General features: G+C 41.0%; 4 protein-coding genes and 2 pseudogenes across 15 annotated transcripts in view; 3 read left to right on the top strand and 3 right to left on the bottom strand.

The window, feature by feature from the left end:
• The window catches only part of SLC35E3 (solute carrier family 35 member E3), a 15,834-nt gene extending 12,529 nt beyond the window's left edge, over positions 1-3,305 (top strand). For 2 of the 4 annotated variants that reach the window (XM_027593201.2, XM_027593202.2), the window contains one exon: positions 1,250-3,288. In XM_027593201.2, the coding sequence (XP_027449002.1) occupies positions 1,250-1,436 (187 nt within the window). In that variant the 3' untranslated portion in view covers positions 1,437-3,288. Of the gene's footprint in view, positions 1-1,249 lie in introns of all 4 variants that reach the window. The other 2 variants (XR_003519832.2, XM_027593203.2) reach the window with 2 other exon arrangements.
• A 25,284-nt stretch (positions 3,306-28,589) lies between these two features.
• LOC113922384 (translation initiation factor IF-2-like) lies at positions 28,590-29,618 on the top strand. Its single transcript, XM_035729308.1, has 2 exons — positions 28,590-28,616; positions 28,895-29,618. The coding sequence occupies exons 1-2, from the start codon at positions 28,590-28,592 to the stop codon at positions 29,612-29,614; spliced, it is 747 nt and encodes a 248-aa protein (XP_035585201.1). The 3' UTR covers positions 29,615-29,618.
• On the top strand, positions 29,259-54,494 carry MDM2 (MDM2 proto-oncogene). 8 transcript variants are annotated; one of them, XM_027593190.2, is made up of 11 exons: positions 29,259-29,621; positions 30,350-30,434; positions 33,343-33,417; positions 35,643-35,776; positions 38,555-38,604; positions 42,262-42,329; positions 42,462-42,558; positions 47,547-47,707; positions 51,274-51,429; positions 52,173-52,250; positions 53,430-54,494. In XM_027593190.2, exons 2-11 carry the CDS (start codon positions 30,354-30,356, stop codon positions 53,991-53,993), a joined length of 1,464 nt encoding a protein of 487 aa, XP_027448991.1. In that variant the 5' UTR covers positions 29,259-29,621; positions 30,350-30,353; the 3' UTR covers positions 53,994-54,494. The 8 variants fall into 8 exon arrangements, with proteins under 8 accessions (XP_027448991.1, XP_027448995.1, XP_027448992.1 ...); XM_027593191.2 differs by having other exon boundaries at positions 29,329-29,460; XM_027593193.2 differs by lacking the exon at positions 29,259-29,621 and adding an exon at positions 30,041-30,058.
• A 6,435-nt stretch (positions 54,495-60,929) lies between these two features.
• CPM (carboxypeptidase M) lies at positions 60,930-129,128 on the bottom strand. 2 transcript variants are annotated; one of them, XM_027593200.2, is made up of 9 exons: positions 129,047-129,128; positions 128,538-128,700; positions 89,538-89,635; positions 79,757-79,929; positions 78,022-78,206; positions 77,154-77,324; positions 74,389-74,541; positions 65,369-65,517; positions 60,930-63,284 (listed from the first exon to the last, which is right to left on the bottom strand). In XM_027593200.2, exons 2-9 carry the CDS (start codon positions 128,695-128,697, stop codon positions 63,042-63,044), a joined length of 1,332 nt encoding a protein of 443 aa, XP_027449001.1. In that variant the 5' UTR covers positions 128,698-128,700; positions 129,047-129,128; the 3' UTR covers positions 60,930-63,041. The 2 variants fall into 2 exon arrangements, with proteins under 2 accessions (XP_027449001.1, XP_027449000.1); XM_027593199.2 differs by having other exon boundaries at positions 129,029-129,093.
• LOC113923305 lies at positions 123,074-123,284 on the bottom strand (annotated as a pseudogene).
• Positions 129,129-140,566: 11,438 nt separating the features above from the next.
• Positions 140,567-140,679, bottom strand: LOC113923303 (annotated as a pseudogene).
• Positions 140,680-144,179: the final 3,500 nt, after the last annotated feature.

The following is a 144,179-nucleotide window of genomic DNA, read 5'->3' as shown; positions in this document are numbered from 1 at the left end:
TTTGTTATGCATAAATACTGCTCTTGACAATGGCTGACACACGTGGTGCTTGCGGCGGGCTAAAAACTTCGTATCTATTAGCCTAGTTAATCCTGTGATGTAGCTTCTATCGATTTCCAGTGTACAGACAGGGAAGCTGAGGCACAGAGTGGTAGCTCTTTCTTTTCTTTCTTTTTTTTTTTTTAGATTTTTAAAAAAATTTATTCAACAGAGTGAGCGCTAGAGAGCACAAGCAGGGGGAGCAGCAGGCTCTCCACTGAGCAGGGAGCCCCGATGGGGGACTCGATCCCAGGACCCTGGGATCATGACCTGAGCCGAAGGCAGACACTTAACGACTGAGCCACCCAGGCGCCCCGTGGTAGCTGTTTCTAACAGCATTATTGGAAGAGTAGCTGCATACTCTGAAAACATAGGGAAGTCCTAATTCATATGGAAAAGCACATATGTAAAATATGGAAATAATTGTTAAAGGCATGCTGTGTGTTTAGTTTGTTATTTTTAAGCACAGTGATTTGGAAACCCCGAGTCCAGCAGCACGTTACTGCTGGCCACACACCAGACTGGAACCTGGACTTGGAGTTGAATAGGCCCGTCCATGTTTGGACTCCCAACTCTGCCGCTTCCAAACTCTGTGATCGAAGTTACTTGAAATCCTTGAGCCCCAACGGTTATAGGATGGGAAGAGTGATATTGCAGCGAGGGTAAATGTCATGCTTAATGACATGGGGTGACACACGCATGTAACATAGCGCCTAGCATATCACTGATGCTCAGTCTCACTCCCTCCCCTTGCCCCGTTTCCCTCCCAAACTGAGGCATACTGGATGCATTTACCTTGAGTCTGCTGTCTGGTGCCACACACATCTCCCTCATTTGCCAAGGGAAGTTTATTAGAAATAGCACTATAAAACATAATCATAAATTGCTGGGCAAAATAGCTTCTCTGTACCTTGTTCTGAGTTCCTTCTCCAACCTTATAGCATAGCCCCTTTGCTCTTCTCTGGAGAGAGTCGAGATAGTTGAGGCAGTCTCCTTCCACTATTGCTGAAGCCTACTGAGAAAACTAGGATCGACCCAGACCGAAGTTCTTGTTTCTTATATGGGGCAGGGGGGGCGTGCGATTCAGTCTGTGCTTCCTGCAGTTCTTCCAGCCACGGGAAGGCTTTGCGTGCGTGCGTGTGCGTGCGTGTGTGTGTGAATATCACAATCTAACTTGTTGGTTTTGTTGATCCTTAGCCAAAAAACTCAGCTATAACATGTTTGGACACTTCAAGTTCTGCATTACTTTATTTGGAGGATATGTTTTATTTAAGGATCCATTGTCAATTAATCAGGGTCTTGGCATGTTATGCACATTATTTGGCATTCTCGCCTATACCCATTTGAAACTCAGTGAACAGGAAGGAAGTAAGAGTAAACTGGTACAGCGTCCATAATTGGGTTTTGGTGGAGAAAAGAAAGCCACCTCAAGAAGATAAAAAAGTGTTAATTCGGTGTGCAAGTTACTTTCAAAGAGGAAGAAAACATTATATTGCAAAATTCATTGAGTGATGGTTTGCAAGAAGTAGCACAAAGGATATTTTATTCATAAATAGGACTTTCTCTTTTAGAGTACCTCTAAGACCACAGCTCCAGCTTCTTTTCAAAGATTGATTATATGAAGTCTCTAGGATGGTTTGATTATGCCAAATAAAATACGTGAAACTTCCTGCTTATTTCACTTACAGAAATGAAATTATCAGTCATAGAAAGCAAAGTGTAGGAGAGAAGACCCTAAGAGAAAAATCCAAATCTAAAAGTACCATATTTCCAGTAGAAAATTGATATAAGAAGTTACACATTATCCAGAAAACTACGGTTGCTATAGGTGTTCTCTTGTTTCTGAGCTCTCAGTGATCTCTAGAAACTGTATGTGACACTGAAAAACAAAATGGCTCCATGTTTAAATGGCCCAAAGAGGAGACTATGGATGGAACTGAGCAGGTGTCTTATCCCGTTCTGTTGGCCTCGTTGAGCATTTCATGTTGGTCATTTCTTATTACCACCTCCCTGCTATCACCCCCTGCCTCCCACGTTGGAGGCAGGCCTGGAGCTTTCTTTGGCACTAAAGGCTTTGTAGTGAACTCTCTTTCTACGATGGCTGAGGAAGATTTTCATGCAGCAAGTCAGGGCAAATACTATCCAAACATTAAGCAGAAACTTGGTGAAAATATGAGGAAGAGAAGTAGAAAAATAGTCAATATTTAACCAGTTCCATTAGTTTTTAAAGGATTTTAAATTTTTTTAGTTTTAAAGGATTTTAAATTTTTAAAAATTAGGTTACAAGGGAAATACAGGGTTTCCACTTAAGGAAATGTAGTGTCACACATTTCCTTGCAAAATGTGTTTCTGCCTTCCAGCTTCTTGATAGTTGAGCATTAAAAGCTGTTGTTGATAACTTCTCACAATAAATTGACTGAGACAGTCCCTCTTGTAATAAATCTTTTAAAAATATTACATATAAACTTTAAATGAAAAAACAGCTCTTAAGAGGACAAAGAGCCACATATAAAAAATATACATTTTAGGGTTTTTTTTTTTTTTTTTTTCCTGGCCTGTTTGAAATGAAAAGCCTCACTGAAAATGTTTTGACAGAATTTCAATCTATCGGTCAGGTATCAGGTGACCAGTGTGTGTGATTTTCTGTTTTTGTTTTAAATATTCTTTGGTTCTCAGTTTCTAAAGATATTTTTTCTTGTGGTAAGAATTATGAAGCAATCTGTTTTACCAGATGAGCCTCAGGCATTATGTTTGTCTAAGAAATGTTCTCTGTGTGTGTTTAACATATAATTATTTCCCCAAAGCTGGAGAAAAGTATTTCTGTTCAGTGAGAGGATTATGTGACTTCTGCACATGAACAGCTGAGTTGATTTGTGCTATGTGGAAATTCTTTTTAACTGTAAATACTTGGGGGGTATAATCAATGTTGGGGCAGGTTATAATAAATGACTGCTGTCAATAGGAATGCAATAAAAAGATTGGAGCAAGATAGGGTAAGGGTATGTGTATATAGAAGTGAATAAAATATGTACTGGAACTGGAGTCTGATCGACAATTTTTTGTCTTGAAGATGATCTTCCCACTGAAAAGGAAATCCCTGGGGGAAATGACCAGGCCCAACCACAGAAACAAACCAGAAACAGTGCTGTGGATGAACACCCACTGTCCTTTTGTTACAGATGTAACTGTACTGGTTTTTAATTCTATGTTAAATGGCCGAACTTCAGTTTTTATCTGTTACAAATAAAGAGAACCTGATATTTTTACTTTCATGTTGTGTCAGAACTTTTTAGAACCAGTGAAAGAAGGATAGCATCTGTGTGTATTTGCAGTGGTAGTGCTGGTCTGACCAGCTCCCCAAAGTGTAGAATCTAATAAAACAAAATTGTGTTATTTTAAAATAACACAGGGGCACCTGGCTGGCTCAGTCAGTAGAACATGCGACTCTTGATTTTGGGGTTCTGGGTTTGAGCCCCATGTTGGATGCAGAGATTACTTGAAAAAAATAAAATCTTTGGGGTGCCTTCGTGGCTCAGTTGGTTAAGTGTCTGCCTTCGGCTCAGATCATGATCCCAGGGTCCTGGGATCGAGTCCTGCATCGGTCTCCCTGCTCAGCAGAGAGCCTGCTTCTCCCTCTGCCTTCTGCCCCCCCTGCTTGTGCTCTCTCTCCCTGACAAATAAATAAATAAAATCTTTAAAAAATAAAAGCAACAGCATTCATCGGGCATTCCACATTGACTCCATCAGTAAATAGTTGTTAGGTGAATGAACGTACAGAATGGCCAAAGGTGAAAGTTGATTAAAAGAATGGAGACCAGTTTTATTAGATATATTCTGTTTTGCATTTCTATTTCCAAACTTGAACTGGGTTATACTTGCTAAGCTCAGGAATATAATGATAATTTCATTCACTCGGCAGAAGTTTACTGATCATATGTGCCAGACATTCTACGAGGCACTGTGCCAAAACAGCCCTGTATGCCCTATGATCTTAAACCTCTATCTAGTAGAAAAGATAGACATTAATTAAATAAAAACAAAGTGAGTTTATGATGACAATTTCAGATAAATGCTACAAACATAATTCTCTAGAGCATATAACGAGAATCTGGCCCAGAATTGGCTGTCAGTGAAGGTGTCCATGAAGAAAAGATGACTGAGCTGAGCTCTGATGGAATTATGGAAGTTAGATAAGTAAAGGGAGGGGGTCGCATTCTGGTGAAAAGGAATAGCACATGCAAAGGCCCGTTCGTTGGAGGAATTATGATGAGTGGAACTGCTAACAGGACGGAATAGAGAGGCTACATTTCAGGGAGGGGAGGTATGGTGCGGCATGAGAGGAAAGGAAGGCTGTCCTCGGACCATAGAACACCTTGCAGGCATGTTAGGAATCGAGTATGAGCAAGAGGGAGTGTTCTGAGTGTTGTCGCAGCCAACCCCTTTGTGTTGGAACTAATGAAGGAGAACCAGAGGGATGCTAGGAGACCATCTGGGAGACATTGTACCAAGATGTGATAGCTTGGGGGGCTGGTGGCAGTGGCGAGATGACAGACGTGGACAAATCCAGGAGAATTTAGTAGATGGCATCAACCCGGCTGGAGGTGGATTGGAAATGGAGGGCACGGGAGGAGGTGAAGTCAGGAATCACACTGGTTCCTGGGTCTGGTTGGTGTCACTGAGAGAGAATGGTGCCATTCTGTGAGATAAGAAACACAAGATGAGATGCGGCATGGGAAGGAGGAAGATGATGAGTTAATACATAGCCATCTTGATTTTGAGGCATCTTTGAGACATCCAGTTAAAAAATGTTAATCAAATAATCAGATACACAGGTCTAGAAGTCAGGAAATGTTTTAGTTGGAGTGGAGATAGTACGTGGGGAGTTTACAGGGTGTGACCGATATGGATGAAAACACAGATCAGGATGGACTTGCCTAGGAGGCCCGTATAAAACAAGACCACCATTTGCAGCCGAGCCTTGAGGAATACATACCGGCATACACCGGTGGAGGAATATAGTTCTGAGAAGGAAGAAAAAAAGGTAGGAGGAAGCCGAGGGTAAGATAATGGGAGGGAGGGTGGACAGAGGTGACAGCACTGCTGAGAGGTTAAGGTAGATGTGTACAGAAAAATAACCATTGCGTTTGCTGGCAATTCACTGTTGACCTTAGTAAGGCTGTTTCTGCGGAGTGATGGTAGAAAATACAGATGAGAGAGGGCCAAGTCCGCGTGTGAGGAGATAGGGAATCCTCGAGTAGCGACAATTCCGTTGCTATTGCAGCATGCAATATTGAGTGCTGGTTGACATGAGCAGGGGGCTTTTTGTGTGTGAGTCTACGACTGACCATAATGGTAATTTATTATAAGTAAAATTGTAAAGCGCCAAATACCCTGTGTACCCCTGCAAGTAGTGCACACACTTCTTTTTGTAGCAGGGATGATCTGTTGTCCTGAAAAGGAGTTTCCTTTTTCGCTCCTGAAGGTATTTTTGAAATATGGGTTGCTATTAATAAGATCAACAGTTACTTTTACCAACTGCCAGCATGCTTTGGAAAAAAAAAAGTTCGCAAGCCCACTAAGGGATGATCAGTTATGCATTCCTGGTTTCTATTACTGCAAGATAACCCTGCCAAGAAAAAGACCAGTCTCAGTCTGGAGCTAGCGTGGCACAGTGGAACAGGTGAGCCTGGACATCAGGATCGTGGCTTCGGGTCCAGACTCCGCCATTACATAGACAGCCTTTGACTGTGGGCTATCTTGCTTGACTCTTGGTTCTCCGTTTCTTCATCTACAAAATGACGGCTTAGATCCAGATGATTTCCAAGGGACTCTTCATCTCCAAAATCCCCTGGTTCTGCTTTTTCAGATTGAAATTTCAACTTCTCATTTGCTTATGTTGAGAACAGATTTGATTAAACGAGAAAGGTTTTGTTTGACCCTTGTAAGAACTCTTCTTGTTCATGTGCATTTTTTTTACTGGTGGATTGTTTTTAGAGAGTATATGCAAGGTGCGCCTGGTGGCTCAGTCGGTTAAGCGTCTGCCTTCAGCTCAGGTCATGATCCCAGGGTCCTGGGATCGAGCCCCGCGTCGGGCTCCCTGCTCAACAGGAAGCCTGCTTCTCCCTCTCCCTCTGCCTGCCCCTCTCCCTACTTGTGCTCCCTCTCTCTCTCTCTGTCAAATAAATAAAATCTTAAAAAAAAAAAGTATATGCAAAACATTAAATGTAATTTATTTTCATATTTGTTATGTTAGAGGACATATCATTTCCTTTGATTTATCAAAATTGCTTCACACTTCATATGAAGTCCTTAGGAGGTAAATTATTGCCAACTCAGCAAATTATTTATGGCTGTTTGAGGGATTTTTTTGTATATGCAGTTTTTAATTTGGAAAACAGCACATCACCCAAACCATGGAAATTCACATTTTTCTATTTAATTAAAAATCTCATAAATACTATGTACTCCACAAGAACAAGCCTGCTTATTTATTTAACCAGCCAGGATTATGCCCTCTTTTTTTTTTTTTTTTTAAGGACTTTATTTTTTAGAGCAGCTTTAGGTTCATATGCATTTCTAAATGTTGAATTTTTATTACCCATAAAAATTCTTTTTTGTTTTGTTACTTTCTTTTTTTCTGAGAGACAGAGAGCAGGGGTTGGGGAGGAGCAGAGGGAGAGGGAGAAAGAGAATCTTAAGCAGGTTCCATTCCCAGCATGGAGCCTGAATTTGGGGCTCGATCTCATGACCCTGAGATCATGATCTGAGCCGAAATCAAGAGTCAGACATTTAAATGACTGAGCCACCCAGGTGCCCCAAAATTATTTTCTTTTACAGTCAAATGATGTGTATCAAACAAATGTTTTCAATTTCCATTTCCTGTTTGTTCTTACACTCCCCAAAGTCAGTCTCCTGTGTTCTCAATTCTCCTTCTCTCAATTTAAAATTAGTGGTGGCGGTTTGGTACAGGAGAGTGATGGGGAGAGGTCTTTCCAGGAGATAGGAGGCTCAGAATCGATTAGTCCGTTGAGATTTGGGGTCTCCAAAACTGGGATTTACTACGGGAACGATCAGACTCTCCAGGTCCTTCTCTGCCTGGAGTGTAGAAGAAAGACTAACCTCTTTGGACTAGAGTTCTTAGAGAGTCATGGAGTGGCTCGCTGACCATATTTGCCAGAATTAGAATGTTTTATACAATTTAACAAAAAGTTATACAGGGGAAAAAAAAAAAGACTGTGGAAACACGGTTGGTTTCCTAACCAAACACCCATTCCCATTCTTTGCTTCTACTCCAGAGGCTAGAAATGCTAAATTTTCTTTTCACCATGATGCCACATAGTTAGGGATAGTCGTGTACGATCTTGCCAGTGAAATGTGATTGGAGATCGCTGAGGATTTCTGGGGAATGTTTTGCTTTCCTGCTAAAAGGGGCGGATGTGGCAAGCACTGCCTTTTCCTGCCTTGAATGTAGCTGTGGATGTCTAGACTTGTACTAATTGGTAGAGGAGAGGTGAGGAGAACCTGATCTGAAAGTGCTGAGCTGCTAAAACAAGGCCATTAGGTACCTGTTTCCAGGCTTCTTGCTCTAGATGAAAAGTAAACCCTTATTAGTTTAAGCCACTTTTAGTTGCTACTTGCTGCTGAAGGTATAACAATGAGAATTTGAGGGTGAAAAAGGGCAGGTATGGAGGACTTGCTCTGTTAGACTTTAAAACCCAGGAAGAAACAGGTGAATGTAGTTGGTTAAAGACAAAACTAGAGTAGTTGCTAGCCTGACCCCGGCCATCTTTGCAGTCCATAGAGCACCAAACCCCAGGGGCCAGGTGGATGGGAGGGGAGAAATTGTTTGGTGGACATGGGGACACATAGATGGAGTCCATACCTGAAGCTGTTGGTGCCTTGGGGTGAGTGAACCAGTCCCAACAGGAACAAACTTTCCAGTTAGGTGGGACGTGGTCTGCCTGGCCCTCCACTGTCTTCTTTTTGCTCCTCCATTTTGATCATCCCTCATTACCCAGTACTCCCCTTGCCCCAGCCCCAGCCTTATACTTACTCAGTAACTACCTCATTCCCAGTATTTCCCCCAATTCTTCAAGTTGAGTTGGTAGATCAAGAAAGCACTCTCACCAATGACTTAAAGGTTATGCCTCCGTCTTGGAAGGTTCTACAGATACTCTATAAGAGGACCAAGGAAAAACTTTCTAGTAATGCTCCAAGACCTCCATAAAATCACAGGAGGATGCAGTTTCACTAGAGGGCTTCCCACTGCCCACACACATAGGACTGTGGATATTAGCGAGAGCCTGCGTGCTGGGAAGAAATGAAGTGATTGTCATGGAAAACTCTTCAGCCAAACACAGGACCATTTTTCTGAAATAAAGAATATGAGGATATCCAGTGCCTGCACTCAAATAGCATTCCTCACAGGGATGTCAAGCCTGTGAATCTCTCTTACCTCTGAAAAGCTCAATGCTGTTCTGAAACTCAGGAATTTTGCCGAGGAGACTATGGGCTACAACTTTTGTCCTCTCCTCCCCCAACACTGCACTGTGTGGCCCCATGGAAATATGACAGGGCCTGTCATCATGGGTACTCAAATGTCATCATGTTTGTCTCCATTCTAACCCAAACTTGGCCTCACCCTCTTTCCTGGTGGAAGATTCAAGTAGAGCTGTCTAAATTTCCCCTACTCTAAGGGGTCAGAGAAATCAAAGGAAGTCAAGATGCTCATCTGGAACCTGCTAGAAATGTTCGCTCAAAGAATGGCCGTTGCAGGGTTTACGAACTATGGGATTACGCACCTGATAACAGTTCTCTGGACTAGTGCCACTTAAGGTATGGACCAGTGTCAGTCCATGAACAGTTTCTTACCTGTTCAAACAAAGTACAGAAATTGAGAGTAAGTGTTGCAAAACTTTATTAGCACTTTGATATTACCATGACAGCCAGCCATTTGACTTTGTATTTTAAAAAGTATCAGTCTGCAATGGATTGAAAGTAAAAAACTGGTTTCCAAACAGTTGGAGGATTGCTTCTCCCCATCTGGGGAGAAAGTGCCAGAGTTTTGGCCACAAAGTGATTTGATTATGAGGAGCTTTGTGGTTCACTCAGACTGGCCTCTTGGTTATGTGGCTTAAAATGGGTCTTATGTTAGGGCCTTTGAATTCCCAGATCTCTCCGGCCCCCTAGAGCCGGGGAGTTTAGTGGAGGGACAAGAAGACCGTGGGGCAATAAGGTTGGGGCCTCTCATCTCTAACTCATTTATCTGATGGCCTACTCAACATCTCCACTAGGAGGTCTAAGAGATCTCTCAAACTGAACTGCTCTTCCCCAACCCCAAACACCTTTGTCCACAACACTATCTTAGCATTTGCTCAGATGAAAAATCTTGAAGTTGTTATTGACATTTCTCTCTTTCTCACCTTCTTACCCACCCTGGCAGCCTGGTTGGCTCTGCCGTCCAAACAGCCAGAATCCAACCTCTTCCGCCCCATCTCCACTGCTACTGTGATGGTCTCCTCAAGGATCTCCCCACTTTGACCTGAAACGTCCACAGTTCACCGTGCAGCAGCTAGATTGGCCTGCCCTGTCATGCCTCTGCTTGAAGTCGCATAATGGCACCCCGCCGTACTGCGAGTCAAATCCTCCCAGCAGCCTCAGGCCGTGCAGTACAGGAGCTCTTTTCTCACCCTCCCCCGCCTCCTCTGCCTCTGCCACCAGGACTTCATTCTGTCGCTGCACACTCCAGCCACACTCCCACCTCGGGGGGTTTGCTCAGGCTCTTCGGGGAAAGCTCTTTCCCATTGTCCGTGTGGCTAGCTCTCTCTCCATTCTAGACTGCCCTCAAAACCTCACATTTTCAGTGAGGCTTATCCCGATCTTATTACTGCAGCGTACCTCACCTTCTCCCCGGCACTCTGAAATCTCCTGCCCCTGCCCCACTTTTTCTTTATTCCATAGAACGTGTATCTTTATATTGTACCATTTTCATGTGCTCATACATTGTTTACTCTCGCCCCCTGCCACCAGGATGTAAGCTTCACAGAGATAGGGATCTGTTTTACTGACTGCCACGAATAGAGCCAGGCACTTAATAAATGCATCTCCTTATAGCAGCTCTTACTAATTCCCTTGAAGAATCCCCCAGAACCTCACTGTCGCCTTAGAGAAGGGAAGGCAGAGGGAGAGTGGGAGGAATAAGAGAGCTGTTGGTAAAATTCAGGGCTGAATTACCTACTAAAAACTGCGAGAGCGTCTCGTGCCCCGGCATTGCCCTCCTTGTCTCCCCGTCTTTCATTCTGTCTTTCTTCCTTCCATTCTGGATGCGCCAGAAACAGGTGGCACGTGAAGGATCGGAACCTGTCCGCTGACAGATGTAGATTTCAAGGTGCAGTTATTGGACCCGGTGACCTTGTGGCTTCACGGAGGCTCTGGATGGCAGTACAGGTAGGACGAGAAGGTGTAGGACCACAGTCTTTGTCCAAGACGCGTGCCTGGATCCAGAAAGGATGTAAGCAAGCACCACATGAGAAGGAGAACGGCTCAGGGGCAGGGAATTGATGAAGCTGTTGGCGGAACTTCTCAGGAAAGTTAAAAGAATAAAAAAATAAATGTGATTAATAAATAAATATGGGTTGCCACTAAGCATAAAGGGCGTGAGCAAGGGAGACGTTTTGGGCCACTTCTTTGGCCCCAGCTTCTATCTTTTAAGTTTATTTTTTAAGTAATCTCTACACTCAGTGTGGGGCTCAAACTCAAGACCCTGAGATCAAGAGTCACATGTTTTCTTCTGGCTGAGCCAGTCAGGCGCCCCAAATTTCTGTCATTTCTAATATTATTCCTAAGGCAGGACATCTGGGTTATCCTAGATGAGTTACTCTTTTTCTTTACATTAGTTCTAAATTGTGTTTTAAAACCTTCTCAATGTGCAATTTCTAAAGTCACACTTCTTGTTAAAAATTTCCAAGTTTCTATATGCTCTTCTGACAGCTTTGCTTATTTTTGGGTTGGAGAACTTTTTCCATTAGACCTAAGATTGAAGGAATGCAGTATGCTGCCCTCAGCCTCTGAAAAGGAGGCTTGTCTTCTCCAGCATTTACGTCTTCAAGCACTGGTTCAGAGGGAACAGACCCAGACTCTGGGCCAACACGGAATAGAATGCACAGTCAGGACACAGTGGGGAGAAAGCCGGGAAGCCTTGTTTAAACTGTGGTTGTGGCGAAAATCTTTGGGGGAAGAGAAATTCAAGAGGAGTTTATTAAGAGCATTATTTTAAAAGTATAAGATTTGTGACTGCAATATATAAACTTAAGTGACTTTGGGAATGAACGATGTATATGGCACAAGGGTGAAAAGTGAACCGTCATTCTCATTGTAAACCTGACAGAGTATTTGTAATCAGGGGTATCTATGATACCGTCGCTTGCCAATTAACTCTGAATGTTCTCATGGTGAAAATTCTCTGGACGAGCAAGGATTCTCTATAAAAGGAAAAAAGCAAGATCCTTAAAGTATCAGTATAAGTCGAATCGCCTTTTGCTGAAAAAAAAAAAAACGATTATGGTTCCAGTTATAGAGAATCGTTTCTCCATTTTGGCTTAGAGCCGTTAACCACTCTGCTTTGCTAATAATCAACAATAGTGGTTCGCAGAGATGTTACTTTAATTAATGCGTTTCTTAAACGGTTTCCTTTTGACCTCTTTTTTCTCCTCCTAGCCCCTTGCTTCAAATATGAAGCAAATCTCCATCCTGACCTCAACTCTTTATTCTCTTAGAAGCTTCCAGAGAGCAGAAAACGTGTCTGTTGCCAGTGGGTAAAATAGTGCTGGTCACCTATTAGACGCAATCAGCCCTAAGTGGTCAGCTCTCAAAACCGCATCTTTCCTTCTGTGCTCCTGCCTATAGTTCGTCACCGTTCTTTCAAGAAACAGTGGCGTCCCATGAAAACTGCAGTTCACACCTCGACGAGGGGAGAGCTCTTCCTTGAGGTCCCCGCGTGCATACGTCAGGGCCCAGCCCCAGTGCTCTGTGTACTTTGTATCACCCAGGCTCCTGAAAAGTCCTGTATTCAAGGGTCCAGACTACATAATATGAATCATTGTGACTGTTCTTCAAGGACTTTGTTAAGCGACTCTTAAGTGAAACTGGCTTTTGTTGTTTCATGTGAGGGCATGGTGGTGAAGAATAATGCGGTGACGGCCGGTACAGCCGGTGCCACGAGTTTGGCCCACCCTTGTCTTCGCACCGTCAGTTGGTCCACACATGTCAGTGCAAAGCCAATCAAGTCTTAGTATTATTATGAAGAGTTTTACCCTCACAAGACCCTTGCAAGAGGTTCGCTCGAAGCTTGGTGACTCGCTGCCCTAGGCTTTCGGGATGTCATGGCCGCTGCCCCTGTGGAGCTTGCGTTCCAGTGACGGAAGACGCCCAACAAGGGGAGAAGTAAACAAGGTGATTTCAGAGCGTGATCAATTCCGTGAAGAGAATAAATACAGGGAACGGGACAGACAGTAGCTAAGGATGGAGGAGGGGCTGCTTTGGAAGAGGCCTCTCTGAAGAGATGATCTCTGACCCAAGAACTCAAGGGTGGAAGGGGGTCTGCCATGCCGAAGACTGGGGAAGAGGTTTCTGGAGAGGTGATATAGCAAGGGCCAAAGCCCCAAGGCAGGAAATAGCTTGGCATTTAAGGAAGAGGGGCCCTTGGGTGGTGCAGTTAAGCATCCGACTCTTGGTTTCACTTCAGGTCATGATCTCAGAGTCTTGAGATCAAGCCCCATGTTGGGCTCTGAGCTCAGCAGGGAATCAGCTGAAGTTTCTCTCTCCCTCCCTGTGCTTCCACTCTCTCTCTTTCTCTCTCTAAAATAAGTAAATAAATCTTAAAAAAAAAAAGGCAAGACAAGAAAGAGATTAGTCTGTTCTGGATAATGGCAGTATTTTTTATGACCCCTGTGGTTCCTTCAAGGGGGATTCCATATTCTTATCATTAAAAATTATAATAGTATATGTACTAACTTGTTTAATCCTTCTAACAATCTTGTTATCCCCATTTTACAGATGAGGAAACCGAGGCATGCTGAGACTAGGAAAGTGGTGACAGAGCTAGAACACCAGGAGGTTTGGCCACAGAACCTCTAATCTTTAGAGCCTCTTCTTGAGAAGACAATCACTCAATAGAGAAAAACTTCCTTGTTAGTGCATAAAAAAGCTTTTCTTTCTTTCTTCCTCTTTCTTTTCTTTCTTTCTTTTTTTTTTCTTTTTGGTATATAATGTATAGAATTAATCCCTCCTACTTGGGGTCTGGAGAACCAGAAGCTGTCAGAGCCACTGACACATCACATCTGTCACTTGAGGAAAGAACAGTAGCTCAATGGAAAGGAGTTTCTCTGAATAATTCCCCTGAAAAGTTTCTCTCTCAACTTGAGCAGTCACAGATGCATTGAGTCTTTATGAAGCTTTTGTCTTATTCTAAACGAGATATAAAGAGCAATGAGCTGTGAAGCCGAATGATCCACTCTGACAGGTTCTCTATCTCTGCGACCCAGGTTGGTTGGAGGGATTTGTCTAACTTCTGCATGGTCCTGTCAGGAGGTCACAAAAGTCAAATGCCCTACTGCCAAACCTATGCAGATTCCCTCTCTAGGAGGGAAGGGAAGGGGACCTCACTGTCAGCTTGGGTAGGAAAGGACAGCCTTACCCCAAACAAGGGCAGTGAGACCACCCATGTCACATTCTTGAGATGTTTGCGCTGACCCAGCAGCATCTCTTTAATCTTCTTTATGGAATCTTCTCTGCTTTGCTTCATCTCAGCCCACCCCCCTACCCCCCCAACTCCCCTCAGCTCCAATCCACAGGCATTGGGTGAAGCTGCAAACCTAACTCAAAAAGTCAGATTTAGGGGCGCCTGGGTGGCTCAGTCGTTAAGCGTCTGCCTTCGGCTCAGGTCTGGTCCCAGGGTCCTGGGATCTAGCCCCGCATCAGGCTCCCTGCTCTACGGGAAGCCTGCTTCTCCCTCTCCCACTCCCCCTGCTTGTGTTCCCTCTCTTGCTGTGTCTCTCTCTGTCAAATAAATAAAATCTTTAAAAAAAAAAAAAGTCAGATTTACTCCCTGGTTATAGGCACTCTGTCATCTGGCCTGCAACAGAACCACATTCCTTACTGGGAGACCAACCCCAGTCCACCAGGCTTTTGTTGTCTACATCTCAGCCCTAATAGTAGACTCTGGCTTCTGTTCACCAAGGATCCTGCTCGGAGCTTCTGGAAATTACGTGGTTAAATCGAGGCCTGGACCTGTGTCAGGAACTCTCTCCTGGCAATAAAATAAACACAGAATATGCTGATCAATTTTCTACCTCTGACTTTTGTAACACGTAACAGACTATAAGCTTCACAAGGGTAGAGTCTTGTCTGTTTCTGCTCATCTTTGTACCCCCAACACTGGCACAATGCCTGGCACACTGTGTGTGTTCAGTGATGATCTGTTGAATGATTGAATGATTACATGAGTGGTTTAATTGGACACATGGAAATAGACAAGTGAGTGTAGCGAGAAATGTATTCATTCACTTGGTCTTTTCTTCATGGTTCCACAAATATGTATTGAGCACTGACTATGACAGACATGCTGTTAGATGCTAAGAATACAAAATCCCTGGTGAAGCAATCTAACCAAGGGGACTTTCCCAACGACGTAGTCTCAAAGAAATAGTCCTTTATTCAATTGGCAGCATGAGTTAAGAGTCTTCTGCATGTAGTACTCTGTACTAACCCAGAAAAATGGAAGTAAATGGAAGACATTTCCTTTCATCACAGAGCCTTCAATCTAAAGGCCAGAGAACATGGCCGTATGCAAAATACTAAAAGGTTATGCAATGACACATATAGGAACAAGAATTTTCTTGTTAATATATCACCTATTGTACCAAATGTACTGCAGCCTTATGAGTAATTGAGCGATTATTAGTTTTGGTGTCTCCGTCAGAGTTTCCATCTGGCTGTAGAGCTGTCCCCACCCTCTGCTTGTGGAACTCCCCTTCATGCAGATCTCAGGGAGTCTGTATCTACTTCTCTGTCCAGATGCCCCTATTAGTCTCTCTTTTAAGAACCCAGTTCTCTTCCTTCTAAAGCTTCATCCCAATTTGCAATTAGATATTTGTTTGTAGTCTTTCTCTTTTACCACACTGCAAGCTCCCAAAACGCAAGGACTTTTTATTTTTTAATACTTTTTATTTTTTTAAGATTTTATTTATTTATTTGAGAGAGCAAGAGCAAGGGGAGGGGCAGAGGGACCAGGAGAGGGAGAGGCAGGCTCCCCACTGAGCAGGGAGCCCAACATGGGGCTCAGTGCCAGGACCCTGGGATCATGACCTGAGCCGAAGGCAGACTCTTAACGGACTGAGCCACCCAGGCGCCCCAGGACTTTTTATTTTGATCAGATGATCTTTCAAATGCCTTGCATTGTGCCAATACATATTTGTTAAATATATGAATTAAGGATCACAGCCAAATTCCTGCTTAAAATATTTGGTACCTAGCAGATAGGATTGCAGTGATAATTGAAGAAGCTCATGACTTGATTGGTCACAATCAAGGATTGTGATTTCTCTCTTTATGTTGAGCTAAATGACTGTTTTCACCCATGCTGGGCAACATTCTGGTCTAGATTCTAGTTTACTTTTTTTTTAACTTTATTTTTATTTATTTTTTTAAGATTTTATTTATTTATTTATTTGAGAGAGAGAGAATGAGAGAGAGAGAGAGCACATGAGAGGGGGGAGGGTCAGAGGGAGAAGTAGACTCCCTGCTGAGCAGGGAGCCCGATGTGGGACTCGATCCAGGGACTCCAGGATCATGACCTGAGCTAAAGGCAGTCGCTTAACCAACTGAGCCACCCAGGTGCCCTTTTAACTTTATTTTTAATCATGATAAAGACTCTACCTTTTAAAAAAACGGTACTTAAATTTCAAGTGATTTATTTGCACAATTTATATAATATTGTTTTTACTGAAATTTTAGAAATACATGTTTTAAGCAGCCGCTGATTTAGAAAAAACATATCAGAAATCAAGTAAATTGGTACTCTGGTAAATATGTATCCATTAATCTATCTTTCGTTTTCACTCGCTTTTATTTTTTATCTTTTATTTTTATGGAGATATAGTTTATCAATTATGGGGCAACTCTGTATAACATTATGCAGGTGTAAGCTATACAGACGTATGGCTTTGATACACTTATGTGTTGTGGTATGATTACCCCCGTAGCCTTAACTAATGCCTCCATCACCTTGCATAATTTTCTTTTTTTTTTGTGGTGAGAACATTTAAGATCTAGTCTCTTAGCAACTTTGATGTATATAATACAGTATTGTCAACAATAAATACAATGCGGTGCAGTTGATCCACAAAACTTATTCATCTTCTGACTGCAAGTTTTCACCCTTTGACCAACATCTCTCCAATTCCCCCACCCCTCAGCCTTACTTTTAAAAACAGATAAGCATTTATTTTTTAAAGATTTTATTTATTTGAGAGAGAAAGAGAAAGAGCAGAGGGGAGGAGCAGAGGGAGAGGGACAAGCAGACTCTGCACTGAGCACAGAGCCTGATGTGGGGCTTGATCCCAGGACCCTGAGATCATGACTTGAGCTGAAATCAAGAGTCAGCCACTCAAGTGACTGAGCCACTCAGGTGCCCCAACAATAGTTTATTTTTTAAAAATTATTCTTGGGGCCTGGCTGGCTCAGTCAGTAGAACATGCAACTCTTGATCCTGGGATTGTGAGTTCAAGCCCCACGTTGGGTGTAGAGTTTATTTAAAAAAAACAAAACAGGGCGCCTGGCTGGTTCAGATGGTTAAGCGTCTGCCTTCAGTTCAGGTCATGATCCCAGGGTCCTGGGATCGAGTCCCACATCGGGCTCCCTGCTCCTTGGGAGCCTGCTTCTCCCTCTGCTTCTCTCTCTCTCCCTCTGTCTGTCATGAATAAATAAATAAAATCTTTAAAAAAATTAAAAAAAAACAAATTATTGATTTTGTTCCTTTTTTATGTGGTATATTTGGGTTTATAACTTTAAAGTGCTGACACGTTTTTAAAGATGTATTTATTTATGAGAGAGGCAGGGAAGGAGCAGAGGGAAAGAGAAACTCAAGCTGACTCCCAGCTGAGCGTGGAGCCCTATGCGGGGCTCCATCTCAGGACCCCGGAAATTACTACCTGAGCCCAAACCAAGAGTCAGACACTTAACCGGATGCACCACCCAGGTGCTCCAAAAGTGCTGAAGTGATGAGGGCTGAAACATTTAGCCTTACCCAGATTTTTTTTTTTAAGATTTTTATTTATTTATTTGAGAGAGCGAGAATGAGAGAGAGAGAGCACATGAGAGGGGGGAGGGTCAGAGGGAGAAGCAGACTCCCTGCTGAGAAGGGAGCCCAAATGTGGGACTCGATCCCGGGACTCCAGGACCATGACCTGAGCCAAAGGCAGTCGCTTAACCAACTGAGCCACCCAGGCGCCCTAGCCTTACCCAGATTTTTAATACTAACCACATTGCCTATAAGTTTGAAAAACAAAATCACAGATTGTGGCATTTTCTGACCGTTAGAGGGAGCCACTACTTTCTAAATCTTAAACTATAGAGAAACTTCCTCTTCTGTCATCTTAAAACCAAGCCCTTTTGAAAGTATTTAAATTAAAATTTTAGCTCAGTAAATTCCCTTAAATAGAAAAAGATCCTAAGAGATAGAAAGAAATAAAATAGGTAGTCAATTGATTTACATTTAACATTCAGAAATGCTGCTTATTAGAATTTGAATTCATTTCCAGATTTTTCAGAGGTTTGAAGGGCCCCGCTGGGTTTATTAACAACACAATAGTCAGTTAGAAAACCAGAGAGGGAACTGCTTAAAAGGAAAGAGTGACTAATGGGGTCAGAGCCCTAAAATCCTGGTGACTTAGCAAATTGCAACACAAGGATTTTTTCCCCTAAAAAATAGGGAGGGGCGGTGCACCTGGGTGGCTCAGACGGTTAAGCAGCTGCCTTTGGCTTGGGTCATAATTTCAGGGTCCTGGGATCGAGCCCCAAGTCCCTCTCTCTCTGCCACTCCCCTGCTTGTGCTCTCTCTCTCTCTCTCTCAAATAAATAAAATCTTAAAAAAGAAAAAAAATCTGTGCTGATTTCTCATGTTGGTCCCCGTCATTACTTCTCAGCCTATAATTGTGCTCACTCCTTCATTTCCTCCTCTAAAGATGAAGCTGCGGTTGCTAAATGTTTGAATCAAAAGATAGAGCCTGTGGTGGCAGAAATCTGGGCCTTCTCACTCCTCTGTGGTTGTTTTTTTTGTTTTTTTTCCTCGCTCTTGTTCTTTTTGTCTTCCTTTCCTATCATAGTATGGGTTTTTCTTAACCCTCTCCCCCACCCTTTTTTCCTTCTATCACTTCTACCTTACACCCACCCGTTAAAGCACTGCAGAGCACTTCTGCAAGTCAGGAATGTTAGTACAAACAAACAAGGCCCCAGTGGTCACTGCAAATATAATGTGAAGCGAATTCCTTTTTTAAATAAATGTAACATACAAGTTGTTCTAACTCACTAAAATAGATATGAGATGAAAATGGAAATTCTTAATATATAAAATTGGCAAACATTCAATTTGAATTTTCATAGAGACCTATAAATCCACGTCTTTCTAAATTTAGTGTAGCCAAGGGATATGGGGAAACAAGTACTCTCTTCTATCGATTGCAAGACTGTAAATTGGCATAGCCTTTCTTTGACCCAGAGAATCTATGTGATCCCAAGGAAGGAGGAGTTGATCCCAAGGAAGCAAAGATGTGCATAAGGATTTTTGTCCAGGGAAGTTTATCATGACCCTATTGTTAATAGCAAAAAAATTGGAAAGCACCTAAATGTCTAACAGTTCTTGGTCTGCTGATCTGTGTGATTCCCCAATCTTCTGGAAAGACCTAGAGTTTTTACTTTGTACTTGATACCTGACCCTTGGTTGAATGGGTAAGGACCCTGGAGGTCCGTGGACCTGTCTGGTTTTCTCTCATTTCTGAGTACAAACAGCTTAGTTTCACCACCGTTTTTAATCTGCTGCTTAGAACTTCCAACTACTTGCAATTAGAACCCCCTCTACCAGACTGGAGTCTGGTTAAATATGATAACTATGGTCTTTAAAAAAAAAATATTATTATTGTATTCCCCAGAGCTTAGCATCATGATTAATAAGTTCTTAGCAAATTCTTATTGAATGACTGAATAAATGAATGAGGTATTTGTGATCTGCCTGAATGTGATTGGCTCTACTTCATGCTGTAGGTCTGTATCCCTCTGCAGAAAGAAATCATTTACACAGTAATACAAGTCGGGCAGGGGGCAGTGACTATGATTCATAGCATTTAAAATGTTAACCTAACAAAACAACAGTGATGGTTTGGTGATCCAACCATTCAACAAATAGGCTGAATACCTTCTATGTACCGGGCACTATACAGCAGTAGAGATAAAACCACAGCATTAGAAATTCAGAAAATTATCTGGTTTGAGTTGTTTAAAGTCTCTTAAGGGACTGATGTGTAAGAGTATCAATGTCTCAATTCAGAAAAGTAGATATACCTGAAATACTCATTTCCTCTCTGTGGGCATCCCCTCCTTTTATGTCAAGGTACCTGTGAAACTAGATAGACTATCAGAAAAATTTTTAATTGGCATATCATCAGAAGTAAAGGAGTAGACTAATGTAGAAAGCTATTTCTTTTAAGCCATGGAAAGACCCAGAAAATTTTATGTTTTTCTCTAATGAATTATTTCCATGCCAGACAATCATGATCAAATTCTTACTATTTAATTCAATTTTTTACATAATTCCTGTATATAAATATAGCAGTCCTTTACTATATATTAATTTCAGAAGTCTCTAAGATAACTAAGTTACAGTTTTCATTTGAAGGACACATCCTGCTCACTTAGATAAGTCTGGGGTATTTGCCTAATTTCAGCCGCCTGTGTGTAAGCCTTTACTTAGTTAGCGTGGGTTATTCCTGTAGATGGCTAGTTCATCCAAGTTAGGGTGATATGTACAATAAAATTGGAATCTCCTCTCATTGGGGGAGCTATTAAAATTTAGTAAATGGCATTGGGACTGCTGATCATTTGTTTGGATAAAAATAAAGTTATATTCTCTACCTAATAACCATTCACAAAAATATATTCTGGAGGGATTAAAGACCCAAACAAAGAAGAAAACTCTACATATATCGGAATAGACTATAGGAGAGTATGTTTATGACTTGGGGAAACTAGAAGTCATTCTAAACCAGAACCTAAATGCAAAATATGTAAAGGAATAGACTGATAAGTTTGACTCCACAAAAACTGATCAGTGCGAGGAGCCTGTCAAAGTTGTCTGCTACAAAAGGCGTCATCAGCGAAGTTACGAGACTGATAAGTGTAAATAACACCTACAACATGTTTAGGCAAAGTCAAAAAACACGTGACAGATTAGGAGATAGTATTTACCATATGTATAGCACAAAACAGGTTAGCATTTAGATCTATAAAGCACTCCTACAAAAAGGGAAAACTCAGACCAATGGGAATATGGAAACAAATAATAGGACAAGTTATTTATAGAAAAATAAATATAATTAGCCAATGAACATATGAATAGAAGCTGAACCTCACCAATTATCAAGAAAAAATTTTATATTTAGAACATTGGGTTAACAATTTTCAATCATTATATGCGCAAAAATTAAACACTAGTAAAATGTCTTGATGTGGGTGTGGGAAAGCATACACGCACATTGCTAATGGGAATATAAAATTGATACAGTCATGTAGAGGGGCAGTTAGGCAACACCGAGTAACAAAAATATCTATGCCATGAGCCAGCAATTCCAGCTACTGGTATCTGCTTTAGAAAAACACCGGCCCTTTGCATAAGAAAACATGTACAAACATGCCCATTGCAGCCTTCCTCATAGGGAAAAACTGGAAACACTGACTATGAATAGAACAATGGCTAACAAAGTGTACATTCAAACTACGTAATCAGGGTAGGAGGCCATTATGAGAATCCTATTGCAGTTGGTGCAGATCTGGATGGCTCTCCACCATGTCCAACTGGATAGAAAAGCAAGTTACGGATGTATTGTTGATGCCATTTTATACAAAAAGAAAATAAATGACACCACGGAATGAAATTACAGATTGCCTAAGGAACACATGTAGCGGTGTGTAAATATATGAAAGAAGGACTGAGAGAACACAAACTTAATTGATAAGCCTGGTTGCCTCTGGGACGATGAGGGACAGAGATGGGGCGGGCTGGAAGGGGATTTGTCCTTGTCCCCTTTTTAAAAGAATTTATGTGTTATTTATGTATTTCAATTTTATTTTAAAAAATTAAGTCGGTTTTATGGTGAATAACTGCTGAAGATGAAACATGTATGGTCCCTTTAAACATAGATAGATGCATAAAATATCAAAATTTAAATATGTATACATTTATACATAGAAATTTATTTTTAAATTTTTTTATGTTTAACTTTTTTTTAAAGATTTTATTTATTTATTTGTCAGAGAGAGAGAGCGCACAAGCAGAGAAAGCAGGAGGCAGAGGGAGAATCAGGCTCCCCGCTGAGCAAGGAGCCCGATGTGGGACTCGATCCCAGGACCCTGGGATCATGACCTGAGCCGAAGGCAGATGCTTAACCTGACTGAGCCACCCAGGCGTCCCTATGTTTAACTTTTTTTTTTTAAAGATTTTATTTATTTATTTGAGAGAGAGAGAGAGAGAAACAGCATGAGAGGGGAGAAGGTCAGAGGGAGAAGCAGGCTCCCCGCTGAGCCGGGAGCCCGATGCGGGACTCGATCCGGGATCATGACCTGAGCCGAAGGCAGTCGCTTAACCAACTGAGCCACCCAGGCGCCCCCCTATGTTTAACTTTTAAAAAAATAGATTTTATTTATTTATTTGAGAGAGAGAGCACGAGCGAGAGAAAGCACCGGGGGTGGGGTGGGGGGGGCAGAGAGGGAGAAGCCAACACTGAGCAGGGAGCCCGACTTCGGGCTCAAACTCAGGACCCTGAGATCATGACCTGAGTCAAAGGCAGACGCTTGACCCAGTGAGCCACCCAGGCGCCCCTATAAATAGATATTTAAATTTAAACACACATGTATATGCATATATAGCCTAATTGAAATCAAGAGAGATTTTCTTTTGTATCAGCAATAAAAAGGGAGCTCCCAAATCTAAGCAGTAAGTGCTAGAGCCAAGGGGTTCACAGAGCAAGGGAATGGGATTAGATTTTATTAGTGGGGACTGGGATTTAACCTCTAGGTAGCAGCGTCAGAAGCTAACAAAATGTGGAGGAACCTGGTAGACAAAGGACATCAGGCTGGAAAGCAGAGTATGCGTGCAGGGTTGACAAAGCACAAACAGCACATGGCCAGGAGCACCCCTCCCCCCATACTAAAATACCAATTTAGAAAAGCAGAGAGTGAGGGAAATCTAAAAAACTGAACATTTCTTTCCCTTTCTTTTCCTTTCTATTCATCTTTTTTCTTTTTAAGATTTTATTTATTTATTTATTTATTTATTATTTATTTATTTGAGAGAGAGCGCAAGCAGGGGGAGGGGCAGAGGGAGTTGGAGAAGCAGGCTCCCTGCTGAGATGTGGGCCTCAATCCCAGGATCCTGAGATCATGACCTGAGCAGAAGGCAGATGCTTAACCAACTGAGCCACCCAGGGGCCCCTCTATCTATGTGGTTTTTTTTTAAGATTTTATTTTTAAGTAATCTCTGCATCCAATGTGGGGCTTGAACTTACAACCCCAAGATCAAGAGTCGTATGCTCCATCAGCAGAGCCAGCCAGGCACCCTTATCCATCTATTTTTTAAAACCAGAATACTTATTGCATGACTACCCATTGAAATCCTTAAGATAAACTGTTAAATACCATAAGCACCTATAAACAATTCTACTTAAAAGAGACTGGAAACTCTCTACATTGACTGTTTAAATGATCAGACCTAGCCAGATTTAAATAATATTGAACACTTAGTTTTCCTATTAAAATCCAAGTATAGCCTCAGCAATAATTGTAGGTAAAATTAAAATGTTATTTTTTTATTTGCCTGAGTTGTAGTGAGTTAAATGTGCAACCCCTCTGCTTAGTAAAAATCCATTACAATATGTATTGTTTATAGCTCTATTTCCCTCCATGTTTTCAGTGCCTGTTTGTTCCAGCCAAAGAGAGTAAGTTCACTATGCTGACAAGACTTATCAATCAGAGTGTCCTGAGCTATTTTTCGTTGAGCATGTACTGCAAGGCCAGTCATTTGTACTTCTTTTTCTTAACTTTCTGTCCTTTCTTTTGGGTTCTGGGGAACAGTTTGACCCAAAATGTCTGACATACTCTATGTAAGTGATAATGTTGGCTCACAATGAAGAAACAGACTATCATGACTTTAAAAGCAAAACCAAAACCAAGTGTTACAGTGACCTGAATTACAGGACTGACAAATAGAAGTTGGCTGTCCCCTTCTCGATCTAGCCACATGAGAAAAATTTGAAAACCCATTATGTCGAAGAGGCAGCTCCTCCTCATGGAGAAGGCAGTGTCTTTTTTTAAGCACTTTGAAGATCAGTAGCAGAAACATCCTGATCCAGTTGTAGTTGTTAGTTTCAAACAACTCTGAGACTAGCAACAGCATAAAACTGAGTGGTCAGGCACCAAGGTCAGGAATTCTCTGACCCACTCAAAGCATCCACTGAGGATAGCAACCCCCATGCAACTTGCCTTGGGAGGAAAGCTTTAATGCCATCAAAGATTGCTCTACAGTCTTGCAAGACAATACTACTTTTGTGAGATTTTAATTTGAAGCTCATGCCAACATGTCATCCAAAAACACCCATCTCTGCCTAAGCTGTCAGATTTGCCAGTTCTGGGTTGTACCACAATTATTTGCTCAATACATAATCATATCAGTCATGAGCTTGAAATCCATAATTTTCTTTTTTTTTTTAAAGATTTTATTTATTTGTTTGACACAGAGAGAGAGACAGCGAGAGAGGAAACACAAGCAGGGGGAGTGGGAGAGGGAGAAGCAGGCTTCCCGCTGAGCAGGGAGCCAGATGCGGGGCTTGATCCCAAGACCCTGGGATCATGACTTGAGCCGAAGGCAGACGCTTAAACAACTGAGCCACCCAGGCGTCCCCCCCCTTTTTTAAAGATTTTATTTATCTGACAGAGAAAGAGAGAGCATAAGCAGCGGGAGCGTCAGGCAGAGGGAGAGGGAGAAGCAGGCTCCCGGTTGAGCAGGGAGCCCGATGTGGGGCTCGATCCCAGCACCCTGAGATCATGACCTGAGCTGAAGGCAGACGCTTAACCGACTGAGCCACCCACGCGCCCCAGAACTGCATAATTTTCTAGGGAAAATGTAAATGAACAAAACTGACTTCAGGAGAAATGAGAAATCTAAACACTAATCATTAAAGAAATTGAAATTTCTTTAGTAGTCAAAAATTTCTAATACCAAAAGACATATCCAAGCCTTACTCATTTCATAGACCAGTTTTATCAAGTCTTTAATGAACAGGTAATTCCAGTCTTATGTAAGCTGTTTCAGAGAATAGAAAAAAACTACTCAACTCATAAAACCATTAAAACCTTAATATCAAGAGTATATAAATTACTGTGTTCTGGGGCGCCTGGGTGGCTCAGTCATTAAGCGTCTGCCTTCGGCTCAGGTCATGATCCCGGGGTCCTGGGATGGAGCCCCGCATTGGGCTCCCTGCTCTGCAAGAAGCCTGCTTCTCCCTCTCCCTCTCCCCCTGCTTGTGTTCCCTCTCTCGCTGTGTCTCTCTCTGTCAAATAAATAAATAAAATCTTTAAAAAAAAAAAAAAGGGTGTATGAGGATAGAACAATAGAGACCAATTTCAAAAACCTAGACCAAAAAAATCCAAATTTAAAATATCAGTATAGGGGCGCCTGGGTGGCTCAGTTGGTTTTCGACTTAGGTCATGATCCCGGGGTCCTGGGATGGAGCCTCACGTTGGGCTCCCTCCTCAGTGGGGGTCTGCTTCTCCCTCTCCCTCTGCTTCTCCCCCTGCTTGTGCTCTCTCGCTTGTGTGCTTTGTCTCTCTCAAAATAAATAAAAATCTTAAAAAAAAGTTTCTTATTGGAGTTTTACTGCAATCAAATGTATTCTGTTGAGTGCACTATGTAATCCCTGTTTTTACGGGGAGGCAGTTTCCCTCAATGACATCTCAATCCAACTTCATCATTGTTCAGTTCTTTTAGTTATTAAAACAGTCTCATTTCAGTTATGAAGACTCCTTCATTTTGAAACTTCAATTCATATTTGGTTCAAGATTTTCCTTCCTCATGCCCTAGACCAGGCTAAATTTGTGGCTCTGGTGACCTGGAACTGGAAATGGGGATGTGGGGCACGGATCTGTCACATCCCATACCCTCGTCCCCATTCTTACCACCGGTATGCAGAATTCCAGAACTGACCCTCAACGATCCTTACCCTGTATAATCCTCTCCCGTTTGAGTGTGTGTAGAACCTGGTGAATATGATGAGTTATTATGCCCATGATTATGCTATATTACATGGCAAAAGGGAGTTTATCTGAGTTGGCCTTTTCTAATCACAAGAGCCTTTGGCCAGTTGCAGAGGAGTAAGTCAGAGATTTGAAGTATAAGGGAGGAACTCAACACACTGTTGCTCGCTTGAAGATGAAGGGGGCTATGTGCTAAGGAATGTAGGTAGACTTTGGGAGCTGAGAGGGGGCCCCCATTGACAGCAAGGAAAAGGGGGTCACAGTTCTACAATTACCAGGAACTGAATTTGGACAACAATCTGAATGAATGAGCTAGAAAGCAGGTTTTTCTCTAAAACCTCCAGATAAGAACCCAAGTTGGCCAATCTTCATTTTGACCTTGTTGAGAACTGGAGCAGAGAAACCCAGTCGAGCTTACTTGGACTTCTGACACATAGAACTATGAGCCAATATATTTGTATTGCTTTAAGCCACTACATTTGTGGTAATTCATTACACAGCAATAGAAAACTACTACATTACTCCTTTGGCATTGATGGGGGAAAGAGGAGGAGGGCGAAAATGATCTTTCCTTACATGATTGCCCTTAAAATTTGTTGCACTTTTATTAGTTGGACATATTCATGTTTTCTTTATATGAAAAATACCAGCTAGACAATGGAGACATTTCTGTCCCCTTTCTGTTGGTTGTCTTGGCCTCTCTGTTTAATGCAAATTGGGTATCAGTTCCCTCCAGGTGGCAGGTATCCAAAAGCTAGTTCTCCCAAGGGTCTTATGGCCCAGTCCTGGCAGGAAGTTGGACAGGGAGAATCGAATGAACCTCAACTCTTTTTGCCCCAACTCAGTACATTCCACCAATGGACATCCTATAGTGTCTGGTGCTGCCAGGGTTCTCTTACCACGGCAGTGGCCATCTTGGGGGCTACCAGCAAAACTCCTTATACCCCTGCCATCTTTTTCAGGGACCGCTGACCTGTGAGAAACTCCAGAAACCCTTCCACACCAAAGCAGGGGGTACTACGCAACCTCATCATGTCTCTTCTGCCAGTTGAGTGGCTCAGCAACGTTCAGACAAGATGTAGTCACAAGTCTCAGATATAATTAGGGGGCAGGTAGGTGAGGTTATAAATCCTTCATTCCTCCAGAAGGTAACCTGTTTTGCTCCTGGTCCTCCCTTAAAACTGTCAATGCTAAAAGTCATCAAACCGGTTGAGCCTGTATTACCCTGTGGGAACCAGAATCCCAGGTCAAGAACGCCACCTTATCTGAACTTAGCCTTGGAGAATTGAGTAACTGTTCTCAATAGGACAATATCGCCACTTAAATCCTGAGATATTTGGTAACCTCTAAGGACAGGATAAGCTATCAGTTACGCTCCATATCATCCTGTTACACTATTCCTGTTGCAAATTCAGTTCATCAGTATCTAAAAAAAAAGACCCATTATAACTAAGTAGAGTCTGAGTAAATACAAGGATGGATCAATATTAGAAAATCTATCACTGCAGTCTTAACATATTAACAGATTAAGGAGAAAAGCCACATGATCATTTCCAGATACATAAAGAGGTATTAGATAAAACTGAACACTTATTCATATTCTTTTAAAGAAGGCATTTTTAAAAACTATTTTATTTATTTGTCAGCGAGAAAGAGAGGAGACAGAGGGAGAAGGAGAAAATCTCAAGCAGACTCCCCCCTGAGCGCAGAGCCCAACTCAGGGCTCGATCCCCTGACCCAAGATCATGTGCAGAGCTAAAACCAAGAGCAGGTTGCTCAACCAACTGAGCCACCCAGGTGCCCCTGCATTTTTTTCTTAATGGTAAAGTCACAAACAATAGGAACAGATTTTCGAGTGAGAAGATTCAGTGTGATTTCTCATCCCTCATTTTCTTTGACTCCTGCAGTATTCAGTATCATTATTTGACTCACCATTTCTGGGACACCATCTTTGGGACACCATTATATGGCCTGTGTTGGGTGGCTTTCTGGTCAGTCCTCTCATTCTTTGCTGTTTCTACCCCTGCTGCCTTATCCCAGTCCAGTCTCTTCTCTCCTTTGAGGAACTCATCAGTTCTTACATGTTGAGCCAGTCATCCCCCTCAAAAGCTCTGTCTTTAGCCTGAGCTTCAGTTCCACATTTTCTACCACTGAACTCTTTGCTCTGTGATGCATCATTCAAAACAACCAGGCAACTTTTCATTTCCTCCAGACTTTTTGTCAGTGGTATCCTCATTCACTTTGGGTGGAAATTCAGAGTCAGGCTGGTAGGTTCTATGACAGCAGGGAGTATGACTATCTTGTTCACTACCTGTGGCCTTGGGTAGTGCTTGTTACACATGGTAAGTTTTTAATACTAATTCCTTGAAAGACAGAATCCTTGCCTCATCCACCTCTCTCCCCAACACCTTAAATCCTATCACTTCTTCCCTCATTTCTGTTCTTCTCTTGTATTTTCTCCATCTCTTGAGATTTTCTTTTATCCTGTGTCAAGCACACAGTTTCACAACCAGAAACCTTACTATATTTGATATGATAAAGATGAGATTTTTTTTAAAAGCCAAACTAAATCCCTGAAGATAATAATGTTAACAGTTAAATCAATTGAATGACCAGTATGTTTAAGAAAGATTCCTTTTTATAGGCTAGGGAGTGGGAGTGGGGAAAGTTATAACTTTATATAAAAAAAAGAAAGTCCCTATAAAAAAGGAACTAATTGCTTTCTGTGCTTTTGTGTTGAGCCACCTCAATTTTTACGTCTTCATTTTTTAAATTGCCACGCCTATGGGCCAAAAGGGGCAAGGTGAGTCTTTCAGTAGAGTTCCTAATATATAAATATATATTCTTAATGAGAATGAATGCTATATAAACAAACCCAAACATTCTAAAAGCATAAAGTGAAAACTGTTCTTTATCGCCCCAGCCACCCCCCATCACGGTACCCACAAGTCTTCTATTTCTCCAACTAGAACATTTGTATGCATCGTGTACAAGTCTATATTGTGGTAGTTTTTTTTTTTTTTTTAATTTTTTATTGTTATGTTAATCACCATATATTACATCATTAGTTTTTGGTGCAGTGTTCCATGATTCATTGTTTGTTCATAACACCCAGTGCTCCATGCAGAACGTGCCCTCCTCAATACCCATCACCAGGCTAACCCATCCCCCCACCCCCCTATTGTGGTAGTTTTAATCATACTTTTTTTTTAACCAAGTCTTGAAATAACTCATCTGTATACAACTCCCGTAGCCGGCAGTGTGGCCTTAATATATCGCACAGCTGTTAATTTTGGTTTCATTTTTGGTAGCTGCACTTAGATATGCCTGGTGCCTGCAGTTTCCACCGCGGTCGGGAGTTGTAAACACAGGGCATACAGAAATAGCACAACGGATAAAGAAGACCCCACGGCCGCGGCGGCGGCCTGGGCCGAGCCCCACCCCAGGGGAACTGGCGGCCCAGCCCGGCCGGTCGCGCAAGCGCCCCACACCCACTCCCGCCCTGCAGAGGCTGCACGCCCAGGTTGCGCGCGCCGCGCTCCCGGGCCGCCCCCTTCGCGGAGGCGGCCGACCCAACCCTCTCCCCCCATTGGCGGACGTGGTGGGGCTGGAGCGCGCGCGCGCGCGTATACGCCCGGATGAGCCGCGGCTTCCGGCGCGCTCCCCTCGAGCAGCAGGGGGCGCGCATCGGGCGTACCTCGGCTGGTTCGGCTCCTTCTGGGGCCTCTGCGGCCCTGTGTGGCTGGAAGGAAAATGGAGCAAGAGCCCGAGCCCCAGCGGCAGCCCTAACCCCTCTGACCGAGGTCCTGCCGCTTTCGCCGCCGGGAGCTTCCTTCTTCTCCCGACCTGGTGCGTTCGAGCGCCCCAGTGGCCTGGGCCCTGCGAGTGGAATGGTCGCCGAGGCCCAGGGCGTCGGGGTTCTGCGCGCCCAGTGAAGGGAACTGGGGGGTCTCGAGGGTCTCCGCTCCCCCCAACTCCAGGCGCGGACAACCCCGCTTGGTGAAGAGCAGGTACCCGCCGGGAAGCGCGTGGGCAGTTCTGGGTTTATTTTGTGACTTGGGTCTCCCAGCTCGTTGTCGTTTGCAGCCTCTTCACCGCCCGCAGCCTTTGTGCATTTGGTGGTGGGGGGGCGCGGGGCACGTGGGTTTGTGGAGGTTTTTGTTGGTAGGACGCGAGGTTGTGGCCCCTGGGGAGGAGGGCGGGGTTTCGGGCCAGAGAACCTGGCCAGCGGAGGCCACGGGGCTCCGCGGGTGGTCGGGGTAAAGGTCACGTGGGCGGGGGGTGTTGTGCTGCGCTGTGGTCTGCAGTCTCCCGGCTTGGGGTCCGGATAATGACAGGTGCCTGCGTGAACCCGGCGCCGTGTCTGGGCGAGTTTGGGCTGGTTCTGTGGGGAAGTTGACTCAGCTTTTCCCTTTGGGCTGGTCAAGTTCGGACACGTTCCTAGGAGGTAATAAAAGGAGCTAAGTCCTGACTTGTCTCCAGCTGGGGCTATTTAAACCATGCTTTTTCCCAGCTGTATTCATTGGCGATTAGAGATAGGTACCTGTGGTCAGCGACGTAGAGCACTTAACTCTCTACACTGATCCAGGTAAGGACCTGCTTGCTACTGGCTTTAGTTTTAATAAAGACAGTATTTAAGGGCATTATTTATATCCTTTCCATATGACTCTGGTTTTTTTCACAGATGTTTCATTATTTCAAGTTTTTATTTTGTGTGTTTCTTTTTCCCCACTCGTAGGCAAATGTGCAATACCAACATGTCTGTGTCTACTGATGGTGCTGTAAGCACCTCACAGATTCCAGCTTCGGAACAAGAGACCCTGGTTGGTATTTTTGTCTCAAGTGTAACTTTTAAGAATATTTTATGAGGTGATCTACTAAATTCCATAGACCCCATTTATAGCATGGTTCTCTAAGTGAAATTGTATGTACACAGCTTAAATTCTGCCATTTATGCCAGGCATAAATGTAAAAGCTGACTGTAAGAATCGGTACTTATTTTCTTAGTCCTTTATCACCCTGGATTTAATATTAAGTTCCACTAACATTCTTAAGCATGGATGCTGAAGTTCTGTTTGTTATTGACCGATTTTTTTTTCTATTTTGACTTGTCAGTATTTAACTTTTTAGATGGTTTCTAAAAGTCACAAAAGTAATTCATGCTGTAAAGATTTGAGGCATTACAGAAATGTAAAAAGTGGAAGCTGAAAATTCTAGTCTTCTCTTTTGACCATGTTTCCTTTTAGATTTTTTCTGTGTGTGTACCCACATATACATGTGCAAATTTTAATCTGTTACTGTCTTGTTTTGTTCTGCTAAGACAGGTGTGCAAATTCCATCCATGTCAATACGTCTATAGAATTCTGTTTAAGGGCTGCAAAGCGTTCCAAAGCATTAGTGTACCTTTTTAGAAATTTATGCCTCTGCTATAGGTTTTTTTAAAAATTGCCTTTAGTTTTTGATTATTACAAATAGTGCTGCTTTGTACTTGTATCCTGTGTTATGTGACTCCTTCTATAAGATTTTGTATACAGAACTCCTGGGTCCTAAACTATACATATTTTTGATTGCTATTCATAACTTGCTAACAGAAGATTGTGGCAGTTTTCATCTCTGCCAGCACTGCATGTTATCACTTTTTATTATCATTTTGCTATTTTTGTGGTAGAAGGGTCTGTATCATTGTTTAAGTTTGTATTTCCCTGATCTCTCTTGAGAATGGGCATCTTGTCATTTGTTAAATCATTTATTCTGGGATTTGCTTGGTCTTATCTCTCCACTCTTCCTTTAGGTTTACTGTGTTTTTCTTAATTTGTAGTACTCTGGTTTCAAATTTATGTAACTTTTATCATTTACAAAGGTTGCATTTAGTTTTGTTGTCTTTCCTATTGAGAATGTTTTTATGAAGTCAAATTTATTGACTTGTTGGTTTTTGCATTTCATATCATGCTTTGGAAGAACTCTCCCATCCCAAGATTATACAGATACAGTCCTATATTTTCTGGTAGTGTTTTTAGTTTTCACATCTAGATCTTTGGAATTTATCTTTTTGTTATTAAATGTAAGATTAAGAATGGTATTGTCTTTTATAGTTTTCTTATTGCATGTCTTTTAGGTCTTAATAAAAAACTGATGACTTTCCATTGCAGATTTTTATTTTGAGTTCTATGTAGTTTGAAGTTAATATGCATAAAATTTTAGGAGGGAAAAAAGTAATTTTTTATCTTTCAAGAGAGAGTTCATTCTTTAAGTAACCTGAAAGTAAAGTGTATATGTAAGCACACACACAAAAAAGTGTGATCAGAACAATTAATGATTCAGTACCACACTTGTGTATTTTAAGTTTTTTGTTTATTATTATTATTTTAAAAGATTTTATTTGAGAGAGAGAGTACGAGCAGGGGGAGGGTGCAGAGGCAGAGGGAGAAGCAGACTCCCCACTGAACAGGGAGCCCCATGTGGGACTCGATCCCAGGACCCTGGGATCATGACCTGAGCCGATGAAGGCAGACGCTTAACCGACTGAGCTACCCAGGCACCCAGTTTTTTGGTGATTAAAGAATATTCTGTTGATTAGCTGGAAACAGGAAATTTTCTTAAATCTAGTTTTGAGAGTTAGATTCCAAACTGAGATGCTGTTAGATTTCAAAGTTAGGCAAAGGACAGGAGTATATTGAAGAGAGGCACAGAGGCATCAGTCTGTGTGGAGGTGGCAAGCTATAAAGACACTTGAGTTTTAAAGATTTTGATACAGCAAGAGGGAGAAAGAGTATATTCTGTCCCTGCCTCCTTGCCAGTTATTTTCTCAATACCACTTAGAAAACCTCTAGATCAGGGTCAGGCACACTATAGCCTGTGGGCCATATTTGGCCTCTTTGTAAAGTTTTATTGAAATGTAGCCATGGCCTTTGGTTTACATATCTGTACTTCTGAGTCAGACCATCTGGCAGGAAAAGCTTAAAATATTTACTATCTGGCTCTTTATAGAAAAAATTGACCTTTGCTCAAGTTGGTGGGTTCCTTGAATACAGCTCATGTTTTATTTATCATCCCCCCCCCCCCCCGCCCCCACACCTAGCACTGTCTGGTGCATGGTAGAAGCTCAATAAGTGTTTGTCAGTAGATATTTGAAATGTAGGCCCACTAAGAGGTAACATGATAGAGTAGGAAGAAAATGATGGTTTGTAGTTGAGGGTTGTGAATTGCATTCTCAGATCTGCTCTTAAATTATCCTTGTTATTTAAGTCCTCCAGCCTTCGGGAGCCTAACGTGGAAAGAAAAGATTGGGAAACAGAGCTAAAGACTTACTCTCTTTTCTTGGATTTTGCAATTTAGTTTATGGTAATCTCATTGGAGTATTCCATTTCTAGTTAAGTTTGTAAGGTAGTAAGCAGATAATAGAAATAACTGGAGGAAAAAATAATTTTCACTGCCTTGGCATGGATACTGTGTTTGATTGCAACTGATGATACTTGAGGAATCTGTGATTATTTGCATAGTAATGAAATCTCAGCATTTTTTTCCAAATTGACTTGACAGTCTGTGATACTCAGTTTCTATAGTCGGATACAATTAGTGAAAACATGACTTAGTTTTTTAGTTCTAACCTTGTGAGATTGTCAAATATAACGTCTGCTGCCTTTATTGAAATTCTTCATGGACATCTTGCTGTGAGGCTTATAGTTCTGGAATAATTTTGGAAGTATAATAGCAGCTTTTTGTTCTTTGTAGGTTAGACCAAAGCCTTTGCTTTTGAAGTTGTTAAAGTCTGTCGGTGCACAAAAAGACACTTATACTATGAAAGAGGTAAGCTAAATTAAGAGTTAACAAAATAACTCAAGTCTTGCTAGTTACATGTAGCCATGGGGAGAAATTGGCCATATAGAGGGATTTTTCAGTAAGCAGCAATATTAAGTGTTGTGGTCATTTGGACTATAATTTGAAGCTGAAATTCTAATTATACTTGAATATCATTTCTCAGCTAGGAACTCTGAGACAGAGGGAGGCTCTGTAGGGGTTCTTAGCATTTTTGTGCTGTGGACCCACTTGGCAGACTGGTAAAGTCTTCTCAGAATCCTGTTTCTAAATGCATGAACCAAAATGTATAGGATTACAAAGGAAACAAATTATGTAAGATAGTTTTCAAAATACTAAACACGTTTGTGATATATGTGCTTTTTTGAGTGTGTTTTTTTATTAACACATTAAATAATAAGATTTAGCAGCAGATCTAATAAATGTAATTTCAAAGTAGTGAGGAGTACAGTTAGTATTTTGAGATGTTTACACCATAGTATGATATGAAAACACTTGTGATTTTTATTGGTGACAGAAATCACAGATATTACTAATACTTTGTGGTTTGTTGCCTATATTCATAATTGAAGGAAAAGCTAAATTTCAGTTAAAAGTTAGTGAAAATATAGAAATTTTTTTTTCCCATCCAAATTAATGGACCCCCTGAATTCTATCCAAGGACTTCTTGGGCATCCATGGATCCCAGGTTAAGAACTTCTGCACTAGAGATACATGAGTACAGTATACTGATCTTTCTGGGATAGAGGTGAGCTGATTCATGAACATGTTCTATTTAATGGATACATTTCAATGTAATGTTCTCTAGCTTTAAATTTGTGCACAGAAGCATGATTTTCAGTGAGAGATTGGGCCATCTTAGGCAAAATTTCATTGTGAATGAAATGTGCCTTTTCCCCATCTCTCCCACTTAGTTTATGGGGCCCAGATTGTTTAAAACACCGAAGTAACTTATCTACATCAGGTTAGTGGGTCAGGAAGAGACCCTTAACCATTTTCCTTTTCAGCCACACTTTTTATAAACTTCATTATGGGATGTTTGGTAGGAGTGTAGGTTCTCTTCTTCCTTTCCCACTGTCAACTTATCTTCAATCCATAGTCACCAGGGAATATTCCTTTAAGTCTTAGGCCTTCTTAACCACTTAAGTCTACAGACAGTAGGGGAGCTTGCAAGGGGGTGTCGAGGTTAAGGATGTTTCCGAGGTTAAGGATGTATTTAGGGCTGTTAATTTGGGTTTGACCTCATCATCATGTAATTGGTTAAGGAAACAAAAAGGTATGCATTTAGTAGTAGAAATAAGGAGAAAATTGATCGGGCCATTATAGAGGTATAGAATGCCTATGCTAAACCATGTAACAGTAATATATATATTTATTGTCTGAGTTTTCAGTTGCAGGATCTTTGTTCTGGGGCATATGGGAGAGTGATGACAGCTAGTATGGGGTAGTAGAAAAAAACACTGGACTAGGAGTCAGAAGACCAGGTCCCATTTCCTTATCTTTAATACAGTGAAAACAATTCTATGAAATATCAGGGAATGAGACAGTACTTGTAAAAGTACATTTAAACTGTAAAAAAATTCATACATATTTAAGTGGTTAATAGGTTTGTATGTGGATATCTTAAGATGTATCACTTCTTTGTCTTAATGGAGCATACAGTAACTATATGCATGATTCAGGGTCACTAGTTTGATTATTGTTGCATAGATTATATTGATATCTTCAAGAGTTTATTTTACTCACTGAATTCTTCCAAACTGTTGTGTACATATAATTGGTTACTTTCCTGTGGTCCTCATCCATGATGACCTCATAGACTGTTGAGATGTATGGTGTTTGGGCCTATTTATTATTTACTAAATGACTCCAGGTCACTGCTGTATTTTAGTTTGCAACTTTTTATTGCTCTCAATGGTTTTGCATTTTGCTGCCTTTTCCCTTCTTCCTAGTATGTAGTACCTAGATATCTGGGCAGAGTTAAAGTCTGTTACATACACACACTTATTTAAGTAAATTGGAAAAGCAGTGTCTAATCCCATCAAATTAAAAGGAAAAGATTTAAAAGCTTTAAGAGTACAAAATGGTTGTTATTCTAGACAGTTACGGGTATGGTTGCAGGTTGTTTAAGCATCTTTAGATAAATGAGATATTGAATGTATTTGAAACTAACATTTAATTTTCTTTAATGCTCAGAAATCCTATTTCTATTTCAGGTTATATTTTATCTTGGCCAATATATAATGACTAAACGATTATACGATGAGAAGCAACAGCATATTGTGTATTGTTCCAATGATCTTCTAGGGGATTTGTTTGGAGTGCCAAGCTTCTCTGTGAAAGAGCACAGGTAAATTCTTCAGCTCCACTGTAAAAAGCCAGCTGGACAGACATTTCAGTTTACCTCCATCTTCACTGCCTTTTGTCAGAGAAAAATTGTTGCTGTATATATAAAAGCTGCAGAAATTTAATTTCTTAGTAATAATAGCATATCACTTGAGAACCTGAGTTCTGGAATCTTATAAACCCGGGTTTGAGACCTACCTAGCTCAGTCATTTACTAGCTGTGTGACTAGGTAAATTAATTTATCCTAAGCCTCAGTTTACCCTACTTGTAGGGTTAATATAAATACCTCATGTGGAGGTTATGAAGAGATAGTGTGTAAGAAGCAGTGTTTGACACATAGAAATCATTTAAATGTTAGTCACTGGGGCACGTCGGTGGCTCAGTTGGTTAAGTATCTCACTTTGGCTCAGGTCATGATCTCAGGATCCTGGGATGGAGCCCTGAGTCGGGCTCCCTGCTCAGCAGGGAGCTTACTTCTCCCTCTCCCTGCTTGTGCATGTGCTCTCTCATATAAATGAATAAAATCTTAAAAAAAAAAAAAAATTGGGACGCCTGGGTGGCTCACAGTTAAGCATCTGCCTTTGGCTCGGGTCATGGTCTCAGGGTCCTGGGATCTAGTCCCACATCAGGCTCCTTACTCAGCGGGGAGCCTGCTTCTCCCTCTGCCAGCTGCTTCCCCTGCTTGTATGTGCATGTGCACTCGCGCTCTCTCTGACAAGTAAATAAATCTTTAAAAATAAATAAATGTTTGTCACAGTTACTGTATATTAAAAAAAATTATTGCAGTTACTTTCAAAGACAGTCTTTAGATCACACTGTGGTAAAGGCTTAAGTTTGAGCCTGCCTTTGGAGATTTTGTCATATACCATTACAGCACTTAATCAGCTGAATTTAACCCAGATGACATTTCTAGAATAACTCTACTGGAAACTGAAGACTTTTTTCAATCTTTCTTTCCTTACATTTGGAATTCCTTTTCCCATTTGGTTTAGCACAGTCTGTGTGGAGCTTAGCATGCATGTGTATCTTAATAAATGGAATGAATATTTTTCACCTGAAACAATTAACTAGATTCTAGTATTTAATGTTCAATAATGCTATAGCTAAAAAGATAGTAATTAAATGGAATATTTACAACTTTAAACAATTTTATTATATAAGCATAATGTATATTATTGGGCAATAGGAAAAGACAGAAAGCTAAGAATAGAAAAAAAAGACTATAGTTTGTCATTGAATGGTAATTTTTAAAAATATTTACTTATTTTGAGAGAGAGAACATGAGCAGAGGGGAGGGGCAGAGGGAGAGGAAGAAGCAGGCACCCCCACTGAGCAGGGAGCCTGATGTAGGACTTGATCCCAGGACCCTGGGATCATGACCTGAGCTGAAGGCAGACACTTAACTGACTCAGCCACCCAGGTGCCCTTCGAATGGCATTTTTACCTGTTGTTTTTACATTATGTGCAGATGTGTTTTGACCCAGTTGTGAACATACCATATTTAATTTTGTCACGCTTCTTAATTTGACACTATATAAACATCTTTCCATTAAGAAATCACATTTATCTAATAGATTTATGTTACTATTTTATACTTGGCCTTGGGATATAAGCTTTATTTTTATAAATTTAATAAGTGTATTGGTGATTTGATTGAAGTATCTTTGACTTGAATTCTAGTATGTTGAGAGGTTAAACACTGGGGAAATTACTGACTTGGAAAAGAATATGAATAGGAATATTGATATTTATGAGTTTATGGAGCTGTATCATTAGTCCCAAAGGTGAAAAGAAATAGTTGGGATTGGCACTTCCCCTTAATTATGAGAATTAGAAATGATACCATGTGACCAGTAACATTGCCTAAAATCGTTAGTTTAAAAGAAAAGTGTACCATAACATCAGTGAAGACTAAAATAAGCGAATTGTCTTCCTATTGGGATATAAGCTCCATGAGGGCAAAGACTTATTTCCATTTTATTCCTTTTTTTTCCCGTTTCTAGAACAGTGGTTCATAGTGAGTTTTCAGTCTGTATTTATTAAATGACTGAAGGAAGCTTCATCTTTTAATAGATTTTAAGATCAAGAAAGAAAATCCGGGGGCACCTGGGTGGCTGTTTGTTAAGCGTCTGCCTTCGGCTCAGGTCATGGTCCCGGAGTCCTGGGATCGAGCCCCACTTGGGCTCCCTGCTCGGCAGGGAGCCTGCTTCTCCCTCTCCCATTACCCCTGCTTGGGTTCCCTCTCTAGCTGTCTCTCTCTCTCTGTCAAATACATAAATACAATCTTTAAAAAAAAAAGAAAAAAAATCCATTAGGTGATTGGTCCATGGTTAATAGAAGTCAAAATCAAGTTCTTCTATAGTGGGTTTTGCATAATGCACTGCCTTTTTAGGCAGTCTACTTCTAAGCTTTAAGCACAGAGCTAAAAATTTTCTTTTCTGTTTGAAAATACATATATCAACCTGCTTTCTGCATTCACACCCTTGGGTCTTTTGGTAAAGTCCAAACAAGGCACATTTCAGGAAATGGAGATATGAAGTCTTTTCAGCTAGAGAGACCTTTGTGATTAGTAAGAGTAACTGTATGTAATCATTGTACAACTAATTATCATGCTACTTTTTAGGACCTAGAAGCTTGCCAGTGATATAGTTTGAATACAGTGATTTAAAATTTAGCTTGTGTACAATATAGTTCATGCTAATGTGTATTTAAAAGTCTGGTTAAGTCCAGTTTAATATATTTTTATTTTAAAATGTACATCTTTTTTTTTCTCCCTATAAGGAAAATATATACAATGATCTACAGAAACTTGGTAGTAGTCAATCAGCATGGTAAGTTAATTTTGAATACGATAAACAAAACCATAAAAATATTTTAAACACATTTTGTGTATGTGGAGTCATTTAACAGGAAGAAATGAACTGCATGAACTAAAATAATACTAAGGTTCTAATGTCTATTTCCAATATGTAAAGTTAAATACCTTATCCCATCAATTTAAGTCTTGGGATATCAGTATTAGAATTTGTTTTGAAAGATAATTTTCTGGTTTTTTTTGGGGGGGTGGTTTCACAAGCATTTATTAAACACTTTATTTTTAAAATTTATATTTTTATTTTAATTCCAGTATAGTTAATATATTGTGTTGTATTAGTCTCAGCTGTACAATGTGGTGATTCAACAATTCCCTACATTAGCTGGTGCTCATCATGACAAGTGCATGCCTTAATCCCCATCACCTGTTTAACCCATTCCCCTACCCACCCACCCTCTGGTAACCATCATTTGTTCTCTATAGTTAAGAATCTGGTTTTTGGTTTGTCTCTCTCTTCTGGTTTTGTTTCTTTAATTCCACATATGAGTGGAATCATATGGTATTTGTCTTTCTCTGACTGACTTAACATTATATTCTCTAGGTCCATCCATAGTGTTGCAAATGGTAGGATTTCATCCTTTTTATGGCTGAATACTATTCCTGTGTGTGTGTGTGTGTGTGTGTGTGTGTGTGTGTGTGTGTGTGTGTGTGTGTGTGTGTGTGTGTGTGTGTATCTCACATCTTCTTTGTCCTTTTATCTATTGATGGACACTTGGGCTCTTTCCATAATTTGGTTATTGTAAATAATGCTGCATATATCTTTTCGAATTGGTGTTTTTGTATTCTTTGGGTAAATACTCTTTAGTGGAATTAATTACTGGATCATATGGTGATTCTATTTTTCATTTTTGAGAAACCTCTATACTGTTTTTCACAGTGACTGCACCAGTTTGCATTCCCTCCAGCAGTGCGTGAGGGTTCCTTTTTCTCCACATCCTTGCCAACATTTGTTGTTTCTGAAAGGTAGATAATTTCAAGGCATGCTTACTCGAGATATAATCAAACCTTGAAACATGTATTGAAAGGCTTTGGGAAGTAATATAGATACCTAAGTAGGACCATTTGGATGAGCCCTTTTTTGTTGTTTTTTATAATAGACAAAACTTTATCAATTTATTCAGGTAAGTGGCATTTAATTTCCCTACCTGTAGACTTGCAGTTCTTAACTGGTTATTTTTGGGTTCCATACTCCTTGGATAAGCTGATGAAAGCATTGGGTTCTTATTTCAGAGAGATACACATAAACATATACAGTGGTATGCTGGTAAACTTTTTTTTTTTTAAAGATTTATTTATTTATTTTGAGAGAGTGAGAATGAGAGAGTACATGAGAGGGGGGAGGGTTAGAGGGAGAAGCAGGCTCCTCGCTGAGCGGGGAGCCCGATGCGGGACTCGATCCCAGAACCCTGGGATCATGACCTGAGCCGAAGGCAGTTGCTTAACCAACTGAGCCACCCAGGCGCCCCTGCTGGTAAATGTTTAACAGCCCACTTTTCAGGGGGAAAAGCTCTGATTTGTGGTGTTCACTGAGTTCCATGGTGTGAATAACTCCCACCATTGCCGTTTTCAGGCTACATACATGGAGTTGGTAAGAAAGGTATACAGTCCGCTTTGAGTACCAGTAGGAGCTGGCTCCCAGCACATCATTGACGTCTTAAAGCCCATCCTTGAACTACAATTAAAAACTGTTCTCAGAAGCTTGTTTACTTCCTACAGGGAACTGGCCACTCTTTCGTGCTTCCACTAATTCTGTATTTAGACTTTATTGTTACATTGTTTTGTTATACTTGTTTGTATTTCTGTTTCTTGTATCCTAATCAGGTTTGCATTATGCATCAGCAGTACAGTGTTTTGTTAATATGATGTTTAATAAATGTGTTGAGTTGAATGCTCTTCCACAGTTAGGACTTAAGACCCAGAAAAGGGCATCACTCCCTTATCCTAGAGTTAAAGTGACTGTTAGACTGGTGATATGTTTTATTGTTTTACAGAGCTCTTTATGAAATCAAATGAAGGCAAATAAAACAAACTACTGTAGTATTATAGTAGTATTTTCAGTTTTCTTAAATATTATCCCTGGTATGTTCATTCATTCATGGAAAGAAACCTTGGTAGATTACTAGAAAAATTTTATTAATGAGATGGTAACCTGTAGATTACTTAGGTTATTTCCATTCTGGGTTTGTTTCAGATTTCAGTTTAGTAGAATTAACTGCAGAACTCCTGTAACCGTGTTCTTAACCTGTCACACCTAGTACTTCCTTTTTATTACATCTGTATTGTAACATCTCTTTTATTAAAACAAAATATAACCTCTCTATATGTACAATATAGAGTATATGTATATCAGTATAATACATAACCCATAGTGTAAAGAAATAAACTATTATGATAAAGTGCATAAATTAAGAATATTAATGCGTGGGCCTGACATTCCTATTAAGATGAAAATGTTTCCAAGAGAGTAACAAAGGGTATTTGATTATGATCTTTGGCAACTGTGTATACTCCCTATCTAAAATTTTGACTCGGAGCTCCAGGTCTATACATCCAACTACAAACAAAACCTACCTACCTGAATGAGTTTCATCCGCTTAGTTCATTATATTTCCATCCTAATCTGTTTATCTTCTGAAGTTTCTCTTGGTGAATGGTACCACCATTTATCCAGTCAAGGCAGAATCTTGGAGTCCTTCTTGACACCTTTCTCCCTTGCCTTGTATATCAGACCCTAGGCCTTGTTGGTTTTTACCTTTTTACCTTGTCTGGAATTGACCTATTTTCCATGCCTTGGTTTAGGCTTTGATACTTCAGCATTTGTATTATTGCGGTTACTGTCTAGCACTGGCCTCCTTGCCTCTGCTCTCTTTTTCTTTTTTGCCAAAGTGATTTGTCACTCCTCTGCTTCAAATGACCATTTAGGGGGTCCTTATTGTTCTCTGGATAAACTTGCTGTGAACTAGCAAATCAGTTTTATCTATTGGATTAAACCTTTTTAATGGTGAGTGGCTGCAGCAGTGCCACAGGGCAGATTCTGAAGTGTCATGGCGGGGAAGAGTGCAATGATGCAGGCTTGATGGCAGGAGTGCTGCTTGTTGACATCCCTTGTGCTGTTTCACAAGACACACAGAATCCTTTATGATCCTGCTTACATTCCAGGAATAATTGACTACCTGTAATTCCCTGCAACAGGCATTGGTAATTCACTGCTGGATGCTTTTGTCATGAGGTGTTCCCTCAGTCTGGAATAGCCTTTCTTAGTTCTGCTTCTTTGTATTCTGTGTGAAACCTTTCCTGATTCCTTGCTCCTCAGACCCTGCCCTGTCCCTACCAAATAATCATTGCTCTGTGTTCTTCACTGATTTATCTTATAATACTTCTTTTATCCTGTTTATTATACTTTTATTACTCTTAATGTAATACTACTCAGTGTTAAAATTGAGTTATCTTATTTACATCTCCAGTATCTAGCATGGGGTTGGCTCCTGGGAGATACACATTTAATGTTTGTTGAGAGGTTAAATTGTGTAAGGAGTTTGTCCTGGGCTGACCAACTAGTTTTTCTTTCTTAGTTTGTGATTCTTTGTTGTTGTTGTTTTTTCCCCCCCATCAGAACCATCAGATTCAGGCACATCTGTGAGTGAAAATAGGTGTCACCTTGAAGGTGGGAGTGATCAAAAGGTAATCTTGAAATGAACACATTCTAGTAGGATGTTTCTTAAAAGTTAGGTTATTTTAAACAAATTATTATTAGCTTCCTGGTGTTAAAAGTTCGTTTTTGTTTTGTCCTCTCCCCCTCCTCCGAATGCTTAGGACCCTGTGCAAGAGTTGCAGGAAGAGAAACCTTCATCTTCAGATTTGGTTTCTAGACCATCTACCTCATCTAGAAGGAGAGCAATTAGTGAGACAGGTATATATGCTTATTTGACACTTTCAAACAGCTTTTTACTGTTTATTCTCTAATAAAATTAATGCATTTAGGCTTAATGAAATTGTGCTTTTTTTTTGCTTTAGATGAATTTCTGAGTTTCATTTTTATTTTTATGTGATTTGGTTTAAAAATTGCTTTCTTAGCAACATTTTTTGGTTGACTGTAGCAGGCATGATTTCCTGGGCCCCACTGGAGTTCATAGTTAGCTATTATTCAAGATAATAGAGGACAAGCGTAGAAACTCTATTTTAGTCCCTAGTTACCTTAACAGTTAAAATATTTGTTATTTCTAATAAGTGATAAAACACACCATTCAGTTTAAAAGCAAAATGAATAACCTCTGGAACTGAAGATGAGATAAAATGGCTGAGAACATTTTTACAGAGAAAAGATAGTGGAGGAGGAGGAGGCTGTGTTGCCTGATCAAAAGTCATAGTAACTAAAACTGTATGATTCAGATGAAAGAAGAGTTCAGCAGATCAGTTGAGATAGAGTAGATAAACCCGGACTAGTGTGTACATGAGGGCAGAGGGCGGTGAGGACAGAGGATGTTTTGTTAACTGCATGGGACTGGAACAAATGGTTAGTTATTTGGGGAAGAAAAAACAAGTTCCATCTGTACCATATGCCAAAATGAATTCCAAATAAGTTTAAAAGATAAATGAAAAAAAATCATATTTGAAGGATACTTTAAACTCAACAGTGTTAATACCCTTATTACATAAAAAGCTCCCCAAAATTGATTAAAATATTAAAAATCCATATAGCAAGAAGGGCAGAAACCCAAGTTTTTCATAGTTAATACAAATGACTGATAAATAGGAGGGAGTGGATGGATTTTAGTGATTTCACTTTATAGACAATAAAAAATGCAAAAGTGTCTTTTCTAGGCTATCAAATTAGCAGAGATGAATTTTTGACTCATCCTTGTTAGCTTTTGTGTTGATACTGATGTACTATTGGTGTATAAGTTGTTGGTGTTAAACCTTTATGGATTATAAAAAGGCTTGTAGTACTTACCATTATTCCAGTAACTACTTCTAGAAATCTATTCTAGAGATATAATCAGAAATTCAAAGATTATATATGTAGAGACACTAATTACAGCTTCATTTATAATTGAAGACATACATGGTAGAAAATGCCATCACTCTAGTTCAGGCCATTGCCCTGTCTTTTCCTGACCATAGCAACAGCGCTCTGATTTTCTTACTCCTGCTCTCTGTGTTCCTTCATGTAGTTCCAAAAGAGATGGTAAAAGGTAAGTTGAATTGTATCACTTCCCACTTAGCCACTTTTGTTACTTCAATAAAACCCACACTTTTTGGGGCGCCTGGGTGGCTCAGTCGGTTAAGCGTCTGCCTTCGGCTCAGGTCATGATCCCAGGGTCCTGGGATCCAGTCCCACATCGGGCTCCCTGCTCGGCGGGGAGTCTGCTTCTCTCTCTCCCTCTCTCCCTGGCTTGTACTCACCCTTTCTCTCTCTCTCTCTCTCTCTCTAAGAAAGAAAGAAAAAGAACCTTAAAAAAAAAAAAAAAGACACACTTTTTACTTCAGCCTACAAGGCCATGATCCTACCTTTAACCTGGTTTTTGGCCTTTCCCCCCTACCTTTATTGTTTCCACTGTGCTGATTATTTGATTCCTCGAGTCAAAACTCCTTCCTGTGTTTGCACACAGTTTTTTTCTGCCAGCAGTTCTTCCTGTCTCTGCTTACATGGTCAGTTCCTCATTTTTCTGTTTTTGGTTAAATGTGGCCTTCTGAGAGAGGCTGTCTCTAACCAGCCAGAAAAGCAGATTCTCTCTTCTTTCCCTTAGCCCCCTGCCTGTTTCCTCATAGTACGCATTATAGCTTGTAAATAATTATGTTTCAGTTGCCTTGATGTTTGAAATTAAACTTCCTGTGGTGGCGGGGATGATGGCTGACTTCACTTTTGTATACCCACGGCCTAGCACTGCCACACAGTAAGCAGGTGCTCAGACTTGTGGACTAAATCATTGAATTATGATGAACAGTGTAGGGGTGCCTGGGTGGCTCAGATGGTTAAGCATCTGCCTTTGGCTCAGGTCATGATCTCCGGGTCCTGGGATCCAGTTCCTGTGTCAGGCTGCCTGCTCAGCAGTGGTCTGCTTCTCTCTCTCCCTCTGCCTCCCCCCTGTTCATGTGCTCGCTTGCTCTCTCAAATGAATAAATCTTTAAAAAAAAAAAAATGAACAGTATATGAACCTATGTCACAGACACCATATTCTGCAGCCATTAAAAATAATATAAAAGAAGATTTAAGAGAAAACCATTCCAAATTGTACATTTAGTGTGATTCAGATATGTTTTTTAAAAGGAAATAAAAAATGAAAACTGGAAAACTGGAAAATTATTAGAGTAAACTTTTTTTTTTTTAAGATTTTTATTTATTTGACAGCACAAGCAGGGGGAGTGGCAGGCAGGGGGGAGGGAGAAGCAGGCTCCCTGCTGAGCAAGGAGCCTGATGCGGGACTTGATCCCAGGACCCTGGGATCATGACCTGAGCTGAAGGCAGATGCTTAATGACTGAGCCACCCAGGCGCCCCTACAGTAAACTTATAATATTGATTTCAATGGTAGCACTACAAATGATTTACATTTTTAAAAATTTTCTGTTTTTTTAAGATTTCTATAATGAGTAATATAATACTTTAATAGTCACCAAAAAAGCCCCAAATACTATTTTTAATGGAGGTAAAAATTATGAATCAGCGTGGTTTAGGCTCTAAGATCACCTTTTATAGGGAATACAAACATGATTAAGAATTTCTGTCAACTTGTGATCTAGTTGTGGAGATCAACACAGAATTGCTTAAAATATAAGAGTGGGGAATTCAGAGGAAAAAGATGTCTTCTGGCTAGTAAGGTCAAGAGAAGGAAATGGAGTGAGCAGAGGTGTGCGAGTTGTACCTGTTTCGGGCATGTGGATTATAGTTTATTTAATCCCATAACCCTATTTGGTACTTAGATAAAAGGCTGTAGTGAGCACCTTGCCACATACAACCTTAAGTAATTATGCAGGTATTTCTCTATCACTCTCTAGGATAGAGATTGCCCACAAAATGTATTATTTTAGATTTTTACCAACAGTGTATAAAAATGTCCTTTCTCTCAAATCTCTTGAAACTCTCATTTTAAACTTTGTAATTCTTGTGGGTGAAAAATGGTATCTCATTTTAATCTCGTTGCATGTCCCTGGTCAGTAAGAGGTGGGAGATTTTTTCATATGTTTATTCTTTGTATTCCATGAATTGCCTTTTCATATCTTTGACTTTTTTTTTTTTTTTAAGATTTTATTTATTTGAGACGGAGCACGAATGAGTAGCGGGGGCAAAGGGAGAGGGAAGAGCAGGCTCTTGCTGAGCAGAGAGCCCGATGTGGGACTCAATCCCAGATGCCCGGGATCATGACCTGAGCTTAAGGCAGATGCTTACCCGACAGCCACCCAGGGGTCCCTTGACTTTTTTTTTTTTTTTTTAGATTTTGTTTGTTTATTTTACAGGGAGAGGCACAGCGAGAGAGGGAACACAAGCAGGGGAGTGGGAGAGGGAGAAGCAGGCTCCCCACTGAGCAGGGAGCCCTATGTGGGGCTCGATCCCAGGACCCTGGGATCATGACCCAAGCCGAAGGCAGATGCCTAACGACTGAGCCACCCAGGCGCCCATGACTTTTTTTTTTAATCAAGTTTTGTTTTACTTGATTGGTGAGGACTTGAATATAATGGATAGTAACTGTTTTACGTATGTTGCATATATTTTCTTCCAGTTTGACATTTGCTTTTTAACTTTTATTTTGCCATGTAAGCCTTAATTAACATAGTCTAATGTTGATAAACTTTTTCTTGAGGGTTTTGCAGTGTTACATCATACTTCCCTACCCCGGTATTATAAGAATATTCTCTTACAAGTATTTGGATGGTTTTATTCTTTGTGTTTGGCTCTTTAATTCACTTGGAATTTATTTTTATATTTGATACACTACATGATAGGACTCTCATTTATGTTCCTGACAGATTTGGTAACATTCTAAGTCAGAGATAATTCATTATTTAAAATAAAATAAACCATTTTTACTGCTTTTGATTCCTATTGAAAATACAGGGTACTGAGGAAATTGGAATGTAGAAAAAAAAAAAAAACAAGTGGTTCAGTCAGTTGGGCATCCAGCTTGTGGTTTCAGCTCAGGTTGTGGTCTCGGGGTTGTGGGATTGAGCCCTGCTTTGGGCTCCTTGCTGAGCATGGAATTCGCTTGAGATTCTCTCTCCCTCTGCCCTTCCCATTCATGCTCGCTCACTCTCTGAAATAGGTGGTTCTTTAAAAAAAAAAAAAAAAAACCTTCTAAGTAAATTAAACATTTTTGGTTCTTTTCAGAAACAAATCTTATATCCTAAAGTATGATTTTTGAAAAAAATTTTGATTGGTTAAAGAAAGCTCTAGATGGATTAAATTAGTTGTGACTTAATGTAGATGACATTCTGAAAGAAGCTTAAAATGCCTTTTTTTTTTTAAGTTTATTTATGTATGTACGTAAGTTATCTCTACATCCAGTGTGGGGCTCATACTTATGACCCCGAGATCAAAAGTCGCACGCTCCTACTGAGCCCACCACACACCCCAGAAGCTTGGAAAGCTTTTTTAAAATACAGTGTTCTGGGGGCCCTTGGCTGGCTCAGTCAGTAGAGCATGTGACTCTTGATCTTGGGTTCATGAGTTCAAGCCCCACATTTGGTATAGTGCTTACTTAAAAAAAATAGAGTGTTCTGTCATAGCTCTCAGTTGGATTGATCCAATAGAAGTGTTGACTTTTGAAACAGTAGTAATTGACTATTTTCTCTGTTTAGTATCACTGAAATTAAATTTTGGTACAAGTAGGTACTCAAGGCAGCTCATTTGCTACATGAATCACAGTATAGGGTTTTAATTGACTTGTCTTTCTTTATGTATCCAGAAGAACATTCAGATGAATTACCTGGTGAACGGCAGAGAAAGCGCCACAAATCCGATAGTATTTCCCTTTCCTTTGATGAAAGCCTTGCTCTGTGTGTAATACGGGAGATATGTTGTGAAAGAAGCAGTAGCAGTGAATCAACAGGGACGCCATCAAATCCGGTAATCTTTTCATTTTAAGTAAAACAAGATTCTTGAGGCACCTGGGTGGCTCAGTCGGTTAAGCGTCTGCTTTCAGCTCGGTTGTGATCCCAGGGTCCTGGGATCGAGGCCCGCATGGGCCTCCCTGCTCTGCGGGGAGCCTGCTTCTCCCTTCCTCTGCTTGTTGCTCCCCCTGCTTGTGCTCTCTCTCTGTCAAATGAATAAATAAAATCTTTAAAGAAGAAAAAAACCAAGACTCTTGTTTTTAAAATCTAGTTCTAGAAGTCCTAATAAGCATTTGGGTAGAATACACATATATGCTGTGCTATTGCTGTTATACATAGTGCTAAATTTTTCTGTCAAAACTAGGGGCGCCTGGGTGGCTCAGTTGGTTAAGCGGCTGCCTTCAGCTCAAGTCAATATCCCAGGGTTCTGGAATCCCCTTCGGTGGGGAGCCTGCTTCTCCCTCTGCCCCTCACCCCGCTTGTGCTCTCTCTTTCTCTGTCAAATAAACATTAAAAAAAATAAAAATAAAACTAGTATATAAATCTTTTCTACTCCCAACCCCAGGTTTGAGAGAAAGGTGGGAGATAGTTGTGGGGTGTGTTGGTAAAATTAGTACCAATATTAATAGTTGTTAATGTCATCCTACATATTGGAGAATCTTTGTGGGCCACTGCACCAATAGTAAATTCAAATAAATTGGAGTATAGGATGGTCTGAGGATTTGTTGTTTTACTTTTTAAAAAATAAGGGAACAGAAAAGCAAATTTGGTTCAGTTAGATATCTTAGAATTCTAAGGCTGGTTGGTTTTGAATATTTAGAGTAACGGTATCTTTATTATTGTAGCTACCAACAAATAAGTCAGCATAGTCTAAGCTACACATTTGCCATACGTAGGCCTAGATATCAGGAAAGGTCTCTTTTACTAAGGCTGTGGAATATAAGTATGTTACTGCATGGATGGTGGGAGAGTTTTAGTACTTTTTGATTGTTGGTACAAAATCCCAAAGCATTAGGAGTAAAATTCTTAAGAGATGTCACTGAAAGAAGTTTGGTTAAAAAAAAAAAAAAAAAAAGGTTTTTGCTAACAAGAATGCCTGACAAATGGAATGTTACCTTTCTTGTCATTAAACATTTATTTTTAAAATATTATTAAAAATAGAACTTTTATTTGTGATATGGCAGTATCTCATGGTCATTATTCTGGATATTAGTGATCATCTTATAGTTCCTAGAAGGTGTAAGGGACTGAATCAGTTGTGATAGTAAACTTATTCTTAACTTTTTCTGTATTGTTACTTCTTACACATATTATGTTTACATTTATCTCTTCCAAAGCAGTGATTTTAGTGGATACAGGATTTACTAGAGCTGTTACTTCTGTAGGCCACTAGATGGCGCGGAGAGCAAGTTCTTCAGTCAGTCGGTCTGTCGGTGTTTTCTGTGCCAGCTTCTGTCTGGCACTGGGGTGGAGTGGTAGTCAAGGTAGTTATGGTCCCTGCCCTCAGGGGGAGACACATCATCAACAATGAAACAGGTAATTAAGACATTAAATAAATGCTATGGAAAAAAAATACGGGTTCTTGAGAAAAAGAAAAGTGCATTTGCCTTGCATCTTTCTTACAGGTTTAATAAATTGAGGAACTAAAGGCTATATTCTAGGCTCTATACTAGCCAGTTTATATGATATCTCAGCAGCCTCAAATTCCATTTACAGATGGGAAAGATAAACTTGAGGGTTTTAAATAACTTGTTTAAGATCTCATAATAATTGCCACAGTTGGAATTCAGGCAAAACCAGGGACTTCTGACTTCAAAATTTAAGATCTTTCTGATGCTTTTTACATGTACAATATTTTTAAAGTTTCTGGGTTATTCTTTTTTGAACATTAGCCAAAACTTTAAAAAACAGCTTTTAATTTGCTTTCTTCATAGCACCCTAGAACAGGGGTCAGCAAACTTTTCCTGTAAAGGGCCAGTTAGTAACTTATTTTGGGCTTTGTGGGCTGTGTGGTCTTTGTTGCACCTACTCAATCTGCTGTTGGGTGTAAAGCAGCTGTAGACAGGAAATGGCTGTGCTCAGTAAGACTGGATTTATAAAAGTCAGTGGGCAGCTGGCTGTACTTTGCCAACCCGTACCATCGAAGATACTTGCTGAGACTCCAATCTGTCTTGTGATTTATCCCCATATTCTAAACTTAATGCATTAAATACTAGTTAATTGAAGTATCCAGTTTATTAGGTTACTTTATTAGAGATTGTATTCTAGCTTGATGTGTAATATTAACCTGTTAATAGAGTCCTTGTTAAGAATTAGAACTGCAACTTGTCAATTTTGCTTTTACTCCTGCTTTCCTGACATCACTAAAAGAACAGTCGTTTGACCTCAGTGTTTATAAAATACTTTGTTTTTATAGATAATAGAAATAATAAAAATTATTTAATCCAAACTCCTCTTACAGATGAAGTAGCTGTGGTCTTTACAGGTTAAATATGTCCAAGGTTAAATAGCTCCTTAATGGCAAATCTAGAAGTAGAACGTTTGTATCCTGATTCTTAGACCAATGTACTTTTTCTAGTTCTAGCTTTCGACTTTGGTTATGTTCCTCTTAGCCACTGACAGCAAATATTATGGGATTAATGGTCTTATTAGGGTTCTTACACTATAAAATGAAGAACCACATGCGCTGATACAGAATTTTAAAAATAAATGTAAAAAAATTATGTCCGAAAGCTCTTCCAAAGAAGTTATTCTCAAAGTTCACTAAAAAATAGATCTCATGGGGCACCTAGGTGGCTCAGTGGGTTAAGCATCTGCCTGTGGCTCAGGCTTCCTGCTCAGTGGGAAGTCTGCTTCTTCCTCTCCCTCTGCCCCTCCCCCCTGCTCCTTCTCTCTCTCTCAAAATCTTTAAAAAAAAATAAATCTTGTAATTTGTGGGTTGTAGTACTAGCATTCTACGTCTGAAGATATGAAGAGATTAAAACATGTTTTTACCTCTTTTTAACTCTTAAAGTGTGTATAACTCAGATATGAGACTCATGTATGCAAAATTGTGTATAATGTATGTGTAAAAATATATAATTGTTATATACTTATAAAATATATTTAATATGTAAGTAGTAAAGATAATTAAAAGTGGAAGTACTCTCTTGGTTTTGGTATTGACAGAAGCTTTATTAGCAAAAAAGGATTAGTGGAACTTAAAAACTGGTTATTCCAGCGAGAGAGGTAAAATGTGGAAGTTGAAGTGCCAAGTTTGGTTGAGGGGAAAAAAATGTAGATCTGGCTGATTGTTCATATTTGAGGGGTCGGGCGGGTGTCTAGTTGTAGAGAAGATGAAAATGTTAATACGGTCCTATGTGAACCTTGAATGTCAAGGGGATTTAGCCTTTTTCCTTTATGTAATGGGATTTTGAACAGGGAGAATAATATTAATGTGGTAATAACCCAGAATCTTAATCTAGTGTCATTGTGCAGGGGGGATCTAAGGAGTAAATACGACTGCAGGGAGGAGCTAGGAAGCTGTTACAGAGGCCAGCAGGTAATGTACTTTAACTTTTTTTTTCTCCCCCCTGATTTTAGGATCTTGATGCTGGTGTAAGTGAACATTCAGGTGATTGGTTGGATCAGGATTCAGTTTCAGATCAATTCAGTGTAGAATTTGAAGTTGAGTCTCTCGATTCAGAAGATTATAGTCTTAGTGAAGAAGGACAAGAACTCTCAGATGAAGATGATGAGGTAGTTTTATTTCTCTAATTACAGTCTAAAGTTCTTCAGTATTTTCTGTATTGATGACAATTGAAATAATGTATTCTGATTTCACTTACTCTTTGACTTTTGATTTGTTCGAACTAGAATATTGTTATTTGGGCTTGAGGCTTTTGTAGTTCCTTGTTGTCTGATTTATATTCCTGTAACTGTAAATGTCAAAAAGTCAATACTCCTTAATGAACATTCTTATAATAGTCTTATTTTAAAAAAATTCCCCTTTGGGGAGCCTGGCTGGCTCAGTAGATGGAGCATGCCACTCTTGATCCTGGGGTCATGCATTTGAGCCCCACATTGAGGGGTAGAGTTTACCTTAAAAAATAAATTTAAAAAAATTCCCCTCTTTTAGTATTAATTTACTTTTTACAAAAGTAAAGTATGCACACAGTTAAAGTTGCTGGAGGTGACTGCCGTCAACATTGCTATTTCACAGTTACTTAAAATCTCCATATTTATAAAATAAAAATGCTTATACTGAATTTTTTGCCTTACTCATTTTAAACATCCTGTCTGTTGCCTTTTAACCATAGTGGGTCAGGATTTCATGGTCCTCCACTTTTCCCCCTTTATACCCACTTATTCCATTTGACCTTTGTCTCAGAATTTCTCATATATAGTAGTACATGCTTTTCGTTTAGGACTTAACCACGAAGAAGCCTTCCTGGTTAAGGAAAAAAGGTGATGAATTGATGCTAATGAATTTATTTTATTAGGTATATCGAGTAACTGTGTATCAGGCAGGGGAGAGTGATACAGATTCATTTGAAGAAGATCCTGAAATTTCCTTAGCTGTAAGTATACATCTGCTTTTTTAAGTAATTAAGAAAACAGAGGTTAAGGTTAGAAAAATACACCTAGTCTGCTTCCCAAAATGAAGTACTTTCTATAAAATTAAAATCTTTTTAGAAAAGTTTTAAAGCATTTTTGTTCTTTTATTTGTTGTGTCGGGATCTGTTACTGGATTTTTCTCTTTTTAAGATTTTACTTATTTATTTGACAGAGAGCAAGTACAAGCAGGGGGAACAGCAGAGGCAGAGGGACACGCACGCTCCCTGCTGAGCAGGGAGCCTGATGAGGGGCTCGATCCCAGGACCCTGGGATCCTGACCTGCACCAAAGGCAAATGCTTAACCAACTGAGGCACCCAGGCACCCCTGTTACTGAATTTTTTAGGTTTTTTTTTTGTGTGTGTGTGTTGGGATTTGAACTTTGAAATTTTTTTTATTGAAAATTTCAAGTATGTACAGCATAGAGAGTAGTAGTATGTATTTCTAGTGTATCACCCAGCTTTCACAGTTAGCACCATTTTGCCATTCTTGTTTATTACTAGAGAATGTGGTAGGTAGGATTTGCCATTTAAGAATTCAGGACTGGGGTGCCTGGGGGACTCAGTCAGTTGAGTGTCCCAGCTCTTGATTTCGGCTCAGGTCATGATCTCTAGGGTTTTGAGATTGAGCCCCACATCAGAATGTTTTAGTGTTTCCTTTGTGTATGAAGTTAGGAAACACTTATTTGAGCCCAGGTTTTAGAGCACTTCTGAGGCACATTGGGTGGTAGCGTCATCTAGATTGATTGGGTGGATGTTGGTCACAGCATCCAAGGTTGAACCTTTAAGGGAGTGAAGTGAGTACAGGCCTCATTTTAGAATAAAAGGCTATATCACACTTGGGCTTCAACTAAATGAACCAGCTCTGTCCTTGAACAGATAACTTTATTGGGACGTGGTTAAGATCATGGTGAATACATTTTTTGTTTTAGAATTCTGTAGCATGGTTTGGCTGAAAAAGTTATGTACTTTATAATCTCATGCTTGAGGAAAGATTGTTACATGTCAGATATTTTATATAAAATATGAAATGCTGAGAATTGAACTGTGTGATAGATTTTACCTCAGACATACTGAAGTTGCTAGTGTTGGCTATGACTAGTTGTATCAAAGGGTTACAGAAACTCTGTCTTTTTTCATTGAAGGACTATTGGAAGTGTACTTCGTGCAATGAAATGAATCCTCCTCTTCCACCTCATTGCAACAGATGTTGGGCCCTTCGTGAGAACTGGCTTCCTGAAGAAAAAGGGAAAATGCCTGAGAAAGCCAAACTAGAAAACTCAACACAAGTAGAAGAGGGCTTTGATGTCCCTGATTGTAAAAAAACTGCAGTGAATGATTCCAGAGAATCATGTGCTGAGGAAAATGATGATAAAATCACACAAGCCTCCCAATCCCAAGAAAGTGAGGACTATTCTCAGCCATCAACTTCTAACAGCATCATTTATAGCAGCCAAGAAGATGTCAAAGAGTTTGAGAAGGAAGAAACACAAGACAAAGAAGAAATTGTGGAATCTAGTTTTCCCCTTAATGCCATTGAACCTTGTGTGATTTGCCAAGGTCGGCCTAAAAATGGTTGCATTGTTCATGGCAAAACAGGACATCTTATGGCATGCTTTACGTGTGCAAAGAAGCTAAAGAAAAGGAATAAGCCCTGTCCAGTATGTAGACAACCAATTCAAATGATTGTGCTAACTTATTTCCCCTAGTGGACATGTCTATAAAAGTAGAGTTCTATATTTCTAACTATATAACCCTAAAAATTTAGACAACATAAAATTATTTTTTTACACATATCAAAGGAAGAAATTATCTGTACATGTAGATTTCTTCTCTGTAGTGTAATTTACCTACTCTGGGAGGGGCGATAGTAAATGCTTCTTTTAGAAAAATTTCACTTTTGTCTATATTTTATATTTGGGTTTTAATGTAATTAAAATTGGACATATAGCTCATCTTAAACCCTTACTCATATTTTAAATGATTTCCACTTCTTTAAAATTTAGAGAAGTACCTGATTTTAAAAAATATAACATTTAAATATAAGTTATGTGCATTCAGGTTATATGGTATGCAGTAATTATGCTACTTACAAAACATTCAGATCTGCAGATAGTTTCACCATGCTTATGCATTAAATTGTCTAAATTTTTAGGTTTAGTATACATATATTATTTATTGATTTACAAATAAAAATATTAAATGATTAAGAATTGTTTCAAGAATGATTATTGGATTTTATAAACTTTTATAATGAGTTCTGTTAAAACAGAAATTATACTTGAATATCATCTTATTGGGTAATCAAAGGTACAAGTGTGAATGTGCTTCTATTTTGGAATGGCCAAGACTGCCCTCTGTGGCAGTACACGTATGAATGGACAGCTTGATGCAGTAGGGAGCCTCCAAGGCATCGAGTAAGACTCACTTGAGAGAATGATGTTACAAATTTTAGTAGAGCCATGAAATGCTGTTTTCTCCTTTCCGTTCACTTGTGTTATCACGTGGCAGGTTGGCTTAAGTGGTTTCTCAACAAGTGATGGTGAATGTTCTGGAAGGGATGTAGCTGGGGCAGGGGAGGGGAGTTAGGACTAACCACCCTGCTACTTGTCAGCATGAAAAGCCCTGTTGTAATTTTCTGTAATTTCTCTGCATTTCTGAAGCTAAATTCCATGAGGCTGATTGTGACTCCAATAGATAGGTGATCAATAAGAATTTGAGTGAATCTCAAAGCATTGGGACCTGTCTTGAAGCTGACTTCAAAGCAGAAATCTGCAGGCTCCAAAGTCAGACCAGAGTTAGCTGTTGGCATCATTTTGTTCACCTTCATTTTTAATGAAGGTTTTAAAGGTACTGATTAGCGTGTAGTGTGTACCTCTGTTGGTTTAGGGTGGTAACTGCAAGTTGTCACGGCATCGTGAAAAGTTCGTAGTTGCACTTGCTCGCTGTTTGGATTTTGTACTGGAGTTTGATTTCATCTTTACAGAGTGTTTCTTCAGCTTAAAAAAATACTGTTTAAAAGTTTGTGGCCATATTGTCTATCATATAGAGCCAGCCTTCCTTTATATATGGTAGGGAATTATTGACATTTACAAGTACTGTTTTAAAAAGAAGTATTTTTTTTAAAAGATTTTATTTATTTTGACAGACACAGCGAGAGAGGGAACACAAGCAGGGAGAGTGGGAGAGGGAGAAGCAGGCTTCCCCAGAGCAGAGAGCCCAACATGGGGTTCAATCCCAGGACCCCGGGATCATGACCTGAGCCAAAGGCAGACGCTTAACGAATGAGCCACCCAGGCGTCCCTAAAAAGATAAATATATTAAAGCAGCAGCGCATAAGGTGCTCAGAAGTGTTGAATATGTTCAATTATAAAATGGACTGTTAACAGGAACTGATAAAAAGCCACAGAACATAGAACAAGAGTAGTCTGAAGTGCAAGCAGATGGGAGACTCCCCACATGTTCAGTAATTTATTATAGGTAATACATTTCAAGTGAGCTACTAAAATTGTTAGAATTATATTTTGGATAAGAAAACCGTAACTGATTTTTTTTAGGAGAGAGATGATCCTAAAACAAAATTTTGTTCTCTTTTAAAGCTCTTTAAAGATTCATGTTTTTAAAAATTATGGACGTTGGAGCACTTGGTGGCTCAGTCGGTTAAGTTGTTGCCTTTGGCTCAGGTCATGATCCCGGCCTCCTGGGATTGAGCCCTATATATATGGGGCTCCCTGCTCAGCGGGGAGTCTGCTTCTCCTCCTGCCCCTGCCCCCCTCCCGCTCGCTCATGCTCTAATAAATCTTAAAAAAACCTGATAAACATTTTCCTTTCATCCTGTTTCAGTCCCACAGATCTGCTTGAAAATATAATTATTTAGATGTCCTACTAATAAAGTCAACTTATTGCAGTAGTATCTTTCACATTCCAAATTGCAAAATTTGTCTTTTTTTCCCCATCTTTGTTACCGTCATGTTAGATGAATTCCATTTAAACATTTCTCAGTTAAATTATAGTACTACTATGTGTTAATTTTGGTTCACATCTTTCCAGGTCACACCCTGTATTAGGCCTTTTTCCAAGATCACAGTACAACCTACCTAAATTGACCTCCCTGCCTTTGGTCTCTCCCATTTTTGGTTCATTTATAATTTACAGATAGCTTCATGTTGGTTCCCCGATTTAAATACAGAAAAAAACTTCAATAATTCTATTGTTGAATATTGCAAATGTTCTGGGTGTTCATTTTAGACTTTTAGACTTCTCTAGAAACAGCTACTTTCTTTTCACCATTGTACTCTTAAACACTTTGGCTGCAACAAAGTTCATTTGTATCCTCTCTCATGAGTTATTTTTATCCTAATGGAGTGGGAAGGGCTAAATTCAAATAGCAGATCAGGTACCTGCTTTGTGACCTTAGAATCAGAGACAAATCTATAGAGCCTACTTAGGACAGGGTCTGGCAGGTAGTAAAGAGTTATAAATGGTAGTTTTTAATACTTTTCTTGTATCCATTGACCATTTATGACCATAAATGGATACAACTCCAAAAGGCAGCTGAATTAGCCTTGAATTAACCCTATCTTTTTTCCCTTCTACATTGTCTCAATTCCGAGGTACTTTGTTTACACTTAAATTTATTTATATGTTGCTTTGTATCTTCTCTCCAAAAGCAGGTTCTAACATCCCTTTGTATCTCCTTCCCCCCCACCCCCCCGGCAGGTGCCTAATATAATGCATTGTGTGGACAGTAGGCATTCAGTAAAGGATGATTGTCAAAGAGAACAGCTATGTAGTTTTCTCAAATTTATAAGAGGAAAAGACAGCTTTAAAAAATATCCAGAAAAAAGAGTCTGCAGTATTGCGATAATTGCAAAAATTACTTCAAAGGCAAAAGAGAAACGTTCTAACAAAACAGTGGTTTTTCAAAAGTTGATATGCTATCAGGATTGTAACAGAATTGGTAAAGCTTTCTTAAAACATCCCTCTGTATTAAGTTTTTCCACCTTTTCTCACATTTATTTTGTTCTTTTTTAAGAGGCAAATGAGAAGACCAAATCTCTTTAGTTAAAGACTTTTCTAACCACAAGGTGGAAGCGCTGCTCTGGGAGTTCTCTGCAGGCATCCTTTAATGGTAGGTAGACCTTTAATGGGACAGAACACTCCCCCTGGGAGAGCTTGCTGGGCTAGAGAGCAAAGACGTGATGGGAGTTCTGCTCTTGCTTGTTTAAACACAAACTTCCCATCTTGGTCCTGAAATCCTTCAGTATTCATCCTTTAAAACTTCATGTCCGTGGTCCATAAGGGAAAACAATTTTTATTTTTACTTTTTTAAAGATTTTATTTATTTATTTGACAGAGAGAGACACAGCGAGAGAGGGAACACAAGCAGGGGGAGTGGGAAACGGAGAAGCAGGCCTCCCACCAAGCAGGGAGCCCGACGCGGGACTCGATCCCAGGACCCTGGGATCATGACCTGAGCCGAAGGCAGACGCTTAACATCCCTTGAGCCACCCAGGCGCCCAAGGGAAAACAATTTTTAAATTAACTTTGACTTAAGTAAGTGTTACTTCAGCATAAACTCTGGGAAATGTTTAATGAATGTGTTAAGGTGTAGCAATTACCTGTGTAAACTGGTACCTCTAAAATTTGAGGTTCCAGTCTTTAAATCATTTGCTTTTCTTTCATTATAAAAAATAGAAATAGAAAACTTTTCAAAAATGAAGTTGGAAAAAAACCCCCACATAATTCTGTCATCCAAAAAAATGGACTAATTACTTGTTTTACTTCTTTTCCCTATTCTAATATTTTAAAATTTAGTTCATTTTAAAATTGTACCTTTTGGGGGCAGTAGGGAGGAATGGACCCTCTAAAGAACTGCAAATATTGAAGTCTAGCTAAAATGTTCCATTTAACTTCTGCCAAAGGGGTTCCTACATATAATGAATTCTCTTGAAAATAGAAAACCTTTTCCCACTTACTAAGTTGAGATAGTCATCATTTTTTAGAAATTGGTACCTCTAAATTAGCCATTTTGTAGTCAGCCATGTCTCATTTAAACTGTTGTATACATGTTTCAGAGGGCAACCTTGAGTCTGTCCTTGGCTGGAAATTTGACATCAGGGGTTACAGTGATGAGGGCTAGGGGCTGTTAATTTTCCAATTCTTACAGAAGGCAAATCTTGGTTTATAACTACGTTCTGTGTTTCAAAAAATCCACAAAATTTATTACCTAGGACAAAAGACTTCTCCCTGTACCAGCATTTTCCAAAATGTATTTGGTAATAAAGGAATGTAAGTTCAGAGGGATGGTACCAGGCTAAACTATTTAAGGAAATGGTTCTCTGGCTTATGTTTGGAAAATCCATTTCTTTCCTGCATGATTTTTCAGAGCCTTTACTACATTAATGTGCATTCTGAAGTTTGCAGTTTTTTTTTTTTTTTTTAATCAGAAGGCACATTTTTCATCCATCATCTGCCCCATGGTACAAAGTGATTTAGAATATAACATATATAATAGGTTGGGTATTTATCATAACTGTCCTGGAGTGACTGGGTTTTGAAGAGTTGTTGCAATATTATTGCCTCATAAAACGATAATTAAATTTGGTCTTGTCCAGGCTTTATTTGGTGGTAATCAGTTCTGTCTAGTTATGTAGACTTTGTTACATTTGCATATTTGTTTTTAAGGTAATGGTAATGGAAGGAAACTGTATTCATTGCTTACATGAATATTCTTATTAAGAATCAGGAGGGGCGCCTGGGTGGCTCATTTGGTTAAGTGTCTGCCTTTAGCTCAGGTTGTAATCTGGGGGTCGTGGGATTGAGCCCTGCATCAGGCTCCCTGCTGAGCAGAGAGCCTGCTTCTCCCTCTCCCTCTGTCTATCCCCCCCACTCGTGTACACTCTCTCAAATAAATAATAAAATCTTAAAAAACAAAAACAAAAACAGGAATATTCTAAATTCAGAGGTCGTCATGGCCCCTACCCAATAAACTTTGTCTTAGACAATTTGTGCAAGTTCTTAATTATAGTACAGAAGAAAGTCACTGAGAAAACTTATAAATCAGCTGTGAAACATCTATAAAAGGCTGTGGAGTAGTTCATATGCTAAGTAGGATAAGATGTTTTGTGGCCAGTAGAGTATCTGCTTATTAGTGATAGAATGTAAAGTCTCTAACGAAGTTCAACTCTTTCCCTAAACTTCTACTTTAGGTATCGTGAGGTGGTTTGTTTTTGTTGTTGCTTTTTTTTTTTTGGCTCTTCAGTAATCATTTTCTCCCCCTTTCCCCCATCTAAAGTCATGAGGAAGATATAAGGATCTGTCATAAAATAGACAAATGTATTGTTACTGTGGAATAAAAACCAAACTTCTTAATAAGCAATTTATTATGAGACAATATGCTGTGCTCATTTTTTCTGGATTCCCTAGGAAAGGTATTTCCACTCCAGTATCAGATATTTTTACTTTCTAAAGCTAGAGGTAACTTCTTATAACAATTTTAAAAACATTACAAATGCAAATTCACTTCGGGAATGAAACACAACATTGATTTCTTAGACTTTAAAAAATGCTAAGTGGCTTTTAATACTTCTGCTCTGAATGTGATAATTAAGTACCAAAATCAAACTGACACTTACTTGTGGGGACTTAACATTTCTCTAAAATACTCCCTTCCATTTAGATTCACTCATGTTAACATTTATCATAATTTAGATAGGTACATAAAAAGCTGTGTTAATTCAGGAGATGCCTTAACTATTAATGCTCATTCCACCTAGCCAGTGTTTCAGTTTTCAGGTCAATTCTGTTTGTATCTGAGACAAAAGACCTGGTCTTTAATAAGGTATATTCTGCTGCTTTCAAAATATTTATGTCACCCAGTGTTAGTTATCCTTTCTCTGCCTGGCCAAGTACCAAAAAGGACATCAAAATAATGGCATCTTAAACTGCTGCTTTTGATAGTCACAGGATCAGTCAAGCAGGGGCCTTCATTTAACAGGTAAGGAAACTGAATGTGGAGTGGGTTTGAACTCAGCGGTCTTGCCTTCTAATTAAAATCTTACTCCTGCATTCTGTCGTCTTTTCTCTATCTTGTAACCCTTTACCATGTTGTTTCCTTCATAAAAGGAATTATACCCTGAACTCAGGACCTGAGGAGCATAACCACCAGTCTAAGAGGGTAAGATGTCATGTGTGGAGATTTGGGGCTCTGGTCTGAGTATAGTTGGAAGTACATGGTGGCTTCTCCCTTTGGACACTTAACTTGGTTAGTGGAGATTCAATCATACTAAACCCTCACTACAAAGTTTACTTCTGAGCACTTTGCTGCAAAATACGTACCCTGAACATGCTCTGTATTAAATTCACGTTTGGTTTAGATTTGGTTTGGAGATTGCTTTACTTGTCTCTAAACGATTTTAAGTTTGATAAAATTTCTGATTTTAAAAATATTATTTCCTTAAGGAGTTTACATTAAGGCTCATGAACCAGTTCAGATTTCAGTTCATGTCCCTTTGAAAATTGGTATCTTAGAAAAGTTAGGACTCAGAATGTCTGACTGAAAAATAAGGCTTGATGGTAAATCGAGTTTATGTGCTTTGTAGCATACCGAAATCATTTCTGTAATATTGATACATACTTTCAAGTACATAATAAATTATTTATTTAAATAAAAAATCAGATATTCAAGTTATTACCAGATTTTATAAGAGATAAAAAGGCTACAAATTCTGTTTAGATGAACAAGTATGATTGGCACAGGAATAGCTCCTAAGTGCCCAGGTATCTCCCACTCATTTGTGGTTCTCACGCATTCATCACATACCAAGCACAGCATAGCTTTGTTTTCAGATCCTAGAGAACTTTCAATTTAAAGAACCAAGGCAACTCATATTCCATGAGCAATGCATAGCACTTAGAAATCTGCTTAGGAGTTGCTATTTTTTGTTTTGATGTTTCCCCCTTAATTCTTACATAAAATGTTTTAAGATAGGTTAACTCTCATGATAGTGGAGAACAGTTGTTTCAATTGAGTACTAATGGTAAAAATTTTGTTTTCTGATTAAAAGGTAGTTTGTGTTCTTAACAGGTAACATAATACATTTACTATGAACCTTAGGATAAATGCAAAGCGTAATAACACCACCATATTTGAATTTATTTGTTGATACGTATTTGAAAACTCTTCTGTCAGTGTTGCTACTGAGCTAGAGATTGCCAAAGCATAGGACCTCATTTGACAAAATGACTCAAAGCCCAACACAAGTTTCTGGGAGACACTGGGTGTAGTAGGTTCATAGAACTCTTTGTTCACTCATTCGTTCAGTTTCTACTAAGTACTGGGCTCTGAAGATTAAAAAAAAAAATGAATTTTTCAAACTAATTAAATAGACCCTGGCCTCAAAGCTCACATTCTATTAGGGAAAATCACACATGAAAGTAGAAGATTATAATACAGTTGTAAATTCATAATAGAGGTAACCCATTTGAGTACCAAAGAGGAAAGGTTCCCAGATTGACTGGGAGGGATGAATGTCAGCAAAGGCTTCCTGGAGGAGTTGACACCTAAACTGAGTTTTAAAGGAGTGGGAAAGAAAATGTAGTGGTGGGTCAGAATGGTGTTCAGATACGGGACACAAACCGTGCATTAAGTGTACAGGAACTATAAGCAAGTTGATTGTTGTTGCTTGTTGAGTAGACCTTCCTCCCCAGTGCTGTGTGAAGATGGATTTGAAGAGGAGAAGGCTGGGCGCAAGAGACCAGTAAGACTGCTGCAGTGGGGGCAGTGAGTCATGATGGCCTAAACTGACAATGTTACCAGCCACAGAGAGAGGGAGAATCAACCAACATTTATAATTCACATCAATCTTTAGTGACTGACTGAATATACGGGCTGAGGAGGAGAAAGCATCAAGGATGACTCTCGGGTTTCTAGTTCACTGGAACCAGAGACAATACAGGGGGAAGAGCAGCTCCAGGGAGAAAAATATGTCCCATTTCAACATGATGAGTTTGAGGTACCAGTGGGTCACATCCAGGTGGATATGTACAGTGGGAAGTTGGGCTTGAGTTTGAGGCTCAGGCAAGATGCTAGAGTTACACATTTGGCGGTCCTCAGCATAACAAAACTGTGGCATCTGAGTGCGGAAAGGTTTAACTGACCTGTTGTTTTGGGGCTCTGTATATAGAACCTTGTCATCCCATCAGGCCCATATTGTTTTTCTTGGGCCCTGAGACACGGTTGCCTCTCTCCACTCCTATTTCCTTAGAACATCTGTGACGTGAAATATTCCCAGTCCTGTCATTTCTCCCTGTGCTGAGAAGTAATTACATATGGCACTTACTATGTCTTCACATATAGCACTCATGGCCAGGTTTTGTAGATAGTAGGTTATCAGTGAATGTTCATCTTCATTGCTTATATTCATCTGGCTCTGTATACAAAATTTGCTCCATTTTTTTCTTGCAGGAACTTCTTTCTTGATTCTCAAGTTAAATTTCTAAGACAACTTCAAGGTTAAGTGTAGTGGACAGTACCTGAAAGGTAGGTTTCTTCCATTCATCAAGATTAAATCATTCCTTTGTTATCACCACACATTGCTTGTTGTGGTTTGAAAACAACCATTTCTCTTCTTAGGGAAGGACCATGGCGTTTCTTGAGTCAAGGTCCCACAGAGGGATTTAACAGAGTTGCAGTAACCTGGCATGAGTAATCCCTGATTCCAGGTGATGATGGGGGTTGTGTTTCACATTTTGCTTTATTTGACAAATATGTGAAAGACAGTCACTAAAAATAAGAACAAACCAGGCTTTGTTGCAGCTGAGTGGCTTGGCAAATCACTATACAGAGGAATCTTAGGACATGAAGGATTTGATACTGGGATAGAATCCAGTTGCCCTCTGAAGGGAAGTAAAATATCCTTTTTAAGAGCACTGAAGTTCTGGGATTTTTCTGGAATAACCACCTTTGTGAGGTATGGATCGTGTCCAGGGACCGTAACCTGAGAGGAAGCAAAAAACAATCATCTGAGTGATTTCAGATGTTAAGTGGTGCCAACACTAAAAACACTGACATCCACCACTAAAATGTGGCCTTTATGAAACACATATAACCAGCTGCCAGGCGTCCCAGGTTAGTAACAGCTTCAGGCCGACTCACTGAATGAGTTGTCCGATGCCTGTTGCCCAGAGTTATGAAGTGAAATAAAGACAGGTCCCTTATCTGGAGATGTATCCTAGGAGAAGGAAGCCATAGACTGATTGTTTCCCCATCATTTTTATGGAGAGCAAAGGTAAAGAATTGACTGTTTTCCTTTGTTCTGAGTCGGTACTTAATATCCTGATTGGGTATCAAGAATATTTGTAAGTGGAATTCTGTTCTCAATTTATTCCATTTTCCTTGCAGCTGTACAAGTTTACTGCTTCCTCAAAGGCTTTGATTTTACCTGGCTTTCTCTCTGAGTCTAAATCTTAAGCTAGATTTATTGACTGACTGATTGATTGATTTTGGTGGAAGAAATCAGGAAAAAGAGGACAAATGCTAAACTAACTACAGATGATGTCCACCGAGAAATACTTTTTTAAAAAAAGATTTTATTTATTTGACAGAGCGCAAGCGAGCGTGAGTGGCACCAGTGCGGGGGTGGGAGGTGCGGAATGAGAGGGAGAAGTAGGCTCTCCATTGAGCAGGGAGCCCAACATGGGGGCTCAATCACAGGAGCCCGGGATCATGACCTGAGCTGAAGGCAGACGCTTAACCAACTGAGCCACCCAGGCGCCCCTGAGAAATAGTTTTATTATATATGGAGAAGGAAAATAATGGGGGTAAATCATTTACATAAGCTCCAGTTGGTATATATTTTAGTCATTCATTTCAGCTTCCAAAGTCTTGCCTTCCAACCTTGTCCTAGAATTAGAGGCTAAAGCCAACAGGTACTATGGTAGTCTAAAGGGAAATGAACAATTCATAATTTTATAAAGGTGTGCCTTATTTTTGGCATTACATAAAAATAATTTAGATTCATTACAAAGACACCCATACACACACACGTTTTTTCATGGAATGGAAATGTCACTGTAACAGGAAAATAAAGGGCCTTTTTAGGCAAAAATTCACAGTGAATTGAGGTCTTTCCAGTTCTAGGAGAGATTCTTAAGATTAGCAGTTGATGGGCCCCCTGCTGGGCTCTGTGGGACTAACCTATGGAACAGAGAAGCTCTGAATCCTACAGTTTTATGAATTGAAAAACATGCCTTTCATTATTTCACCTTTAAGATATAACAGAATGTAAAGCCAGTTTTTACTACTGAGTAGATGACCACCTTTTCCCAGGAGTCACTCTATATGGAATGACTGCTTGTAGCTGGCATCAGACCCACTAAGCAAAGGAGAAGAATCCTGAGAGTTAGAGAAAGTCGTATCAAGGAGAAAGAGGCACAGTCAGGCCAAATAAATCAGGTACTTTTTCATTTAGTTCATTCACATGCATCTGTTTGGGCTCAAACTAGTCCAAGCCTCCCTTTAGGAATAAATGACTCAGACATCTTCTAGAATTAAACCTGGAACTTTACATGCATTGATTGGAACTCAACATCATTTGCTTATGGAAGGGCTGCAAAATATGTCTATTACTAGCTTTATATAGTGGTAACATTTGTGGATCAAATTTTTATAATGAATTCTAAGGAACTTATGTCCCAGTCCATTTTTTAATAGCAGAAATTATGTCTCATGAAATGGGCATTGAAATGGTATTCCATGAAGCTTGGAAGTACTGTGACTACATTGTTTAATTATTCTTATTAATAATGTTCATTCCATCTTTTATCATAGGACATGTCACAAGAAATAGGTTTGGGCTTCTATTAAAAACACTGCCAGTTGGGAAAAAACATGATTTGTTTGGTATGTTCCTATTATTTCCACCTCTCCCACTCCCTTCCAAATGCAAGTCTGTTGATGACCTTCCCTTCTGTCCTGATGTATCTACTTTTGGGACTTTCCAGACTTATTTTGGATTCCTTCTGGGTAACTACTGCAAGTTCTAAAATGTTTTAATAACCATAACGAGGGCTGTATACTTACATTTATTACATAGGACCCAGGCAAGAGAAGAAGATAATACTCTCCAAATTTGTTGGTTCTGTAAGGGCAGATATGTTTTCTGTCTTGGACTTCTACAATTACATTGGGTAATGGATTCCCATTCTGATCAAAAACTTGACCCTTTATACCTGCAAGACAAAAAGAACACTAAATGTTAACACTACATTTTATGACATATGAAAAAGAATTCTTGTAGTTATTTAAGAAAAATACACCCAATATTTATTAAGTTGTTTGGATGATAATAAAAGGGGCGCCTGGGTGGCTCAGTTGGTTAAGTGACTGCCTTCGGCTCAGGTCATGATCCTGGAGTCCCGGGATCGAGTCCTGCATCGGGCTCCCTGCTCAGCAGGGAGTCTGCTTCTCCCTCTGACCCTCTTCCCTCTCGTGCTCTCTCTCTCATTCCCTCTCTCTCTCAAATAAATAAATAATCTTTAAAAAGTAATAAGTATTTAAGGGAAGGTAAACCTTCCCAAAAATTGAGATATAATTGTCATATAGCATTAGTTTCAAATGTACAACATAGTGATTTGATATATTTGTGAAATGATCACAATATATCTAGTTAACATAGTTCAAGATTTTTTCTTTAGAGTTTTTATAAATGGATGTTAAATTTTGTTAAATGGTTTTTTCTGCATCTATTGGGATGATATTATTTTTATCTTTCATATTTTGTTAATGTGGTATATTACGCTGATTTTGCAGATGTCGAACCATCCTTGCATCCCTGGAATAAATCCCACTAGATCAAGGAAGGTCCTTTTAATGTATTGTTGAGGTTGATTTGCTAATACTTTGTTGGAGGATTTTTGCATCTATGTTCATCAGGGATATTGGCTTGTAATTTTCTTGTGTCATGGTTTTGCTATCAGGGTAATGCTGGCCTTGTAAAATGAGTTTGAGAGCGTTCTTTTCTGTTTTTTGGAAGTATTTGAGGACTGGTATTAATTCTTCTTTAAATGGTAAAATTCACCAATGGAGCCATCTAGTCTTGGGCTTTTGTTTGAATTAGTAATCAAAAACATGCCAAAAATCTCCTTACTGGTAAAAGGTCTGTTCAGATTTTCTTTTTTTCATGATTCAGTCTTGGTAGGTGTATGCTTCTATGGATTTAACTATCATCTAGGTTGTCCACTTTTTTGGTGTATAATTGTTTAGTCTTTTATGATCATTTGCATTTCTGTGGTATCAGTTACAACATCTCTTTCATTTCTGATTTTGAGTTCTTGCTCTTTTTTTCTTGGTGAGTCTAGCTAAAGGCTTATCTTTTCAAATAACTAGCTCTTAGTTTTATTTTTTTTTTCTATTGTCTTTTTAGTTTCTATTTCATTTATTTCTGTTCTTTGTTTCTTCCTTCTAACTTTGGGCTTATTTTGTTCTTTTTTTAGTTCATTGAGGTGTAAAGTTAGGTTGAGATTTTTTTTTTTTTTTTAATTTTAATTCCAGTATAGTTAACAGTGTTGTATTAGATTCAGGTGTACAATATAGTGATTCAACAATTCTATGAGATCTCTGTTTAATTGTAGGCATTTATCCCTCTGAACTTCTCTCTTAGAACTGCTTTTGTTGCATCCCATAAGTTTTCGTATGTTGTATTTTCATTTCATTCATTTCAAGATTTTGATTTCTCTTTTGACCTACTGGTTGTGCAGTAGCATGTTGTTTCATCTCTGAATATTTGTGAATTTTCCAATTTTCTTCTAGTAATTGATTTCTAGTTTTATACCACTGAGGTTGGAAAAGATGATAAGATTTTATTTATTTATTTATTTATTTGACAGGGCATGAGCACAAGTAGGCAGAGCAGCAGGCAGAGGGAGAGGGAGAAGCAGGTTCCCAGCTGAGCAAGGAGTCTGGCACGGGGCTCAATCCCAGGGCCCTGTGATCATGACCTGAGCTGAAGGCAGATGCTTAGCCAAGTGAGCCACGCAGGCACCCCAGCCTTTGTAAATTTGTTCCATGTGCACTTGAAGAAAATGTGTATTCTGCTGCTGTTGGTTGGAATGCTCTGTATATGTTAAGTACCATTTTCTGTCTGGATGACCTATCCATTGATGAAAGTGATATATTAAAGCCCCTTACTGTTATTATATTGCTGTCTATTTTCCCCTGTAGGTCTGTTAAGATTTGCTTTATATAGTTAAGTACTCCTATGTTAGATCATTTTGTTGGATTGACTCCTTCATAATTCTATAATAACCTTGTTTCTTATTAGTCTTTGTCTTAAAGTCTGTTTTGTCTGATATAAGTATAGCTATCCCAGCTTTCTTTTGGTTTCCATTTGCATGGAATATTTTTTCCACCTCTTCACTTTCAGTCTGTGTGTGTCTGAAGTGGGAGTCTCCTGCAGGAAACATACATAGATGGGTCTTATGGTTTATTTATTTTTACTTATTTTTTTAATTGATCCAGCCACTCTTTTTATTGGAGAATTTAGCCCATTTACTTTTAAAGTAATTACTGATAGGTATGTACTCACTGCCATTTTGATAATTGCTTTCTGGCTGGTTTGTACTTCCTTTGTTCTCTTCCTTTGCTATCTGTTGGTTTTCTAAAGTGGTATGCTTAGATTCCTTCATCTTTTATGTATAGGTTTTTGCTTTCTGGTTACCTTGACACTTACATAAAACTGTAACAGTCTATTTTAAGTTTATAATATGATTGCATTCTAAACCTTTGCATGTTTACTCCCTCCTGCCCATATTTTACATCTTGTTATCTTGTGTATCCATTAACAAATTATTGTAGTTATAGTTATTTTTGCTACTTTGTCTTTTAACCTTCATAATAGTTTTGTAAGTGATTAACCACTATCTTTACATTAGACTCTTCTGAATTTTATTAAAGATTTACCTTTACCAGTGAGTTTTTGTATTACTAATTAGTACCCTTTCATTTCAGCCTGAAGTTCCTTTAAACTTTCTTGTAAGGCTGTCTAGTGGCGATGAACTCCTTAATTTTTGCTTGTCTAGAAAATCCTTTCTCTTTCAGCTCTGAAGGACAGCTTTGCCATATATTCTTGGTTGGTGGTTCATTCTTTCAGCACTTTGAATATACTGTGTCACTCCGTTCTGGCTTGCAAAGTTTCTGCTGAAAAAAAATCTGATAATATGGGAATTTCCTTGTATGTAACAAGTTGTTTTTCTCTTGCTACTTTTCAGATTCCCTGTCTTCAACTTCTGACACTTTGATTATAATGTGTCTTGGTGTGGGTCTGAGTTCATCTTATTTGGCACTCTCCGGCCCTCCTGGATCTGGAGGTCTGTTTCCTTCCCCAGGTTAGGGAACTCTTCAGCCATTATTCATTAAGTTTTCTGTCCCTTACTCTCTTCTTCTGGGACCCCTATAATGTGAATGTTGGTATGCCCATTGTTGTCCCATAAGTCCCTTGAGCGATCTCCACGCTATTGCATTCTTTCCCTTTTGTTGCTCTGATTGGATTAGTTCCGATGCCCTGTTTTCAAGTTCACTGATTTTTCTGCTTCATCTAGTCTGATGTTGAGTCTGTTGTATTTTTCAGTTCTATTACTGTATTCTTCAGCTGTGTGACTTCTATTTGGTGGTGTCTTGTAACACCTCTTTGTTGAAATTCTCATTTTGTTCATGCATTGTTCTCCTGAGCTCAGTGAGCATGTTTTTGGTCATTATTTGAACTCTTTATCAGGTAAATCACTTATCTCTGTTTCAGTAAGGTCTTTTTTGAGGCTTTACCTTATTTTTTTGTTTGGAATATATTGCTCTGTTTCTTCATTTTCTTTGACTCTGTGTTGGTTTCTATACATTAGGTAAAACACCCACATCTTCCAGTCCTGGAGGAGTGGTCTTTTGTAGATGAACCTTATCATTCAACTCTGCCCTAGCTTTTGGTTGTTTCTCGAACCTGATTGTCTAAGCAGCCTACTTTATTCTTAGTAGTTCCCAGTAGTTGAGGTTGTGCCAAGACCTATCAGTACCTAGATTCAGGCCGATTGTATTCCAGACCCTCAGGCAGAGGCTTTTAAAGGATGCAAATAAATCTCTTTCAGGGGAGGACTGGGGGATGGATGGGTCTCCCTATTCCCTTTACACTGAGCCCTGGGGTGAGAGCCAGTTAAGAACTGTTTGTTTGCTAGTGTCCTGTGGAGCCATGAACACAAACCCCACTTAGGCTACCAGAGCTACTAAGCGGTATCCCATGGATGGTAGCCCCCAAAACTGGGGCACCGGATGCATGCACAGATTCCCTTTTGGGAGAGACTGGTGAGCTGGAGGGAGGGAGAGTGCAAACATGGTTTCTGCCAGCTTCCATCTTTGGAGAGTATTTCAGTAGACCCCTAGATGTGTGTTAAATTAGATGCCTGCCCCTCAGGTCAAAGCTTTAAGACCAGCAAATAGGCCTTTGTCACAGAAAAACTGGGCATCTTTCAGTTGGCTGGCTCTGCACTGGGCCCTGGCAGGCAGCCAAGTGCACCTGTGTGGACCCTTTAAGAACTATCTCCCAGATCTTTGGGCCAGTGATGCAGATCCTGAAGTTCAAGACCATAGAGGAAGTCATTGGGAGAGCCAACAATTCCAACTATGGGCTGGCTGCAGCTGTCTTCACCAAGGACTTGGACAAGGCCAATTATCTGTCCCAAGCCCTCCAGGCTGGCACTGTGTGGGTCAACTGCTATGATGTGTTTGGGGCCCAGTCCCCATTCGGTGGCTACAAGATGTCCGGGAGTGGTCGGGAGCTAGGAGAGTATGGGCTGCAGGCATACACCGAAGTGAAAACCGTCACGGTCAAAGTGCCTCAGAAGAACTCCTGAAGAACTGTGCCGACTCCTGGCGGAGGTTGACATCAGCAGCAAAACCAAGAAAACTGACACTTGTACACTAGAAGTCTCAAAAGAGAAATTCTCTCACAAAATCTCTTGATCAAGAAAGTCTCAGGGGCGCCTGGGTGGCTCAGTTGGTTAAGCGACTGCCTTCGGCTCAGGTCATGATCCCGGAGTCCCGGGATCGAGTCCCGCATCGGGCTCCCTGCTCGGCGGGGAGTCTGCTTCTCCCTCTGACCCTCTTCCCTCTCGTGCTCTCTCTCTACCATTCTCTCTCTCTCTCAATAAATAAATAAATAAAATCTTTAAAAAAAAAAAAAAAAAAAGAACTATCTCCCAGTTTGAGGGTCTTGTGGATGCAAGCCCCGTGGCTTTCAAAGCTAGGTGTTTTTAGGGATTGTTTCTTGGGTAGCTTTTAAAAGTTGGGGTGCCACACGTGGGGTTCAAACCTTTTGCTGCTCAGGGAGAAGTTTGGAGTTGTGAGTTCCTTCGATGTGGGTTGCTGCAACAGGGATGGGGTGTATGGCAGGATCGTGTCTCAACCTCTCCTACTCGTTGCAATATAGGTTTATTCTCATTCGCCCAACGTGTAGGAACGGCTCAGGTAGTTTTGGGGTTTCCATATGTAGCTATAGATTCGGTGTGTCTGTGGGAGGGGATGAATTCAGGATCCTCCTACGTTGCCATCTTGAACCAGAACTTGGTAAACTTATTTTTGATGTAACTTAAAATACAGTCAAGCTAACAATCAGATTTATAGACTAAATTTGTTTATTGTCAAATAGTCCATTTATGGCACCTAGTATCAAAATAACACAGATGACAACCTAAATCCATTCCTATCTTTTCCAAGTTGCTTACTCAGTCACCAAACTACTACAACATTGTCCTCGGTAGATTCCACTAAATCCTAAACTAAAAAATGCCAGTGTATTTACAAAAAGCAGGGGAGGTGGGGGCGCCTGGCTGGCCCAGGCAGTGGAGCATGTGACTCTTGATCTCGGGGTCATGAGTTCGAGTCCCTCTGTTGGGTGTAGAGATTAGTTAAAAAAAAAAATGCCAGTGTATTAATTTACAATAAGATACTTACCTATGCAAGGGCCTCAATAGTTTTGTCTCATGGTCAGACTAGATGGGAAACAATTATAATCACAAGATTGCTTGGAATCATGGGATTGGTTAATGGTGTCTTATTACTAATAACAGGAGTGAACGTTTATTGTTAGTATATTTCAGGCTCTATGGCAAATGCTTAACGTGCATGTTCTCATTGAATCCTCACATCAACTCTGTCACGCAGGCAATACTGTCACACTTTTACAGATGAGGAAACTAAGGCTTTGGGTTATTACATAACCTTAAGCTCCTACAGCCTGGCTGTAAATCCACACTAGTCTCCAGGGCCCACACTGAACCTGACACCATACCCCTCACCTCAAAATTTCAGTACAGTTAAGAAAAGGTCATTTTAAATGTTATACTTCACCTTCCAGTGTGTTCACTCAGTGACATATCATCTTAATGACATAAGAAGCCACAAGGGAAAAAATGACCCTGAACTATTCCCAGAACATTTTACTTAGTAATTATTTACTGGAGCAGAAAGATAACACAGCATAATTATAGTTCCTTCAGAAAAGTTTAAAATGAAATGTAAAATTTTGACACTTAGCAACAAAATCTTTGTCTCAAACATTAAGCAAACTTCTGCTTGACCCAAGTTGCCTTTCACTTTCCTAATTCTTGACTCTTCATTTCCTCCCCCCCCCCCCCCCCGGAGAAGAAATTACTAAATGCCATATTTCCTTCTCACATATTCAACAGACAGCAGCTGTGAACCTCTAGTTTCAGGTAATTTGTCCTTCTGCCTTTTCTAAAAGTTTCATTTATATTTATTCCTATTACTTGGTATGTATCCTTTTGATCTTTGTAGGTAGGATCCAACTATAAACATCAGTCATGACTTAGTAACCCAATTATGCATTTATTCATTGGGTATCGGTGGCATTATTCTTTGAAGAGATATTCCCCTCATGCCCTTCTTAGGAGGTCTTCTGACACATTAGGTAAGTACAGATAGGTACCAGTCAGTCTCAGTGTAAATCCCAGGTCACTAAACATTCCCAGATTCAGTTTCATCACCTGTAAAATGGAAGTGATATGTACCACTTTCCAGGCCTTCCTTCCCAGACAAGGTAAGCCAGAGACAGCCAGAGACTTGGAGATGGGTCCAAGTCTCAGATGCATCTTAGCAAGTGGTGAAGCTAAGCCCCTGAACGCAACACCGCTTGATAAATATCAGTACTTTCCTTAAACCACAGCAAAACCAGCAAGAAGGTTTGCTCCCATCATCCCCAAGCAAAGACAGTCTTTGGCTTCCTACTACACACTGAAATGGAAAGAACCTATCAAGTGACAATAACCACACTATTAGTGTTTTGAAATTGGGTTTCATTATTAAATTAGAAAAAAAAAAAGCCTGTCTTAAACCACAAGGGGGCAGGGTTGATGTGTTTATATATATATTTTTAAGTAGGTTGTGCATACCTGATTATAGGGATAGGCAGATGAATATTCTTTATAAAACCTATGGACTTGTAAGCCCTCCAAATTAGTAATAGTCATGCTACAATGTGCACGTTACTTAACAGTTTACAAAGCTCCTTCACGGGCATTATTAGGTCAGCATGACACTTCAGAGCCCACCTTAATTCAGTGCTTGGAAAATAACCTTTACAGCTAGACTGAAATTCTGAAAAGAGTAGTGCAGTTATGTGGAGCATATTTCTTGTTCAGCTGCACTCCCATGTTGATGCTGATGGAGAAATTTTACAATAGGCAGAGTAACACTAAATAAGGAACTACAATAGAAAGGCTAAATTACTATGTGCCTCATGAGGAAAATCTAGTAGCAAAATACCAGAATATTAATTGAGAGGACCCAATAATCTTAGTAAATGCTAAGATGCTGATGAAAAAATGACTTCTTTAACATCCCTTATCACAGGGAATTGGCCTACTTCATACGTGTCTCAGCCCTGTGAATTCACCAATAATCTTTGTGCACCTGTGCTGTGGGGGATGCTGGAGGTTGTGGGGAGAGGTATGAAAGGGGGGAGGGGCATATATTGGGCCACAGGAAGCTCTTAATTATCCTTGTACTCAGCCCTGGACCCCCTGTGTGTCTGACTCTTCCATCTCACTAGCAGGTGGAAAGCTTTGGGGTAATTACAGGAATTGTGCAGCTATGCAGCAGGCCTATGATGCAACCCCTCATCGACACAAACCCACACCTACTTTAGCGTGACGTAGTAGTCTAATTACTGTGCCAATTTCTGAAGCCCTTCTGAAGGGAGAGAAAGAACTTAAACCCTGGCAATGCAGACAGGCTTCCACTCCCTGCCCACAGAGACGCAGCCTGGCTAAAGAAGCTTAAACTGCATGACTCCATCACCATCACAAGCACTGAGTTTCTCTGCTACAGTGGTTTTCAGAGCGTAGTCCCTGGACCAGCATCTCCTCGCGGAAGATGCACCATTCAGGATTCACTAAATCAAACTCCTGGGGCTGGGGCCTGGAAATCTGTGTTTTCACCAGCCCTCCTGGGAGTCTGCTGTACAGGTTTGAGAACTATCACTCTTGCCCGGCTAGTCTGTCCACCTGTGAGATAAAGGCTAGACAGCTGTAAGACGACCAGCCTGGGAAGACTTCCAGGACCAGGTAGGTCATTTGGCAGAGTTGCAGGGTGTGAGGGGTTTGAAGCTAATGGTGCTAGGTCAGCATCCCAGTACTAAGAAAAAGGCAAAATGGCATGTCCAGTGTTCTCTGGATCTATGATATTGTGTGACAAGTGACAAGCAAACGGCATTTCCTAGATGGGGAATGATTTAACAGAGTAATGACTTGTTTTCCTGGATCTTTTGTGAGATTTCCACATGAAAAATTGGAAGTTGGAAGTACTCTGGATTTTGCACCCCCATATTAAAGTAACATACATCATGCTTTCTCTTCTATGAACTGATGGGCACTGCATTTCTCACGTGCTGCGGATATTCATGCAGAGAAAATTCTTAATCGTTAGTTCTGGTACTCAAAATGAGGCTCTCCCAGGAAAAAGGGGCTTGCATTCTCTCAACCCAAAGATTTCGCTAGATGCTATGTTTTGTGTTAATAGGAATTAATAAAAAAAATCTTACAAACCTAGGTGAACCTGTTTTATATATTCAATCAATGAGGCCTTGTTTTTATTCCAGAAGAATGGAAGCTTCTCCTCATGAGGATATTTACAGCATGACAGCTCCAACGTAATTTCAAAACACTGGGCCCAGATGTAGTTGTAATCTTGCATTCCACCTAAACACAAACATATTTAATTTTTTAAGGTCTAAAATTGGAATGGAGTCAAGTATCATGTATCTTGGGGACAAGTGAATCAGACAGCTGCAAGGAAAGTACATGTAAACAGGAAAAGACGAATTTGACATATTAGCATATAAACTCAGGGCTTGACGTTTTATCACCCAGGCATGAACAGGCAGTCCTAAATACTCCCATATGGGTAACTGGATCAGAGCGGGCCCAAGTTCAACTGTGCAACCAAGGGGGAGGGGAAGGGTCAGTCCTTTTTTGTCAATCATACTTTACAAAAAGGATTCATCAGTGTACATTTCTTCTGTAAATTACATTCTAAACAGATACGGAACAATACTTCTAAAAAATTGTTTACAAACCATTCATAAATACATAATGTAAAGCTAAGTACACTCACTGGGAGAATAATGGCTAACATTCAGTGGGCGTTTGCTATGACTGGGGAACCATTTGAAGAGCCGGTCACGGCAGTGAACCCCCCCATCTCAGAGACGAGGAGACAATCCCAGAGGGTAAGTAACATGCACGTGAGTGCACAGCCCAGCACAGACTGTCCTGCTCAAGGCCCTGTGCTCCTGCCCGTGACACCGAGATGCTTCAGGAATGAAAGAGAGGGGGCCGGGGCCCACACCCCCTTCTGAGGCCACCAGTGCCCATGCTCACCTCCCAGTTCTCACCTCTGGAGACCCTATTTTCAAAGGGCTATAGTCCCATTTTGTATTTTCTCAGATGCAAGACTTCATATTTTAAAATCTGAATTGGGAGGGCTCTTAAACTTGATGGCTGAAAAACGTCATTAGATTGGCCAGGAACATTTTTGTTTCTTCCTTAGTGGTACAGTGTATTTTATAATCAGTGGCATCTTGGATTTGATGAAATACAGTAACTTTGAAGGAAGTACTTTCTGCCAGATTTTGTTATACTTGATATCTGCCTAATAAAATATGTATTCTCAATTCTGTCGGGGTATTTGGGAAGTACTGAATTAGAAAAAGACTTCATGCTAAGAAAATAGTCAAAATATATCAAAATATTAATATCTATGTAGGTCTAGATTCTAGCAGGAAGAATTCCTCTGTCCTTTGTATTTACTCGCCTTCTAAGTTTTGTATTTCTCTCTGACCTTGTTTTCATCAAGAAATAAAAAAAAGAAACAAAACCGAAGTCCTGGGTTGGATGGCTCTCAGAAAGAACTGAAACAGCAGAACAGGCGTACAAAGCGTGCAGGAATGGGGCTGCTAAGCGTGGAGTGTGTGTGCAGCTCTGGATAATGCAACTCAGGCCTGGTGGACAAAACCTCCAGACCGAGCTGGAATGCTCTGTTCTAAGCTCCTCAAAGTAGCGGGCTCTGCCTGCCTTTCTTGGGGTACACCGTAACGTACACAGCCACGTTAGCTTCCTGGCTCATTCCCCACACATCTGGAACTGCCTTGAAGGTTACAGATGGCCCATGAGGGACAGCTCTGCCCTGGGGCAGGAGGGAGCCCTCGGCTGCCTGTGAAGAGTGAGGAGCAGGGCGTGGGCCTGTGGTGGGAGCTGTATCGGGGACAACAGAGAGGAGTGTGGGGTGCTGCGGTGTCTAGCTGGCCCTGCTGCTTACATCACCTGGGAAGCTGGCAGAGACCGGAAAGTACCAGCTCATGCAACAGGACGGCAGAGCCTGTACCTCCCAGTGACACCTGGGAAAGGGGCCCGCGTGCCGCAACGCAGCCTACTGCTCCCTGCAGGCAGGGTCGGGCGAACCAGTGTCACGGGGGGCACCTTCCACCACTGAGGCCCAGTCCCCGCCCACCCTCTCCCCGCTGCTCTTCCGCCCTAGGGCCCTCCTGCTCGCTCAGGCGCCCGACAAACCCGAGTTCTCCTACACCCCTGGGCTTGCTTAGTGATTCCTTTTACAAGAACAGCCCCCTGCCCCCAATCCCGTGGCCCTACATGGCGGTCTCCTAACCCCCTCCCTGACCAGGCCGTCCTGGTCCAAGGGCAGAAAACTGGACCCTCCCCCCACCCACCACCTCATATCTAGCTGGAAAAGCATTCTTGTTCAGCTTGCAAAGTGGCTTTAAAAATCATGATACCTCACGTACAAGTTCAGCTTGTTTTACAAACCGGGCGATCTGGCGATATTTGGATCCCCCGGGCGCGTGGCCATAAGTAGCTGGATTAGCAGGGGTTCCTGGTCGATGTGACCTAAGCATTACATTTCTCCAGGGTCTTCTCCACTCCCTGTTGTACTCTGGCTTTCTACCTCTCGGGCACACTACCTTTTCCAAACCTCCCATTTTTATTCTAATTACACTGCCACCACAGTTATTTACTTGCGTGCTGCTCTTCCCTATTAAGCCTGAGGGTAGGGGCTGTGTCCTGTTCAGCTTTCTTGGCAAAGTTCCTGGCTCATCGTAGGCAAATGCTGAGCGAGCATCTGAGCAGCTCTCCGGCCATCAGCCCCCAGTGCTTCTGGGCCATGAGCTGACAGAAACACGACTAAAGGATGGCACCATGCTGAACAAATCTGGATAACTGCTGGGGTCAACAAAAGCCAGTGGCACCTCTGGATGAAGGCAATAGGAGAATGCTAGAAGGGAAGAGAAACTGACCTTTGAGTGGATACCAGGAGTAGCCATTTGTGATTCCATTAGGAAAGTTCATTTTGTTTTTACACTGGTCTCCTTTCTTCATGGTGGGATTTCTTGAAGCGTAGGTATGTGCAAGGTGTTGAAAAACATCGTCGTCAGGGGTTAAGCTACGGGAGTGTAACGTCCCAGTTGCTGTGTGTGAAAAATAAACCAAGACCTTTCTGTTGGTGTCGGAGTACAAGTACTTGGAAACGCGTGGCGCCGTGTTAGTAAACACACCACCGCATCACATGCAAAGACCCTGCTTTCCCAGAGGGACACGTGTCCACTTCCACAAGGGCTCCTCCTACCCTTTCTCCTCGTTTCTAATGAGCAGACACAGGGTGATACCACACAAAACAAACTAGATGCATATTCCAACTCCTCCTGTATCGGCTTACAAGGTAAATAGCCTCTTAGTCACTCTCACTCATTTCTGGGGGGTGGCAAGCCTTCCTTACATACTGTAGGGGTTAAATAAAGGCACTGCGCTCGTTTTAAGTCCTCATCCCACAGAGTTTTAAGAGGAGTCAAATGATTGCTCCTATGATTAGCAAAGAAAGGTAAAGTTGTTCCGGTTTTATTTACTTTCAGGCATGTTGCCTCTTGTGGGGTATTCTAACCCGATTCTACTATTTTCCCAATGAATCTCAAATAATCCTGGGGGTTGCCAGGTCAGCCACCGTGCCCATCTGCAGTCTATAAATTGTAGGAAGAGTGGCTCAGAGGTGAGAAAACGAGGCTTTTCCATCCCTGGCCGCAAAGGGCAGAGGGCAGACTTCCCCTCTGGAGGCTGACTCTGCAGTCCCACTCCGGGCTCAGGAAGCCAGGCCGGGCGCTGTTTGCTCACCTGGAACACCATTGTCAAATGGGTAACTGGCCACCAGGGCGCCGCCGTGGAGGTTTGCAGAGAGGACAAATGTCTCTGTTTTCAGCCATTCCATGACAGCCACAGTCTCAGGCTGCCTTGACACGTTATTAAATTCAAAAGCATCGGGGAAATTTCTATTCAGGTCATAGTAGTTATTATTTTCCCTTAAAAGAAAGAATATTTTTGGGTTTACTGATGGTATGTGAGGAAGTGGACGCGTGCAGTGTGTATCCCTTTGGTTTGGGCTCCAGGTGTTCTTCCAAATGTGAGCACAGGGAAGGTGGATGGTCGCCTGGGTAGCCTCGGAGGGCCACCCCTGGCATCCACGCACTCCCCAGCCCCTCCCGTGTGACTGGCTCTTACCAGGGGGGATCGTAGCTGTTGTGCTGTAAGCAGGGGTTTGACGAGTGTTTGCATTTCGGGGCTTTTGCTCTTGCAACACTCCCTCTGGGAAACCTGAGACTCCGGTGCTAACCCCGTGGAGAGTCCGTCTGGAGAAATGAGGAACCCAGGTGACAGCCAGAATTGAGACTCCAGACATGTCCCAGGCTGGTGGTCTCAGCCAGCCCCAGCTGAGGCTCCAGACAGGATGGTACAGAGATTGGCCAGCCTTGCTCTGGCTTGTCCAAATTCCTGACTTACAGAATTGAGAGTAAATAAAAAGGGTATGAATCCCTAAATTTGGGGATGGTTTGTTACATAGCAACTGGTAACAGAGACAACAGGAACACACTACTTTATACAAATGTACTTCTGGAAAGTGGACTGGCCATATTTAAATACATTAGAAAAACCTAAAGTTGAAGGGAATCTGGTGAGATTTTATTTATTTTTGGTAAAAGCAAACAAATGTTTGCCCAAATATAAATGTTAGACATTAGAGAAATGCTAAACTTCCTGAGGCACACTGCAACAAAATAAACTGTTTAAATCAGAAATACAAGACTCCCTTTTTTAACGGCTTTTTTAGAGAGAAAGAGCACAAATGGGGGGAGGGACAGAGAGAGAGAAGCAGACTCCCCGCTGAGCACAGAGCCCGACAAAGAGCTCCATCTCACGACCCTGAGATCATGACCTGAGCCAAAATCAGGAGTCAGACACTTAACCAACTGAGCCACCCAGGCGCCCTGACTCCCTCTTCTTTTGTGGTTAGTTCTTGCACTGGCTTAATAAACTAACTGGTAATTACTGACGGCCCAGCTAGGCCCTGGAGATTTAACAGTGAGCAACATGGGTGACAGGATTCCTGCCCCCAGGGTAGCTTACAGATCTGTGTGGAGAGAGACACTGAACAAAAAATCAGACCTTAAAATTTGTGCCATGAAGGTAAAGTGGCAGGTGGTATGAACCAGGGGCCTAATATAGGACAGGTCATGGAGGGAGTCTCTGAGGAAACACTGTTTGGCAGTGAGAGGGGCGAGGAGTGGGAAGTGAGGTGTGCCTGTGCCTGAGGCGAGAAAGAACCAGGTCGGTCCAGGAGATGAAGGAGACTCCGAGGGGCTGGGGCAGGGTGAGCAAGTGCGAGCAGTAGGGCGGTCACGGGAGTAAAGCAGCATTCTTTGGGATTTTACTTTTTGTCCTCAAAGCAGTGGCAGCCTGAAGAGTTTTCAGCATGGCAGTGACATGATCCAGGCTGAGCTGGTTCACTAACAAGGCCCCCGGGGTACTGTCTGATGGGGGCCCTGTTGTTCTGAAAAGACGAGTCCATCCTCACCTTCCATTACTGTAAAAACAGTCAGGCTTTATGACCGCTTCAAATCCATCTGGGTTCATTGAAGGCAGGAAGTGTATCCGGGTGCTGCGGATTAAATTTGTGATTTCAAAGTCTTTTCCATCATTGGTTACGAGATGTTCAATTAAGTGGAGAAGGAGCTCCCGCCCGACAGTCTGTGTGTGTTAAAGACAAAACGGGATATTATTAGGTCAGAGGAAAACAGTCCCTAAAGCACAAATTCCCCCACGAGGGGCTCTACTACAGTTTGGTATTTGAAACCAAAACCAGTTGTGAGACCACGATTTCTCAAACACATGGGGGCTCTGGCAAGTGGCAATCAGTCACCAGCGCGCTGAAAACTCTCAGCAAAAATTACTTAGAAAGTTAATTTTGTTTTAAAGTACCCATCTGTGAAGAATTTACTTTTTAAAAAAATTGAATTAGGTGGGATAAAGGTTATGCTCATTATGTTTCCAATTTGTTTCCCTTCCAAAATACTTCCCGGACTGGAAGGGCAGAGGCGGCGCTCGGCAGAGCAACGGGAGCGCGGCTCCGCGAGCATGCGCGGTGCGGCCGGACGCCGTCGTGTGGGTCTCGGGGGACGGCAGGGGACACCCACTGCATCAGACACAATAGACAAATGTCGATTTTAATAGGGTAAAATTCAGGCTTGTAACAAGCACAACTTAAATAGGTTTCAGACTTTAATATCCCTATTTCCAAATTTCCCTCTTGCACACTTGTGCAATGTTTGCCCTATCTGCGTATTTCCGATTGCCACATTCTCGTGCTGCCGAAACTTGAGTCATTTGCACATCATTCTCGTATTTTTTTTTTTGCCATATCTGCATATCATCTATATGACTGCTCATCTATATTTTCTTTAAATTGGCTCACTTTTTACCTACAGGAGAAATGAAAACCTTTGTGTCATTACCATTTTGCTAGACAGGTTTCTAATGTACACTGTTTAAAAAGCAGGACTATGAAAATAAAAATGGTCAGGTCCACCCACAATTATCTTATGTATCACCAGTGACTGGGAAACTGGAAACCTAGGAGAGATCTTGTTTTATAATTCTCAATGGTAAGGACAATTTTTTAAATTATTATTTTAAAAAGGTAATTCACACCTCAACCTTATTATAGAAAGATCTGACTAGGCTATATCAGCTTGTGTCTATAATCCTGGGTTCAAGGAATCTGCTTCTGGGTAAGGAATGCTGGCCTCTCACCCACGGTCAGATGCTGCTGAGGGGTTAGTCACTGGGAACTCTAGGGCAGCGGCTGATCAAGGGCTGTGCTGTAAAGGCACTACTAAGGTAGGCAATGTAGCAGGGCAGCGGTTTCCAATTACAGCTCCACCCTATGAAATCACTGCTGTGACAATGGATGAGCAATCCTTGAATGGTAATTTCTCACTTTATTCCCCCCACTGGCAAGGAAAGAAACCACATTTGATGAATTTGTTATCCTAATGAACATGGAATAATTGAAATGGGGACTAAGAAAATTTGGAATATGTCATTTACATATTCACAGGTAGCCATCAATTTCAGAGTGGAAATATATTCAATTCTGACTTCAATTTTTTTTTCCTACTTATTTCTATCTTCTACTACCTTGATTTTTGTTTTTACAGTCAAAATTGTCAGCTTGTGGGACGCCTGGGTGGCTCAGTGGGTTAAGTGTCTGCCTTCAGCTCAGGTCACAATCCTGTGATGGAGCCTCACATCAGGCTCCCTGCTCAGCAGGGAGTTTGCTTCTCCCTCTGCCTCTGCCCCCTGCTCATGCTCTCTCCCTCTCTCAAATAAAATCTTAAAAAAAAGTTGTCAGCTTGAAAAAGTCTTTACAGATAACCAAATAAAGGCAAGTAAGCCACACACGAGGTTTCCAAGTGTCTGTTTTGGGAGCTCAAGCACTCTGGAAGCAGCCTCATGAGCTACTTGCTGGCCAGTGGAGGAGCTGCTGTGACTCTCATTTGTAAAAAGCTAATTTACACGTGGAAAGTGTAGTGATTTAAGGAGCATTCTGCCAAGGGCTTGGGGAGGAGGCAGTGACTAAGAGTCACTTGCAGCTCCTGAAATTTCTAAATGTTGGTTGGGACTGTCGGGCGGTTGGTTCAGTTAGAGGGATGAATCAGGAAGAAACCGAGGCCCATCTGAGTCCCCAGTCAAGTACAGAGGAGCCGTACCAGAATCCCCATGGGGCTCAAGATGTGCCTTTCCCTCAACTATCTCAACTGAACAATCTCAAGCACACCACAACTCAAGACGTGAGTTGGCAAAGACATTCATCCAACTCAAAGCAAATGAAAACAAAGAGGAGTCAAGAAGCTGTAATTAAGCTATAGAATGAGACTGAGGAACTGTGGGAGAACAGGTACAGAACAGAATGGAAAAGTTAATGTTTATCATTGACAGAGGATGGGGGCTGGGGGACAGAAGCGTTCATAGCAAGGGGTTAGAAGATTCTATCGAGAGCTAAAAACTATATATTTTCAATGATTACAATTTCCAAGTTTTCCCTCATTTTTTTCCTTGACTGGAAGAATCTTCCAATAATTTGAGAAAATATTTATCAAGTTCACCAATTATTTTAGTTTCACTTCAATTTATCCTGTCCAAGTAAAATGAAATCTTGTACTTATTTAAGGGTAACATAGAATATGGCATCCATTTTATGTTATATCCTTTTAATCCTTCTCATTCTCTTCCTACAGAAATCCATAGATGTCTAGAATGATGTGTGGCAGATATTAATGATGGTTATTTTTTTAAAGATTTTATTTATTTATTTGAGAGAGAGAGAGAGAATGAGAGATAGAGAGCACGAGAGGGGGGAGGGTCAGAGGGAGAAGCAGACTCCCCGCTGAGCAGGGAGCCCGATGCGGGACTTGATCCCAGGACTCCAGGATCATGACCTGAGCCGAAGGCAGTCGCCCAACCAACTGAGCCACCCAGGCGCCCAATGATGGTTATTTCTAAGTGATAGTATTTTGAATGATTTTTATTCCTTTTATTTTTGTGGCTTTTTAAAGAGAACCTTTATTATTTTTACAAAACCAATAAAAATCATGATTCTTTCAAGTCAACAAATGTAGAACCAAGGTATTTTCTGTTTGTCTCCATATTCCAAAACAAATCACATGTCCTTAACTGCAGAGGATAAGTAAAAAATCTTGGAAATATGGTAAAGAACCAATTAAGAGTCAGATAATTTAAAAACTGCTGAGGCTAAACAGCTAAAATTTCAGGGAATTAAAATCCTCTCTTTTTGTTGGGCTATATTTTGCTCTTCCTAACAGCAGATTTATGCCAAATATTATTCAAATTAATTCTTCCCAACCTTAATATAAATGTTTCAAGCACTCATTCATGTTTTATGCATAAACCTCCCTTCTTTAAAACTAAGTCTTTGAATATGAAATCCCAGAGAGTCCAAATTTTAAAAAAGAACACGGTCAAAGCAATCCCAAAAGCTTAATCAGCTTTCCATTTAGCACGCTCACTTCCTCTCTGGGAGGGTGTAGACTTAATATGAGAATCCCTCATGAAGAAACTGAAAGGCTGGATGAACACACCAGTTTCGGGAGCCTTTCACTGATCATTCATCTACCAGTTAAAATGGCAATAACCCAGAAAGCAGAAAATAAATTCTCCATCAGTTTTAGTTTACAATTAAGGCGGAATTTGCTAGAGAGATAAAAATGATTGTTCTAGCTCTTCAAAGAATTTTTTAACAGTGGAAAAAAATTTTTGAAGAGTCTACAATTACTAGGTAATTTGTGAGAGTGAGAATGAGTGAGTGAGAGAGAGAGAGAGAGAGAGAGAGAGAGAACAAAACCCAGCTATCCCAATGACGGAATTGGTTTTCTAAAATGCTACACTGTAATGCAGCTGCTCAGTGGAAGAAAAGCCTGTGACCTCAGGGGCTCCCCAAATAGTGTATTATTGATTTAATTCATTTGTCTGATTGCCTCCTTAAGTCCTTCTTCAAATATCAGCCTAAAATATTAAGTTATCTAGCAGACTTTTCCCTGGGCTCCCAAAGTCTGGGTGCCATGACCTATGCATGAGGTCCCAGAACTCTGCACGTTTGTGTTTCTCCTAATACCACCCACAGACATTTACAATGGCCCGACTGACCTTGACTGACCACCCCGCCCCCCCACTCCATCCTCTAAGCCTTGAGGGCAGGGATCCTAACGGGCTTTCTCTGTAGCGCTGGTTTCTTGCCCAGCTCTGGGGATATCATGTACTCAATAAATGATTGCTGATTATTGTTGACAAATCCATTACAAGGTCAAGACTTTCTAGGGAGGAAATTTCTGAAAACATGAGGACTTAAGCTGCTTAACGAGGGCAGATGTACAAATGATCAAATTAGAGGCGCCTGGGTGGCTCAGTCGTTAAGCGTCTGCCTTTGGCTTGGGTCATGATCCCAGGGTCCTGGGATCGAGCCCCTCATCGGGCTCCCTGCTGGGTGGGAAGCCTGCTTCTCCCTCTCCCACTCCCCCTGTTCCTGCTCTGTCAAATAAATAAATAAAATCTTAAAAAAAATGATCAAGTTATTTCCCTTGAACCATTTTTAACATTGAACCACTTTTCCAGGGGTGGGGGCTAACAATTGTGATCCTGCCAAGGACTCAGGAATCTGGCCGCCCTAGCCCAGCCTTACCAAAAGTGGAGATGAAGAGAAAAAGCACAATTACAGGAGAAATTTAATACATACTTAAAAGAATCTGACACTTCACTTGGAAAAAAGATTAATTCTAGCTCCATAAAGGAAAAAAATTAATGATCTAAAGCCACACTGCATAACTGAGGACATTTTGCTATCATCTGTGATAATGGTGGAAAAAAGAACTTGGCAAATGGCATCTGGAAGGACAAGCTTTAATTTCTTTGTTTTTTTTTTTTTTTTTAGTACGTTTGGAACTTGTACTGCATGTTTACTACACATCCCAGATTTTCCAGCATGGGCAAAATTCGGATATTATGTCTTAGTGTTCATATAAACCATTAAAATGCCCTTTAAATGCAAACATCTTAGCATATAAACTACATAAGTTGTCTCTTATATGTCAAGAAGGGGTGTGAAAATCATTTATCCATTATCCTTTATTTTTTGGTTGAAAAATATGGCCACTGTTATCCAGGGAATGTTTCTGCTTTCAACTTATATATCTAGAACACAATAAACTATAAATTAATGCCACCCAAATGTGAAATTCTAAGTGTGATGTGGATATTTCAAAAGTCTACTGAGGGGCACCTGTGTGGTTCAGTCGGCTAAGCGTCTGCCTTCGGCTCAGGTCATGATCTCGGGGCCCTGGGATCAAGTCCTGCAACAGGCTCCCTGCTCAGTGGGGAGTCTGCTTCTCCCTCTCCCTCTGTCTGCTGCTCCCCCTGCTTGTGCTCTCTCTCTGTCAAATAAATAAATAAAATCTTAAAAAAAAAAAGTCTACCTGAATAACCCATCATAGTAAAAGTAACTTATTGATGTTTAAGAAATAGGAGCTTAGGGGGCAAAAAAAAAAAAAAAAAAAAAAAAAAGAATCCGAATTGGCAATTAAGCATAACAAGCACATATTGAATACCTACCCCCATACTACTGAAGACCATGGCCCTGAAGTCAAGGGAACCTTGTGAACCCAGCCTGTGACCTCTCCTTTGCCTATTACTGGATTAGCTTAAAACTACTGGCACTCAACTTTCTCAGCACATAGTCATGCCTCACTTCAGTATTTCCATTAGAGAGGCATTAGAGATGTCTTAATAATCTAGAGATTAGCCAAGATTTTCTTTTTCTACAAAGTTTAAAAACCATGGGATAGGAGACAGGCACAAAACAGTGTGAGGAGGCCTTGAGGAAGGAACAAGGAGTGATTTTCCCAGGCTTCTCTCCTGCCCACATTGAGGCTGAAGGTATTAGACGTGCCCAGTTTCGGGGCCTGGTAGATTACTGGCGATAGCTTACTACAAAGCCAGCCACCAGCACGAGGAGGGCACAGGGGACAAAGACCCCACTCTCAAACACTGTCAGTACTGGCGGAGGAAGGGGACGGTAGGGAGCCCCACTCAGCGTGGGCCGGCATCATCCAAGGAGGGACAATCCCTAGACTTGAGCTGTGTCTGAGCCACCGACTAGGCACCTGCGTACGTTAAAACTAGGATCGAGGCTTCTACAAGGCGACATGTCATTGTGGGTGCACACGGAGGGCCCGGGTGAACTAGGAAAACACCTGCTAGTCTTATGAAAAATGAGAAAGGTAGAAAACTCAGAAACACGCCTCTCACGTTGTTCTGGAAAGAGCATGAACACCAGGTGGCAAAGGCTTCTCAAAGGGTGCTGTTAGCTACCCCGTGTGATTCCACAGCAATCAAGGAGGAGGCAGGGAGTAGAAAAAACGGACTTGGATTTATATCCAGCGTTCCTCGAAGAGCTTGCCACTTTTTTACATGATGAGTAAGACCAAATCTTCTCATCGAAGGGCACCATTAGGTATCCATCCAAACAGATCATAGATCTATACGTCCAAATGAAAAGAGTACAAACAGAACACTTGGAAGGCAGCAGAGAGAGTCAAGGAGGCAGACCCATAGCTGGGTAAGGCCCGGCGCTTGGGCTGGGATTCAGACAGCCTACGACCAAGCACAACCCCCCACCGAGCACTTAGTGTAGCCCATGCTTATTAATGTTGGCTCGTGTTATTATGTGCTTGTAAAGCACTGTGGAGAAAGTAACTTGCCAGTCTGATCAACGAGGCACAGTGAGCCAGGGTCATTGGAAGGACATGAGCCAACGGCAGGGTGAAGGGAGACAAGAAAGATATTATACAAGAGGAGGTTTAATATCACTTCTTTTATAACAATACCTACCTGCCAAGGGGCCATTTTAAGTTGGTTTTGCTACCCAAAGTTTTTGCAAACCCTCAGCATCGGCCAAATTAATCCATCTTCATGATTCCTACGGGTCTATTAGCCAAAAAATGTTTCACCTAAATACAGCAAACCTTTACACTTAGCTTCCGGTTGGAAGGAACCAGAGAGACTAGAGGCACAGGGAAGCAAAAAATCCAGAATGTAGGACATTCTGCAGGACAGATAACTAATTGATCAGATCTCTTTATTAAGTCTAAAGTCACGAAAAGATCCTTTAAATGCTAGAACAAAAGATTCAAGGGAATGGACCACATGTGATGCATGGTCCTGGACTGGATCCTGATGTAGACAATCTGGGGGACATTTGAGAAACCAGAAAGTGGGGTAGAAGACAGGATAAACTCATATTGACATGAAAGGGTGGCTAGTATTAACTTAAATGTGACAAATAGCAAATCAGCATAGCTCATTTAATAGAAGTGCACGCATGCACACACAAACATCTAGGTGGATAAATAGTAAGGAATTAACTACTAATTTTTGGAAGGTCAATATACAGTGTTGTTGTTGTTGGTTTATGTTTTTTTCTGAGATGTACATGATTGATTTTAATAACAACAACAGATTACCTTTAATTTAAAAAAGACCTGATTCTAAAACAAGGTACAAGGACGTAAGGTAAAAATTCATGGGGGAAAATAGCAGGTATGATCAGCAGAACTGGGTCTTTCTAATGCTGGGGATGCTCACTGCCATCTAGCCATGTATTCAGTGTGGGAAACACACACACCTCTGTGTGGGGTGGGGTCCAGGTAAGAGAGGAAACATTTTAAAAACAGTGTGATCACTTCTGTCCAGCAGGCCACTCTGTGCATAGATGTCCCCTGTGGGATTGTCCACACGAGGCCCACAGACTCCTAGAAAGATCCATACATCCTGAGATCAGCACCCAGCATCTGTGGTGGAATAGCAAGGCATCCACCTAAAGAAGGTGAGAACCAGTGCCCTAAAATGTTAGCCATGTAGCATTTTATAGTGGGTTCTCGAAAATGCTCTTTCAATTCCAAAAGATCTGAGAGAGGAAGAAGGCTGGGTCAGGTGGTTGGACCCTCTATTCAAACACACTCCTCTGCTCCTGAGTGAAGCTGTCACTGTCCCCAGCTCCTCGCAGCACCAGGAGGGCAGAAGGCACAAGATCTCACATTCAGGATAAGCTCCTCCGTGGCCCACAGAGCCCGGACACTGCCACCAGTGGGGACACATGGGGGACACACGGGGGAATCACAGGGCCTCAGGTCCCCACCCCAAGGCACACTGGGACTTCACCCTTTCTTAATCTCAGTCCTTAGCATTCCTCAAAGAATCAGGGTGAACTAGAGGGCCCCGATTTGATGGGATACATTACCTACCCAGACAGCAAAAGGCCAGAAGTTTGGGAAAGTGCATGTTAGAAAGAAGCCAACTCAGAGGTGAGGGATGGAAAGGACTCTTGCTTCTCTTTCAAAGTTTCAGCTCGGAGGGTTACTTCTGAGCACCATGCTGGAACCTCTGACGTGTCAGGAATTCAATAGTAAACTACTGTAGTTAACGAGTGCCATATGTCTTTTACTAAAGATGGACTCCACAGACCTGGGTCCATAGACGACACAGCAAGGGGGAGGTCTGGGCCGCCATCCGTGGCGAACGGTTGTGTTATTACACCAATGCTGGTCAGACTCCCAGCGACATCAAACCTGACAGGTACGGCCCTATCACACTCAGCAAAATCACAGGGGCACTGACCTTCCATCTGCTCACAAATCAGGTCCAAGGGCCTACGCCTTTCTTAGAAGCCAGTGTCTGCATCTTGCTCCCACTGCAGGAAGTCCTGTCCTCCCGGCAGGACAGGTCAGGCTGCGTGCATCCTGAGAGGTGGACCCTGCTCCTATGGAGCCTGGGCTCGGGGAGGGCTAAGCCAGGACAGGAAGCCCAGTGTCAGAAGAGAGCCCACCACCCACACTGCTGCCAACTCCCATGTGTCTTCATGAGGCATACTGGACTACGCCTTTACTTCGACGCTCCTTAAAGGTAAGCATGTTTTAGCGGGCGTTACACATATTGCTATGTAAATTTTCTTGACTGTGATGACTGGGAGCGATCTTTCCCTTCCACTTCACTGCTCAGGCGTATGGGGTCCTGGGAACAGAAAATACTGCAACTGTCACATTCCCCAAATCCTCTGAGGAAGCCCAGTAAGAGAGGACAGGGGAGCACCCTCAAAGGCCTGAGGGGAATGACTGCCAAGTGGGGGAGGGGGGTAAGAGGGTAATGTACAAAACCAAATAAATAACATGACATCAAACAAAACAAAACAAAAGGAGAGTTTATCTCTGATACGCTGGAAAAGAGGCAAGACATTTAAGAGCGTTTGTTGAGTGAGAGAACCGTAAGCCTGATTGCCCGTCAACTTCAATATTGAAAACACTGAGCAGAAGATTAAGACAGGTGACAAAAGCTTTCAAAAAGTCAGATATCAGGAGTTTGGATAGCTCTCTGGGATCTTCTGATTGTTTTGAGTTCAAATATACTACAGCTCCATCGCTGGGTCATCTGATGCCCCCCAGGAGGTGGGAAACATCAGCCCAGGGTGGGTTTCAGGGCCTCCGCTGGCTGTGAGGGCTTGGGCACTGCTGTTTTTCCAGTCCGGGTACAAAACGAACTCCAGGGAGCCTCCCAGAGCACTGGCTCTGGTGGTTGTCGGACCCTGGTTCCTTCAATTCTCCCAGAAGGCCTCACTGACCTTTCCAGATTTTTTGGTACGATTTATGCTGCTACCTTAGCATTTACACGGAGCTCGAGAGACCTGAGGGGAAGTGTGTCTGGTGACTTTTCAGATATTCAAGCCGCATACATACCTCGTCTCCGTGCATGTTGGCCACGTATTTGAACTCTGGAATCCCAATTCTGTGCTCCTTTGGGAAGCGCCCCACGACAAGAACCCACAGGTTTCTGCCTTTACAGGGAAGAGAGAGAAAAATAAGTTGTGTTTGCAAATGACAGATGAACTCCAGGGAATGAGCAGAGAAAGCAAACTGCTGCTTCTCCCACCTGGCTTGCGTCTCAGGACGACTGAAGCGCATAAGTAAGACTAACACCTCATGCTCAAAATGCTTTTTTGCTCACTTCCAGCCCCAACCCCTTCAATTTAGCACAGATATTTCACTTATTTCAGAATGTGATTTTTAAAAATTGAAGGCTGATTAGGCTACATGGGTCTGATTTTCCCAATATGTTTATATACTTTACTCTGAGTTCCTAGGGTTTTATAGAAATGACCTTGCTAATTCACACAATTATACAAACTTAAATTATAGTTGATGGTTGACTGGGAGGGTGCCGTAATTCTCAGTTCAAAGAAAGGGAAAAAAGCAACACGGAATAAAAAATAGAACGCAGAAGGGAGATTGTTTTTAAAATACCAAATCCTGAATCTCGTATCAAACACCGATGTAACACAGCTCCTTTGCGGCGAGTGTCCTTGATGTGCGCGAGTCCTGTCAAGTAAACTGGCAACCACGATCCATCCTAATGATGCCTCAAGGAATACTTCTAAGTCCTAATCCTGCCGTGAGGAGCATGATTCAGGCGAGGAAGGGCAGAGACTAAAGCTCACTGAGGATTTGCTCTGTGTAGACGTTACGGTTGGTACTCCGGTACAGGTTATCTTGGTAATCCCTTGTCATGACCCACTGAGATGGATTTTTAACCAAACTTTACAAATGAGAAAACTGATCTTCCACCTAAGTAAGTTGCTTATGATCACACAGCCAGTAAGAGGCTGTGATTTGAGCCCCAGAGCCAAGACATGACTTATTTGACTTTGATTCTAGGGCTCCTTCCACTAAAGAAAACTGCCCGTCTCTCAGGAGGCTTGGTTTCCTAATCAGTAAAATGAAGAGGTCACTTTCCGTTCTAAAATCATCTCTTTTAGTCATCAGCCTCTCTTAATACAAAGACTTTAAAATTAGAAATTGAGGAATATGTTCAAAATCTATCACATATATATAATGCTCAAATATCTGTGATATCTGAGCCTCCTGTGGAATTCAGGAGCCCAGGGAAGGAATTTAACAGCAGCTGATGGGCTAATGTGGAACAGGTTTCTGTGGAATTTCAGATCCAGTCCCTTAAATCAGGGGTCCCACAGGCTGAACACTCAGTTGGTATGAGGAATCCTGAAAGAAACAGACACTCAGCCTGTCTTTTTCACCATTCATTCTTAATTTATTGTAACAATATTTTAGGTACATTTTTCATGACAGGGTGATGCTTTTAATTTTCTAACTGCAGGATGTCTCAGAAAACACCCACAAAACGCCGTTTATCTGACTGAAGCCACCTGACTAGAACAGAATCCTCACTCATTCATATATTCATTCAATTAGTACGACTATATCCAGCCATTTAGACATGTGATCAGACTGCACAGGTAATTTATACTCTCTTAAAAAAAAAAAACAAAACCTCACTGGGTGTAAAGATTTTATTTATTTGACAGATAGAGACACAGCGAGAGAGGGAACACAAGCAGGGGGAGCGGGAGAAGCAGGCTTCCTGCGGAGCAGGGAGCCCGATGTGGTGCTTGATCCCAGGGCCCTGGGGCTATGACCTGAGCTGAAGGCAGACGCCTAACAACTGAGCCACCCAGGCGCCTCACCCAGTGAGTTTCTGATCTAGTGGAGAATAGCAATGTGCAAACACAATACACTAGACGGTGACATATACGGCCATAGAAGTGTATATAAGGTACTGTTGTGCTTGTAGAATAAAAGAAATAGTTACTTCTTTCCAAGAAGGGGGATCATGAAAAGCTTTACAGATCTAGGGGTTTATAGATGACTTCTGAACAGGGTTTTGAAGAATGATTCTAAGTTTGCCATGTGGACAAGTATAATGCATCCAGAGATTTCCCATCAGAACAATTTCACCAACCAGAACCTTCTATTGCCCGGTATGATTTCTCAGGTCATCTGGAATTTCAATTCTACAAAGTTAACATTTTCATGTCAGCAAGGAAGTTTTTCTTTTTTTTTAAGGCTGGGTGGGGCGCCTACTTAAAACAACAACAACAACAAAAATCAAAGGGCTTGAACTCACGACCCTGAGCCCATGACCTGAGCCAAGATCAAGAGTCGCTTAACCAACCGAGCCACCCAGGCGCCCCAAGGAAGAACTTTTTCTGAGTGAGCTAATAAACCTGGCTCTTTAGGTTTCCTTCTGCGGAATGCTTTTTTGTAGCTATTAATGCTTTTAAAGATAGAATAATCACAGATTTGTACAGATTATGATTTAGTCCTCTCACAGGCAAGGGGGGGAAATTCAATATCATCTGAACATAATATTTACCAATTGTTTTAACAGTGTAACAACCAATTTGCAACAGCCGGCCTGTTACATAAGGATAGGACGTTAAGACAACAAAACCTGACTTGACAATGGAGATTCAATCTTAATTGGCTTAAGGAAGGAGGGAGATCAATAAAACCTAAGTGAAGAAGTACTTTATGGGTAACTCAATCTCAATTTTAGCATGAATGGCCCCTGAATGAACTGCAAGATGAGAAATTTACCTTGAATAACCTCAATGGCACAAAGTTTGAGAATGAAAACCAACCAATAATCCTAGAAGATATCCATGCAATGCTTTTGGAATAACAAGCTTCTTGAAGGGTTTTAACCCCCCTTTCCAAACACTGGCCATCTCTGGCTTAGACCAAAGTAAATGCACAAAGGACAAACTACTTTTCACAGTATGATTGCCAAGGTCAGGGTAATTTAAACAAGATTTTTTTTTTTCCTATCAACGTTGGGACCTTTATTCCCCCTTTCTAACAGCAGGTATGCTGAAGAGTTCTGGAATGCTTGGCCTCTTTCTCTTCACTACAAATCAAAGAAACCTGGATTCCAAATATTTGGTATCTATATTATATTCAGGAACTTGGAGCTTGACACAAATCCCAGGGATGTGACACAGGTGCCTGACTGGGTTTGTTCAGAAGACAGGAAAAGCTTTACAAATTTAGGATTCACAAAGATCCAAAGACAAGAAAGCAGGCAAAAAGTGCCACGAAATACCTTAGGAATTTAGGAGAAAGCTGATGGTGAAGTGCGGAAAACTAAGTATAGCTTCAACAGGTAGAAATGAGAGGCGTGTCATGCCCATATCAGAATCACTTGGATCCTTGTAAAAATGCCAACCCCTGAGTTCCATCTGCTAAATCAAACTGTAGGGGTAAAGCTCAAAACCTGCATTTAACAGGCTCCCTTGGTGATTCTGAGGCCCATTAAAATTTGAAAGCTTGCTGAGGCTGAACATCCAGATGGTTCTGGGAGGCACTTGGTTTTCAGGTAAAACTCTCATTTTACATATAATCATGAGCACACTTCTATGTTAACAAATATACTTCTATTTTACTATCTGAATACATTACCACTAGTTCAACCACTGCTCTTTTGTTAGATGTTCAAAAATAAGTTTTATGTGAACTACAGCATATCCACCAAAATTACATAATTTCAAAATCAGAATACAAAATTATATTAACTACAGCCATATAAAAACAGATTGTTCATTTAAAAAGTACCATGGAAGGAAACAGCTCCATGGCATATAAAGCCTTAAATTAACAGATGGGTCTACAAGAGTCAACAGTGACGCACTATGAGTGATAAGAGCTTGAGTGATAGGGTGATAAAAATCAAAAAAACTTTTTTCCCCATGTCCCTATCTTTCTTTTTAAAAAATAAAACACCAAATCCTATCATTCATGAAGTACAGATCCTCTGCACCAGACCCCAGCCTAGGTACATTGTTACTTGATCTGCACAACACCTCCACGTGATGGGCGGTACCCATGACTTACTGTCGAGGAAATGTATTCAAGTGGCAGAACCAGGGTCCACACCCAGGTAGATCTGATTCTAAAATCTGTATTCTTCTGACGATGCCAGGCTGCCTTAATCTCCCTGAAAGTACTAGATAGGCCAGAGCCAACGTCCCCCTGGGGGAAATGTTCCCAGGCAGTTCTCGTAATGTTGTGTTGCTATGGTTCACACCTGGAACAGGATCCGGGTGCCACCTGGCTACGACCAATGGATCTAGGACAAGAGCCCCGACCGGAGGGCTGGCTACCCTGTCAGGCTCTCTCTGCTCTGAGGGCTTCAGACTCTGCCTGGGTGGCCTGGTCACCGGGGCAGAGCTGCTGTGATGATGAGGCACATTCCGGTTTTTCACGAGGCTTGTTTGTATGTATTGTATGACCCACGAAGCTCTGGTATCCAGGGGGATGAATCAGCAGCTGGTTTCCCAGACTCCACAGTGCTCTGCGTATCCCTACAATCACTCCCTGAGCTAAGTCAGAGCCTGAGAGAGCTTGCCCGAGAGTGCCCTCATATGTAAGTGGGAATAACAGCTCCATGGGCAAGGCTGTTGTAAGGCTGATGAATTCCTCCCTCCTTCCCTAAGGATGAGTCAAAGATCTGACACCACACCTTTGATTTCACTTGTGCACATTCCCATTACCACACACACACACACAGCTCAGCACACAGAGCTCAGCCCTACCTTAAATAATGGGCGAGGTGAATACAGCACATCACTTAAGTCAGGTTAAACACTTGGCCTCTGGCTTTGCAGTGGAGGAAAAGAGGTTCCTGCTAAGTGGCTCATTACAAAAACCACACACACACACACACACACACAAACAACAGCAAACAAACAGGGAGAGAACGCATGGGCCAAAGTTTCCAGATTGGTTATGCTTGCACAGTAGCATCATTTATAGCTCAGAGCCTTTTCTGTATATCCACTTAACCCTGACAACCACAAGTGGGAGGCGTGAGGATGCTCCTTTCAGCCTGATGCGCAGAGTCTTAGGTAGCCTCAGAAGGCCATCATTCTCAAAGCGCGGTCTCGGGACCAGCAACATCAGCGTCACCTGGGACCTAGCGAAATGTGCACTTTCTCAGGCTCTACCCCAGATGTGCTGAATCAGAAACTGAGAGTGAGGACCAGCAGTCTCTGTTTTAATAAGAACCCAGGGGATTCTCATGCACACTGAAGTTTAAAAACTGCTGTAACAAGAGCTGGAGATTGGGGTATTAAAAATCTCTGTAGTAGAGTTTAGTTTCTCCTGTTTGATATCCCTCTGTAACCAATCCACCCCAAACGATCCTTCCCTCCACTGAACGTTCATCATTCTTATCGCTGATAATGAGTGTTTTTTTTTTCAGACGGGGCTCCCAGAACCCTAAGATTTTGTGGGGATGACCCACAGAGATGAGGAAAGTTTAAACACTGCTTTAAAACTACTCAGAGTCTGCTCTACTTCTCCCTCTCCCTCTGCCCCTCCCCCTGCTCGTGCACATGCTCAAAAATCAATCAATCAGGGATGCGCGGGTGGCTCAGTTGGTTAAGCATCTGCCTTTGGCTTAGGTCATGATCCCAGGGTCCTGCGATTGAGCCCCGCATGGGGCTCCCTGCTTCTCCCTCTGCCTGCAGCTCCCCCTGCTTGTGCTCTGTCAAATAAATAAAATCTTAAAAAAAAAGAAATCGATCAATCTTTAAAACTACTTATGTGGGGGCGCCTGCATGGCTGAGTCAGTTAAGCAACCGACTCTTGGTTTCCGCTCAGGTCATGATCTCAGGGTTGTGAGATCAAGCCCTGCGTCAGACTCCCTGCTGGGCGTGGAGTCGGCTCTCTCTTCCTCTCCAACCCCCACACCCTCTCCCCCCGCCCCGGGGTGTGCTCTCAAAAAAAAAAAAAAAAAAAAAAAATGGTAGTATCATAGTAAGACATCATTGGCAAAGCCTATCTCTTCAAAAATTTTTCCCTGGATAATCTCATTATATCTGCCTGCATCATCAAATAGTATTTGTCTGTGGACAGACATGATTCCAGAGCTGAAATAATGCTTTGAGTTATAGAAGTGCAGAGTGGGACACGAACAGAGAAAAATGGAACACAAAAGGACCTAAATACTTGTCATGTGGAAGTGGAGTGGGGCAGTCTCAAGCCAGGTAAACAGGGGAGGCCCCTTAAGGATGCAGTAAAACCCAGGCACAGGCAAATCGGTAGCCCAGTTACCTGCTGGAATACAAGCCTGCCTGACCTGAGAAGCCAGGACCGGGGCAGCCGAGGCTTTGCTAACCCACGGCTAGGAGACCATGCTGAGGGCCAGCAGCCAGCACTGGAGCCAGCAACTGCAGCCTGTGTGGACTAAGTGCTCCTGGAGGCAACCAGACTCCTTTGTAAATCCTGGTATGGACTTGACAAAAATCAGACACATCTTCACTGTGAAAGCTACTACCCTGTACAGAGGCTTAGCCTTTCATTTTCCCATTTATTCGTTCAATAAATAGGTACTGAATAGCTAGCCTGTGTCTGGCATTTAGTCAGCTGAAACAATTGTAAATCACTGATTACAGTGGCCTGAAAAACACTAATTTTCTATTTTTTAAAAAAATATTCTGGAATGTCATATTTTTTTTTAAGTAATCTCTACACCCAACATGGGGCTCAAACTCATGACCCTGCGATCAAGAGTCTCACGTTCTACTGAGCCAGCCAGGTGTCTCCTGATTTTCTAATTTCTGATATCACTTTCATTTGAAGAAAAAAAATGTCCAAAGGAAGCACAGTGTCTTATAAACTTTCTGTTATTTGGGAGGTTAATCAAATATGAATCAAATCCCATGGCGCCACTGCTTATCCTGCAGTAACTCCCCATGGCATTAAGATAGAACCCAAGCCCCTCAGCGTGGCATATCGGAACTCTCACGGTCTGTCCAATTTCTGCCTCAGCAGCCAGCCCCCAACCACAATCCCACACACCAGGCTCTAGCCATTCTTGAGTACGTGTAGTCCCAGAAGGAGCCAACCATCCGCCTCTACCTTGGTGCATGTCATTCCTTCTGCATGGATAGTCTTCTGTTCACCTGGTCAAAGCGGCCAACTTCCACTTGACTTCTCAAGGCTCAACCAAGAGCCCTCTTCCATCCGACACTTTTCTTACCCTTCTCCTCCCTCGGTGCCATCCCTTGCCAGCCCGAGTTACTCTCCCTTTTGCACCTTCCTAGTACTTCTGCAACCCCTCTCCTAACACTTAATGAAACTGCAGGTTTTCCCGCAAGCAAGGGACAGCGTATCATTGTGCTCGTAGAATCTCGTATAGTGCCTGGCACATACAAAGATGATCGATACGTGATTGTTGAATGGATGGATGACTGGATAAATTAACAACTCAGGAAGTCCAGCTGGAGCTGGGGTCACGCCTGGTCCAGAGACTAGATGGAGTTTTCCAGTATTATGGAAAAGCCTGCGGTTAGTCTACAAAGTACCAATTGGGTAGGATCTGAAAAGGATCCAATTTTCTAGATTGCAATTCCAGAGTAGATGGACCTTTTTGGAGTATTACCATGGGAGAGTGCAGATATCCAAACCAAGTATCTGGCTTTGTGTTATATTCTTCCAACATTATGGGGAGATGGGGTCTCATTTGCTTACACATTTGTCCCCATGCACGGCACTAATGTTTTGAAATGATACCTGGGAAATGTAGATGTTAGGTTCCACGTTATTTCTTCCTGAACAGGTGAGTGGGGTGGGAGAGGGGGTTGGAGATTTCAGTTTCTAAATCAGGGATTCTTCTGATTGCTGAGAGCCATTTCCTTTTGTAATTGAAAAACAGGAAAAATTTGAAGATGCATTGAGTTGGGATAAATTCTTTTTTAATTTTCAAAACTAGTCACAACTCCCAGAGAAGGAGAGAAGCTTGTCTCATTAATTATTAACCAGCAAACCAAAAAAGAGGGTCCTAGAAAATCCGTCTGCCTTTCTGCACTGGCAAGTCTACCTTCTCTGGTCGGCCCACTCTATTCCCAGATCAGACACTGAGGAATCGGTTCCCCTTCCTCTAAAGATTTTCATTTTTGGGGCGCCTGGGTGGCTCAGTTGGTTAAGTGACTACCTTCTGCTCAGGTCATGATCCCAGGGTCCTGGGATCGAGCCCCGCATCGGGCTCCCTGCTCGGCGGGAAGCCTGCTTCTCCCTCTTCCACTCCCCCCTGCTTTGTGTTCCCTCTCTCCCTCTCTCTCTCTGTCAATTAAATAAAATCTTTAAAAATTTTTTCATTTTTAAGCTATAAGTTACATGAAGTTTTAAAAAATCAAGTTTTAAGAACTAGCCATCATTCTCAGATCCCAACCACCATAATCTCCCTATGTTTCTTTCTAGTCTTTTTTTTTTTTTTTTTTAATATAGAGACAGGAAACTTGTTTTTTAAGTCCCCAAAGTGAAAATCTCTAGAGGCCTCATACTATAAAAAGCTGAGAACTTCCCTTTTCGGTCCCTCAGGAGAGAAGCTGAGCATAACCAAATCATCCTTTTGAAGAGCAGTGCAGCAATCCGGTAGCCAAGTTGAGTATTATCTTAAAAAGCAAACAGTGCTTAAAGAGGCTTTTCAAATCTTGTTTTAAAAAGATGCAATAATTACAGCTAGCACCACACATCTATTGTCCATTTGCGAGTTCTCTTTTAGGGTTTGTCAGGAGCATTCACATTCAGTGTTGACGTTCCAGTTCTTTCTCCCCAGTTGTTTTTATTTCTTATGAGTTCCCATAGGTGTCACAGAGCTATGATTTGTGATGAGGTCAATTCAGGTCCATGTGACCCAGAAAAAGACAGTGCGCTGGAGGCTGGCTTATCCTTACTGCCTATTTATTGTTACCCTAAGAACTCATCTTATAGTGGCAAGGAATAATGGCAATTAATTTACTAGTTTCATCATAAGCTACCTGGGAGGATAGAACATTCTCTTTCCATCATCCCACTCCCTGAGCTTGTGCTCTAAAAGGCTTTCATTTGAGAGTAAAGCAGGCCAGAGTCCAGAGAAGGATGTGGAACTCCTGACAGCAGGAGCCCTGAGGCTGCCAACATGACACGAGTTTCCTTCGAGGACTGGCCCTAACCAAAAACCAGGGCATCTGATGGATATGTGGGATTAACAAGGGTAGACTTCTCACTAGTACCACTGTTCTGAGATTTAAATCTCCCAAGGGAATCAACAGTTTAAAGGACATCAAAACCAGTATTTCAGTGGCACACCATCTACCTCAAAATAGCACCTTGGATTTTTTTTTTAAGAGTTTTATTTATTTATTTGAGGGAGAGAGAGCACATGCAGAGGGGAAGGGCAGAGGGAGAGCAGAGTCCCCAGTAAGCAGGGAGCCCGATGCAGCGCGGAACTCGATCCCAGAACCCTGGGATCATGACCTGAGCCAAAGGCAGATGTTTCACCGACTGAAGCACCCAGGTGCCCAGCATCTGGGATTTCTTAAAAGATACTCAGTATCCCTGCAGTGGTACTTTATGTACTGACGCAGGTTCTAGAATCAAATTGCCAGGGTTTAACCTCCGGTTCTGCCACTTACTAGCCATGTGGTATTGGGCAAGTTGCTTCATCCCTCTGACTGAATCCATTCTGTCATCTTTGTTACGGGATTAAGAGTACCCACGTCTCATGGGGCTGCTATCTCATTTAACCCCCACAAGCTTTACGAATAGTGCCAGAAACATGGTAAGCACATGTCTGCTTGAGGGCCTCAAGTACGCAGCACTGGCTGATGACAAACTTTAGGTTCTAGCAGATGAAGCAGCAGTGAAGCAATTAAAGAAAAATTTCAAATACAAAGTGCCCATAACATATGGATAGAGACTTTCTGCTAGGAGTCAGCAGCAATGTATGTTCCAGAAGATCTGCAGATCAGATCAGCTCAGAAACACCAAAACCCACTTAAGTGTTTAAAAAAATAGAAGTACGGACCCAGAAAGTAAAAAGGGCTATCTTGAGAAAACATGTCCTTCAAAATCTGTAAGCAAAACAAAAGGTCACAAACATTCCTATCACCAGACATCCAGTGAGTTTACTTTTTAAGTCCAAGCCCTGAATCTCATTCAGAATTCCCAAGACGAGATGCCAGAGGATGGCATTGAGCCTGGAGGCTGCACGCACACATGGCCAGAGGGCAGGGCAGGAAACTGGTCACCTCAGCTAATTGTGCTGAACCATTAACCATAAACATGTCTTTCACATTTTCTTACATGGCTTATTGTCAAAGTGATTGAAGCCATCACACAGATTTTAACTATCTCCAGTCTAATGAGGCTGGAAACCATGTTAAGATTTGCAGTATGGAGGGACTCCAACTCATCACTGAGAGAGCACAACCCAAGAGCTTATAGATAAGGAATTTGTTCATTAACGAGTGAGTCAATGACATAAAACTGGTTCAATATGAGCGGGTCAATGTCAACAAAAGGGAGGGGGACGGTCCCAGATTACAAGACTAAAGAGACATTAACACTATATGCAACATGTGAGCCTTGACTGGACTCTAAAATTCTAAGAAAAAACAAAAGTTATAAAAAGGCATTCTTGGGATCATTGGAGAACTTTAAAGTGGAATATATTGTTCACTGAGTAGTATTTTTCTTGGTTTAATAATCGTGTGTTGTGGTAAGGTAGGACGAAGTCATTTTTACGTGATGCAAGCTGAAGTATTTAGGGATGATGTGGCAGGCTACTTAGCATTTCTAATAGTTCAGCAAAATCTATAGACAGAAAGAAAAAGTCAATGTGGCAAAAGACTAACAATTGGGGGTTCTACATGAAGACTGTGTGAATATTTATTTTACTATTTTTGCAATTTTTCTACAGGTTTGAAACATTTCAAAATAAAAAGCGGGGGAGAGGGGAGGTTTCAAAAAGGTAAACATAAAAAATCATGGCCTGACTCATTGGCTTCTGCAGCTTATAGAGATGAGATGCAGGATCAAGAAAGATTGGAGTTGTTCACCTGAATGGTGAGGCCATGAGGAAGGGAATGGAGGCCCGGAGGTAAGAAATTCACAGGCTGCCTCTCCCCAGTGAAAACACAGGACTATCCTACAAAAGGAGTTAAGAAATTGCCATGTCAACTATCTCAAACCAAAGCACATTAGCTTCTTACATCTCTAAGGATAATGAGAAAGAGAAATCATCCCCACATAAATGTGAATGTTAACTAAAGGACAAACATTTTTTTTTTTTTATTGTTACTACAACCGGAAAACAAACCACAAAAATATTTTTAAATCATATGATTTATGTGACCACTGACCCTTCAGATCACCAAGTCATTAAGCCAGAAAGGCCAAGGGACTAACATAGGATAAAAATAAGGAATCCGTAAAGCCTGGGCAACTGAATCCGTAAGTGTTAGGCAACTGAATCATGACTCTCATCTCTTCCTCAAGACTGGACTTCGGATCAGGGGAAAAAAGGAATGTAAATGGTTGGAATTCTTCTCTCTGCCTCAATGTGATCACCATTCCCCTTCAGGCTTTAGCTGGAACAGAGAAGCAAAACTGTTCCGGGGGAGGAAGGGTGAGGGGAGGCAGAGGCAGGGGCAGCAAAGTCTGAGAAAGAAGGGCCTGTCACCCAGCCCGACACAGACTCCAGAGAAGCCCTACTTTACCCCATGGACATCAGTGCAGGACCACACGTCTGTGGCTTTCACGGACCCTTTAAATTTATCCTTTGACAAAAAAACAAACAAAAAACAACAAAAAACCCCCCACAGCATATATTTGCTGTCAACAAACTTGAGAAGCTACATGATAATCACTCAAGTGCTTTCAAAGAAGTGGTGAATATGAGATTTACATTTCTGTTTCTGTTCATTTTTAACACAGCCAAGAAGAATATGGGCATACTTTAACACTATAGTTCAAAGGTGGTGCCTAGAACCATAAGCTGATGTTAATTTCTTTTCTTAAGATTTTATTTTTGGGGTACCTGGGTGGCTCAGTCAGATAAGCATCTGACTTGGGCTCAGGTCATGATCTAGGGGTCCTGGGATGGAGCCCCGCATCGGGCTCCCCACTCAGTGGGGAGCCTGCTCCCTCCCTCTCCTTCTGCTCCTCCCCCTGCTCAAGCTCTCTCTCTCCTTCTCTCAAATAAATAAATCTTTAAAAAGAATAAAAATATTTTATTTTTAAGTAATCTCAACACCCAGTGTGGGGCTCGAACTCATGACCCCAAGATCAAGAGTGGTACGCTCCATGGACTGGGCCAGGGAGGCTGCCTAGCTGGTGCCAATTCATTTCTCTAACAAAGTAGCGTGTTAAATTTGCTGTCCCTCTTGTCGCAAAGTAGATAAAATATAAACATTGACTTAAAAAGAACCAATGCCCAGGCCTTCACATCACTGCAACAGCCTACTTTCAGAAACTGTCAACACATTTCTCAAGCTTACAAAGCAATCCCCAACGGTGTTTTCAGCAGATCCACTCACAATGGTCACTCGCTGAGGGGCATTATAGTGTGAGCTGCTTTAGTAGGAATTTCCATTCATTTTGGGCTTTTCCAGGGTTTCACTGAGAATTTGATTAGGATTACAAAGGAAATAGCATGGAGTCTGAGGAACAACTCAAAGATTTTAGGAAATCCTATCTGCTTAAAATACTGATGTTTTACATAATTTCCAAAATGTTTTCATACACTTCATCATATTATTTAATCCTCAGCAGAAACCCCATGAGATAAGTAAGGCAGGTATTATTATCCTCATTTTACTGGTGAGGGACGAGGCTAGGATCTTGGATTGGAAGTGTTTTTTGTTTGTTTCACTCTGAGACTAATGTGTGTGTGATGTATATGTGGTAATTGTAGTGTATGTAAATGTGTGGCATATGTGGTGTGTGGTGTGTGTGTGGTGGGTGTGTGGTGGGTATGAGTGGTATTACTGTGGTGTGTGTGTGTGGTGTATGTGGTGTGTGTACTGATATGCCACACACATACCACACATGCATTACATACACAACAAATACCACACATATAGCACACCACAAAACATATATTGCAAACACACACACACACACGCATCACACATGACACTTATACCATACGTGGAAACACAACCACATACCTCACACGTTTAACATGCTTCTATACCACACATACACCAGTCACTGCAAAGACCACACATACATCACAAAACACACATGACACACAGAAGACCACTGATACACACATACCCCCAACCACAAATACACCACATACACACACAGAACACCTACACCACACAAAATCACAAGTATACCACGTCCTCACCATATATGAAACACGTACATGTCACTTATATCAACAGTACACTATACACAATACAAATATGCCACACACACACACACCATTCATATACCACACATACAGTACACATACACAAAAACAACTCTTAAGTCACTTCTCCAACAGCGACATTCAACTTATCAGACTCATCAATGAAAGATGCCTTCTGGAATGTCATGTGTTTATTTTCTGACTATAGACGCTTATCATCTAGCAGTTAGCTAGAAACTAACTGCTTATCATTCAAAATTCAAAATCAACATTACCTGGGGTAGTCACCAAAAGAAAATATACTAATTCAAAAAGATAAACGCACCCTTAAGTTTATTGCAGTACTATTTACAATAGTTAAGATACGGAAGCAACCCAAGCATCCATCGACAGATAAATGGATAAAGAAGATGTGGTACACGTACACACACACACAACTGAATATTACTTAGCCATCAGAAAGAATGAGATCTGGCCATTTGTGACAACATAGATGGACCCAGAGAGTATTAAGCTATAAGTGAAATAAGTCAGAGAAGGAGAAATATCATATGATTTCGCTTACATGTGAAATCAAAAAGCAAAACAGACGAATAAACAAAAAGCAGAAACAGACCTATAAAATACAGAGAACTGAGGGTTGCCAAGGTTGGGGGGGATGGGCAAAATGTGTGAAGGGGAGGGGGAGGTAAAGGCCGCTAGCTATGGAATGAACAGGTCCTGGGGATAAATGGCACAGCAGAGGGAATACAGTCAATGGTACTGTAAGAGCCTTCTACGGGGACAGGTGGTGGCTGCACTTGGGGTGAGCATAACATACAGACTTGATGAGTCAGTATGTTGTACACCTGAAACTAATGTAACATTGTGTGCCAACGATACCTGAACTTAAAAAAAAGTTTTAAACCCCTTCCCCACCCCCTAAAATACAAAGTCCATGTTATTTGCAAAGTAGGCCTATGTGCACAGAGAAACCAGCATTTATTTTTCGGCAGTTGCTAAGTTTCCCAGCTATTTCTCTGGCTGTGTATTTATAACCAGCTGATCATACGTCTTTTCTAAGCTGAAGACCGTGGCCGTAACGATGCCACCTTGCCCTCGGAACCGCAGCTTTCACTTAATGTGCCTAAAGCAGCCACACTGAGGGTTCAGGCTCTGCGCTGCCTGCTGGAGTAGATCCAAGACTGCGAGGACTATCCTAAGGTCAGGAAAGTCTCGCAGGCCCACCTCTTTGGCTTTATCAAACTGTATAATTAGGCTTACATCTCAGGTCAGCTCCCACCTTAAAATGTGGGCTGAGAAATGGCCATTTCTGAGGAGCATGAGGAAACGCCACTGCTAACAAGCCACCTCAGTTTACTCACCCATTTAAGCACATCTTATCTTGGTCTTTGGTAGTTTATAAAATATTTAACAACTCATGCCCTGCCAATTTCACAAGGATATGAGGCAGCTTGGTCAGAGAGCACAGTGCTCACTGTCAAACTATTCTCAAGAAAGAGTGGGCCTAACAGACTCATGAAATAATGCTCCACATCGCTTGGCATCAGGGAAATCCAAATCAAAACCACAAAGAGACACCACCTCACACCAGTCAGAATGGCTAAAATGAACAAGTCAGGGAATAACAGATGTTGGCGAGGATGCAGAGAGAGGGGAACCCTCTTACACTGTTGGTGGGAATGCAAGCTGTTGCAGCCACTCTGGAAAACAGTACGGAGGTTCCTCAAAAAGTTAAAAATAGACCTACCCTATGATCCAGTAATTGCACTACTAGGTATTTATCCAAAGGATACAAACAGTGATCCGAAGGGACACCTGCATCACAATGTATATAGCAGCATTGTACACAATAGTGGAACTATGCAAAGAGCCCAGATGTCCATCAACAGATGAATGGAAAAAGACACACAATGGAATATTACTGAGCCATCAAAAAGAATGAAATCTTACCATTTGCAATGACACAGATGGAACTAGAGGGTAATATGTTAAGCGAAGTGAATTAGTCCGAGAAAGACAAATATATTATTTCACTCATGTGGAATTTAACAAAACACATGAACATAGGGAAAGGGAAGTAAAAATAAAGTAGATGAAAATAGAAAAGGAGGCAAACCATAAGAGATGCTGAAGTCTAGGAAACAAACAGGGTTGCTGGAGGGAAGGTGAGTGGGGGGGATAGGATAATTGGGTGATGGGCATTAAGGAGGGCACTTGATGGAATGAGCACTGGGTGTTGTAGCAACTGATGAATCACTGAATTCTACCTCTGAAACTAATAATATACTATATGTTAATTAAACTGAATTTAAATAAAAAAAATTTTTTAAAAAGGAGGGCACTAGTCATGATGAGCACTGGGTGATGTATGGAAGTGATGAATCACTATATTGTACACCTGAAACTAATATACTGTATGTTAACTATACTGGAATTAAAATAAAAACTTAAAAAAGATAAACTTCTATGTATAAGCCCGATTTAAAAAAGTCCCAGAGCTTCTTATGGTCACTGATCACTTAAAAAAGGAGTGGGCCATATGGCATGTCCAAAGGCCTAGACTTGATTTCATGCACATAAGTGCATGATGCAAGTCAAGTCTCTCAAAAGGCACCTACATTTCCATGGGCTGCGACACAGGAACCTGAGTGAAAAGTCTCAATAATTATAAGGAGCCATTCCAGACACTTTTTGACTATATTAGACACAATCTTAAAAGAAACAAAAAACCCCAAGCATATCTCTAGACTACCTGCAGCAGAATTATGTGGGGGTTTTGTTAAAACTGCAAACTCTCAGGCCCCACCCAGAATGGGAATCTCTAGATATTAAGTTCAGGAGTTTGCATTTTTCACAATACCTCAGCTGACTAGAATACACACCATTCAACCAACCAACCTCCTTAGCGAAATACGACACACAGAAAATTGGATTGTAGAAACTGAACCCACAGTTGTGTAGCTAGAACCCTAGCAGCACCTGTGTGCCTACTTCCAGACACTGGCCCCCGTTTTAGGCTCACGCATCTGTTGTTAGACCTGTAAACCATTTGTTCTCTGGGCTGCATAGTGTTTCATCGTGTGATGCAAACCAAATGGAGAACCACTGCCTTCCAGAACGAAGCATAAATAGAACTCTCTGCACAGATCAACTACATCTTGTGTCTGAGGGCACTCTTCTCCCTTTTATTTATTTTTTTAACCACGAGGCTGAACTTTGCTGGACACTACAGAACTCACAGTAACGGACACGAGAGGGCTGCTCTGGGGTGCAGGTGGGCTACAGGGGCAGCTGCTGTTCAGCTGGGAGGGGGCCCCTTCCGGGGAGGCCTGAGGACCACAGACACGTGCGACACAGGTTCCTCAGCTCGGCCTCCCGAGAGCTCATGGGAGCGTAGTTCCCTCTCCTGAGGGTTGCATTTGCTGACATAGCCAATGTGGCGGCAGTATCAGCACAGGGCTTATGCTTGCCTGGAGCCAGACGACCTGGGTTCCCACTGTGACTCTGCTACTTCTTGTGTGATCCTGGGCACCCAATTTAAGTCCTTGGAGTCTGAATTTCCTCCTGTGTCAAAGAAGGCTTATACCTGTACTGCATCGGGCTGCTAGAAGGAGTAAATGAGCTAACCTTCAAGAAGCACTTGGCAAGCAATCATGTGTGTTTGATGAATGAACTGGTATTTCTAAGCTCACTGGTGTACCACACACGGTACAGGGTTGTATGGCTCTAAATGCCAAAAGAAAGGTACTGAGGGGATTTTGAATGGATTGGCCCAGAGGAGCTCCCACTCCAGGCCTCTTTAAAGAATGATCTACTGAAGGCTTATTCAATTGTTACCCATATTTCAGCCATGCAACATCCTCTTTCAAGTTCTGAAAATGGAGACCTGCTTCATTAAGAAGTTGGGGGTGGGATGGGGTGGGGAGAGTGTTCAACGACATGGGGGCCAGTCAGGGATCTCCTTATTTGTTTTGCATTGGAGGAATCCTAGAGCAGCCAACTGACGCTCCCTAATTTTATAAAAATCATGGAGATAGTCTTATGAAGACTCTTAAGTGTTAATGGGATTTTATCTATTTATTTTGGTTGCAGTTTCCAATTTTTAAAAATGTTCAGGTAATCTCTTCCACCTTCCCCAATTCCCAATTCTTGTAGATTCATTAATGTTGAACCAATGCTTTCTCATGTCTCAATTCTTTGTATATGCATTCTTTTCAGATGTATTAAAGAACAACAACAAAAACCCTTAAAAAATACACTCCCTGAAGACACTCTCTTAAATCTAAAAAGGGTTAATTAGCATACCTATCAGTCAGTGGTTCACTTTGAACCTCTGGTAGCCAGAATTAACAGAAATAAAGTCAATCATTAATCCAAGGTAGGGTTTTTTTTGTTTGTTTGTTTTAAAGGTTGGGTTACTTTTACATTTATTTATTTTTAAAGATTTTATTCATTTGACAGAGAGACAGACAGTGAGAGAGGGAACACAAGCAGGGGAGTGGGAGAGGAAGAAGCAGGCTCCCTGCTGAGCAGAGAGCCCGATGTGGGGCTCAATCCCAGCACCCTGGGATCATGATCTGAGCTGAAGGCAGACGCCTAATGACTGAGCCACCCAGGTGCCCCTTAAAGGTTGGGTTACTTTTAAATAGGATATTATCCCAAAGTCATTTTTGTCCCAGATAACGGATTAATGATCCTATTACATTACAATTAGAAATACTAAAGAATCCAATCTCTGAATCATTCTGGCTTATTTTTTGGTTCTTGTATCTGAAGCTGTGTCATTTCATGTATTTGAGAAGTTTCATGTATTTCCTGAGCAACCAGGACACAAGGTCAGCCAGGGGCTCATCCTTCTGCCTCCGTCCCTCCCTACACCCATTATGACCCAATTTATTCCACAGGCCACAGCCTTCTTTCCCATCACTTTACCTTTCTCTTCTGACATCCACTCCCTAAGTGTCTTTCTTTTTCCTTTTTTCTTTTTTTCAGATTTTAAGTAATCTCTGCACCCAATGTGGCACACGAACTCAACCCCAAGATCAAGAGTCACATGTTCTACCGACCCAGCCAGCCAGGTGCCCCCTAAGTGTCTTTTCAAAGTCTTCATGCTTCTTTCTGCTTTCAGAAACCATACACACTTTTTAAAAATTTTAACATTCAAAAATATATATACTGTATGTAGGATGTGAAATCCACACACACTCCATTCACAAGAATAGATTCCAGATGGAGTCAGGTGCCGAATGTAAAACTAAACCTATAAAAATATTAGAAAAAAGTATAGACTATATTTATGACCTCAGGGTAAAGGCAGGCTCTTTAAATGAGACATAAAACATAAAAGTATAAAGAAAAAGATTGATGACTATGGCTTCATAAAAATTAAAAACTTGTGTAAGGCAAAAAAATATTGAAAACTATATTGTATGTATATATATATATATATATATATATATATTAAACAATAAAAGACAAGCCACAGAATGGGTGAAAATATTTGCCACATATATCACAAAGAATGTCCAGAATATCTCAGAACTACAAATAAGCAGAAAAAGAGGCAAAGGGCATGAGGAAATATAAATGGCCAATAAACTCTGAACGTAAATTGGGGGGGGCAGGGGTTTAATGTTTGTTCACTGCTGTCTCTAGCATCTACCGTAGTAGCTCAGTGTTTATTTAATGTTAAATAAATGTGAAAACATGCTCAATCTGATTTTTAATCATGAAAATGCAATTTAAAATAGACTTTTTTTTTTTTACTGATTGGATTGGAAAAAATTTAAAGTGTTGGTTAGGATTGGGGAAATGTACATATTCATGTGATACTAGAATGTAAATAATATGTCTTACTGAAGGGCAATTTGCCAATATCTACCAAGTACAGAAATGCACGTACCTTTTGACTTAGCAATGCCTACCTTGAGAAATTATGGAGTCCATGTGCTTGTTCAAGGGTATGAGGCATAACATTATTTGAGATGTCTGAAAGTTGTAAATACCCTAAATACTTATCAATATGGAAATTATTAAATAAACTGAGAAAAATCAAACCTTGAACAGTATGAAGCAGCTAAAGACAGTGAGGTACAATTACCCCCACTTTTTGAAAGTTTGTAGTATACCACTCCATTTTTATGAAAAAAGTCAAACAGAGAAAACAGTATCCAGCATTTGTTTTGCAATGAGCTGTTAGAGGCAGTGTGCCCGAACAGCAACAGCAGTGAGAGGGCCCCCTGCCCCACCTATACTCAACATCTCAGCATCAAGCCACCACAGAACTCTGTGAGCCTTTGTGCTTCTTGATTATTTTGTGCATCTGTTAGTAAGAGGTGTCCTAAGGTATCAGAAAAGCCTAAGAAGTTCTATTTTGGATCTGTGAACACTTGAAAAATTTTCCATATAAATTAATGGTAAATGCTTCTTCACTTTAGTCCAAGGGGCTAAGGAAAGGTGTCAAAGGAATGCTCTACTTTCAGATAGCAGGGAGCCCTGTAATACTATGTGTACCAACCCCCAACACACATAAGTGAAAAAGGCAAGTTGCATAACAATACTTAGGCAGTGATACCCACAAAACTATAGACATGTGCATATATAAAAATGTGGAGAAAAAAGTTTGGACATGATTTTTTTTTCCAATATATTCTGGACATTGTCCCTATCAAAAACATAAATCTACCTCATTCTTTTTATAAAGCTTATATAATATTTCATTGACTGAGTATAGCATAATCTAATCAGTTCCCTATTGATAAATGCATGGTTTTATTTTTCAACAGCTTTATTGAGATAATTCACATTCCAGTTCACCCACATAAAGTGTACAAGTTGATGGTTTGGGCACATTACATTATTTTTTAAATTGTGGTAAAATACAAAATTTGTCATTTTAATTACTTTATGTACACAATCTAATAAGCATTAGTTAGATGACCATCATTTTCATTTTCTGCTGTTATAAATAATGCTGCAGGGGCCCCGGGTGGCTCAGTTGTTAAGCATCTGCCTTCGGCTCAGGTCATGATCCCAAGGTCCTGGGATCGAGCGCCACATCAGGCTCCCTGCTCGGCGGGAAGCCTGCTTCTCCCTCTCCCACTCCCCCTGCTTGTGTTCCTGCTCTAGCTATTGCTCTGTCAAACAAATAAAATCTTGAAAAATAAATAAATAAAGCAAGCTGCAAATGTACATCCTTATACATACTTTGTGCCAATGTGTTTCTCTATTGAATAGAAAGCTCTCATCTGCTGAGGGCCAGTGGTAAAAATATGTGTTGATCTTTTCCTAAGATTACATTATAGTTAAACATGATTTTAAACCTCTTAAAGAGGCAAATTTTCAAAGCAAATACAAAAGTGGAAAAACAACAACAAAAAATCCCTTATTACTCTATGTTCATTCGTACTGTCAAGTATATAAATACAAGCCAATTAAAGCGAAGGATCATTTGTTGTCCAGTATCTGAGCATGTATATATTAAATCCCAATGGAATCAGTGTCCTGAGTCTTTTTTGCCAAACAGATCATAAGCAATTGGGCCCTATATAGAGAGACACAGCCTTAATATTAAATCTGGTTTCCCCATCTGGACTTCACAGTCTAACTGTTAGAGGGGGACCTTTGGCAAATCACTGCATCCGACAGCCTCATGTTCCTCTTCTGTCAAAGCGAGGGTGTGGCTTGGATGCTGCAACTTGTATGGCCCAGCTCCCGAGGTGTGCGGGCAGGAATGAGGTCAGCCAAGCTCTGAAGACGGAGAGCTCTGGTCTGCATCTGCCAGCTACTTACTTTGTGGCCCTGGGCAAGTTACTTAACCACTGGCAAGTCATTCTCCAAAGCTGTCCATTGGTTATTTCCCTCCTAGAGGGCTACAAAGACTCAAGGAGAGAAAGCACAGACGCCCTCAGTGAACAGTGGCTTCAACTGCTCTCAACGTCAAAGCATGTATCAGTGCCACGCTGCCCCCTTGCCAAAGATCCCAATTTCTGTAACAGCAACAGCGGCAGGTACTTCCACAGCATTTCTTAGGTGCCAATCACATCCAGAGCACTTCATATCTATTCATTCATTTACCTTCAACAACCCATAAGGTTAATACTATTATTTCCATTTTACAAAAGAGCAAATGGGCCCACAGACAGTAAGAATCTTGCTCAAAATCACGATTACTGAAGAGCATAACAAGAGTCTTAACCACAATTAAACTGTCTTATTGTCATTTTCAAACATTTCAAACTGTGTATTTACAGTTCTGGGTATAAATATGGTATTTCACCCTATTCTGATAGCTCCCCAATTTTAATACCTGTTACCAAGATTTCTTTCTTACCAAGATTTAAAAAAAAATTAAGATTACTCTGCTAAACACTTAATTTTCACCCTACCACTTACTCTAAAAACCTATTTTTAGAATGACTGCCAGAGGGGCCCGCAGCTCGCGCCCGGGGCCGGCTGCCGGGGGGGGGGGGGGGGGGGGGGGGACCCGCGGGCAGGCGCGGCACGCAGTGCTTGCGGCTGCGGAGCGTGCGGCTCGCGGGCAGTCAGGATCACATGAGCAGTGGTGCCGCGGACCGACCGCAGCCGGCGGGTGCGCGCCCCGCAGCCGCAGCGCCGCAGCCCCGCGCCCCTGCCCGGCCCTAACCATGTCTGTCTGTTGTTGCTTCTTCTTCAGGGACTATGGCAGTTCCAAGAGGAAATCAGATTACCCCCCATGATATGGGTTGGCCTCATCCAATCAGTTGAAGACCTTAATAGAACAAATGCTGACCTCCCCTCAGAAGAAGGAATCCTGCTACCAGACTGCCTTTGGACTTGAACTGCAACTCTTTTCCGAGTCTCCAGCCTACCATCCTGTCCTACCCCATCAGATTTGGGCTCACCAAGCCCTCCTAATCATGTGTGCCAATTCCTTAAAATAAATCTCTTTCTCTCTCTAAAAAAAAAAAAAAGAATGACTGCCAGATGGGAACCTGTTTTAAAGGCGACTCTATAAAAAAGAATGGGGAGAAGAGGCACTTTTCAACTTCTCACTTGTCAATTATGACCTCAGAGATCATGCTGTGGTGCCTAGATGCTCAGACCCCTGGACAGTTACCTTCTCCTACTAGGCAACACTCTATTCCATTAGTTCACTCTGTTTCCTTAGCATTCCCGCCTCAAAAATGAAGGATTTCTCACTAGACCGCACTGTAACTTTATGCCAGGTCACGAGACATCCCTTAGAGGATGTACAGGGTGTGACAGCCTCAGATTCTGTTCGTTTCCCCAGTGTGAAAGGTTACTCTGTTTTCCTTCCTTAACTCACTTGTATCTCCATCTCTAGCGAGTGGGCACCATTACTTGTCTGACCCGACTGTCTCATTCACTGGCTGCACCTGTGTCTTATGCACAGTCCTCACCTGGGATCCTGCAGCCTTAGCATCTAAGATATCCTAGTCTGTGCTCACCGGAAAATCCAAAGTTCCTGATGGCAGATTCCATCCCCTGCTCTCTCCCCTTCCACCTTGTCCATCAACCGAGCCCATATGGGTCTGAACACCTCAGTTGTGAGGGGAGCTGCTGGGCTCAGGCAAACCAGGAGGGGTGGTTAAGTGTTTCCAAGCATTTTGAGATATTTAGAGAGACTGTGTCTCCCTAGGGCATAGCAAGGATTTGGGCATGGGGAGGGTCAAGGATGAGATCTTTGGCCTAAACCAACACACAGGTGATCAGCCAAGACACTCTTATTTACACAACCTCCTAGAATTTGGTTTGATTTATACAGAGTATATTCAATACTCTCTAATGGATACAATCTTGTGTTGATCAGTTTCAGAGGCCTCTGAACCCTCTGAAAAGCATCTACGTTCCAAAAGGGCAGGAACTGATACTCCTTTGCACCTACCAGAGGGCCTGGCACATCCACCTCAGTCTATTCTGGCAAAAGTATCATGGTCAATGCAGTAATTTTCATGCTACCCACTGTTGGTCACGGGACCTTTATTCCAATAAAAAAATCTAACGTAAAATCCAATGTAAACAGTTAAAGCTGAGCTGCTCTGCATTAGGAAAGGGCAACCCAAGCTGTCTTCTGTTTCCTTATCCACTGAAGTATCCCAAGCCACCTGGACAGGAGACTCCAGACTCTAGAGACCATTTGAAAATCGAAACAACTGGGGCTCTGAATTCTGACAGACCTGGGTATGAATTCCCAGCCCTGCTGCACACTAGCTCAAGTGTCTTGGGCATGTCATCTTTCTCAAAGCCTCAGTTTCCCATTTGTAAAGCGGAGAGAACACCACTGAACTCCCAGATTGATATCAGGATTTAAAATAATGCAGACAAGTATCCAGCACATAGTAAGTATTCAATAAAGTGTAGAACTTTATTACTAATCCTCAAATACCCTTTATCATTCTTTTAATAAACATATTTTCCCAAGGACAGAGAACAGAATGTCCTATGGAAACATTAATTCCCTTGGGGCTACAAATACAGCAATTTTAGTGAAGAGTTACGGGAGTCAAAATATTTCCCCTATTTAGCACTGTTCTTTGAACAATCTGTTTAAAAAAAAAAAAAAAAAAGCCCCATGACGACAAAATCCTTCTAAAACTTTGTATCTTCCAGTGAGCACAAACGAAGTTACCCTAGATGCTAAGATACAGCAGAAACAATCACTGGCAAATCTTTATCCTTGATCATACATACAAGGGCACCATGGAGCATACATACAGTGCTCCAGCTGCTTCTCACAGCTAACCCCACCAAGCCCCCTAGGCTGTGGTCTGTTTTTTCATTCACTTTACCTGGCATTCCTATCCTCTCACCTGTCTGCCTGATAACATTCAAAGCTTTAAGTATCAGCTTCCCTGATAAGCCTTCCTCCACTTTACCAAGCCTCCTGGAGGTTAGGCCTTTGAATGTCCATAGCCCTGTTAGAGTACTTTTCTCATTCAAGTGACTGGGTGTCAGGCCCCAGCCTGAGCTCCTAAAGAGAAAGGCCCAGGCCTTGTTGTTCTTTGTATCTTTCCACACAGATTCTGGGAGACAACAGGAGCTCCCTAAATATTTGAATAAATATGTAAATGAATTACTAAGAGACAAATTTGAGTTAATGACCCAAATCTACCAGTTACCAAGATAGACGCTTGGGTCATCAATTGCTTCATCTTTGAACTCTATTTATTTGTTCTCAGCTCTAAAATGGGAATGTAAAGAATTCAGAGTATTTACATAGCTTAAATGAGGAAAATTTGTAAAGTGCCTAGCAGAGTGCCTGGTATATAACAGGGGCTCAATAAACAGCACTAGCATTTCTTTCATTTCTCATCCTCACTGCTCTTCCTGAATAGCTTCCCTAGAAAATGAGACCATGATTTGAGTTCCCTCCCAGTGCTGCTACTACCACCTGGAAATATAAATGGTTGTATTTCATAAGAATATTCCAACATTATTTTTAAGTAGAAAGTATCTGTGCACTGTTGGTGGGGATGTAAAATGGTGCAGCCGTTATGGAAAACAGTATGGCGCTTCCTCAAAAAAATTAAAGCTAGGACTACTATGTGATCCAGCAATCCCACTTCTGGATATATAGATCCAAGGGAAATGAAATCACTATGTCTAAGAAGTATCTGCACCCCTAGGTTCATTGCAGCATTATTTACAATAGCCAAGACATGGAAACAACCTAAGTGTCCAGAGATGGATGAATGGATAACCAAAACCACATATATGTGTGCTATAATATATATAATATAGTCTATTATACATAATATATATTAAATTGCCTATTATATGTTTTTATGATATATAATGGAATATTATTCAGCTGCCAGAAAAGGAAATCCTGCCATTTGAGACAACATGGATGAATCTTGAAAGCATTATGCTAAGTAAAATAAGTCAGACATAGAAAGATACATATTCTATAATCTCATTTAGATGTGGAATCTAAAAGAGCCAAAGTCATAGAAACAGAGGAGATTGGTGATTGCAAAGGACCGGGGAGTGTGGGAAATGGGGAAATGTTGATCAAATGGTACAAACTTCCAAGTTCTGAGGATCTAATGTACAGCATGGGATCATAGTTAATACTGTATTATACACGTTTAAAGTTGCTGATAGTGGATAACCCTCAAGTGTATTTACACAATGTTACATGCCAATTATATCTCAATACAGCTGGGAAAAAAGTATTTGTTTCTATATACTCTGGCATTTCTCTTTGGATTCTAGATGTAATATTTATCAGTTTCTCTATAAGTTTAGCATACACAGAATTGCCTCCAAAACCGATTAAAAAAATCCTTCCCTCTCATGTGATCTGTGCTCTGTGAGGGCAAAAAGAAAAGATAGTATGTGTCATACATGGTTGAAATGTTTTTAATAAAATGTATTGTAAAATAATCTTTAAGGTTTAGATGAAGAGTTCAGTCCAATTCCGGATTTAAATCAGAACTTTTCACACTGATAGTTGTTGGGAACTGTTATTTTTACAGATAAAAAACTGTTATTTTTACAGATTTGATATTACATTTTGTTGGTGTTCTGATTTACTCAGTCTGGTGGGTTTGTATTTTCTCACCACACCGCCCCCCCTGACACGAAATGGCTGTTCCACTTCATATCTTAAAGGGTATCTTTACTCTAATGCAAAATGAAATGTAAAGTTATCAGAAATTTTCCAATCAAGAAAACAAATTTGTCACTTTCCTAGGCATGAATCCTAGGATGATTATGGCTCCTCCTGGATGAAGCCAAAATCTTCAACACAGTGTACAACGCCCTCCATGATGTTCCCACCTTGCCTCAGCTCTCCTCTTCAGCCACACTGCACATCGCGTGTTCCTTAAGGTCAATATGCTCCTTCACCACCAGGCCTTTGAATGTGCTATTTACTGCCTCGCCGTCCTCCTTCCACCTGGACACCTGCAGGTCTCGGATGCAGTGCCGTGGCTCCCACAGGGCCGCTCACACCTGTATCTCGTGGGGGGTCTCTTCCCTCCTACTCACTTCTCAGGCTGTCAACCCCATCAGGGCAGGGACCAAGTCTAACTTCTTTACCTCTATATTCCTATGCTAGCACACACCACAAACTATATTAGGCATGTAATAAATGTCCTCGGAATAAAGAGGTCTAGAGAAAAACAATTTAACTCCACTTTCCGGCTCTCAGTTTTCAGTTACAGCAGCATTCAACATGGTTGGTTAACCAAGACCTCAGCAAGGAAAGAGTTAAAACAGCCTGTCTCTTTTACTCACCCCTTGCTTATCTCTTGGAGCACCTGCAGTGGCAGTAATGACCCCTAGCCAAACTCTGAGCACTATACTCCTGAAATGTTCACTAATTAATGTTGTTATTTTGTACCCTCAAGTCAGTAGTTGGTCAGGACGAACCAAGCCAAAAGCATTGTTTAAAGTAAACAAGAAGATTCATGATGTGCACCTGGTATCTTGCAGGAGCCTGCGCTCTGGATGGGTGCACAGTTATGTGATCAGCTCCCTTGAAGGACTCTGGACTGCCAAGACTTGAGTGGGCTTCCCTGGGTGGAGGTACAGTTCACAGCTGGAGAGAAACACATAGCTGTGGGATCCTCACACGAGGAGAGCAAAGAAGCTGATGCTGACCTTTCGGGTCTTTGCCTATGTAGATCATTATCCTGCTGTTCCTGCACCATATCCTTTGTTTAATAAACCTTAGCTCTGGGGCACCTGGGTGGCCCAATTGGTCAAGTGTCTGCCTTCAGCTCAGGTCATGGTCCCGGGGTCCTGGGATCGAGCCCTGCGTTTGGCTCCCTGCTCCGTGGGGAGTCTGCTTCTCCCTCTCCCCCTGCTCATGCTCACTTGCTCGCTCTCAAATAAATAAATTAAACCTTTAAAAACAACAACAAAAAACTTAGCTCTGAATAGGACTTGTATTACATTGTGTAAGCTTAAAGTACAGAACATGATGATTTGATACGCATATATTGTAAAATGATGGCCATAGTAAGATTAGTTAACACATCTTTCACCTCACATTACTACTATTTTGTGCAGGTAGTGAGAACGTTTAAGATCCACTATCAGTGTATTTGTCTACTTCTCTAGCCAACCTCTCCCCCAAACTCCATACCCATACCCAACTACTGGACATCCCCATTGGATGTCTACTAAGGACTTCAAACTTATAAAAAGTTGTCTAAATCAGAGCTCTTGCTTTCAACCCAAACTTGCTGTGTTCTAGTTGTCCCCATCTTGGTCAATACTACCTCCCCCACTCAGCTGGCCAAGCATAAAAGCTAAAGGTCATTCCAGGGTTTTTTCTCCTGATATTCCCCTTCCCCTTTTAATCTATTAGCAAGTATTGTTGGTTTTGTTTCTGAAACAAATCTTTAATCCTTGCACTTCCTTCCATTTCTAATACAGCATCTTAATCAAAATCACCACCATCACCATTTGCCTGGATTATTATAATTGGATTATTCTCTCTGCTTCTATACTTGCCCCTTTCTAATTCTCTATTCAGCAGGCAAAGTTATTTTTTTAAACCTACCTCAGTTTATATTACTGTCCTTAAAACCCTTAAAGCTGTCCTTAAAATAACGGTTCCCTATTACCCTCAGAACAGAATCGAACTTTCCATGCTTGAATTGGCTTGCAAAGCACTCTATGATCTGTCCCCTACACACCTCTCCAACTTCATCCAGTAGGATTCTGCCTTTGCTCACTATCCTCCAGCTCCCCTGGTTTTGCTTCTATTCTTAGAATATAGCAATAACCTGTCCACCTCAAGGCCTTTGCAACTGTTGCCCACTTCTGCACTTGGAACCAGTGTGTGCTATAGATCCCATAAACACATTTTGTGCACTTAGAAGTACACGTTCTTAAAACGTGTTTTTTTTTTTTTTAAGATTTTATTTATTTATTCATGAGAGAGAGAAAGAGGCAGAGGGAGAAGCAGTCTTCCCACGGAGCAGGGAGCCCGATGCGGGACTCGATCCCAGGACCCTGGGATCATGACCTGAGCCAAAGGCAGACGCTTAACCATCTGAGCCATCCAGGCACCCTTAAAACGTGTTCTTAAAAGATGATCAAGCTCAATTAAACTGTTTATTAAAGCCAAAATGTGATATATCCCAATTTGTCTTTCTGTTTCTTTAAAAATAGAAAGGAACTTACCAGTAACAAATGATAAACCAGTTAGGCTTATCTCCAGGATGCTAAAAGATTATTCAACTGAGTTCCTAAGAGTAATAGAAAGAAAATGTTCTCCAATTGAGTGGCCTTTCTCTGATATTTAACTCCATACACATCTAGTATTAAGATGTACATAAATCTTCTAATTAAAAAGTAATGGGGAGGGGGGACTGGCTGGCTCAGTCATTAAGCATCTGCCTTCAGCTCAGGTCATGATCCCAGGGTCCTGGGATCAAGCCCCACATCATTGGGCTCCCTGCTCGGTGGGAAGCCTGCTTCTCCCTCTCCCACTCCCCCTGCTTGTGTTCCCTCTCTCCCTGTGTCTCTGTCAAATAAATAAATAAAATCTAAAAAAAAAAAAAAAAAAAACTGCGGGGGGGAAAGTAATGGGGAAACTGCTGAATTGCTGCATGTTAAAATGATCTGTGCAGGGGCGCCTGGGTGGCTCAGTCAGTTAAGCAGCTGCCTTCAGCTCAGGTTATGATCTGAGTCCTAGGATGAAGCCCCCAGTAGGACTTTGTGCTCAGCAAAGGGTCTGCTTTTCTCTCTCTCTCTCTCTCCCTCTGCCCCTCCCCACAGCTTGTTCCCTCTCTCTCTCAAATAAAATCTTTAAAAAAAATGGTCTGTGCGCTCTACACATCCCCAGGTGCCTATACTCACAAGAGTGACTACCACCCCCTGCCTTTAAGAGAATTTTAATGGGGGGATGCCTGGGTGGCTCAGTTGTTAAGCATCTGCCTTCGGCTCAGGTCATGATCCTGGAGTCCTGGAATCAAGCCCCGCATCGGGCTCCCTGCTCGGCGGGAAGCCTGCTTCTCCCTCTCCCACTCCCCCTGCTTGTGTTCCTGCTCTCGCTATCTCTCTCTGTCAAATAAATAAAATATTAAAAAAAAAGAGAATTTTAATGGGTGGGCCTGAGTTACCAACAATGGGCAAGGGAATGAATATTTAGTAGGATCTAAAAATTAAAGTTAAGGTTCTTCAACAGTCTATCTGTGAATTTCCAAAACCTGTGCCTTTCTGAACCACTCAAAGCAAGTAAACGTGTCAGATACCTTCATCTTAAATCTGTACAACATTCCTGAGTGTGGATGGAAAAAAGCCACTGAATTAAGGGGTTTCCATTTTCTGCTGAACTGTGTGGGGTGGAGGGCAGGTTTCATCAAAGGATTCTTCTCTTTTTAAATTCTCTAAATAGACACTTAAATTATCTTGGCACTGTTCAAATAAAACAAGGCATATTTACTCAACTCTACTTCCTGGAGGAGCATGCGTATCTCCTATTTTACTCGCTCTTAATACATGTTTGGTTAGTGGTTGGAGGACCCAAGGGATAGGGCACAGAATCACTCCGGGCTTGGAGTAGTTCACTTATGCCCTTCATTGCCCGAAAGACACTCAGGTCCCCGTTGCCACCTCCTACGCTCCGGTGACTTAACTCAAGCTGTGGCATCCACCTCTCCAATCTATAGTATTTGCCATAAAATAGCAATTCAACAGTTTCCCCATTACTTTTTAATTAGATTTATTTACACCTTAATAATACTAGATGCACATGGAGCTAAATTTCAGATAAAAGCTCGTCAGTTGGGGACGCATTTTATTCTATTACTCTTAGAAACTCAGTTGAATACCATAAAAATACCACAAAAACACTTGAGAGACTGAAGTACTTACCACATACAATTTATGTAGCAATATAAAGTTATATACCAAAGTTCTATATGGTAAATGTAACTATATAAAAGCATATATAAAAATATATATCCTATATACTTAACACAGTATAACAACCTGACTATATACTATATTGTGTAAAAGTAGATTTACATTCATGTTTCACTTACTATGCATGGAAAAACTCTTCAGCTCTGACCCTGAGAGTGCTTGGCCTTTAATAAGCACAGATCTGGGCCTATATAGGAAGATGAACACAGCCTAATCCCTGCCCCCCAGGTGCAAATTAGCTAGAACCAGAGTTGCCAGGAAGAGGGGTGCAGGCAGATGCTAACTCTGCCCAGGGGACTGGTGAAAGGCTTCCAGGAGTTGTTAACATTTTGAACTAAGCCGTGAAGAACTGAATGAGTGATCACAGGGTCTGTAACATCCATTCCCACTCTAAAAATGGGACATTGTACTAAATTTTGTCTGATTGTATTCATAATATACCTGTGTACTTTGTCAGAAAGGTATCTGAGGCATGTATTTGGATAATTGTTCATGTGACTTCAATTTTGCTCAAGTACGGTTCTAGTTTTCTCAGAATATTTCTATCAGAGAAATTAGAAAACCGGGAAAGGAACTAATGGAAAGCTCTTTACTTAAACAGAAGGGGGATTTCACTGGTTTCTTCTACTAAACTCTGTGCAAGGGTAAACCCTCCCAATACCTAAGCACGATTGTTAATGCCTTTATACCCCACAAGAAGGTTGTTATCTTCAGCTCCGGGTAAGTTCATGATAAGTCTGTGGAGCCAGTTTGAAGGCAATTTGTTTGAAGTTGGCAGCCTTTTTTTGCTGCAGTGGAGACTAAGCCCTCCAGCTGAGCTTGCTGAAGCTACTTTGCCAAGGGTCACAGACCAGAAAATTTGTACTTTAAAACATCTAACATGCAGCAATCCTTACAACACCGAGATGAGAAAGTCTTAATGTGCAACTCATGTCTGTTTCCTTTTAACCAAACTCAAATGAGGATTTACGAACTTCTCAGCAAACTACTATACTGTATTACATTGGATCACTAAGGAGCTCGGAAGAACACCAACTGCTTTAAATCACTAGATAGGAAGACCTACTTTAATCTCCTAAACCAGATGCAAACTGGTGTTTGAAATAATCTTTACTTTTTATTTTATTTTTTTTACTTTAGGATTCCTTTTATCTTACTAGGTACTCTTAACGAAAGGGACATTCTAGAAACACAAAGTGAAAGAAGGAAACAGGACTAAAGGCAGTTTTTGTGGCTCAACTCCAGCTACGACTGTCACCCTAGTGTCACCTCCAGACACGCCTGTTCACTGATTAAGAACAGAGACCAAACACCTTTTGGATGCTGGCTACATAAAGTTGAATCTAGGTCTGTGATTTTACTTCAACAGTTCCTAGCCCTATCAGTTTATGCCTCTTTTTTCACATCCAATATTTTGCAACTCTTCCTTTACCATGCTGGCATAACATGCCCAGAAAACACGTTTATGTAATTCCAAAAAGATCAGTATAACATTCAAATTATATAGAAGAGAAATAAAAGAGAAACTTATAATAAAACCTGGTATCAGCAGGTAAACCTCTGGACACGAGCCACGAGAAGACACGAGAAAGTCAGATGCTTATACCTATACTTGAGAGTCACAGTGAATGCGTCTGCTACAAAGGCAGACAGATTCAACTGTGTGGTCACCAGTGTCAGGATCTTATGAATGGGAAATCCCTCCCAATCAAGTTCAGAGCTACGGAAAATAGAATTTCCCCTCAGTTTACATACAGTTACATTCCTGGAAAGTTCAGTATATATTAAAACTGTGGGAAAAGTATTTTTATTTGTACATAAAAGAGTTTGGTTTTAGGTTCAGATAACTGTAAACTGGTCTTTCACCTAGAAGGCATTAGAAAGTGTGGGTGACAATTTTTTTACTCTGCATAACTATTCGTGCATTGCTGACAAGATCAGAAGAATGCATCAGGAGGGTTCCCCCTGCCAAGACTTAGAAGTTATTGGCCTAAACCACTCCCTCACATTTCCAAAATTCCCCCTAGGGGGCGGTACTGCTCAATGAGAACTACTGTTCTCTAAAGAGATGGCACTTTGGTGGGTGGATGTCCCATTAAGGGTGCAAACCAGAATCTCAGACATCTCCTTTTGCCTCATACTCAAAGAGTTTTGGCATATAGAAAAAATTTATCTTTAAAACAAAAGATGGAATCCAAATTGCTTTAGATGAAACTGAATACCTAAAACGGATCCAGGAATTCCACAGATCACTTAGCACATAAAAAAAAATATATATATATATTATGATTTTTCTTGGATGATAGAGGAAGCTTGTCAACTTTTCCAGAATCGGGTCAGAGGGAAGATGGCAGGGGCAGGAGATACAGGGTGGAGGTGGTAAGGAACAAGGACAGAGAGAAAAATAACTGGAGAAACTTCACAGTAAAGAAGGTTCAAAATTTGGCACAAGACAGGCACTGGTTTCATTTACTAATAATTTGGCTCCTCTGTCATTTATTATGTATAATTCACTTAATCTCAATTCTTCGTATGTAAATTGGAGGATAATAATGGTATTTCATACCATTGTTAGAATGATCAGGTGAAACATAATATGTAAAGTACCAGGCAAATAGTAAAAGTCACTTGATATTGGCTGTCATTTTTTTTTTTTTTAAGTTTCAAATGCCACTTGTCCCTAGATTATTGCCATTTAGATAGATTTGAGATTTGGAATAAAAATGGTTACTAGATAGAAGAAGCAGAGTAAAATCCTATGTTACCTTTTCGATATTGTCTCAATTTCCTCTTTTTTGTTTTTTAAAGATTTGACAGAGATAGCGAGAGCAGGAACACAAGCAGGGGGAGTGGGAGAGGGAGAAGCAGGCTTCCCCCCAAGGAGGGAGCCCGATGCGGGGCTTGATCCCAGGACCCTGGGATCATGACTGAAGGCAGACGCTTAATGACTGAGCCACCCAGGCACCCCTCAATTTCCTTTAAAATATCATACTATAAATGTAGGGGAAATCTAAAGCTTTTCTTTATTTTAAAAAAAGGCAGTATCTTTAAGAATCCCTGAATGGTGATAAACAAGGCTGATCTGTAAGATGTTTCAGAAAAGGACTCTGCATTTCAAACCTTTCAAGAAGCAGAAAGGCTTGCCAAACCATTATAACTTTAAATCACAAACGTGGATTACAGCTGAAATTCCTAGATTGTAATGATTTTCTTGATATTTGGTCCTCGATATCATATTTACATCATAATGAGCATTTTAGGGGCGCTTGGGTGGCTCAGTTGGTTAAACACTTGATTTCAGCTCAGGTCATGATCTCAGAGTCATGGGATTGAGCCCATGTTGGGCTCTGTGCTGGGCCCGGAGCCTGCTTAAGATTTTCTCTCTTCCTCTGCCCCCACCCTCGTGTGCACATGCTTTCTCTCCAAAAAAAAAAAAAAAAAAAAAAAAAGAGCATTTAATACAGGATCCTACAGGATCCCAAGCAAACTAGCTTTATGATCACACTTGAGAAATGCTACACTTGATCTTAGCCAAAAGGCGGAGAAGCAATCACACTTGAGAAATGAACAGAGTGTGACAGAAAACCAAATGTGGCAAAGTTTTATACACAATGTTCTTTTCTGAGGGCAAATCACCAGCTAAAATCTACCCCATCAAGGGCAGCAGACAATGAGAGATCTGGGCATGAGAACACAGTACACGCCTCTTTGGGGCAGGGGTCTAAACCAATTCTAGGGAGATTACTGAGCATCTGAAATGGTATTGCTCCCAGCAGAGTAATTCCATTAATATCCATCCAATGAATATGTGAAGGTGAGTGTTGTTGAGGAAAAAACATGAGAAATAAATTCTCCCTTATACATTAAACAATGAAAAACAGACGCTTCAATAGTCTTTATTATTATGCTATTATTTTAAGAACACAATGTAAGATCTACCATCTAGGCAAATTTTTAAGCATACAATACAGTATTGTTTAACTGTAGGCACTATGCAGTAAAAAGCAGATCTCTACAACAGATTCATCTTGTATGACCAAAACTTTGTACTCTTCGACAAATCTACAATAATCTTCCAAACCACTAATGCCAATACTGATTTATGACTAACAGAAGATTTAGAAGTTGTTTTTTTCTTAGCATACATTTCTCGTGAGATTATAAAAATCAATACAATCTTTTTGGGAAAGCAATTTGGTTACATGTATCAAATACATAAAACTGCTTAAGACTTGGTAATTTCCTTTTTGGAAACTTCTCCCTAACAGCAGCTACAATATCCCTAGCAGCAGCTTTTATGTAGTACTTTCTATGTGCCAGGAATTATCCAACAACTCCAGGTCACAATGCTACAGAGTAGAGGATCTAGAATTTGCACTTGGGCACTGTGGTTCCAAAGTCTGTGTTTTTTTGCCGTCTTAGCTTTGAAGAGGTCTACTATGGCACTATTTGTAACAGGAAAAGTTGAGAAAAAAACTAAATGTCCATCAGTGGGGTAGAAGTTAAATAAACACTAGGATATCCATTGATAGGACAGAAAGCAGGGCATTAAAATCAACTTTTAGAAATAACATGTTTGCGTGCACTAGCAAGATAATTAGCTTAGGGTGAGGGAGAAAGGCACAGAACAGTACACATAGTGATTTTAGTCTACTAAATGTTTTCTTTGTATGGCGAGATTTTAATTTTCTTCTTGGTGCTTTGCTGTACCTTCCAAATTTTCTAAATGAACTTAACTTCCTTTTGTACTAAAAAAAAAAGTTACTAACAAATTTCTCTCTAAGTCAGCATGGCTCAATCAACATATAATACGAGTCATATAATTTAAAATATTCTAGTAACCATAACCACATTAACAGAAGTAAAAAGCAGGTGAAATTTTAAAAATATTTTTAACCTATAGTTCTAAATTATTTCAACAGGTGATCAACATAAAAACATTATTTTACTTTTTTTTGTATTAAGTCTACAAAATCACTTTTAGCACATCTCAATTCTGTCTAGTCACATTCCAACTGCTCAATAGCCAGGTGACTAATGATTACTGTAATGAACAACACAGCCATAGATCCTTTGGCAGAAGCTGCACTTTCAAATCACATGTGCCCAAATCATGACTCTAGAAAACCCAATCTCCACATATCTACCTCTGTGTCAAACTGCCTTTTTAAGGGGCAAAGAGATGGGCTTGGGAGATACATGGATCTGCATTTGAATCCTCTAACACTTACTGGTTGTGATCTTCAGCAGTTAATTAACTTCCCCTGTGCTGCACTGACCTGTTTTGTAAACAAGGATAACAATACCTACTCAGAGTCACTGAGATTGAAATGATGTATTAAAACATATAATACGGAAGCACTTGATAACAGATTTTTATTATCTACTCCTTGCCCTTTGCAACCTTCTTTATTCAGATAAAGTAAAGGTTAGACTAAGCAGAAGGGAAGATTCTTAAAATGGAGATGGTAGAAAAATCTCATTTTAAATGGTCCTAAAACTAGAAAAAGGAATACTCATTCACTGTTGGGAAGGCAGAATGGTGCAGTCACTCTGGAAAACAGTATGGAGGGTGCACAAAAAAGTTAAAAATAGAACTACCTTACCATCCAGTAATTGCCCATTGGGTATTTACCCAAAGAATACAAAAACCCAATTCAAAGGTATACATGTACCCCTATGTTTATAGCAGCATGATTCACAATAGCCAAGATACGGAAGCAGCCTAGTGTCCACTGATTGATGACCGGATAAAGTTGTGAAAACACACATACACCCACCCACCCACCCCAGAATATCATTCAGCCATAAAAAAATAACGAAATTGTGCCACTTACAAGGACATGGATGGAGCTAGAGTATAATAGTAAGCAAAATGTCAATTGGAGACAAATACCCATTTCACTCATATGTGGAATTTAACAAAACAATGAACAAAGGAAAAAGACAAAATAAAGAAACAGACTCTTAATTTAGAAAACAAACTGATAGTTACCAGAGCGGGGGGGGGGGGGGGGGGGGGGGGGGGAGGGCGGAGCGCAGGATGGGTGAAATGGGTTGATGGGGATTAAGGAGTACACTTGTGATGAGCACTGGGTGATGTATGAAAGTGATGATTCACTATATTGTACACGTGAAACTAATGTAACACTGTATGTTAACTGGAATTAAAACTTAAAAAGCCAAAAAAAAAAAAAGTCCTAGAACTAATTTTGGGGGTGTGGAGAGGCTCGTTGGGGAAATCCACAATACATTTGTCCTTTAAAGGGGGCTACTTAATGGCAGGCAACGAATGGCACACAACTTTGCTTGCTTCACACAGCTTTCACTCAACATTCAATTCATTAACAAACAAAATATAAATTACTGAATATGTGCTAGCATCATACTAGACAGAGGGGGTCAGGAGTGGAAAAAAAAGGGGGGGTATATTCGCTTAAGTAAATGGACGAATGAATAAACCAATGAATATTGTACCTTTTCTAATTTTTCTTAACTCAGTTGTCAGTTTTTTGAGTTGCTGCTCGTTTCACCTAAGATTTTACTAGGTCATTATGTAATGGGGTTTCCCCAAAAGCTCCAAATGAAATATGGTCAGTCTACTATGGCTGAATCTGGGTGATGGGTATATGTGGGCTCAACTTTTGTGTGGATTTCAAGCATTTCAAAATAAAAAACTGAAAAAAATCACCAGTTACAACGGAAGGTCATCATCCTATGTAGAAATAATGTGAATTGAGGAAAAAGGCAGAATAGGATCCATGATTACAGTAACAAAAATCCACATGATGTGCATTTACAAAAACTAAAAATGTACTTGACCAGCCAGGTAGGAATATTACTTCCTCTTCTAGGTAGATTGCCCAGGTTCATAATTAAAAAAATAACAAATATGGTAAAAGGCTGTTTGCTAAGCAAACATATCCTACACCAGAAGGTGGGACCGCCAGGGAAAACTGCCTGTCTAGTGAAAAGAGCACCAGTTTTCAATGGTCATGATAACATGAAGTGATACAGTGTACATTTTAACCCACCACTTGGAACCTTTTTCCTAATCGGAGTAATTATTTAGAACAATATATTCAACACAAACATCTGACGACTAGTGTCAGATTTTATTTTTACATGATAACTTCTCAGTCCTTTAACCACAAGAGTGCATACAAAGTGGGGGAAAAAAAAAAGCCTACTCGCTTTCACTGTTACTGCGGTCTGATATCATGAAAGATGGATCAGAGTAGGTGGTTCACATTAAGAGATTCCCCAATTTTCTTTCACAAGTACTTTGTGTTTGAAAATATAAAAGCTTGCCAAATCATTTAGTACTTAAAATTAACAACACCCTCATCATCTTGTGGTTTAAATGATGACTGAACAATAACTCAAGATATTTGCTTTACTAAAGATCTTTTAAAATTGCTCTTCTCTTGAACCCTAGGGGGAAATGATTTCAAAAGGCTGAACACATATTCTGATTCAAGATGTGATTTCTCACACATCCAACCTCTGTAATTTGGATTATAGAGCAATATAGAGTAATTCTGGCACCAACTCTTTGGCAATGTTTGAAAACAAAGATACCATTAAAACCATGACCCAGCATTTTTTATTTTGCATTACATATAAGTAAATTCATAAAGTAGGTCTTCTTTAATATAAAAACCATGACTTTAATTTTTCTTGAAAATGATTGAGAATATGGTAATTAAGAGACACTCCTTGGTTCAAAAGCTCAGAGATAAAATCTAAGTAGAATTTGAACACACCTTATAAAGAGAGGAGATCCAAACTGCATAAACTTAACAAAACTTTTGATTTAAGCATTAAGTTTTCAGGTAATCTCTTCGGGGGCACCAATATAAAAAGATTAAGAAATAACAATATTTGATAAAGTATTCTCCTTGTCCCCAAAATATCTACACTTTTAAGTAGAAGGATCTGAATGCCAATCCTGGTTACAAAATCTACCATCTGGTGATCTTGAGCAAAATATTTAATATCTCTCTGATTCAAATTCCCTGTCTATAAAAATTAGACTTAATATACAGCTATTTTTAAATATATAATTTCTAAATTAAAATAAAGCAATTAAATGATAAATGTGAAAATGCTAGTCCCAGTCATTGCTAGCATGTATTTATTATCCAGCAACGGTCTTATTCAAACAGATGATTTTTAAAAGAGCCTTTAATCAGTATCAGAGCCACTTTTTTGCATAACTTTAAGCCATAGGGCTAATTTACACACGACACAAATCTTACCAACTGTACTATTTAACACTAAAACTTATAGAAACGATAGTTTTGCATCACTTTATGTCATAGGGCTAATTATACACAACAGAAATCTCACCAACACAATCGAACTATTTTAGCTTGGAGACTTAAAAAAAAAAAAAAAGATACTAACAGTCCAAAGCATTTAAAGAAGCCAACAAAAAGGGAAAGCTGCTATGGATAAACGGAGACTTTCTCGACATAAGTTTACCTACCAAGAAAAACTAAAAGACACACCTCAAGCAACCAGTGCAAGATGGAAAAAGAATACCATTAATGCATAGGACTCAATGACACTGAATGGCAGCAGAGACGTTTACTAAAATTCAGCTGTTCCTACTACTTCCCTGACAAAATAAAACACAACACAACACACAAAAGCAGAAAACCACCAACACGCAAGGCACCGGCTTACCCGCTTGGAGCTTCTCCGAGTAGCTCCAAGGAAAGGGGACAGGAAGCTAAGGTATACTTAATGAACGAAAGCGAGGATTGGGGGTTTGGGAAAGTGCACGAGATGGACCCTACCTTTCACAGACTTCCCAATACTGTGTAAGCGAGTGATAGAACTGTAGTTTTGGGCCACATTCTTCAAAAATGCTTCCATCTCTTCCTGGTGGTGGTAGCCGAAATCCAGCGCGGCTACCGAAGGCAGCAGCAACCCTAGCCACAGGCGGGCGAAGTCCATGTTCTAGAAATGAATACAAATAACAAAGCTGAGAACCGATAAGGAAAGGGTTGTGGACGTCACTAGCTCGGCTCAGCCCTGCAATGTCAAGTCTCCTGACACTGTCGCTCCCTGCTTCCAAGAAGGTAAAAGTTGGAAGCAGCACCTTCGGGAGTTGGTGTGAGCGAAGCACCGGCAGCCTCCAGTGCCCTCCATCCCGCCGCCCGCCCCTTCCTCCCTTCCTCCTACCCTCCCTCCCTCCCTCTCTCTCCCTCTCTCTCCCTCCTCCGGGAGTCGCCGCGGGCCGGCAGCTGCGGCAGCTGCGAGAAGCTCCGCGCGCCCTCAGCCTCACCCCTGCCCAGGCGCGCACCTCCACCCGCCGCCTGCTGCCCGCCGGGGCCCGACATTATAGCCGGGCCGGGGGACGGCCGCTGCCGGACCCCGCCCCCGGCCCTGACTGACGTGCCGCCAGCCCACTCGGGCGCCGTGCGGGCCCCTGCTGGGCGGGGCCGAGCGGCGCGGCCGGGGCGGCTCAGCACCCTTCGCACCTGGGCGAGCTGGAGCCCGCGCGGCGCCGGGTAATGGGGGCGCGCGGGACGGTGCGGGTGGGCGGCGGAAAACCGAGTCGCAGGTCGCGGTCCCAAGCTTTGCCGGCGCCCCCGGATGGAAGCGTCTCCTCCCCTCGACCACGGCTCCGGCGAGGGGCACGCGAGTTTGCAGCTGTAGAACCGGGTCCTTGGCTCACCTGGAGCCCCGGCACGCGGTGAGAGCTCCACGTGGCTCTCACGGGTCTCTGCGGCGCTAGTCGTAGGGGCCGCGCTCCCAGCTGTGCCAGGCTCCCCAGCCGTGCTCTGAGGACGCGTGGGGTTTTATTTTATTTTTTTAAAAGATTGATTGAAGAGCGCGCACGAGACGGGGGAGGGCCAGAGAGAGAAGCAGACTGCCCACTAAGCACGGAGCCCGATGCGGGGACTGATCCCGAGACTCCAGGATCATGACCCAGCCGAAGGCAGCCGCCCAACCGAGTGACCCAGGCGCGCAGAAGCGTGGGGTTTTAGAGAGAACGCATGTGTGTAGAAGTTTTAAATTGCCAACTGTGCAGTATAGGAAAATTTCCGACAAATTTAGTTGGTGTGTGAGATTGGCTAAATCAGTCAAATTTAAAACTGGAAATCACATGGAAGAAAGCACACCTACTATTTGTAAATCCAACAGTCCCCCCACCAACACTCCCTAGGCCAATTTTAGTTCTCTTTCTAAAAATGCTTCTTTCTGGAAGGTGGTCTACATTTGCCCTAGGGATAACAAAGATTTCAACTAAACCGGGGAGGCGGTTTGTGGTGCGGGCCAAGACCTCACACACCTGTCACACATTACCTGTCAGAGAGATTGGAGATTTGTGCCAAGGGTCCAGTGAATATGAAAAGCTTGAAAACCACTGATTTGGGATAATACTCCTCTTTAACAGATTAAAAATCCTAGAGCCCCACTGAAAACTAATTGAACAGAATTTCTCTCCATGAGGTCCTGGAAAGGACATTTTAAAAAAGTGTCTTGAGTGAATCAAATATGCCATCTGGAGCTGAAAACCGCTATTGATTTGCCTGCCTCTTCTTTGTTGCAGATGCAGATGCTGTTGTAGAACTGAGCTCTCAGGAACAATGAGGCCTCCTGTGATTCCCAGGCAGCAGAGCCCGGATGGATAAAACCTAAGACTGTAGCGTCACAAGATATGGGTTCCAATCCTTGCCCGGACTCTCTGTGGTTGTGTCAAGTCACTATGCCTTAGTTTCCTGGTCTGTAAAATGGAAATAGTAATTGCACCCACCTAACTAAAGTTGGCAGGCACACTGTAAGAACTGTATGAGGTGTTTATTAAATAATCTAGTTTAATTCATACCTTTAGAAAGACTTTTCTAAGAGTCGGAAAATCTTGACACGGGTGTGTTTTTGAGCGGATTTCTTTTTTAAGTATCAGAGTTACTATGCTAACTGACTTCTACTAGATGGCTTGAAGAGGTTCTTTCGCTGTTGTTCATTGACTAAGAGGTTCCAGAGGAGGTGGAATGGGGTTGAGGAGGTTACCTTTAGGCAAAGTTACTATAAAAATGGGAAAAGGAGCTGATGAGGAACAAAGTGAAAGCTTGCTGATTGGACTTTAGAAATGATACATTTGTTATAGAAGAAGGTAGCAGTTATAAGATTTCCTTCAGGGGTACTGTGGCTGGAGACTGGAGAAACGTTGGCTTTGTCAATACTGGGGTGGAGATTGAGGGTTGTTGTTCCAGAAAAACAAAGGGGTGAAGTAGAGTTGAAATTCCTGTCCTTGGGATTCACAGCAGGTGGGAAAGGAAGCAAATTCAGAAGAGAACCAATCAGAGAATGGAGGTAGAGGGTACAGAGGACTGAGGGCTGAAGGGCTAGAACCTAGTGACTCCAAGTGTGGCCCAGGAACCGAGTTGACATCACCTGTAAGCTTGTTGGAAAGACAGGCTCCCTTGTCCCATTACAAACCTACTGAATCAGAATGTGAATTTTAATAAGATTCTAGTTAATTCATATATGTACATTCAAATTTAATTTGTTCTGGTCTAGAAGGAGCAAAGGCTTAGTATTAGAGTCTAATGAGAAATAAAGAAAAATAGAAGGTTGGTCTAATAGAATAAAACACTGAAGTATAAGACTTCAGAGGTGATCTTTCTAAATATGACACCATTAACAGTAAAACCACAATAAAGAGGCTAATAATTTGACAACATAAAAAATGTATACCTTCTGTAAAGGAAAACTCAGCATAAATGTTACCAGAAAAATTACAAATTGTAAGGAAGAATTACTAGCTCTTACAAACCCAAGAATGGACAAAAGACATTAATTAGCAGCTCACAAAAGGAGAAATACAAATGACCAATAACCAACCTGGTTAGCAATCAAAGAATTTACAAGTTTAAAGGGCAAAATGGTATGTTTTGCTTTTCACTAAGAAAGACAGTACTTGGACAAGATATGAGGAAATGTGACATTTCTGCTGTTTAAACGGTAATATAAATTGATACAACACTTTTGGAGGACTATCTGGGAATAGATATCAACATTTAAAATATGTTGTTCCTTTCTAGGAATTTAAGCTATGCAGGCAATTCAAAGAAGTGCTAAGTTTATATATGTTAAGATCTTTATTAGCACCACTGTTTTTAATTATAAAAAAATAGATTAATATAAATGTCAAATAATAGCAGATTGATTGTATCAGTGGTTCTCAACTGGGGCAAGATTGCCCACAGAAGCCATTTGGAATAGCTGGAAACATTTTTTTTTTTAAGATTTTATTTGTTTGTTTATTCATTTGAGAGAGAGAGAGAACGCATGCTCACAGGGGCGGGTGGGGGTGGGGGGAGGGGCAGAGGGGGAGGGAGAGGGACAAACAGATTATTTCTCTGAGCATGGGGCCTGATGCTGGGCTTGATCTCAGGATCTTGAGATCATGACCTAAGTGGAAATCAACAGTCGGATTCTTAACTCACTGAGCCACCCAGGGGCCCCTAGCAGGAAACATTTTTCATTGTCATGACTAGGGGAATGGTGCCACTGGTATGTAACTGGTAGATGGCAGGAATGCTACAAAACATCTTACAGTGCACAGTACAGGCCCCACAATAAATTGTCCAGCCCCAAATGTCCGTGCTGAGGTTGAGACACCCTGAGTTAGATGAAGAATATTACATCCATAAAATATTTTTTAGCCATAATAATGATGATGTGGGTCTGTATAGATGGGCTTGGAAAGGTAAATTATTGAGTGGCAAAAACCAGATTATAAAAGTAAAATGAATGGTAAGATCCCATTTTGGAAAGCAAAGAAAAAACTATTCCTAACAGCAAGTTTAAGAGGTTGCAAAAATGCTGAGTGGTATGCTCTGGATTGCAGTGTTTTGATTCTCTCTTTTGAATCTTTCTGTATTCTCTTTTTTTTTTTTTTCAAAGATTTTATTTGACAGAGAGAGACACAGCAAGAGAGGGAACACAAGCAGGGGGAGTGGGAGAGGGAGAAGCAGGCCTCCTGAGGAGCAGGGAGCCCTATGCGGGGCTCGATTCCAGGACCCTGGGACCATGACCTGAGCCGAAGGCAGACCCTTAATGACTGAGCCACCCAGGCACCCCTGAATCTTTCCGTATTTTCTGAAAAAATTCTCCAGCAAATGTGTTACTTCATTTAATCAGAAAAACAAGGCATTTTCATCAAAAAGCAGAACAGAGCAAAAAGCCGAAACATCTGAGATGAACAGTTCTGAATGAATGCAATATCTAAAATTCTTTGTACTGAATCACAGAAGTGAAGAAGAGTGAAGAAGTGAATTGCAGAACTGGAAGGCCATTGGAAATGGGATATGAAGGAATTGAAAAGGGAGAGAGTAGATCAGTCCTGCTCAAAAAATGCTGAAGTTCCCTGAGTTAGTAGCAGCAATTGGAACAGAGGGAAAGACTTATAGCTACGGTCTAAATAACTCAACAGAGGTCAACAAGAATGAGAAGTGTCACTAGATTTTGTGATCTTTAAGCTTTCTTTTTTCTTCTTCCAAAAGTGTCACAAGAAAATATGAACAACATAAAAGAAATTTCTGAAACCTACAAATTCCACTTGTCCAGAAACAACCATTCTTTTTTTTTTTAAAGATTTTATTTATTTATTTGAGAGAGAGAGAGAGAGAAACAGCATGAGAGGGGAAAGGGTCAGAGGGAGAAGCTGGCTCCCCGCTGAGCCGGGAGACCAGTGCCGGACTTGATCCCAGGACTCCGGGATCATGACCTGAGCCGAAGGCAGTCGCTTAACCAACTGAGCCACCCAGGTGCCCCAGAAACAACCATTCTTAAAACAAATTTAGGTATCAGTTGGCCCTCTAGTATTGCATAGTTGTTTCTATTTCACTATTATATGCAGAACACCCATAATCATTCTTAGAGCTAAATCTTTGAGCACATCCTTATCTTCTTAGGATTGATACTTAGATAAGCAATTGCTAGGTAAAAGAGCATTTATATTTTTAAGATTTTAAATATTTTTAAATATTTAAAATAGTACCAAGTTGTACTTCTATAAAATGTCAAAGTAAAATGTCAAAGTAAAATTTCAAAATGTTATAAAATAATTCTCATACACATACAGTTAAACACAGGTCAAGTTTTTAACTATTGAGAAAATCAGCAGTAAACAAAGCTGATTTAAAGAAAGATAAGAGTGCTATCCTCTTTACAGAACAGAAATTATGAGCATCTTAACCATTTTCTACAAATTAACAACTAAATTTCTTTTTTTTTTTTTAAGGATAAGTTTTAGTTTATGCCTATTAAAGAAATTGAACCAATAATGAATAACCTTCCCAAATGGAAAGTGTCAGGCCCAGGTGGGTTTACTGGTGAATTCTACCACCATTTAAAGAAGAAATTATACCAACCCTTTACAAACTCTTTCAGAGGATAGAAGCAGAGCGAACACTTCCTAACTCATTCTATGAAGTCAGCATTACCCTTAAACTAAAACCAGATAAAGACATTATAAGAAAAGAAAACTATAGGCCAATATCTGTCATGAATATAGATGCAAAAATCCTTAACAAAATATTAGTAAATCAAATCCAAAGAAGTATAAGAAGAATTATACATCATAACCAAGTAGGCTTTATTCCTGGTATGCAAATCTAGTTGAACATTCAAAAATCAAATAATGTAATCCATCACATTCACAGACTAAAAAAAGAAAAACCACATGATCATATCAATAGATGCAGAAAAAGCATTTGACAAAATCCAACACCCATTCATGATAAAAACTCTCAGTAAACTAGGAATAGAAGGGAATTTTCTCAACTTGATAAAGACTATACAAAAAACTTAGAACTCACATCATACTTAATGGTGAGAGACTCAAAGCTTTTCCACTAAGATCAGGAACAAGGCAAAGGAGGTCCCCTCCCACTACTCATTTTCAGTATTGTATTGGAAGTCCTTCCTAACACAATAAGGAAAAAAAAAGCAAAGGCATACAATTGGGAAGAAGATATAAAACCATCTTTGTTCACAGGTGATACGACTGTGTAGAAAATCCAAGAGAACTGACCAAAAAAACCCTCCTGGAACCAATAAGTGATTATAGCAAGATTGCAGGATACAGAGTTAACATTACAAAAGTCAATTGCTTTCCTATATACTAACAATGAATAAGTGGAATTTGACATTAAAAACATGATACCATTTGCATTAGCACCCCCCAAAATGAAATACTTAGGTATAAAACCAACAAAATATGTACCAGATCTATATGAGGAATACCAGAAAACTCTGATAAATGATATCAAAGAAATAAACAAATGGAGAGATATCTCATGTTTGTGGATAGGAAGACTCAATATTATCAAGATGTCAGTTCTTCCCAACTTGCTCTATAGATACAATGCAATCCCAATCAAAATCCCAGCAAGTTATTTTGTTGGTATTAACAACCTGATTTTAAAGTTTATATGGAAAGGCAAAAGCCCCAGAATAGCTAACACAATGTTGAAAGAGAAGAACAAAGTTGGAGGACTGATGCTATCAAACTTCAAGACTTACTCTAAAGCTACAGTAATCAAAGCAGTGTGGTACCAGTAAAAGAAGAGATAAATAGGTCAATGGAACAGAATAGAGAGTCCAAAAATAGACCTCCATAAATACAGCCAACTGATCTTTGACAAAGGAGCAAAAGCAATACAGTAGAGCAAAATAGTCTTTTTACTAAGTGGTACTGGAACAACTGGACATCCACAGGTAAAAAAAAAACATGGATCTACATGCAGACCTTACACCCTTCACAAAAATTCATTCAAAATGGGTCATAAACCTAATGTAACACTCGCAAAGCTATGAAACTCCTAGAAGATAACATAGAAGAAAGCCTAGATGATCTTGGGTGTGGTGTTATCTTTTGAGATACAACACCAAAGACACAAATCATGAAAAAAAATTGATAAGGTGGACTTCATTAAAATGAAAAACTTTTGTTGGGCAAAAAGACAGTATCAAGAGAATTAGAAGACAAGCCACAGGTTGAAAGAAATTATTTGCAAATGCACATCTGATAAAGGAAAGGACAGTTATCCAAAATATACAAAGAACCCCTAAGACTCAACAATAAGAAAATAACTTGATTGGAAAATGGGCCAAAGACCTTAACAGACCCTTCTCCAAAGAAGATATACAGATCGCAAATAAGTGTATGAAACTATACTCCCCCCATCATATGCTTTAATGAAAATTAAAATAACAACAAGATACCACTATGCACCTATCAGAATAGCCAAAATCTGAAACTCTGAAACACCAAATGCTGGTGAGGATATGGAACAATAGGAACTCTAATATATTGCTGGTGGGAATGCAAAATGGCACAGCCACTTTGGAAGACAGTTTGATGGTTTCTTACAAAACCAAACAAATTCTTTTTTTTTTTTTTTTTAGATTTTATTTATTTTTCAAAGAGAGAGAGAGAGAGCACAAGCAGGGGGAGTGGCAGGCAGAGGGAGAAGCAGGCTCCCCACTGAGCCAGGAGCCTGATGCGGGACTTGATTGTAGGACCCTGGGATCATGACCTGACCCAAAGGCAGATGCCCGACTGAGCCACCCAGGCATCCCAAAATCAAACAAATTTTTACCGTACGATCCAGTAATCCTGCTCCATGGTATTTACCCAAATGAGATAAAAAACATGTCCACATAAAACCTTGCACAAGGATGTTCATAGTTTTATCCATAATTGTCAAAACTTGAAAGCAACCAAGATGTTCTTCAGTAGACTGTGGGATAATCCAGCAATAGCATATTATTCACTGCTAAGAAGAAATGAGCTATCAAACCATGATGAGATATGGATGAACCTCAAGTGCATTTTACTAAGAGAAAGAAGCTAATCTGAAAAGACTACATACTAATGAGGACATTCTGGAAAAGACGAAACTATGGAGACAATAAAAAAATCAGTAGTTGCCAAGGTGGATGGGTTGTGAGTGGGCAGAGCACAGAGGATTTTTAGGGCAGTGACAATGATGGATATATGCATTATACATTTGTCCAAACTCATAGAATGTACAACAATAAGAGTGAACCCTAAGGTAAACCAGGGACTTTGGGTGATTATGACTGGTCATCATAGGTTCATCCTCCATGAAAAATGTACCATTCTAGCGAGTGATGCTAATAATGTGAGAGGCTATGCACGTGTCTCCTGCTATCAGGAAGTAGAGCATTCCTATGAGAACCTTCATAAGTCTAAATGGTATAAAGCAAAGAAAACAATTATTAATTTATATGGAAGATTTTCTGAGCACTCCCATGCCCCCCCAAAATAATCTCTTTTTAGGCTTTTCTGATATCTTAGGACACATCTTGTTACTGGATGCACAACATAAATCAAGATAAAGCATAGATGCTCACAGACAGTTTCAAGCCATGGGGCTGAGTGTAGTGAGTCTGGTGGGACCACTCTTGCAGCTTGGGGTGCACACTGCCTCTACAATAGCTTGCTGCAAAGCAAACATTGAAGGCTAATTTTACTTTTCACCTTTTTCTGTAAAAGTAAAAATCAGAAACGGATATTTATGTAGGTCTTTTGTAAATGCAAAATGGTATAATATGAACTTTTGAAAAGCAGGAGATACCTGTATATGGGAAATCTCTGTGCCTCCTCAATTTTATTGTGAGCTGAAAACTGCTCTAAAAAATTGCCTTAGGGGCACCTGGGTGGCTCAGTCTTAAGCGTCTGCCTTCTGCTCAGGTCATGATCCCAGGGTCCTGGGATTGAGCCCCGCATCGGGCTCTCTGCTTGGCAGAAGCCTGCTTCTGCCTCTCCCACTCCCCCTGCTTGTGTTCCTGCTCTCACTGTGTCTCTGTCAAATAAATAAATAAAATCTTTTTTAAAAAAATTGCCTTAAAGGTTGCTGGAGGGGAGAAGGGTGGAGGGATGAGGTAACTAGGTGATGGACATAGGGAGGGTATGTGTTGTAATGAGCCTTGGGTGTTATATGACTGATGAATCATAGAACTGTACCCCTGAAACAAATAATACATTATATGTATTGAATTAATTGAATCTAAATTAAAAAAGCCACATTTTCTTGAAATTTCACATGTAAAATGATGTCTTGTACTAATGCCACTCACTGATTCTTTCCACTGCTGCCGCTTCCTATGTATCTAAGAGGAGGTGGTATTTATGTTAAGTCTGACTCTTCTGGTACCTCTCTCTCCGCATTATACCTACCTCTTGCAAACTAGCTCCCCCAAATCAGATCTATCCCTCCACCAAAACTGGATTTATTGTTATTTGATAAAAACAAAAGAAGAAAGTGACTTTACAATATTGCAGAATAGAAAGATTATAATATTTAGCAAAGGATATGGAAGTCGTTAGTGAAAAGCTAGATGGTTTCCATGAAGGTCCAAGATTTGATTCTTCCCCTTAACTACCAAGGAGTGATATCTAAACAGTGGGACCCAGAAATTTAAAGAACACAGGTTAACTCAAGCATTCTATTTAAAACAAGAACTCTGTAGTCTGTGCTATACCTATTTTTGTTTTGTTCCTTTTTTTTTTTTTTTAGAACTGTACATCTTTTTAACAAGCATTTCTCTAGGAATGGTGATTGTGTTTTCTATTTGCTATGGAAGCTATCTATCAAAATCCAAGCAAAGTAGTTCTTTTATCTTGGATGTGCGACTATAAATATGTTAGCATTCCTTTGGGAGATTCATAAAGAATTTATGATAAAGTTCTGAATCCTAGAATTCTTTTTTTTTAAAGATTTTCTTTATTTATTTGAGAGAGAAAGAGAGAGCATGAGCAGAGGGAGGGGCAGAGAGAGAGAGGGAGAGGAAAGGGGAAAGAATCTCAAGCAAACTCCCCACTGAGTGCAGAGCCTGACTCGGGGCTTGATCTCATGACCCTGAGATCATGGCCCAAGCTGAAACCAAGAATGGGACACCTAACCTACCAAACCACCCAGGTACCCCTGAATCCTAGAATTCTTGATGGCACACAGAAAAAAATAAAAGGACTGGGGCACCTGGGTGGCTCAGTCGGTTAAGTGTCTGCCTCTGGCTCAGGTCATGATCCCTCTGGGGTTCTGGGATCAAGTCCCAAATCAGGCTCCCTGCTCAGTGAGGAGCCTGCTTCTCCCTCTGCCTCTCTCCCTGCTCGTGCTGTCTCTCTCTCTCTCTCTCAAATAAATAAAATAAAAGAACTGAAAAATGCTATTTAAGTCAGCAAAAAGCACAGCATAGTTCCTAGAAGAGAAGAACAAAACATAGCATGACTATAAATGCATCTACCATTATCATTCTTTCCATGGTCCATCTTCAGCACTATGTCATTGTGGGAGTAGACCTATTTGCAGCTCTGCCCCACTCTCTTATTTGCATTCATTCATTCACTCACTCATTCCTTTATCAAATATTTATTGCTTACTCTGTGCCAGGCACTGGGATATTGCCTAGGGATTACAACTGTGAACAAGACAGGCCAAATCCTTGCCCTCATGTAGCTTACATTCTACAAGAGCCCAAATTCTCCAATAGAGAACATCATATGTTCTCAGAAACCTGTGATCTTTCTTGGGAGCTGGCTTGACACTACTTTCTGCCTTTTACATCTTATCCTTAGTGGTGTGGACCACATTCTACACTGCGCAGCATGACCTTCTTTGCTCAACATTTTCTCTATCTACTGACAGTGAAGTGGAATTACACTTTAATCAGATGAAAGTTTGATCCAGCACTGCAGTAGGTCCTAACACACCACTTGAGAACCACTGTCAGGAAAAATCTAAACAAGTGTGAAATTTAATTCGGTCCAGAAAGATACCTCTAAAGTGAGTGAAGCATCATGTTATAATTTTTTGTTTCCCGCATTGCATCTAGGTCAGTGCTCAGTACATGCTTGCTGATTTATACATGTTACTCTAGAAAGGATAGAACATCAACATATTATACATAATAAGCAACACAGTGAATTGCTAAAAACCGTGTCTGTGGAGCCAGACTACCCAACTTTAAACCCTCACTCTGTCACTTACTATGTGGCTTTGAGTATGCCACTCAACCTCTATAAAATGGGGCTAATCATGGTTTCGATCTTACAGGGTGATAGAGAACTTACAGGGTTGCATATATTAAACGAGTTACTATAAGCTAAGAGCTTATAACCAACAGTGGCATATTGGAAATGCTTCATAAGCCCCAAATTAAAACTATTGTTATTATTATTACTACCTAGTGAAAATGAACAAACAGAAAGGAATACAAGGTCTAATATATGTTTCTGTTTCTCTTTTATTTCTACATGCTAGCATCTTCCAACATACTCCCAACAGTGGAATAGGTCTTTATCAACTGTGATAATTTACTGTCAGGGAACAATTGTTAGGACAATGACTTTTTCTTTCAAAGCATGGTCTTTGAGCACAAAAGTAATACTTTTCCTGCTATGCTTTATATAGATGATAGATTTGAAAGAAAGCCTCCTGGGCCTAAGAAGGCAAATTTCCAAAGCCAAGATGGTAACATTTAGCAGCATTTAATCTGGTCATTAGATTATGTAGATATCAAACCATCTGATGTAAGAGCAGATGATAAATGTACCCTTGTCTCTTTAGGAAACAGTGTAATCGCTGAATTCTACTTTCTTCTCTACTTTGTATTAAATGAGAAATAGCTATCTTTTGGCTCATTTAAAAAAAAACAAAAAACAAACCTGTATATTTGAGAAACAAACCCCCAGACTTGTTAATATTCCATACCTGCCATGAAAAGGGGTTGGTGTGGGGAGAAAGAAAGAAAAAAAGATGTACATAAACTAGAATGACAAAGAGACTATTTGAATATAGTTGAAACTTGTAAGTTTCACCTATGTATAGGCGGCTTTTAAACTGGTAAGAACAGATACTACACTTGATCTTAGCCAAAAGGGTGAGAAGTGAAATGGAGGCTGCCGTTAGACAACAGGCTTGAGCAACGGATACCTGATCAAGGCAGAAGGGCCCAAAGTGACCCCGAGCCCCTGATTGAATACAGGAGATCCACCTCAAAACACCCATAGGCCCAGGGGTGCCTGGGTGGCTCAGTCGTTAAGCGTCTGCCTTCGGCTCGGGTCGTGATCCCGGGGTCCTGGGATCCAGCCCCGCATCAGGCTCCCTGCTCGGCGGGAAGCCTGCTTCTCCCTCTCCCACTCCCCCTGCTTGTGTTCCTGCTCTTGCTGTCTCTCTCTCTCTGTCAATAAATAAATAAAATCTTAAAAAAAAAAACCAAAACACCCATAGGCCCTAACTAACCAATGGGTTACTTACAACCAGGCACAATCACCAGAAAAGGGAGAATTCCATGTCATCATACCTCCTCACCTTCCCTCTTTAAAAGCAGCCCTCAACCACTGCCTCCTTGCAGACAGCCTCTCCGTCCCTGTTCTGCCCTCCTTTCCCTTGTGGTGTATGCAGTACACTTCTGTCTCCTTTGTCCTGCCTCAGGTAATTCCTTTCACCGCCCACCCCCACATTTGGGGGCCCCCTTCCAATTGGGAGAGGCACCACATTTAGACACCACAATCTAATCATTTACTTTTCAGTTGATTCTTTTGAAAACAGCCTAAATCTTGTCCGTTCAACAATGGACTCCACAAAATCAAATTATAAATACATTTAGACAGTACTCAAAGCAAATTCTCTTGTCTTCTCATGGTTAACTGATTCATTCAGTCAGGGTGCCAGTGTTACAGGATTTTTTTCCTTCATCGGTGCCCACGGTTCTTGGTCATGCCACTTGGAAGAATGAAGAGGCAGACCAGACAGAGTGGTGGGCAGCAAAACAAGGTTTATCGAGCCATGGTAAGGTGATAGTAAAAAGCCACCGGAGAGGGAGGGGACCCAAGAGGGTTACCACTGGAGTTTTTTTTTTTTTTTTTTAAAGATTTTATTTATTTATTTGACAGAGACAGAGAGAGAGAGATAGTAAGAGCAGGAACACAAGCAGGGGGAGTGGGAGAGGGAGAAGCAGGCTTCCCGAGGAGCAGAGAGCCAGATGCGGGGCTCGATCCCAGGACCCTGGGATCATGACCTGCGCCTAAGGCAGACTCTTAACGACTGAGCCACCCAGACGCCCCGCCACTGGAGTTTCTCAGTCTAGGGGTTTTTATGGGCTCATTGTCGGGCTGTTTTAATCTGATTAACCTTCCCTGCGCCTGTCATCCAATCAGGTTTTTGTCATCTATGTATGTATGTATGTATGTATGTATGTATGTATGTATGTATGTATCTATCATCTATCTATCTATCTCATGGGAAAGGCTGGAGGGCTCCTTCCAGGGTGGTGTAAAATCCTTTTAAGGGTGGTTTCCTCTTAGGGCAGGGCTTCTTGTCCCTGCCCACCTGCCTTCCAACTATCCTTCATCACCAGTAATTATTTATTGAGCATTTAATAATATGCTAAGCACTGCAAATGCCATGGTCAACAGGAGAAACAATCTACACTTTAATAGAGCCCGTATTCTATTGGGGAAGACTCAGACAACCACTCAATGACCATGTTGATCTGTATAACAAACAGGAAATTGTAGGATATTGTGACACAGACTAACAGAAGGTGCTAATTGGGCAGGGGTGGGCATGAGTGGAGGTCAGGGAAGGTTTCTATAAGGTGTGTCTAAATTGAAGCCTGAAGGAAGGAGAGGTAGAGGGCCCAAGCAGAGACAATCGTATGCTTCATTTTATATGCTCAGGTAATTTTTATTACATTTCTTCACACACAGCAGAAACAATATTGAGATAATGATAAGCTGTTTTGTTTTGGGAGGCAAATTATGCTTGGAGACTGAGTTTGTCTTTGCCAGCAATTAACACAGGTTTGCTGTGGGAATCTCACAAACCCAGAGCATACAGGATAAGGTCTCTTAATAAACTAGTAAAGAAATAACATACCCCAAACCAGTGACAGATCAATCACATAATTCCAGGCAACAGGAAGAGAAAGGAATAAAGTCCAAATGTAGTTGATGTGTGCTTTTATATGAGTTGGTACTCAGGCTACCGGACTGCCTTTGACACTGTTGGGAAAAGAGTTGCCTTTACCAGGTAGGAGCTAATTGCCCCAAGGTCTTCGGAGAGCTATTCAGGTCAGCTACGCGTTGCCTTGCCAGAACCAAACATTCTTGGGCAGTCCTCACAAACTCTTGGTATTTATAGTCAAAATGTCCCCTGACCATTGTTGCTTCTTTGTGTGCTTTTATTGATAAGCACCCCCTCCTCCTTGGGGCCCAGAGTTCCTAAAACCTTTGGAAATTCCTGAGTGATGAGAGTTTTTAAAGCTGTCTCTTGTTATGTTAATTAGGTGATTTTTGGGGGACCACACCTAAGGAGGGGGCTAGTTGTCAGGAAAACCAAACATGCTATTAGAAGGTTGGAACTTTCACCAACAGAAAAAAGACAGTGTCCTCAACAAATGGTGTTGGGAAACTTGGACAGCCACTTGCAGAAGAATGAAACTGGACCAATTTTTTTACACCATACAGAAAAATAAACTCAAAACGGATGAAAGACCATGTGAGGGGCGCCTGGGTGTCTCAGTCGGTTAAGCGTCTGCCTTCAGCTCAGGTCATGATCCTGGGGTCCTGGGATCGAGTCCCCCCGCATCAGGCTCCCAGCTCAGGGGGGAGTCTGCCTCTCCCTCTCCATCTAACTTTCCCCCAGCCCATGCTCTCTCTCCCTCTCTCTCACATGCTTTCTCTCTCAAATAAATGAATGAATGAATGAATAAATAAATAAATAAAATCTTAAAAAAAAAAAAGACCTAAATGTGAGACAGGAATCCATCAAAATCCTTGAGGAGAACCCAGGCAGCAACCTCTGTGACCTCGGCTGCAGCAACTTCTTGCTAGACACGTCTCCAAAGGCAAGAGAAACAAGAACAAAAATGAACTATTGTGACTTCATCAAGATAAAAAGCTTTTGCACAGCAAAGGAAACAGTTGACAAAACCAACGGACAGCCCACAGAATGGGAGAAGATATTTGCAAATGTCTTATCAGATAAAGGGCTACTATCCAAAATCTATAAAGAACTTATCAAACTCAACACCCAAGGAACAAATAATCTAATCAAGAAATGGGCAGAAGACATGAACAGACATTTTTGCAAAGCAGACATCCAAATGGCCAACAGACACATGAAAAAATGCTCAACATCACTGAGCATCAGGGAAATTCAAATCAAAATCTCAATGAGATACCACCTCACACCAGTCAGAATGGCTAAAATGAACAAGTCAGGAAACAACAGATGTTGGTGAGGATGGGGAGAAAGGGGAACCCTCCTACACTGTTGGTGGGAATGCAGGCTGGTGCAGCCACTCCAGAAACCAGTATGGAGGTTCCTCAAGAAGTTGAAAATAGAGCTACCCCATGACCCAGCAATTGCACGACTAGGTATTTACCC

The sequence above is a fragment of the Zalophus californianus genome, chromosome 9 (assembly GCF_009762305.2).
Source record: "Zalophus californianus isolate mZalCal1 chromosome 9, mZalCal1.pri.v2, whole genome shotgun sequence".
In the NCBI taxonomy this organism is placed as follows: domain Eukaryota; kingdom Metazoa; phylum Chordata; class Mammalia; order Carnivora; family Otariidae; genus Zalophus; species Zalophus californianus.
This window is presented reverse-complemented; position numbering and strand designations above follow the sequence as displayed.

Excerpts from the sequence above, each read along its gene's own strand:
- MDM2 (XM_027593190.2), top strand. The coding sequence starts at position 30,354 with ATGTGCAATACCAACATGTCTGTGTCTACTGATGGTGCTGTAAGCACC. Across the intron at positions 42,330-42,461 it reads AAGGTGGGAGTGATCAAAAG|GACCCTGTGCAAGAGTTGCA; the intron begins GTAATCTTGAAA and ends CCGAATGCTTAG. Across the intron at positions 52,251-53,429 it reads ATCCTGAAATTTCCTTAGCT|GACTATTGGAAGTGTACTTC; the intron begins GTAAGTATACAT and ends TTTTCATTGAAG.
- LOC113922384 (XM_035729308.1), top strand. The coding sequence starts at position 28,590 with ATGCATCGTGTACAAGTCTATATTGTG. Across the intron at positions 28,617-28,894 it reads GTGTACAAGTCTATATTGTG|CTGTTAATTTTGGTTTCATT; the intron begins GTAGTTTTTTTT and ends TATATCGCACAG.
- CPM (XM_027593200.2), bottom strand. The coding sequence starts at position 128,697 with ATGGACTTCGCCCGCCTGTGGCTAGGGTTGCTGCTGCCTTCGGTAGCC. Across the intron at positions 78,207-79,756 it reads TGTTTTTACAGTAATGGAAG|GGAAAATAATAACTACTATG; the intron begins GTGAGGATGGAC and ends CTTTCTTTTAAG. Across the intron at positions 74,542-77,153 it reads CTCCTGGTATCCACTCAAAG|GTGGAATGCAAGATTACAAC; the intron begins GTCAGTTTCTCT and ends GTTTGTGTTTAG.